Below are 117,721 nucleotides of genomic sequence, written 5' to 3'. Positions count from 1 at the left end.
GATTATGTTGAAGAACTGTTGGCCCTCATCTTTGATTAGGTGTTCCTGGATCCTGCTCCATACCTGGTTGAGGCTGTAAAGATCCAGATCCCAGAAGACCCGTTAGAGAAAGAATGGTAATAGCAGTGGTAGAAATGTGTAGTTTTTCCAATAGTTGCTAAGATACAGTGTAAATGAGAAATACCATACAACAACACAGAGGAATGTGGCTAGATATTAGCTGTGTCCATGGCCTTGGAGGAAAGTAGGACACAGATAATGTAGAGGAAAAAAATACCCAGGTTTGTCAAGTCAATGGATGAAAATGTATAGAAAGTTTTGGGTCAGGGTCAACAGTTACAGTCTCTGCCAACAGTAAACTCTGCATTTAATTTGCAGACAAGAAGCCATTAATCATTTCAATCTGTCACCCTCTTTGTTGTGTTTTTGTAATCAATCAGATTCCACTTCCTTGCTCCCTTTCAACAAATCCACTACAAGTATAAGAAAACAGTTCCCTCTCCAAATACATTACTCATGTCATATTTGAGTCAGATGTCCCTGGAATCCCTATGGCAACCAGTGTGTACAGGAGGTGATTTTGACAGCAGTGGTCGGCTATGGGGTGCATGAAGGCTGTTCTCAAATACTGACTGGTGAAGAGCCGGGCTGCAAATGAATGGCTCCTTTCCAGGCCGGTCACCTAGCAACCACCAGTTAATCACATGAGGTGAACTTCCCCACTGAAACCCCAGCCCTCCACAGAAGAGTAAACATGTCTGACGATGCTGCTATGTCATGTAATTGTATTTTGAGAATGGTAACAGGCTGTGTGTCAGGCAGCTCAAATTCTAAACATCTCATGGAAAATACATGAATAAGATGTTTTTTATGACTTGATATAGATAATATCCCTCAGAGTTTATCATTTCCCTTTTCCCCCTTTTTTTTTTTTTGCAAAGCTACCCTAATTGGCTTGCATACTTGCGTACAGATATGAGAATGGAAAATGGAGAATGGCAAACATTTGCCAAAATATTCAACTTTTTTTTTTTAAGCAAATAAATTAAAAATAAAATGAGCTTGAAGCAATTAAGGGAAAGAGCAAATATGGTCTCCCTTTATGAAGAGATTTTCATTTTCATAAATATAATTTGTCATCTGGATTTATTGTAGCTCTACTTTGATTTATCAGACCTCCATCTAAATCTCTTGCCAAGGACAAAAGATACTAACAGAAGCATTATACTTCTAAGAGAAATGTATCACATTGATGAATGAGACGCTATTTCAGGGTGAATGACCAGTGGAGAAATTACAATTGGCAGTCCATTTGTTCAAAACCAAAGCATCTCTCTGATGAGGGAGCAGATGCCCTTGCCTTGAGTCACAACAGCCACACAAAAAAAGAAAGGAAGGAAGGAAACAGCAGCTATTTGCGAAATCTCAGCTGACAACGGCATTTCAAAGTCCAATTTAAAACCTTTAACTACTGAGTTGAGATGTTGGCTGATATTTGTCTGTATAAGTCACAGTCTATCTAGACATATTTGAATAACAGCAGCCAATGTCTGTGCAGTATGACAAAACAAGCATTTTACTGCCTTATAGCAGAATCTATTCAACACACTGTATTAATAAGTTGTTTATTTGAACAGCTTCTGCAACACATTGATGTGATTTTACTATGTTCCGTTGTGTTCCAACAGTTTATATAATACATAACATCGACTCCTCCCATCACAGATGTTAAGTTAAGGGACAGCCAGGACACCTGCAGCAGCAGGCTCAGTAGGAAGCTCAGAAGCTTCAGAAGGAATTGCTCGCCTCTGTCGACACTCTCACCACAGATCAGACAGGTACACACACTACACTACTGTACATACACTAAAGTTACATAAAAGCTATTTAAGCTATTTAACACTTAAAGGGACAATGAGGAGTTTTGGAAAAGCGAAGCGTTTTCACACTACATTTATGAGCCTCCGCGCGCACCGTAAAATTCTTTGACTGGCACAAGACGGACTCATGTTTTTATTCATCAATAATTAAAGTCAGAGGTTCAAAGAGGTTCACATACCGTCGTAGTTCCGACCATAAACGGCGATTTGCCTGCGTTATTCTCATGACTCGCCACGAAGGAAACGCTGGTCGGCTCGACCAGCATTTCCGCCACCACTAATAATAACAAAATAACGATAGAGACAGAACGATATATTTATCGAAAATGGGCCCATTAACTAGTGTGGGTAGCGGAGATTCATCCACATTAAAGCAGATAACAGCGGCACGGCCGTTTCGGCTAATGCTGTGTTCAAGGCAGGCTTTTGAAACCGTAAGTTACAGCTTCAAGTCACAACTACGACTTGGTAGCGTTCCAGGTAACCCGTAGCTCGTGTTTTTACCGTCCTGTTGTCTGTGAAAGTTCCCTATAACGGCCACTCGTAACTTCCGACCCGTGAACTCGTACCAGATCGAACTGGTATGACTTCACAGGAAGGAAAAACACAAAGTACGAGTTTCCTTGAACGCACCATGAGTTAGCAGCCCCCGCCCTTGTCAGGCATCAATTGGTCCTCGTGCTACGTCACCACATTCACGCGCATCCCTTGGCTGCACACACAGCCCTTCATGCCGTTCTCTCTCCTCATTGGATAACACTTGTATCCCACAAGGAAAATTTTCTCCTCGGGTTACAGCAGAGCAGAGTGACGGAGAGACTCGTGTTTAGGCTGAAATACTTCATGTAAGTGATTGCTGACGGAAAATAGGACTATTTAGGACTTATATTAACAAAAACATTCCACTGATATCTGCTTTAACGTGAGACTTTTTTATAACCGAATAGAAACTCCTCGTTGTCCCTTTAATTCATCTTTGGAAATGTCTGGTGTGGTCTTCACAGAAGAAGCACAAAGTATCAAAGATGTGTTTCTATTTCATTTTATTTTATTTATTTATTTATTTTATTTCAGACAGACAGAGAGAGAAAGTTTGTGTTAGTTGGATAGGTAGGTAGGTAGGTAGGTAGGTAGAGAGATGGATAGATATTCTGATCCCATTAGTTTGTTTCAGTCATAAAGACCTTTGCCCCACTTGTATTTATCTTTTGAGATACCATGTAAGACTTGCTGGGGATTGGTGGAAGATGGAGATGAGTGGTTTTGTGCTTGGTGGTGGTTTTCGGGGTTAGGTTGGACTTACCTTTCTTGGCCTTGTCATCACAAGGCTCCCTTGTGATTGTGGTAGTCTGGTGTGCTTTCTCTTCAGTCTGAAGCACATCCTTTCTGGTTGAGGCGGAAGTCTTGGTCTTGTCATTACATGGAGTCCTTGAGATTGTGGAAGCTTGGTGTGCTTTCTCTTGAGGTTGTGGTACAATTGTTTTAGTGCAGGTGGAGGCCTTGGTCTTGATATTACAATGGCCTCTTGTGGTTGTGGTAACTTGCGGACGAAGCACAGCCTTTCTGGTGAGAGCCTTGGATTGGACAGATTTTGTGTCAGACTTGGAAGCTAAATCTGTTGAGTCTTGCTGGAGACGCTGATTTGGGAGCACTTTGGACTTGACATGGATGTTGACTCCACTCTTCTCCAAGTCTTCCAACAAATCTGTGTGCATCTTTTTCTCATTCAGGTAATGCTTTTTGATGGTTTCTTTCCTGTCAAACAACATCTCATTCTCTCTCTTGCACTCTTCAGCTTCTTGTTTGTACATGGCAACTTCACCTTTTAATATTTTGATTGTGTTATTTTGCTCTCTGATTTTCCATTTGCACAGTGGGAGTTCATCTGATACTTTTGGAATCACCAGCTGTGACATACTTTGCTTTAGCTCCTCACACTCCTTCTCTTTTTCAGCTATTATGTTATCTTTTTTCCTCAACAGTCTGTCCTTTTCGACCAGTTGTTTGATTTTGGTTTCCAGACTGGTTTGATAGCCAGGATCCTTCAGGTACTGATTGGCTTCATCGTTTTGAATATTTACAACAATAGATTGTTGGGCTTGTGAAAGACAGGTCTCTTTGGCTTTGATTGCATCTTCTAGTTTTGCCTTAAGTTCAGAGATTTTGCTCTTTTCTGCAAGCAATGCTTTATCTTTTGTGGCAAGTTCTTCCATGAGGCTTTTTGCAAGGAGTTTAGTGTCTTTGAGAATATTGTTCTGTTTCATAAGTCTTTCCACCTCCATTTCAAGGACATGGATCTTCTGGTGTAGGTATTCCCCCTGCTGACTCAGTGTTGTTTCCAGGTCCGTGTTTGTCTTTTTGAGCTGTGAGTTGTTTTCTTTGTAGTTCAGCAGCTCTTTGTTGAGGATGCCTCTCTGTTTGGTCACCAAATGCAATTCCTTCTGACATTCTAAGAACAAGTCCTGGTCTTCCCTCTGCTTTGCTTCTGTGTGAAACTGTTTTTTTTGGTCTTTTTTGCGGTCCTTCTTGTCTTTATTGTTCTGGCTGTCAGTGTATTCATCAATAAAGAATTCATTCGTTTGTTTGGCCTTACTTTTTTGTGATCTGATAAAACTACTCATACTCTGATGCTCCATTGCTCTTTTTTTTAGGGGCAAGAGGTCCATCATTTTTCTATCCTCCATCTTGATCTTTTCAAATAAATTATTCTTTGTTTATGTTTATGCTGTGTGTTGTGCAGGTTGTGTCTGGGAAGAGTTAAAAGCAGTGCAGTTTCCAGTGCAGTCCATGAAAATGGACTGGTTGCATGTTGGATCATTTAAAAAACATTCATAGATGGCACCGATGACATCACAATCTATGACACCATTATTCCTTATGCCTGTCCTTTGTAAATTATGTGATATCACTGATGGAATCACAATTTGTGACACCATGATTACATCATGATGTTACATCATAATGACCCATTTTTATGCAATTGTGTCTATTTTTGTGATGTCACTGTTTGTAACAAATTATTCCAACATGATGTTTGTGACATCATCAATGCACATTTTGATATGTATACATGTTATGTACTTGACACCAGGGTTGCAGTGGTGGAGGACGCTGTTGCCAATGCCAGACTGAGACTAATCATATGTCTCAGTCTGACATGTGAGCTATTACAGGATTTTTAAACCTGACAAATAGTCGATCCCAAGTGTTTGTGTCCAAGATAAGCTGTGACAATCCCATTACCATCTCTGTTTCACCTTTGCAACATCCAGCACACTCTGTGTACATTGTGGGAAGTGTGTTTGATTATTAAATGGATGAAAACAAAGAAACAGTCTATTTTATACAGTGGTTATGTCATTTACTGTATTTTATATCATGGGCATTGGGCATTCATTTTTGTTATTCATGACATTTTTTGTGGGTTTAATTTTCTCACTATTTTGCCTATTTGTTTGCACTGTTTTCTTTTGTTGTTGTTTTTTTTTTTTTTTCTTTCATGTGTACAAAAATGTATCTATGTAACCAGGTGGGTATAACATGTAGTGAAAGTGAGGCTGGGAATCTTCCCTTCCTACACACCCTAATGGATTACCTGCAGTTAAAGCAGCTTACAGAGCATGTCCTGCAGGTTAAATAGGTGACTAAAGACCGTTGCCGTCTTGGATTTTGGTCTCCTGCAGAGCAACTGTTTGCAAAACTCTGCTGAACTTGTTGTATCTGTCTCTGCAAATCAAACACCTGGCAGATAATTTCCCCTGGCATCTGTATGGTCTGGCATTTTGATTATGCTGTAACCAAGGGGATGTGGTGAAGTGATCCTCTGCTCTGTGGACAGCATTTATGAAGAGGGGGCTAGATGAATGTAGCTGAGTATTTGATCATGTTTGTTGTCTCTACAAAGCATGTTCTAAGAGCTAGTCAGTAAAGTAATATCTTAAAAAAAAAAAAACGGAACCCAAATGCTATCTTTATTCTCAACCAACCGACTTACAATGCCGGACTGAAGATGCAGCAATAAGAAGCTTATTTCTCTTACACTGCTAACAAGTTATAGCACAAAATCACAAGGCCTAATTAGAATATCTCTGCAGCTGGTCTAATCAGACTATTTCCATTGGGGATATGCAGGTCATTATACTAGCATAATTGTCTTTTATTTTTAGTTAGGTAGATCTCCTTATACTACGGTGCCATACCAATATCTGTTGTCTTGCAATAAGACAAGATGGGGGGGTGTCTTTTTTAAGGTAGCACCAAAATGAATATAAAAAAGAAAATGAAACTCTTCACTTATTCATCACTAGCTGTGTGTTTTTCACCCCTTGAGAAACCTGGTTTCCTGTGAGGAGCAGATGTGGCAATCAACCTGTCCATGTCTGAGTCCTGTGTGTGTGTGTGTGTGTGTGTGTGTGTGTGTGTGTGTGTGTGTGTGTGTGTGTGTGTGTGTGTGTGTGTGTGTGTGATCTGAATAAATTGAAGAATGGTAAACCTCTTAAGCTTTGACTGTGCAACTGACAAGGCTCCACAGGGGCCTTGTCATCATTCACAGTCTGCATACGTCACAGAGTGAAAAAGGGTCGCATTAAGAGGATACTGTATGAGCTTCTTTTAATACTATGCCAGAATTTCATGTTAGTTCAGTTAGTGATAGCAAAGTGTGTTTTGATGCCACATTTGTCGACAAAACATAAAGGAGTTTAATCTCCACTCATGCAATAAGAAACCCTCATCAAATAGGCAAAGCGCTCACAGTGGTTCAAATTGTCAAATTATACAGGTTTAGAATAAAGGACTCTGAATGTGCAATTGCTCGAGTTAAAAGAAGTTCTATCAGTATTCCACATTTAGCTTCATATCACTAATAAGCCATTATCTATGGTTATTGCTCCCAGAGGTATCGTGTCTTCAGTGGTTCACTGTCCCAGATCCAGAACATCAGTTAGAGGCCACCTCGTTGTTTATAGAGTGATAGAGTCACAGAGCCTTCTATCTCTGTTTAAAACTGGACCAGCCCTGGACTTTGGAACTTAATTTCTGATATGAAATTTAGATTGACTTCATATTCCAGGAGAAACGTTTAGTGGGTTTAGTTCCTCTCTAGCATTTCTAATGAATAAGTGGGGATTGGTTTGCAGGCATGGCCCACTCAGAGGACTTTCGAGGCCTCAAAACTACCAGCCATTGTGCCCACTCATCACTGCTGAGGGAAGGCCTTAATCTGCACATGAGAATACTCTAACGCATGCACAGTGATGAATCTAACAGTCTGTGCACCCACACAGATGGTTGCTGCATTATGTCCACCCTCTCTTCTGGTGCATTCCAAGCATGCAGATGTTGCATTCACTAATGTGTTAGTCATTTGTTAGTTCTGTTTGAAAAAGCAGTTTCATGTCTCTAGGTCAACAACATAGGTCAGACTCTCAATTGTGATGAATCACCTCTCCCTCCCACTAAACAGGTGTTGTTGTTCATGACCGTTACAGTGCAAAAGAACATAGCCTACTCTGTCTCCATCCCATCTCATATCTTTGTGTGGAAGCCTTCTGGCAGATGACATGATCTCCAGGTTCAAGCAAGCTACTATAATATAACAGTGGCCAACAAAGTCTCTGATGTTGTGATGTCATGATGCACATACTTCAATCCCATAATGATGCTCAGAAGCTCAGCACATACCCTACATCCTTCCTTTCATGTTGATAATAATCCAACAAGGGAAATATCACAGTCTAATTTTGTACATAAGTGGCAAATTTACTTTTGATATCATTTGTGATTGTGAATTTAATAATAATGACTAATTCCTAATACCAGGAAGAGAGCAGAGTGTGAGGCAGTGCAGTAAGTGTCGTCACATGCAAATTAAGTGTTTTTCTCCCCCTGCTGCATCATACCAGAGCTGGATTTCATGTCAACGCCAGAAATATGGAGCCTTAGGCCATAAATCATAATGTATGCGATTTATGCTTCTGGCTTCAGGGTTCTGTCTCACATTACAATCTGCAGCTGCTTATGTATATAAAGAGCTCACTACGTTCTGTGACAAACAGATTGCGCATGAAGAAAATGAAGAGGAGCACACTTAACATTTGTGTATCCCTATTTACACCACTTCTATTATTCTTGTGCATCATGTAGCTAAGAAACCCAGTTAACAGCTCATCAGTGGGCCTGGTTGATGCCACTTTAGCGATGAAAGTGTTCTTTCTCTTCTTGTGCCTCTCTGTTTCTCATTCATATTGCAATTAAGTATGAATAATGAAGCTTTTATATACAGCAAATGTAGCCATTAGTTGCACACAGGCTTTAAGTGACAATTTGGAAATGGGTTCTTGATTGATCTGAGTTGTGTGAAGACAGTCTGCCTATCTGTGCCAAGTTATTGGTAAGTTTTGTATCATTACAATGCTTCTAAATACTTCGATGAGTCTGTTCCATTTTCCGTGACTGAAATTGTCACAGTGGGATTTTAATGGGTCAACTTGCAAATAAACCAGATCACCCAAAGTTGTGAGACACGATTTCCGAAGTTTACATTACAAATTTGAAAACCTGATGCTCCATTAGCCAAAAAACAAACAAAACAAAACAAAAATCCTACACTGTCATAACCACCGGTTTACATCCAAGTAAGAACATAAAAAGAAACAAAGAAAAAACCAAAACATACGTAAACAAATCACTCAAACAGGCTCCATGGCTCCATGGGTGTGACCTCGTTGTAAACCCAGGAATCTGACTGCCAGTAGCCAAGACAGTGTTTCTGACAGGAGACTGCACACACAACCGATGTCTTTATCTGATGTCCTTTCACACTTTGACACACAAAGCATGACCCCCTCTGTTAGAGGCAGAGTGCATGCTTCTGTTTTTGACATTATATACATCAAATAATGTAGGCTTGACATTGACAAAAGCTTGAGTCACATGGACTAAATTATTCAGAGACATGATTTCAGTCCACAACATGTGACATGTCTGAAGGAACTATTTGTGCACAAAAGCAGACAGACGTGCTGCACATGATCTCCATGTGCTGCTGGGGGTTTGTAATCTATTCTACTTTGATGGAAACAGTGGATCCTATTTGATCAGTGAGTTGTACGGTGTGGATTGATGGGGCAAATGAAAATGAATAATGTATTTCATTATTTCATATAATTAATTAAGATATCATTACATTATTTCTGTTGTTTAAATTAGCCACCTGCAAATAAACATCAATTATCATAACACTTACTTTTGATTGAGATTTGTGTTGTGTTATAATAATAATAATAATAATAATAACAATAATAATAATAATAACAATAATAATAATAATAATAATAATAATAATAATCATTATTATTATTATTATTATTATAACACTTTTTTTTTATGTCATAACTGTCTCTTTGAACTGGAGTTTCAGTTTCACATTATGAGGACTAAGAGCAGTTTAATGCCTAAAGAAATACATTACCCAGATTGCTTTGCTGCAGTATAAATAGCAACGAAAGGGGCGTTCCCTCAGTGACATGTGGAGGAGGTAAGAAGCGGATTGTTGCCGAGGACGCATTCAGCTGTCAGAGATAACGCCGCTCAGCCTGCTCTTACCTGGAGTTTCACTACCATGGACTTAACCGAGGATAGCGCTGTGGAAATTATCCTGTGCTGACCCACTTCTTCGCACGTTTCTTTCTCTCGCTCTCCCTATATCAGTGACGCCTTGTTTCATTTCTGCCAGGTAAAGTCTGTATCTGTCTGTATTGTTCATTTTGTCATTGAGCTGAAAGCATCCCTGTCATGAGGAAGTAGCCCACGCGCTCATTTGTTGCTGTTGTTTTGCTGTAGCTCGAGCGGTTGGAAAAAAAATGAAGGAAAGAAAAAAAAACGAGGCGACTTGACATTTGAATTGGCAAAACGAAATGTTTGTGTCCCGTTTAGCATCTCAGAAAACAGTTAAAATGCGACACAGAACGTGAAATATCTTTGTATATTCTGCATGGCATTAGGCTCTGCAGAACAACACCGATTATAAACTTGCAAATACAAACTACTCTAGGCCTGTGTGTCTCAGTTGTATGTGGGACATATCACACTACCTATCACAGACGCCAGTCAGTATAGTTTAGAGAAATGTATAGTATAGTAACATGTCTACTGCTTTGTGGTTTTCTCCTGTTAAGACTAGTGATCAATTACTTTGAATTGTATCCATTATCTCAGCTCAAAGTTATGGTGAAATTGAGTTTTGTGAGAACATCCATATTAATAGAAATTGGGTAGAGCACACAGAGACCACATTAACCACTTGACCTCTTTTATTGGTGTTTGGTGCTGCACATAGGCTTACATATGCTCTCTACAGACTAAAGAACCCTGGTCTGAATTAAGCATTGGCTTGACACAGCTAACAATAGCGCACTGCTCATGTAAACTTTATTTTGGCCTTTTCTTTGTTTCATTTTTAATGACCCTCCATGTGGTGAACCAGTACAATCGCACAAGCTGTAAAGTTAAACAGTTGACCAACTTCCACTCAGTTGTGCATGAACATGTCTGAGATTATGAATTCATAACACTTTGATTGGACTCTGCTATATGTCATGATGCCTAATGATCTGTGCTGTTAATCTTTTGCAGGTGTAGTCAACCCTGAGCAATCATGTCGGACAAGATGTCTAGTTTCCTCCATATTGGGGACATATGTTCCCTGTATGCAGAGGGCTCCACCAGTGGATTTATCAGCACTTTAGGGTGAGTCTGCTTTTTCCGGTGAGGGTTTCATGACCTTTTCACTACCTCTACTTTTCCTTCTGCCTCATGTTGAACAACTCCAGGTGAGGCTGGTGGAAAGATAAAGCCTCAGACAACACTGTCCTGTACTGCATTAGACTACTGTACAACTGTAACTTAGAGCATGCTACAAAACAAACACAGAAACACATGTAATGATTATCGTGGTTGCTGTTTTAAGCCAGAGTTGGTTCAACAGATGGGGTCGTATTACGGTTGGATTCTAGTGGATGGCTTTAATGCATATGTTTGTTTGGTGGCAGTTACAACAGTTGAAAACAGAGGGACCTAAAATAAATAGTTTCATTTGAACAATGTAGGAAAGTGTAGTTGAGAAATACAGAGATAGATGGGCACCTGAAGTAAAGGTTCAACGAGGATTTGTTTAAAAAAACAAAAAAACAATGAGGATTTATTCATTCATTAAATGGATAGTGACTTTATTCTGACCGAACAAAATTAAAAAAAAAAAATAGACTTAGACTTAGATCTGCAATCACAGACCCCACTCTTAAACATATCTGCACTGAATCTTTTTTCCCTTTTTGTCTATATGAACACCTCTTTGTGTGCTAGTAATAAATCAAAGATTTAATATTCCCACAATAAGCACAGCTAATTGGCTTTGTTGTAATTTTGTTGCCTAATTTTACAGACTAAAAATTCTGACTATTTGTGATTTTGAGCTACATCAGTAAAACGTACTTGGCTTGACCTCTCAAAGCTTCATTGCATTTTTAAAAGAGCTACTTGTGCATATATTACACATTGCTGATAGCCAGAGTTAGCATTAGCAGTTTGTCTAGTCTAGAACAAATGCTGAGTTCAACATCAAACTTAATTTTGGAAAGCAATATCGACATTAACTCTTATTTCTATCATGTCTTTTCTTATACTGAAACCAGCTAGCCCTGGCCCATGTTGTCAATTTCCGATATGGACTCAATGTAGCCACTGGTCTACGCTGAAGTAGTATAACCTTGAAAATGCAACAATGGATGACACTGTCAACAAGACTGGAAAGATTCTATTGTTTCACTTCAAGGTCTATCCTTCTTTTAAGTTGCATGCTAAGCAGCTAGCCCTTGCCCTGTTGTCCTGTCTGGATTTCCGATACCAGTAACATCCAGTCTGCCCTGAAGAAGTACTGCTGCTCACAGGGTGTTTTATAACCTTTTGTCTTATAATCGTGGTAATACTGAAGCTCTTGGCAACTCTAGTGAGTTAGTGTTGGCTTTGTAGCAATAGCAAAACTTACAAATAGCCCCTTTAAATCCCTCCACTGTGTTTCATAGAATAGATAGAAAAGTATGTTCTGAATAGTTTGCATCACCAGATAGGAGTATACATTTCCATGCATTTCAAGCCCTTTTAAATGGAGACCTGTACAAGAGTACTAGGTGAGGCTTGTTTGCCTAACCTCAAAGATAATGACTCAGGCATATTCAGATAGGTGCCTTTTGAATGGTTTATGGTCAGTCAGTCAAAGTGATGATTGACTTTCATCTAATATTAATTCCCCCTCTATCTGATCATTTCCCCTGATGAATGTGGAACAATATTGTGAGTCACTTTTAACAACATAGTCTGCCACATGGAAGACCAAGATAGTCTTATTTTAGAAGTGGTAGGTCTGGTAGAAGTCATTCCTCTCCTTTTATTTCCTTGATATTTTGTGGTCCTGGCCTCAAATTACCCTCTCTCTTCCCGTTACATGCTGAACACCACGTATTTAAGCACTTGACGTCTTCCCTCCCCCCTAATTGTAGGCAACGAGTTAAAAATGCATCTCATTATGTGTGCAAATCTTGATGTGCAATTGACAGTCACAGAAATAACAAAAGGCCAAAAGAACAACAAGAAGAGAGAGTTATTATTTGGTGTGGATGTCCCTATGCAGCATATCTGATGCACAGACAGGCTTAACTCTTTTGCATCGAGCGTTGAGCACAGCATCTGTGTCCTCTCCTTTGTAATTGCTGCAATCTTCCTCCACTTGCCGTGTCACTATTCTCTTTGCCAGTCACCAGAGGCTTTGCCGAAAGCTCCTCCTTGCCACCCCTTCAGAAACCATGCTTTCACAGTTTAGTGTTCAACGTCACCCACCATGGCAACAAATGTGTGCACAGCTTTGAAGATTGGCGGGCGTGGCAAAGCTCATTTGTCAAATTTACCATCTCTCTCACACACACACACAAGAAGAGCTTAGAGGATGTAACTATAAATAGCGTTATTGTGTTACGCGTTGAATTTGCTGTCAGCATAGTGAATGTGACCCCCTGACAGATGCCTGCAACCACCTGGACCACTGCTAGCTCAGGGAGGGTGGCAGCTTGACAACAACATCCTGATGCTAGGAGGCTGGGATGCAGGCAGGAGTCCATCTGCCACAATACAAGAGGAGGTCCTTTCTTGACTTTGAATAACAATGACCCTTGAAACTCCCGCTCTTATTGAAACTTGGCCCATCAGTGCATCGGTGTGTTCAAGGTTATGGCTCTCAATTCCTCTGGAAGAGAATCTCACACCATGTGCTTTCTTCACTCATCATGACTCTGCTCCTGCGGTGCAGTGTATACTGCATGAGCTATAAAAAGATGCAACTGACTGGACCGGCCAGTGCATCCTACTGATGCTTTGTATTTGTGCTGATCTACTATCTCATAGTACTCCCAGGGGTTTTGCTAGGATTTCTCTGTATTATATTGCTGTCAAGCTCGAAAAAGTGTTTCACCAACACATGCCTTCAACGCTGTTTTGATGGCAAGTTGGTATAATAGTGCTACAGCAGAGAAAAATGAGGCAGCACTGGTGGTGCTTTCCTCAGGATAGGACGTGGTTCCCATCAGTTTACAGATACAATAATAATACAATCTGCCTCTCTTCAGACATTTTATGTCTCTCTCTCTCCCCTTTGTTGATATCTGCTGTACACAGAATATTTCCCTTCATTCCACTCATTTTAATCTTCATGGAGTTACATTGGCATTGTGTTACTGTAAAGAGATAGTTCAACATTTAGGCAAATTCGCCTATTGCCATAATCCAAGTAGGTTCATTACCTTTGATTATCGGTGCTTGTTGTTTAGAGATCTGCGGGGCAGAGACACGAGCTGCTCAGTGAACACAATGGAGGTGAACGGTAGAAGGCTCCCTGTCCCTTGTCAAACTCATCAAATACACAGTCCAACAACTACTTGCGCTTTTGAAATCAATCCGCTCAGCAGCCGTGTCTGGAATGTAGTTCTGGCTGCATTTGCTCCGAAAACAACTCTGTCTCGTAATGTTACATTATTATTTCATAACGTAATGAATGTGCAGGTCGCTCCACGAGAGCGTTTTGGCGTTGTTGGATTGTGTATTTGATGAATTTTGAGGGACAAAGGACTTGTACCGTTCACCTCCATTGTGTTCACTGAGCAGCTTGCGTCTCTGCCCTGCAGATCACAAAACAACATGCACTGATAATTAAAGGTAATGAACCTACCCCTATGAGTACAGGGATTATGGCAATAGGCCACTTTGCCAAAATGTTGGACTATCACTGTGTGGATTGCACTATAGAGATTTATACAGTTTAGGCTGCTGGACCAGTGCTTTAAACTCTTGCATGAGCACAAGATCCTCCCTGTGACTCCAACATAATATGCTATCAGTTCAGTGACAAACGCCTGTTATATGCCTGTTCATGGGTTATGAATGAAGCTGACATCTCTGATCAAATAAAACCATTTTTGTGTGTCAGCCGGCCTTTTTCACACAGCAGGAGAAGCACAGATGTTACTAATACTGTTACGCTGGCTCTGTTCCATTTAATTGTAGCAGCAAGCGAGGCCAGTGAGTGAGCATTCACAAATACAGGACCATGGGACTGACACTACTGTAAATGAGATGGAGACATTTAATAATGACATTTATTGCATCTACGATTTTTCCTGTCATGGCGTAGTGTCTACTGTGAAAACGTCTAGTGCATTATGATGGACGGTTATGGGACATCGACAGTTACTCAATAAAAAGTCGATGATTGTATTTTCATTTATGTTTTGGATTTGCACACAGAAAATGTATGAACTGGTAAAATATTGCAGATTTGATATAGGTTTCTATGAATTATTACTTTGTTAGGATTATGTTTTAATGATAATATAGTTTTCAGCGTTTGTTTATGCATTGATATTGATTATTAAAGTATATTTAGGTTGTATTTCATGGATATTTGACTCATTATAACTTTGGCTGTGTCCCCAGACTTGTTGATGACCGTTGTGTGGTACAACCAGACACGGGTGACCTCAACAACCCACCCAAGAAATTCAGAGGTAAGGCCATACTGTACATAACTTGCCTTGTGCTTAATGATATTGTGTTGTCTTGTAAGGTATACAACAGCATTTCTGGCTTTCAGCGAAAAAGTTGAAAAGATGCTTTTGAAATGGATATCTTTGATCTTGGTGATGTTTTTTGCTCTGTTTTGTTTACAGTTTATATCTAAACGTGTTGCTTTGTTATTTTGCATTTTAAGCGTATAAATGATTCACTATTCAGTTGTTTGGGACATAGTTTGTGTTTCTCTCCATTTACAGTATTTAGGAGATATGAAGTAAGTGGATCTGTTGAATAAGAGTCTCATTTGCTTTCATAACAGCCTGATTTCTTTGAGGCACTTTTTTTGAACAAGGTGCTTGAAATGCTCTGTAGGGATTTTCCTTCATGCTGGTTCAAAGTCGTTGCTTCAGTAGTGCTTCCATATTTTAAATCAGGCGTGCTGTGATCCTCCTCCTCCATTTAAAAAGTGCTTTTCTCAGTTTAAATCTGGAGGCTGTGGTGGTCGCAGGGTCAAAATGAAGTCACTTTTGTCTTCCTGAACGGTGATGGCTGTATTTTCTGAAATGTACCATCTGTTTGATATACATTTGAAACTTGAAGGGTTGGAACTTTTTAGTTTTTATAAAGCATTTTGGCCCTGTCATGAGCATGTCACTACAGAAATGAGCTATCATCTAACCAGAGGCCAGCAAGTGTAGTTAAGTGTATTGTCATGTTGGCTGCCAGGTTTGCTGGCAGGTTTTTTCAGCAAGGTCGTTAGTAAATGAATCAAGAGTGGAGTGACGCAGTCGCCAGTGTCGCTTCTATCTACTTGGAACGATGTCCCTTTCTAATTGATTAAATTCAATTGACTGTTTGTACATTTGGGAAGCTTTGCAGGGTCTTACCTAACATTTCCCTATCACTGACATAATTGATGCTATCTTGTGATCTTGTGTCATCGTTGAGTGATGACAAGCAGGAAGAGAATAAAACACACACACACACACACACACTGACTGGAGATGACTGTATTCTCTGAACCATGATGGCTTTGGATCTCTGAATCGGAATTTTGCTGTATGAAACCTCCCATGACTGAAATTTGAGATAAAACTACTAAAACCTAGTTGTTATTTGGTTTTAGAGGGCCATAAAGAAAAGAAAAGCAATTTTTATACTGTAGTTTCTATATAATTGGGAGGTATGTCAAAGCTCCTCTTGCTCTCCTTTTCAGAAATTGAAGTAATATTTATCCGTGTAAGGAAATGCATGTGTAAAACCATTTCTGTACCATGCAGTAAGAAACAGCAGAGCACCTCTGTGTATTCACAGTTCACAGCAATTCACAGCGCTTTCAATAAAGAAGGACATTTTGTTTTATGGCCCCCAGAAGACAAAGCTTTTTAGATTAATATATCGCTTTTACTCTTCAAGCAAGACTTTAACAGTCATGATGTCCAGACACCAATAACAGACTTCTACCTTCAAGCCTTCTGTTCCTGGATCTCAGGAAGAAAGATTCCTGTCAGACAGAGTTAAGCATCAGTCCCCTGACTACAACCTGCCACTATATCTTAATATCTACTAACAAGCTGTAACCTGCAGCATGACCATGATGTTAAAATGATGACAGCACAGAACTGCCAGCAGCCATGTGGTTTAAAATGTGTTTTTCTGAAGAAGTTCTTTTTTCATATGGTTTGCCATTTACTGTAAACTTGCAAAGAAATTAGAAATTGAAGTAAAATCGTGCTACGATATCCACAAAAGTCATGCGTTTTGTTGAGTCCAGTAACAAACAAGCACGTTCTGTTATCTGGAGAATATAAACTGTAAACTGTAGCATTTTGGTAGCACTGCAATGCGTCATTTGTGGTGAATTTTACCTTTTATGAAAAAGAATCACAACTCTTGCAATTTGAAAATCGCACCACATTGCAATTAAGATTCAATTAGGGCTGAACTAATAATCGAACTATAAACAAATCACAGGTGGAGGGTGTCACAGATAGCACCAGTTGTCCAAAGAATGATGTTTCTTTTTTATTTTAGGCAGTTTGTATTTTAATCCTATTTTGTCTTCAATAATGTGAGTCCTCAGATTTATATGCAACTCTTGATAAAGTTCGGGGGTGCAGGTCAGCCACTAACATCACAACATCGCCACACAATATAAGCCTTAAAAATACCATGGACTTGACTAAACGCAGAAATAACAAGTACAGGTCTGGGTAAGGGCTATTTATGCAAGCTTCTGTTATTGTTAAGCTATTGTTCTGCATCATATTACATCTCACAGGTGCTTGAAAATGGGGATTATTTTGTAGTGAGGCAGTTGTTATATCGATTGTTCTCTATCCAACAGCAGTGTGTCAGGATGTGCCCTGTTGAGATGATTTTGTATTCCCAGTGATTATACACTTGTTGTTTCACAGCAGGGATAGAGTGTGGCTGTTTATCATAAACACGATGATAAAACACAGACTTTTCTGAGAACTGAGACAACTCTTAACGTGTCTGCCAGACTAAAAGACAACCTTGATGTTTGAACAGCACTTGTTCTCTGCTGGAGCTTGATGAATGCATGGCTAATAATATTGGCTTATTCAACACTGTTAGACGAGCTCATCATGTAAGGTAAGAAGAATCCCTTTGTTCAGTCAAACCGATGGTCTACTTCAAAGTAGCTACAGTTTAAAGTAAATGAGAACAGGAGCAACATGCAGGTATAACACTGTAGTAGTGTTATACAGTTAGTGTAGCAGTGTCTTTACCTTTGATATAACTGAGTCACCATTGGACACTACACTGCAAAGGTGTAGGCCTACATTTTCAACCCAAAACTGATCAAGCCACTACAAATCTGAGATATGTATTCAATAATAAAACGCATAGATTTTGTCAGTCATGTTTGCTCACATCTGTGACTCTCCTTCTGTGTTTGCTGATAACTGAATAATTCAGATATTTTTTGAATGATACACACAGTGCTTGTTGTCAAGCACAGAGAATTTGGCCTTGTGACCCATTATATAGCTTGGCTCATGTTTCTTTGAAAACCACAGACACTTGATGGATATTTTATTTATTTTATTTTAATGTTTATTTTGCAGGGACGATACATACAACATTGCCACAAAGAATGAAAAATGCGATGCATACAAGACGTCTAGCTTCAGCTAATTTGCAGTCTTTGTCCCTGGTCAGGCTAAAGAAGGATAAAAGATACTAAATACCGTTACAATAAATGCAATAATACAAATACAGTGAATAATACAGTGAATAGTTATCATGAATAAATAAACACAGCTTTGCATTTGGTTTTAACAATGTAAGTTTGTCCACCAGTTTGTCTATAGTATAGTCTATAGTATGTGCATGTAATTATTGTGTATGACAGTATATGACAGTGTATGAATGTAAGACAGAAACTTTAAATGCCCAGGATGACAGTGTTGTAGCCCATATGATTTGGTCAAGTATATTGTGTTATACTGTATTCCTCTGTGTTATATGGTGCTCTACCTTTGCATTGAGCAGCCTTCTCTTCTGTGACAGCAAGTGCAAGATAGAGTGAACATCAGATAGGAAAATATTAATTTAAACAGACCATTGTCTTTTTCTTTCTTTCGAAGTAGGGTATATAATATTCAAAGTTGTGGTTTAACATCCTAGAGTGACACTGACTAGATCAACTGTGACTTTGAAATGAAGATATGGCACCTTTTTAGTTAAACTGACAGTCAGTATGATAGATAGTGAGGTGCTATAAAACTAGGTAAACATAGCCACAGGTTGCCGTGAGAGTCAAAGACAAAGTGTAACAAGACTAACTCTTAATGTCACTGTTGAGTATTAATAGCACACTTAAGCCTTTTAAAAAGTCTGTATTGTACTGTACTGTAATGATGTAATGTGGATCGAATCTTGGCAATGATACAGCCCTTGGTCCAAAGATACCTTGTTAGCTGACCTTACAAAGCACAACACAAGTGACAATGTGTATGTTGTTGTGGTATGAGAGACTCTGCATGGACTCTATTATGTGAGTGTTTTCTGCAAAAGGGTGGAAAGATAGACATTTTTGTACATAGCAATAATCAATAAGTCATTAAATCCCAATAAAAAACGGTGACAATTTATTTTACACAAGTTGTTCCTTTGAAAACTGTTGACAGCATACAACATAACACAAACCATTCTTTGATCAACAAAAACAAATGTCTGTTAGACATCCAAAATGAGCGGCTTTATTGTCTATTGACTGCAGACCTTTATGTAAGAATATGTTTGTTGTTGAAAGGTGTCAGAGATGCTTAGGCATGAAGTTCATGTCACAGCTTTATGTCATCTCTATCTGCAAAGCTGGCTACTAACATCAGCATGTAAATAAAACCATGTGAAGTTTCCAGCTTTATTGATGTTATCAACTGGAACAGTTCATTCAAACTACAAAATGGTAAACATGGATAAATAAAGTAAGAAATTGACATTTGCTCTTGGTGGTAAAGTCATGCAGATAGCTCCAGTGTTTGCACAGATTTTATAGTTAATTGAAAATAAATCAAAGAAGAGAGATTTCAGTTGGTGGCAAATCATCAGAAGAAAGCCCTTCCACATTTCATGTCTAAAGAAAAGTAGCTTCGTATAAAACAGAGGATGGCTGAGTAGAAGTTAATCAGCAATACACTTAGTGAATATAAAATGGAGGAAGTTGAAAGTAAATGAAGTGTTAAGAAAAAAAGAAGCTAGCATGAGGTTGGTGTTTTGTTTCACAGGGGAAGTTGTTGTGAGAAGCCTGGGGGCACTTTACACTTACATTTAGGCATTTGGCACTTTATTTTATCCAAAGTAACCTTCAAGTGAGAGGTAATGTAGCTGTAGACTACTACAGGGAGCAACTGTCTGACATAAATATAAACAAAATAACTGACCTCTCACACTCAAACATATCACAAAGTGATAACGGTTGGGTCAGTAAACAATAGTACAGAATATCATGATCTTTATATCACGTGTGTCACTCATATGTAGCAATGTTTTGCCTGGACTCTATTGAGATATTACATTTTGGAAAGTGATATCTGGCCTTGTCCAAAGTCACTCCCATGTTCACTCATTTAGGCCTAATACTGGTAACACTGAGGGCTCTAGTTTCGTCGACCAGGTGAAGTCTGTGATCAGCGCAGGTTCGCCACGCCAACGGGGTGGGGCCCAGGTCCATTTCGCAAGATTGGTGGGCCGCGCAGTCAGACTTAGACCGGCGCAATCCCTCCCCTCGTCCCTCCCACCGGCGCAAACGGCAAAGAGGGAGGAGAGAGGGCGGGAGGGAGACAGGAGGAGGAGAGAAAGGCGTGGAGTGGGTTTGACACAGCCGAGTCAGATCTTCACCAATCAAAGGAGCTCCTCTCCTCACCTTTAACTGCGCGGCGGGTGATGCGCGCTGCAAGTTTGTCATTTTATACTTGGACATGGACGGAGGAAACAGCGACGCCAGAGGCCGAACCTCTCCCAGGAGGAAACAGCTGTTTTGGTCCGGAGGTCCGAGCTCAGAGTGACCAATAATGAGTTTACTAATATACTTAACCAGGATTGATCTGATACACTGAGAACCCCTATACGCAATCTAAGAAACAACAACTAATAAACTAATAAAGAAACTCACATTTATTCAAACTCTGTGTATAAGATGAGAGGTGTAGGCTACACTAATCACAACATAAACACACGCCATGTAAAGGACACGCTCTCTCTCTCTCCCTCTCTCTCTCTCTCTCTCTCTCTCTGTCCTCCTCTCTCTCTCTCTCTGTCCGTCTCTTTTTTTCTCTTTTTTTTCTGTGATAGAGATGCTGAGTATACTGTAGTAGGCTATATACTGACTATCTGATACCGAGGCTGTTGTGGTGGGCTAAGAGAGATGATGATTTGTGTTTTGTTTTTCATTACGGCTGCGTGATGCGGTCGCTCTCCGCTCATGAATTAATAAGTAAATAAATAAATACAGCGATCATCACAAGGGCAGAGTGGTATCTCGACACGGCAGCGACATGCAGTCATCCACCCTCAGTCCTGCTTTTGGGACATCCACAGCTGCTTTTCAGTGCCAGTTCGTCCCTGCTGTGTTAATTCAGGTGGAGTTTCCATTACGCGTGCCACAGCCTTTGATCTCTGCTTTGATCTGACGTCAGATGTGACGGGACAATCTATATAGATATAAATTCACGTGTTGATTCCGTTAGTTGCATTAAATAGTGGTTATTGTGGATATTTATTGCATTGAAATGTGTCTGGAACTGTGGAGATCTGCCTGTGAGGTCTTGGTGACGTGTGTGCACTGCAGGTCAGTCAGCCAAACTTCCACTGCACCTGCTGCGCTTCGCGCTGCGCTGAGATTAGACCTGGTTGGAGGTGGCGAGCTTTCAGCGCAACCTCGGCGGGACATTTTCGGACGAAACTTCCACTGCACCAAGCTGAATCTGTGACGCCTCCCCCTGCTGCGCGGCCACGCCTATCTCAGCGCAGCGCGATCTGCCAATCTTCCAATCTGACTTTGCGCTAGGCTGCGCTGGTCGAAACTTGCATTAGACCGGCTGCGCTACCTTGCGCCACCTGCGCTGCGCCAGCAAAGTAGGGCCCTGACAGATTGGACTCATTCAATTGTGATTGTAACATCCACATCTTCAAAATGTGGGATTGTCAGGGATTGAATGCTACTTTCTCCCCTCCATGGTTGAAATTGCTAAAAGCAGTGTATGATAAACATAAAGGCATAACTTGTAGACAAAAATGAAATGAAGCACTGCACTTAGTCCTGGCCCTTTATTACCTTCTCACTGATCTGGTTTTTTGAGCAACAATACAGAGTCAAAATGTTGTAGACTGTTGTACAAATAGCACAAAAACAAAATAGTTTGTCACAGTTGCACAGAAACAGTAGCCTATCAAACTGCACAGCAGCACCCAGATGGTGTCACCCAGAATCCCAGATTAGTGTCATTTACATGTTTCCACTGCTGGATCATGTGGTTTTGTTTTGTGCTCATGTTAATTTTTTGCCATTGAATATAAAGAAAATACATACTGTACAGTAAGGCCATATTTATTGTAAATATACCATGATCATTTATAATGTGTGCTATTTATAAGATACGGTAATTAGCCTACTTTTTCACTACATTCTTTACCTGTTCAGTGGAGCTAGTACCCCAAATACCTCCTTCCCTTCATTTTCGAATTACTCCTTAACCCCATTTGCTCATTGCTGCCAGGCAGATGTTCTCCCAGTGCCCCATTTTCTCTGTCTGACCATGGGCTGCTTACTTCCTGTCCTCCTTCTTTCTCCTTGTGCCTAACCTTGTGAGGTCTAATCCCTGGACACTCATGTGTTGGCTGCATTTTTGACAGAGGATGCCAAAATGGCTATTTTTAAGCCTGGTTAAGATCCATCAGATTCCCTGTTTCAGTTTACGTAGCTATACCATATGTGTGGAGCTGCTTAATATGAATCAGTGACCAGTCCCCTCACCAAAGGAGAGGAGGAGAAATGTTGTTGTTGTTGTTGTGAAAATGGGCGAGCTCGTGAAGATGCAAATTTACACAAAAACGAGCGTCAAACCGCGTATCTCGCGTTTGGTCGCGCGCCAGAACTCGAGCGAAAAAAAAGCGTTCCTCGTGTTTGGTGGGAACCCCCTTGTGGGTGATGAAATAGACGAAGGTGCGATGGTCCCGTCGCCAAAAAAAAATCCCGTGTATTGCGTCGCAAAAAAAAAAGTCGCGTCTACCGCGTCTCGCGCCTAATCGCGTCTTTGCGTTACGGCCTTTTACACCGCGGAATAAACGGTTACGGTGTGAATGAACAACATAGAACAGGACCAGACGTGGCGTTGTTTCCTCTTTTCACCGACAGCTCCACTCTCCCTTACTCACACTAACTACTGTTATTGTTGAGGCCAGAGAAATGTGGGATTTGTAGTTTTTGACCAATCGCAGGTTGTGCTCTTTTTGTGATTTTCCCGGTTCACACATGTTTTTTTTTTTTAGGGGCAAATGCGAGTGAAATGCTCGCCCATGGTGGGCATAAGAAAATGTAAGACCTGTCTAAAATTATTTAAGACTTGAACACAATAATTCAACAAATTTAAGACATTTTAAGACCTAAAATTTAGATTTTCACATTTTAGACTTTTTAAGACCCCGCGGATACCCTGTTATTTCATATAAAAGTTTAAGTGCATACATATTTTATGATGCTGTGTATTATATATTATATATTTAAGACCATCTTAGAATTTTCTAATAAATTTAATACTTTTTAAGGCCTTAATTTTAGATACATGAATTTAAGACTTTTTAAGGATCCGCGGATACCCTGAGAAGTTGTGCGCTCGCAGCAGGACAGATAATCAGATGGATAATCGGTAAAGTTAATAATTTCACTTAATGTGGCCATGAATAAATTAATTTCGATGTTTCGCCTGTTATTAAACGCAAATCTTGAATAGGTCTCCGCTGTTTTCACATTTAAAAAGGTCTTTGTTGTTTTTGTACAGAGACAATATGAGATTTGCTTGTAGCCACAGCACTTAAAAAACCCACTGTAACCTATTTTCATAGGCACACCAGCCTCGCTTTCAATAAAACACACACTCGCGTTCCATAATTGCGATCAGTGAAATATATGAAAACAATAAAATACAATTTAAAAATGAGAGAAAAAAAATCCAAATTCTTCGACATATTTAAACTTAAAAAAAAGAAAGACAAAGTAACGCAATAGTTACTTTTCCTGGTAACTAGTTACTATTATAGTGAAGTAGTGGAGTTACTAACTCAGTTACTTTTTGGGAGAAGTAATTAGTAACTATAACTAATTACTTTTTAAAAGTAACGTTCCCAACACTTACTACATGATAAAAAGTAATTAATTACCAGGAAAAGTAACTATTGCGTTACTTTTTATATAAAATGCTCAAATATGTCAAATTACTTAGACTTCTCTCCCTAACCCACGTTTATCTGGAATTAACCAACTTGCCCAGTATTTCTCCACATAGGCAGGCTCCGCGTCACGCTGTAGCACTCCGCCTATCAGCTGTTTGGATCAGCGGCATGTGGAAGAGGTGGAGTGATAAAAGGCTTTTTCCCAACCAGTTGATGAACTGAAAATAATGTGTATAACGAGAACTAAGCAGAAATATTCCCGTAGTCACCTTGATTGCTCCTACGGAACAGAACGTTGAGCTTCACAAAGCGGTCGTATGTGCATAATTGAGTCTTTCTGCCAAAACCACAGACCTCATTTCATACACAAATGTGTCAGAAAGTTTGGACTGACTGTAGGTAGTGTAGTGTATGTCTGAAAGTATCAACAGTGCATAATGAACTGGCCTATAGCTGCCTTTGTTAATCCACAAAGTTTTTGTTTCAGTTATTTAGATGCCAAGCTTCATCAAAGATGTTGCCGCTGTTAGTCCTCCGTCATCTCCACAATTATCTTGTACTTTTATATTTTTTCATGTATAATAACATGAAGCTGTGATTATGAAACAGCATTTATACATACAAATAGCAAAATGACTAGTCAGCACGAACTGAAATAAGTTCAACAGAAATGTCCCTCGTTGCCCCAAAGGCTGGAAATAACATGCGGGGTTGCCCTGAGGCTATAATTTGCTCTTTTCCAATTCAGCTCCTTGGCCCTAAGATGCTTTCAGGGCCCCTGGGGGAAAAGTGCCTGCTCTGCTTGTTTGCTGTTCTGTGCCTAATGATCTCTGACACTGCTGCCATGATCTGAACCGTGTCATACCATATATTTTCATTATAGGACAGAAGGAGAGAGATATTCATCACAATATCAATACCATCTCTGATGTATGATAATGATGATATATTAGACAAAGCCGATCATGTAGAACGTGAGGAGCGGCAGCAAAACAACTGAAACTTTTTAGCTTTGGAGACAACTCTTGGGAAGTACAGGAATACATTTTGATGCTGGACTCACAACGTCAACATCCTCCAGACTGAAGTAAATAGTAAACTGTGAACGCTGTCAAAGTGTAAACCGTTGGCTATGCAGAAAATGAGAAAACTCACAAATACATAAAGCAGTGTCTGGCAGGCAGATGTCAGCAGGAATAAGTATTAAAGAGATTTTACACTTTTCTCTTCTTCTTTCCCCAGACTGCCTTTTCAAACTGTGTCCCATGAACAGATACTCAGCACAGAAACAGTTCTGGAAGGCAGCAAAACCTGGAGGCAACAGCACCACTGACACAGTCCTCCTTACCAAACTCCATGTAAGACTAACAGTATTTTTTCCTGAAGTAAAATAAATAATGCAATGGGTTCTGTGTACAGAAAATCTGTTTGCAGCACCAATACTGTATGTCACTTTCCTTGAGCATCTCTGTGCCTTTTTTTTGTGTTAGCATGCCGCTGACCTGGAGAAGAAGCAAAATGAGTCTGAAAACCGTAAGCTGCTGGGAACAGTCATCCAGTATGGAAATGTCATTCAGGTGAGTTACAGTAAGGAGCCTGTGGGATAAGGTGCTTTGGTTAACAGAGCTGTTGCAGCAGTGAACACCATGTACATGACGCTGTGTTCTTGATAATTTTGACTGCAATTCCATTTTAATCAGTCAGTTTTAAATAATTGCTACAGCACAAAAGGTGTGCTGTTAAGTTATCTGGTTGTGGCCGTTGCGCAGAAAGAGTTTGCACACAGGTATGTGAGATAATCTGAAATCCAATATGGTCATGCATTCCTGCTGCGTGATGTGCACAAGACTGATAGCAGCACATACAGTGTAAAAAGGTCCTAGTTGCAATAAACTGTCATCCCATTTCAGAAGCAAACAGTAGTTGGTACGTGGCTTACTGTAGGAAATAATTTTAAACATGCGTATATATATTGAATATCTTAACTGGTAAGATACAGTACAAGTCTCATGTCGTCTATTCAAGACATGTGATGTTCTTGGATAAAGTTGAGCATTAAGTTAAATAAGCTGTGGACATCAAAAATATGTAGAGCTTATATGATTATAGAAAAAATTTGTGATGGATTATTTTGGACATATTTGGAAACTGCTGATTAAAAGGGTGAACAGCAAAGGTCATGAGAAGCATTTTAGAAAAAAGACTTCATGCACTGAAATAATTCAGAGAAGACATACAGATGCTAAACTGTTCCAGAGAGGCATATTTTCACTGAAGTGCTCCCTTGAGTCCTGCTGTGCCAGCCTGTGACATATTTCCATCTTGTTATTTCCGAATTCTTTCCACTGTCAGCATTATGTCATTAAAAGTAGCTGTATGTCTTGTAACCATCTAAGTCGATTTCTTGTTTTGCCAACAGTTGCTGCACTTGAAGAGCAACAAATACCTGACAGTGAACAAGCGCCTACCTGCGCTGTTGGAGAAGAACGCCATGAGAGTGACTCTGGACTCGGCGGGAAACGAGGGATCCTGGTTCTACATCCAGCCCTTTTACAAGCTGCGATCCCTGGGAGACAGTGTAGGTAGAGCAGGGTGTTGTGGGATTCGAGTTAATTGTGCTCTGCAGGATAAATTGAAGATGTATTTTTAGACTTTAAACAGGATTTAGAAAACACAAGTCACCTAGACTGGCATATAGCATGGTTTTATAAGATTTCAGCAATTCAGGCCACTGTTTGCACTGAGTTATCTCAGTTATAAGTTCATGTTTGTTTGTTGTAGTTGTAAGTTTAAAATGGTGCAGTGCATTTGCATTGTCAACAAAACTAAGGTGTGGATTTTCAGATGCTTGTGCTCATCTTTATAGTTATGGAAACCCTTATAATGTGTTAGTATAATGACAGGTCCCTTAAAGGTTTCTGAATCAGTTGCATAGATAATGTTTGGTATCTAAGGCATAAGACATGAACATCATCTGTTCCAACGAAGTATGACACATTCGTGATGGTACAGTAATTAACAGCAATAGATAAACAGATATTAAATAGAGATTATGTGCTATTGACCTAGCATACACACCATTCACAAACCCCTGCTTATCGTGATGCAATTTCTACTTGGGGCTAATGGATGTTGACATATTTTAACCCAGCTAAGTGGCTAATGAGGTTATACTTCATTAATCACCATGGGAAATTTTGTCGTTTGCATTTGATCCATCTTAACGATTTAGGAACAAGTGGCAGCCCCACTGCAGAGCTTGGTGACGGTCTGATTCTGTATCCAGCGTCTGGGTCAAAGGCAGTAGCAGGAGAGGCAATAGGCTGTGTAATGACTCAGTGAAAGCATGAGCCAATAAGAGATTAAGATTAGGCTTGAATCCAAAGTGCCTCTCACAATTCCGCCTGCTCTCTTCTCCAGAGTTCATCTCAAAGCTTTGTGCACCCAGTGATGTAAACAAGCATGAATAAATCACTGACAATTGCCCAAAGGTTTTTTTTTTTGAACTCATTCTTTTGCTGCTTACACCTCCACATATTTGTTTGTGGTTGGTGAGTGATACTCAGGGTAACACCACAGTAATTCTGTCTGAGCTGGTTTTTTCATGCAAAATATGGTCCACTACTCCCCCCTAGTGTTGAACGGAAGACTAACATGACCTAGTGTACCCAGATCTCCCATGCCTTCATGTTCACCTTGAGAGGAAAGGGAATAGGAAAGGGAATTATAGCACTGTTGAAAAATGATGGCTGATATCTTGGGAAGTGACATACTTAACAGTTTGAAATTTAAATAGAGTGCTCAATCATCTGCAGTATTTCATCTTGTTTCAAGGATTTCTGTTGCCCTTCTTTGAATGAGCCTGTGTTAATTTAGAAGACACTCTTATTCTAGTTGACACTGAAGGAATGAATCACATTTTTGTTCTACTGGCAGATTCAGTTTCTTTTTTCGCTTTGTTAAATTTATCTTAACAATACTCATCTGAATCCACCATGTTCACCCTGACTTTCTCAACTTTGATCTACCACTTCTTTGCCTGATATCAGTAACAGTATCAGATTAACAGTTAACAGTTAAGTTAAAAATGGCAAGTAAAAGCGATACAACATAAAATAAATTTTAATAAATGTAAATGCGTTATATAAACAGTTTCATTGAACACTTGTGTTGGAGTTAAACAGAAGAGCCAATGTGTGTTGTTAGTACAGTACTTACATTAAGGTGTCTTGCTGCACCGAAGCTTTAGGGATGAGCCTCATTTGTAAATCACTTTGGGTAGAGGTGAAATGAGTAAATGTCAGTGTTACTGTTTTAATTAGTTTGTATTAATTCCTCCTACAGGTGGTGATTGGAGATAAAGTTGTTCTTAACCCCGTGAATGCGGGACAGCCTCTACATGCCAGCAGCCACCAGCTAGTTGACAACCCAGGATGCAATGAGGTACATAAACGCTGACAGGGCTGTACAGTAAACGAACAGACAAATGTAAAGACACCTGATGGGTCCTACATTTGATTTATATAGGTAGAAGAGGAAATGTTGTCCATGTCCTAACATTTCAGTTTCTCTGCCTCTCAGGTTAATTCTGTAAATTGCAACACAAGTTGGAAAGTTGTTCTGTTCATGAAATGGAGCGACAACAAGGAAACAATACTCAAAGGGGTAGGAACATCAATCAACTTCAATTTATAATAAGCAGATTTCGCAAACATTGGTATATTATATCCTAATTAATTGGCCACTGAGACACAATTAAAACACATTAGTATTGCTATGAAAAATGTTGTGATGTATTTGTGTGTGTGTAATTGCAGGGCGACGTAGTGCGGTTATTCCACGCAGAGCAGGAGAAGTTCCTCACATGTGATGATCACAGGAAGAAGCAGTATGTTTTTCTTAGAACCACGGGCAGGCAGTCGGCCACTTCTGCAACCAGCAGCAAAGCACTGTGGGAAGTAGAGGTAAGTTCCTCAGAAAAACCCTAATTACATTTTTGAAGTTTTTGTCTTCATGCTTTTGTTTTTACCATACATAAACTGCACTTTATTGGAAAAAAAATGAATGTTGTTTTTAATGCAATAGAAATTTTCACACTATAGTATCACAATTAATACCAGTTTGACAGAACATTTATTCATGCCTTTTATTTCATGTCTTCTGCTGCTACCAGGTGGTCCACCATGATCCATGTAGGGGAGGTGCAGGCTACTGGAACAGTTTGTTCAGGTTTAAACACTTGGCCACGGGGTGTTACCTGGCCGCTGAGATGGGAGAGGTGTGTGACAACTTTTTTTCCGCCTTCTTACAATATTTGACATTGATATACTCTAATTTCCTTACCTGTGCATAAGCTACTCTTAGACATAGCAGGTTAGTTTAAATCAGGAAAATGCTTAGCATTGGTCCTGAGCCATGAATCATGAGGTGTAGACAAGACATACTGAGATGTTAGATGTACACTATGGGGTACAGTTTCCAAAATTAATAATGGTAAAGTGTATTATTGACATTGGTTATGTTTCCCAGGTGAACCAAGACTTTGAGGAAGAGAACGCTGAGCAACGGTCCTCGGTAAGTCAGCGTGATCCCCCTTCGTCTTAGTGCTTAGCAACATCACACTACCAATCTAATCAGTTCCTTTCTGTGGTGGATCTTTGCTTTCTGCTCTAGGTGGTGGACTTTACACCCTTTAATTTCCAGGTACCGTCATATAATCTTTATTTCGCTGCAGTAAACTATAGCGCAAGCGTTTGTCATTGTCTCGTCTGCACATACTGGACATCATAGTGTCTTTTCTGCCTTGTTGTCCACTTTCTCTTTTGGCACCCTTAAACTCAATCAACTTTCAGTTTGGTTGTGTGTTTCCATGTTTTAGTAACAGTAGATTCAAACAGGGTACCTCCATGCCATCACCTCAACTGATGCATGTCTCACTGTAAATCACCATTAGGTGACACTGTTGCACAACCCAATACCAACCTAATCACAGCCTTTGTGTGCACTTGCAGTTTTCAACAATGTGCTAACAAGGTCCAACAGTGATCTTTTGATTTGTACAAAATGCATCAGGAGGAAGAACTAATGTCACCAGTGGTCTCGGTTCATTCACCGTTTGTAGCCAGGACTCAATGCCCTCTCTCTGCATGTTTTCCTCCTGCAGCTGGATGCAGATAATGAAGCCCTGCGAGGTCGTCTGCGAGCACCTCAGGAGAAAATCATGTATACTCTGGTACCAGTTCCTGATGGCATGGATATTTCCTCCATTTTTGAGCTGGATCCTACCACACTGAGAGGCGGGGACTCCATGGTGCCCAGGTATAAAGTAATAAAGTTAACACAACCATGCATATGGAATTCCAAAGTCCACATAATATTCAGATATCGCAGAGGAGTAATGTGATATAGGAGTAACATACATTAAGCGTTACAAATGCAATAACCTGCATTTCCCTGCCTGCAAGTGCACGTAGTTGTTTGTGTGTGTAAAAATGATTACGGCCGCTAAATGTGCTCAAAGAGACAGAAAGAAATTGATGATAAGATTTCAGATACCCCTCAAGTTTCAGCTCTGTAATGGAAAAATAACATCAGGAGAATGAGAAAAAATTGAGGGTGGGTATTGGTGGAATGACAAATAATCAGACAGACCACAGTGATGTCAAGACTATCACAAATCAAACAGTGGCAGCAGTAAACTTTTGAGTCATGTGTAGAGATGTAGGGGAATTTGGAACATCAGTAGGTCGGGATTTTCTGAGGTGATGAGAGTCTGTTTAGTTTTGCAACTATGGACAGAAGTTTTTGTGTCTGATGTCTGGAACCACAAATAACACTGTTAGATAGTGTGCTGGTATGACTTGTATCGTGCTGGTCTCTGTGAGATGGTATAATCACAAGCAAAGGAAAGTCCCTGAGTGGCACTAGACAGGAAATCATTGTTATAAAGAGACATGGATAAAAAATCCTTTAACCAGATGGTGTGAAATAGTGCACATACCTTCGCACATCATCTGGCAGATAAGTGCTTTATCAGGAAATCTGCTCGGTGCTCTTACTTCTTACTAAGCGATGTAATATTTAATGTACTTGCAGGCTGACCCTGTCCTCGCTGTAGATGTGCCTCTTTGCCGCCTTGATTCTTGTTGACGATATTGTGTGAGAGGGAAAGTCTCCTTCTAAAATTACAATAGTGTATTTGTCCTGTCGTGACATAGGCTATCAGATAAGAACAGAACCTCCACACCTCGTGTCAAAGCCCCTATTGTGTCGCATCATCAGGTGCGTGCCTGTATGCTGCAGGCTACTGCTGCTAGCCCCTCCCACTCCTACCTGAAATAACCCCATCCCTCAGACTTTAGCCAGGAGACTAATTAATGCCCGAGAGAACCAGTACACAAAGGTAAGCCTGTCAGCTTTAGTGGCCGGTTACGTAATGCCTGCCATGAATATGGCCACTGTGTGATGTCTGTGCTCCAAGGCCTTACAATCGACACACACACCTGCTGCTCACACAAAGACACACACACACACACACACACGTGGATCAGGCTGGATGCTTTAAGAATGACGGATGGACATAGTTGGCTCAGACTTACAGTATAGTGTATAGTGTACACGTCACTGCTGGGTAATCTGTTGTCATGCCACACACTTGGCTGAAGGCAGCCATTGTAAGCAGCGTCTTCCCTCCCCAGGCAGTTTGTTTACATGCCTACATGCCGTCCCTCGCTTATTACTTCTGAGTAGCAAGGAGACAAACGGATAAACTAACATACCCTGATGTACCACACTTCCTTCCCCTTTATCATAATACAATGTGCAATAAATCCAAACAATATAACTCGCATAATCTCCAGTTTCGCTGGCACCGTTTCAGAGAGGTGTTGGTTTATGATCATTTTATCATCATTTATGAAGCCTTCGGAAATGGTATCATGATGGGCTGTGCTTATATTGACAATATGGCGTATCAAAGTCAACAATATGAAGATGGTTATGATAAGTTTGATGAAACCACAAGGAAGAGATAAATAGTCATTAAATAGTTGTCACGCTTTAAAAGAGTCAGTCCGAAAATCGTCTGACTTTTGAGAAACACACACACACACACACACACACACACACACACACACACACACACACACACACACACACACACACACACACACTCACTCATACAAGGAGGCCCAGATACACACTGGTAACAAGGATAATACTGCACGATATTATGATATGCATTCACTGATTGACTGGAGCTGAACATTAAACAATTGTCTCATGCTAGTTGAGATTGTATCAAAGCAGAAAGCGCTATGACACTTTTCCTGTGTGCTGTAGCTTTGTTTATTCGTCTGTTTTCTCAGACACTTTCGGTTGTTACTTCTAGGAGCTCCTACGTGAGGCTAAGACACTTGTGCACCAACACATGGGTCCACAGCACCAACAACCCCATTGACAAGGAGGAGGAGAAACCTGTTATGTTACGGGTGAGTAGCTGATGAGCAGGTTAAGATGTGTAGCTCAACCAGTGTTCTCTGGTCACTAAAAATTATTGATGCTTTCAGATTGGAACGTCGGCAGTAAAAGAAGATAAAGAAGCCTTTGCCATTGTACCAGTGCCACCAGCAGAAGTGCGTGACTTAGACTTTGCCAATGATGCAAGTAAAGTGTTGGCGTCCATTGCTGGCAAGCTGGAGAAGGGTACCATTACACAAAATGAAAGGAGGTATGTAAGAGAGAATATCCACAACAGTTTGTTTAAACTCTTCATTAAGTTTTATGTCTATTTATATTTATATTTATATTATGTTACTATGTATTTATTATTTTATTATTATTACATTGGTTTTCCTTCCTTTAGATGTTTAAAACAATAGAAAAAATGTAACAAACATCCCTGAAAGAGCTGCTGAGTTAAAACACTTTGTAATGTTTTGCCAATATGATTTGACTTCTCCAGGTTTGTGACAAAGCTTCTTGAGGATTTAGTTTTCTTCGTGGTGGACATCCCCAACAGTGGGCAGGATGTTTTGGAGATCATGGTTAACAAGCCCAACAGAGAAAGACAGAAACTCATGAGAGAGCAGAACATCCTGAAACAGGTTGGTCTTGGAACATGAGACTGCCGCTGTTTTAGGTCAGTTTTGGATCTTATAATCCTCCCTTTCCGTTGCAGATTTTCAAACTTCTTCAAGCCCCTTTCACAGATAGCGGTGATGGTCCAATGCTTCGATTGGAAGAGCTTGGCGACCAGCGCCATGCTCCTTTCAGACATATTTGCAGGCTTTGCTACCGAGTGCTGCGCCATTCCCAGCAGGATTACAGAAAGAACCAGGTGGGATGACAACAACAGCAGCACACCATGATCGATAATGAGTTTTCTTTTGTACCAACTATTTCCCCTCCTTTCTGGCTCTTCACAGGAATACATAGCGAAACAATTCCGCTTCATGCAGAAGCAGATAGGATATGACGTGTTAGCGGAGGACACAATAACAGCCCTGCTCCACAACAACCGGAAGCTGCTGGAGAAACACATCACTGCTGCTGAGATAGACACGTTTGTCACGCTAGTGAGGAAGAACCGTGAGCCGAGGTGAGGCTTACAGGACAGAACAGGCCGCTGCTGGTATCTCATAATAATCTGTGGTCAGATTTGTTTGTATAACATCTTCTAAGGAATTTAAATCTATGTAAATGTCTTCAAATGTATGCACAGGGGTGCAAGTTTAACTGCTTGTGAATGACCTTGGCACAGCTGGTAGTCTGCAGTGGGTGTGTGCTTCTGCTGTGTCTAAGTCCTGTCAACAGTTTTTAATGATATGTGAATCAAGAACTCTCCAGAAGGTTGAATGAAGGTTAGAGAAGTAGACTGCACATTAGTATTTCAATGTACTTTTTTATGACTTACTTTGCTTTCTGACTTTAAGACTATAGCATCATCTGAAACTGCCCACGCATATCCTTTAACTATCATCCCTATCACAGCATCTGTATGAATATGTGACGCTTTGTTTTCTGCAGGTTTCTCGACTACCTGTCGGATCTCTGCGTGTCCATGAGCAAGTCCATCCCTGTGACACAGGAGCTAATCTGCAATGCAGTACTGGACCCCACCAATGCTGACATCCTCATAGAAACCAAGTGAGTCACTTGTTTTTTCTTAGTTGTCACGATTTTTGCTGCTAAACTGAAACAAGCTGCTCTAGTGTAACTTCTGAGCCATTCCCAAGGTTGGTCCTGTCGAGGTTTGAGATCGAGACACCAACAAATGGAGAGACCCCGGTGGAGGCCGAGGATGAGGAGGAGGTGTGGCTGTTTTGGAAAGACAACTGTAAAGAAGTCCGCAGTAAGAGCATCAGGGAGTTGGCGCAGGATGCAAAAGAGGGCCAGAAGGAGGATCAGGAGGTGGTCAGCTATTACAGGTGAGATGTCCTTGGTTATAGACACATGAATACATAATACAGACTGTTGAGAAATCATATTAAACATTTTCACATCTAAAATTTGACTCAGTATCTTACAAAACTGCCACTATCTTTGGATATTCAGCTCTAAATCTGAAAAACAATACCTTTCAAGAATAATGAACATGTCAGTGTAACTGAAAAAACTCAGCTGAAATTATTGCAAACCTCCGTGATACTTCTTCTCAGGTGCCAACTGAATCTCTTTGCCCGGATGTGTCTGGACCGTCAGTACCTGGCCATCAACAAGATCTCTGGTCAGCTGGATGTGGATTTGATCTTGCGCTCCATGTCTGATGAGGACCTGCCCTTTGACCTGCGAGCCTCTTTCTGCCGCCTGATGCTGCACATGCATGTGGACCGTGACCCTCAGGAGCAAGTCACACCCGTCAAATATGCACGTCTTTGGTCTGAGATCCCCTCCAAAATTGCAATTGATGAGTGAGTTTGTGTCAAGAGTTAGATTAACTTGTGTCTCCAGAGGTGTCACTGCAGCTCTCATACATTTTTCTCCTCTAATTATCTAATTAAGCAGCTATGACAATGATGGAACCACCAGAGATGAGATCAAAGAGCGATTCTGCCTCACAATGGATTTTGTAGAGAACTACCTGCGGGAGGTTGTGTCGCAGAACATTCCCTTCTCTGATAGGGAGAAAAACAAGCTCACCTTTGAGGTACTACCTTTCTGTGGATGGTTGGAAACAGACAAGGACTTAAACTGATTGATTGATCTAAGTACATCATAAAACATGGTTTTAAATTCTCTTGCATGCAGGTGGTGAACCTGGCAAGGAACCTGATATACTTTGGTTTTTACAACTTCAGCGACCTGCTTCGACTGACAAAGATCTTACTGAACATCTTAGACTGTGTACACGTCAGCACTATATACCCCATCAACAAGATTGAGAAGGGGGAGGAAACCAAAGGTAACCATCCATCTCCATATGAAGTCACTTTGTTTTCCTCAGTCTTTGCAGAGGTGCATCACTTAAGGTCCAAATTATTAATTAATTATTAATTAAAGACTGATTTTCTCCTCATTTTCATAAGGTGCTATAGGTACAAAAAAGCAAATTGACAAGAAACTGTATCTGACATTTACTAGTGTAGTAAAGTTATGTAGAAATGGTATTGTTATTCACCACAAATATCCACAAATGTTATAATAACACGTGTGTGTTCACATCAGCTGTATGTCTGCTGCCAGCTTTTTCTCTACACAGATTTTGCAGGTTACTAGGGTTTCGGCATTTAGTTTTTTCGACTTACAGCTACTCATAGTACTTTTATTTTTTCAGTTTGTGACATATTCAATATCTACAGGTTTCCCCCTTTCTAGTTTCACTGTCGTTTGTGAGTGTCATGGTTGAAAAGTAGGCGTGATACTGAATCCCTCATGCAGGCAATGTGTCGGCTCTACTCCATTCCATTAGCATGGGTGCTGAAATATAAACCAAGACTTTCTGTAGCCACAACATACTCACCACACACACAGCCACTATGTTCCTGGCTTTTACTTCCTTGTTTATGTGCTGTAGGAGGCAGCAACGTGATGAAGTCCATCCATGGAGTGGGGGAGCTGATGACCCAAGTTGTGCTGCGAGGGGGCGGCCTGTTGCCCGCCACACCAGCTCTTCAGCCAGAGGGAGATGTGGTGAAAACTCAAACTGAACCAGAAAGAGAAGACATCATGGTCATGGACACAAAGCTGAAAGTCATTGAGATTCTACAGGTAGGTAGTGACACAGGGAAACTGGTTCTTCCTGAAACTGAAGCTCTGAGCCCCCTTGTCTGAATTGTGCAATCATTTTATTTTTTTCTTCCAGTTCATTTTGAATGTGCGGCTCGACTACAGGATATCCTGCCTGCTTTGTATTTTCAAACGCGAGTTTGATGAGAACAACCCACAAGGAGAAACCACTGCCAGTCAGAATGGAAGCAATAATGTCACAGGTCAGATGCCAGGTATGAAACCACATGATGTTATTACTTACACATTTTGACCCACATCAATATTAATATTGATTCATTTGTTAATTTAAAAAGTTCAATCATTCTAAAAACTGCTTTGACTGACCACAGGAAATCTTGACTTTGAGAATATTGAGGAGCAGGCAGAGGGGATCTTTGGAGGAAGGTAATCCGGCACTTCCTCATCTGTCTAAAACCTTCTATAAGGTGAAATTCAAAGTTTGTATAGTTTTTGTTCGTCTTCCTTTAAAGTGAGGAGAACACGCCACTGGACCTGGATGACCATGGTGGTCGCACCTTCCTAAGGGTCCTGCTGCACCTGACCATGCACGACTATCCTCCCCTGGTGTCTGGAGCTCTTCACCTGCTCTTTAGACACTTCAGCCAGAGGCAGGAAGTCCTCATGGCCTTCAAACAAGTACGCTGCACCACTCTTTAAGACTCCCTTTGTTGTAATGTACAGTACATCTGTTTTTTACCACAGTACTAGAAACCTAGAAAAAATTCTGACATGAAGTTGATATGTAAATCTCCTCTCACTACTCAATAGGTCCAACTGCTGGTGACAAGTCAGGATGTGGACAACTACAAACAGATCAAATCAGACCTGGACCAGCTGAGGTCCATCGTGGAGAAGTCTGAGCTGTGGGTGTACAAGAGACAAGGAGAGGATGGGATGGATGGAGATGGGCCATCAGAATCTGACAACAAAAAGAAGGTAGAGTGTACGATAACCTGAAAATATACCTAATCAGTGGAGGAATGGTATAACCCTTCTTCTTTTCTGTGTCTTTGCAGGGAGATTCACTGAGTTCTGACAAAAAGAAGACGGAAAGCACCAGCAGTTACAACTACAGAGTTGTGAAAGAGGTGTGATTGTTTTTATGTTAATGCTGTATTCTCATGTTTGTGACCTGTGGCTTGTAATTAAACTATTCCTGCTGTTTGTCTTCAGATCCTGCTGCGCCTCAGTAAACTGTGTGTCCAGGAGGGGAGCTCAGGGAAGAAGAGTAAGAAACAGCAGCAGAGGCTGTTGAGGAACATGGGAGCTCACAGTGTGGTGCTTGAACTCCTGCAGATCCCCTATGAGAAGGTGCAACATCACATACAAAATAATTAGGATTTACACTTCAACACATCTGCAGCCTTCATCCAAATAAAAAAGAAGTCTGTCTCTGTGTTTTCTGCATTAGGGAGAGGATGTGAGAATGCAAGAGATTATGAAACAGGCTCATGAGTTTCTGCAGAATTTCTGCGCAGGGAATCAGCAGAACCAGGCTCTTCTCCACAAGCACATCAACTTGTTTCTTAATCCAGGGGTAAGTAGCACGGGGCCACTCTGTGTGAGTTAATACACTTCTGTTTCTAAAATACTCAACTGTCCTTTTTGCTCTCTCTCTCTCAGATCTTAGAGGCAGTCACCATGCAGCACATCTTCATGAATAACTTCCAGCTGTGCAGTGAGATCAACGAGCGCGTGGTCCAACACTTTGTCCACTGCACTGAGACGCATGGTCGACACGTCCAGTATCTGAAGTTCCTGCAGACCATAGTGAAGGCTGAGAACAAGTTCATTAAGAAATGTCAGGACATTGTCATGGCTGAGGTCTGTTCTTTGATCTTCATAGCATCAGAATTTGTATTTCAGAATGTGAATAGTAATTACATCAGCCATTTAGTTAAAGCACAAATGTCTTGTTACACACTGATGTCCCCACTCAGCTGGTGAACTCAGGCGAGGATGTCCTGGTCTTCTACAACGATCGTGCCTCCTTTCAAACGCTCGTCCAAATGATGCGCTCGGAGCGGGACCGCATGGATGAAAACAGTCCTCTGATGTACCACATCCACTTGGTGGAGCTTCTGGCTGTCTGCACTGAGGGCAAGAACGTATACACCGAGATCAAGTGTAACTCCCTGCTGCCCCTGGATGATATTGTGCGGGTTGTAACCCATGAAGACTGCATCCCTGAGGTAAGAACAAAGGGTATAAATGTATTCTGCAACTCATGCTCAGTTAGGCTTGCAAATACGGTATATAATCAGAAAATGTTCAATACTTTTATATCCAGTTGTTGTTATTTTTAACAAAAGAGGCCATTCTCTGTGTAGTATTTGCATCTCGATGATGTGGATTCATTTCAAGAGAGAAGTGTGTCCCACTCACTGGGCCTACATGAAGCTTCATCCTTCAATAGGATAAATCCATTATATCATATTCATACATGATATTGAATGAGTCAACCCCTAACAGATTGGTTACACTACAGGATTGGGCATAATTGCATTAAAGCCATGGAAAGTAGACAACACCATCCATGCAGTGTTTGTTGCATTCATGTTAAATATAATATACCTCAGTGTCTCTTCATACCACATGTTAGACCTGAATTCAGCATGTGTTTGAAATCTCTAATCTATCTCTAATTGTCTAAGACTCTAAGTATCTCTAGATAAGAATATCTATCAAATACATATCTACAGAAGTCACACTTGACTAACTTCTCCAGGCAGTGGACATTTGTCTAAATTCTACAAGGCTGAACAATTGATCATGATATTATCCATATCACATTATTGTTGAGTGCAATATTTAAATCATAGGAGCTGCGTCTCCACTCTTTCAAATGAGTGACTTTGAACCATAATGAAGCATTAGGAACATGTGTGTTTGGTCATCATCATTTATAGATTTGCTTTTTCACTCAAAGTGAAAGTGAAAAGTTAACACTTATATCAAAATATCTGCATAATAATCAAAATCAGATTTGTTTTTTCTCTTTTAGCATAATGGTTCATCCCTAATCCTAATACTCATCATATTCTAACCGTTTAAGGACTTCATAACAGGGCAATAATGTGTTACAGTACTGAACCAAGTTTAAGTACACTCCTGCAGCCTGCACATACACACCAGGTGCAGCAGAAGTCGGCAGCATGAATTGCGCAATGCACACGACTACCATTTTCCAGCACCTTAAAAACACAAAGTGGGTCTCAACTTGAATTAGGCAGATGTGCCTGTAAATCACTTTGTTGTTGACAGATTTTGCTGTGCACTTGATCCAGAAAATGTGACTCAATAACTGTGTTTGTTTGTGTCCTGACAGGTTAAAATCGCCTATATCAACTTCCTCAACCACTGCTATGTCGACACGGAAGTGGAGATGAAGGAGATTTATACATCCAACCATATGTGGAAGCTGTTTGAGAACTTCCTGGTGGACATTTGTAGGGTAAGCCGTGGTGTATCCAACAAGTGTGATGAGTAGAGCAAAAATACTTATGTTATGTCATGGTGATTATGTCAGCGCAGCATGGGGCAAACATATGTTACTGTACCTGTCGCCCACATGCAGGAAGTCTGATTGACTGGATGTGCATCACACTGATATCTTCCTTGTCCCTGCCTAGGTGTGCAACAACACCAGCGACAGGAAGCACGCAGATACCATGCTTGAGCGTTATGTAACGGAGACAGTCATGAGCATTGTCACATGTTTCTTCAGCTCTCCTTTCTCTGACCAGAGCACAAGCCTGCAGGTAATCTGGACTCTGGAGTGTTAACACTTGCAATGCATAATTTAAACAGTCATGCAATTGTGAATCTGTACAGTATGTGCTTTATGAAAAATAATGCATACATGCATATACTGCAAAATATGACATTCTTCCCTTTGCATAGATGGCTCGCCGTCTGTATGTAAGTAAAGGTGACCCCCTCCCCATTTGTTTTCCAACCCGTGGGTGCGTTAGTTCTCAGCAGGAGCTGAATGTTAAGAAGTATCTTCACTGTGTGGGTTTCCACATTTTCATAGCTTAGTCAGCACACAGACTCTGTTGTTCCCAGATCTGTGGGTGTGTTGCACAAGGTTTTGTTGGGACATGGGGCAGATGATGCACTGTTGCAACTTGGTCACTATTTTTCTTCGACCTTGGTGTAGTGGTGCCCTGTTGGCCACAACTTTCCTAATAAATTCTGACCACTACCCGTCGCTAAATCCCTTATGCAGCAACTTTGTGGTGTAGTTCTTCAGACGTGTCTGGAGTTGTTTTGTTTCCAGTTGGCTCCAGTAGAAATTGTTGATTTTCCCTATTATGTAACCGTTTTGCACATTCAGAGAATTCTGTTTGCTGACGTTTTACCAAAACCATGATGACATCACGACCCTCTTTCTCTTGTAACAGGCCGCCATTCTTGGAAAGATAACTGAGGTATTTATTGTACTTAAGGGCTGTGGCCAGCTGATAGACGTTCTTTCGTCACGGTGGTAGAAATCAGTTGTACTCGCTGTTAAACCCTGGTATGGATCTTTATGTTGGGAGTACACATGACTATGAATAACTGGACCTGAAGTTGTAGACCCTTCCACAATAGGTGCCATAGTATCCTCACACTGAAATGTTAAGCACAAATGGGGTTTCGAGTCCAACCCAGTGAGGGAACACATTAGTCCCTCATTGGTACTTAAATTCATATTCACCATGTTCCTCCTCCATCTGTGAGTTGTCTTTTTTTTTGTCCTTATTTGTTTCTCCCTGCCTTCCAGACTCGTCAGCCAGTATTCGTACAGCTGCTTCAGGGGGTGTTCAGGGTGTACCACTGTAACTGGTTGAACCCTGTTCAGAAGGCCTCAGTGGAGGCTTGCATTAAAGTGCTCTCAGATGTTGGTAAGATACTGTGCCAACACCCACCACCAACCTCTGGTATGACACTAGAAAGAACTTTGAGGCACAAGTTCAATACTTTAAACATCTATGCTCTCCCCTCTACCCAGCTAAAAGCAGAGCCATCGCTATCCCAGTTGACCTGGACAGTCAGGTGAACAACCTCTTTGTCAAGTCCAATAATGTTGTGCAGAAAAGCATCCTCAACTGGAGACTGTCGGCTAAGAACACCTTCAGGCGAGACTCCGGCCTGACCACCTCCAAAGACTACAGAAACATCATTGAGAGGCTACAGGTTGGTAGAAAGATGTACTGTGTTTTATTCATTTTTTCTGCTTTTAAAATGAATAATTCAATAGTTAAGCCACATGTTTCATCCAGCAGAGATCCCTCAACCAGGAATTTGGTGCAATGACAAAAAATCAAAAAGAAACACAAACATTATAAAGCAGTTTAGTGATAAAAGCACAAAAACTAGCAAAACCGTGAAACACGCATCTTCCTGTCAGTTGTGAACTTGTGAGTATAATGATGGCTGTGTTTGGCGAAGCACAGGAAGAAGTGAGCCTTTATGAAGTGAACCGATAACACACCTTATAGCAGAATGGCGCAACACAACAATGTCTCTTACTGTCGGAGTGACAAGATGTTCATTTCTGTCTGGCAAAGAGGACCTTAAGTTCGTACAAAGAAAGTGCAAAGTGCAAATTTTTCTGTACTGATTGCTGGATAGATGATGAGCCATTGTAGTAGCCCATACTAAGTGAATATTTTTTTTAGATACAAAAAGTACAATAACAACAGTAATCTTTTGTAAAATGTCTGTGTTTGACAGCTTTACATTGTGTCTCTTCTGAAAGGCTCATAAAAAACACATTTTCCTTTTGCAAAAAATCAAATGTTTGAGATAAAGAAAACATTTAATGTATAATTTGTTTTGTTGTGAAGATATGGCATGTTTTTGCAGCCTGTTTTCAGGTGACTCTGATGTAGCTGGCTGCCGGTCTGACCCATAACACCTCTTAGACAGCAGGAGAAGAGCGACACATTTCCGTTGGCTTCTTGTAACAGGAAAATGAGAACAATAGCTCTGACTTTCACAAAAGCTATGTCCACACTTATTAACAAGTCAGCCTACATCATGAGGTGTGCGTGTGTGCATGTGTGTGTGTTTGTCAAGAGGAGCCAGTCATGACTCCCCACTGTTATCATTAACTGTTACTGTCAGTGAGTGCCAAGAGTGATGTAATGCTTTTGGTAACTGTGTTGCAAGCAAAATACTGTAGAAGTGGCCCCTGATAGTATCCTGGAAAATACGTTTTTTATAGTGAGAGGCCAGGCTGTTACACCCTGTTTTCTTGTAACGTGACTCAGTACGAAGTGGAAGTTCACCATTTCTGACCCGTATCACAAGGCCAACCTCGTCACCAACCCATTCCCAAACAGAGATTGTGATCCCCAGACACGATTTCCTTTCTTTCTTTCTTTCCTTTCCTTTGTTTTCCTGATTTTTCATGGCCTTTATTTAGGGAGAAGAGTTTCACAACATCTCTGCTTCATTGCCATTCATGGTCCACTGTTGAGGTTTATTTCTTCCACATGCTCATTTTTTTCACAGACTAGTCATCAGTCTTTATGATGCAATTCCACTTATTCACGTCTTTTCACAGTAAACATCACCAGACGTGACAGGAAGCGCATATATAGGTGGGATGTGGTGGTGCACACACACATTATATATGTGGTTTTTGAACTTTTGTTTTTTCCTCCATTAATTCATGAAGCAAGTCACAGCTGGATTTCTTAGATGAATAACTCATTTGAGTTTAAGTATTAATAGATAAAAATCAGAGGCTGAAGGAAGGAAGTCTTCACATTTGAGTGAAAATTTCAGGAGACAATGACGTTATTAGGCATGTAAATGTTGAGATTAATCACCTGAGATGATCTTGTTTTCTCAGATAACTGTTGACAGGAAGTCGGTGAACTCTTCAAAGAGCATGTTTCAGTCTTTTGTAGTAAAACCACAGTTTCAGATCGTGTCTAACCTGGCTGTGTGTCACTATGCTCTGTAGGACATAGTGTCAGCTTTGGAGGACCGCCTGAGGCCGCTGGTCCAAGCTGAGCTCTCAGTGCTAGTGGACGTCCTGCATCGTCCAGAGCTGCTCTTCCCTGAGAACACGGAGGCTCGAAAGAAATGTGAAAGTGGAGGTTTCATATCAAAGTGAGTGTGGATCTCCAGCCACTAAGATCAGAGCTATGTTAACAGACAGTTTAGAAAGCACATAGTTAAGGTGGTAGACAGCCTCAGTGTGAACTGATCTTTTCTTTATTTTGTAGTGCCACAACCACAATTTCACCTCTCACTGCTATAGTTGTAAATGAGGGAATTCTCTTCTCTAGATTATACATTAGGTATACATACACACGCACATAAATTTGATGTTTTGTTATCTTTGGAGAGCTCGCTGGACTCTGAACTGTCCTCTGAGCCAAGATACGTAGAGGTAGTTTTCAAATCACAGCTGAATCACAAAGAAGGGTTAATTCTATAAAGGAAATAATTTAGCTGCCATTATACTTATCAGGTCACCATCACGTTAGGTGTGTTCTGTTGTAGTGTGCGGTGGTTATAGAGCTGCCACTTTCATCAGTGCATGTGAATGTGCTCACTTTTCTTTCTCTTCCAATGACCAGACTGATCAAACACACCAAGCAGCTGCTGGAGGAGAATGAGGAGCGTCTGTGCATCAAAGTGCTGCAAACACTGAGGGAAATGATGACAAAAGACCGTGGCTATGGGGAGAAGGTGTGTACCTCCTGTGTTTCCTGTTTCTCATCATCTGCGTGTAGTTGTGTGCCCAAATTCACCCACACATGATGAGATAAAACACTTTGCGCACATCCCAGGATGCAGTGTTCCTGTCCCACTTCACCAAACATACTGGACGACTTTAGATCAGGAAGCAATAGAATAAAATAAGAGGCCGAGGTCTCTTTGACGTTGTCTGGAGCATGACCAGCAACAACGAACAGAAATTACCCCTATGTACTGTGTGGTCTCATGTCTTTTATTTGAGAGCCAGGGAAGTTTGTGATTCCTTGCTATTATGTCTAATTTTCTGTTTGAAACAAACTCACTAAGAACAGATTCCCTCATTGCTTCCTTTCCAAAAACACTTACTATCAAACAGTAAGTCCAAATGATCAAAGTAATGAATGTTAACATTAACACAATTAACATGCATGCTCCGACTCACTCAGCTACTTAACACGACATTCATTGGCTCTTGTACTAATTCCCAATTAATCATTTCAACTCTTCTCAGCTTCTTTTCCACTGTCAGGCTAAATCAACACTAGAACTAACTCAAGTGGTAGTAATGTAGCAAGAAAGGATGCAGTGCAACAGCAAAAAGCAGAGAAGAGGGCTGTTAGAGTAAAAGTGGAGGTTCATAGTATGCATAAGGAGATTGAGAGATGCATGTGCTTGTTTATAATAATACAAAAAAAATAACAATAGGACAGTGTAAGTCATGTAATTCAGCTCATTCATCACTCAGTTTATTATGTTTTAAAGTGATGACGCTGAGGCTTAGGCAGCTCTATTGTTTTCTGAATGCACGTTGTCTGTCTGTTGGCAGCACACTCATGTCTTTGTTAAAACACTAAACTGAATACCAACAAAGGTTTGTTGTATAGAGTTGTGAAGGTTGAAAAAACTTGTGTTAAGCGCTTTTGAAAAGTATTCTCCCCCATGGACTCTTCAATGTTTTATTGTGCAATGACATTGAACCGCAATCGATGAACTTTTTGATTCTACGCTCATCAGCAGGAAGAAGAGTCTTAAATGTCAAAGTGAGAAAAAAAATATCGGTGTGCAATCAAGAAGTGATTTTAGGTTATATACTGTATCTACAACTGCGAGCGCCAATCAGGTAAAGGGCACAAGAAAAGGGCTTTGAATATGTCTGCAAGCAAAGAAAATGTAAATTACAGGTTGTTTTTATAGTTGCAGCTTTAGGTGAAGGGAAACATTAAACTTGTTCTGTCAGATGAGAGGAATATCATCTGTGATTTCAATGTCATAAAACGCTGAAACATGAAGGTGGGAGGGTGTTTTTACTATTACTAATTTGGTCTGGTTTTGAGCTTTATCTCGCAGCTCTTTCACTGTTTCAGTGTTTCTGTGTGTGTGTGTGCGTGTGTGTTTATAACAAGCTTTACATTTGCACACTTGTGACCGAGCTTTAACCCACTAATCGAGCTCTACTAACTCTCTGCCCCCTATACTTCTTCTCTTGCAGCTGATTGCCTTTGATGATGAAATGGATGTGGCTGAGGTTGATCATTTTACTTACTACTGTTGTGTACATTTGATTTGTCTCCAACTAACAGCATAGATGTGCTTGTGCTGCCAGTAGACTCTTTAGCATCCACATCCTCACCTGCGACACATGTCGGCAGCTCAGTCCATCCCTCTCTGTCCCGTGTGTGTTGAGAGTCGTTCCTGAGCTCCATGTTAAGATGTAGCATACTGTAGAGCTAGCATGCCATGCGATAAGCTTGTCTGTGGTGCCTGTGTATGGTTGTGTACGGTAGCTTAAGGAAGAAAGGAGATTTGAGAAGAGGGCGAGGCCTTATTTACTGAATACATGCTGTGTGAGCAGGCAAACAACACTACCGCATTTTGTTGTTGCTCCTTGTTTGCAACAGACGTCATCTGTAACAGCAGCAATTACGTGGGACTTTTGGGCACTGGAATTTCCATTGAGGGAGTTTCTCTCTTTCTCTCTCTCTCACTCTTCCCTCTCCCTCGCTCTCTCTCTCTTGCCCTCTGTTTTCATTTAAGCCATATTAAATGTTTTGATTTAGTACCACCTTTTAATCATCCATAATTAAGTCACTCTTTATCCTGAATGATGTGATCTAAAAATGGACCAATAAATAATGAATGCAGAAACAGCAGTGGGATGTGTGGTGTAGACTGAGGGAGCAAACAAAAAGTCTGTAGACGCCACACAGTACAAAATCCTAATTTTAGGTAATTAGTTTTAGATTGTTTCAGATAGAGATAGATTATTACAGTAGGATTCAGTGGATTTTCAATATTTTATCAGGTCAGTTGTATTTTCTGTAAATGTTATCTCCCAACATGATGTTTTTTTTTTATGTTTTCAACACAACTATCCTCCAATTTCCCTTTTTCTTTATCACTCATTCATATCTGGGTTTTTAGTAATTAGTTTAGTTTAGTTTATTTAGTTTATTGAAACAGGGCAGTGTACATTACCATTAGTCAATTGAAAAAAAAAACAATGAAAAGATGGTTGTACCAGATTTATCCCTCGGGCTAATTTCCATCTGTAGTCCTGACGTCCGACACAATAAAATACAGATGCCAAAGAATACACAACATAGTGCAATACAGAAAGGCCCAAGACATAGAAAGGCACAGATAAACACAAAGGCCCACACACGGGCCACACCTGTTACCCCTTGGGCAACCGGGGGACTACATTGAAAACACATACATCTCCTCATTCTAAAAGTAGGATCACAGAACACCACCGGGTGGGCCAGCAGCAGCTCCTGGGGCCGATAAAGTGCATGGAGTTAGCATTAATTAAAGTGCTGATAAGTTAAAGTGCTAGTTTTCTAGAGTAAAGTGCTGTTTTTCCCATTTAGGATAGTTAAAGTGCAAGATGCTAATAGCACCAGGGAGAGTAAAATAATGGAAATAAAAATGTTAACAATTTATAAAAAACGTAAAAAGTAAACTGGGCATAAATTTTAAAAAATGAATGTCCCCATAATAAAAACATGTAACATACACAACATGAGCTGAGGCAAATGAACAATCCGATATGACCATCACACTAATAAATCGGCTCATTAATAACTTGGTAGTCTTAATATAAATATAACTTGGTATTGTTGTTTTTATTTAGGTATTGTGTTACACTACATTACATCATAGAGTTGTTTCTGTTTTTTTCTGGTCATTCGGCCCTGAAATGATGGATGGCTGTGAAAGACCATAGTCTTCCTCCTGGCTTTCTGCCACCATTACAAGAGCAGGTGTGAGTGTGTATATATAGCCGGGGATATTCCATCTAACAGATAGTTCATAACACAGGGGGCCAGGCAGACTGCATTGCAAAAATGCGTGTGTGGTCATGACCTGTGGCCTTAAGCAAACGAATAAAAGCAGTTTCTGATTTCTGTTTGTGATCGTGAGTGGACCTTAGAGGGATTACAGTATGGGTGTGACTACAGAGGGACCATATCACTATCACAGCTGACTGATTTCTTCAGACGGGATGTAACCTACACAGATCTGTTTATACAGTATCCACCAACTCCCAGTAGACACAGTTTTAAAGTACTGTAATAATAACCACAGGGCCGTGCTCCTATATCCTCATCTGGACTTCTGCTTTTCTCTGTGTTCAGACCTGAAGTCAGTCCACCCACGTTGAGCTTACTCAAAGTAGCTGCTGGTCTTTGGCCTTTTCTAGGAGACGAGACACTAGGCTCATACTCGTGTCTCTCCACTGGCTGCCAGTGAGCATTCAGAGTCTAATTTAAGACTTTAGTGAACCCTGATATATTTTAGGTGTATTAGCTCGTTATGCGCTAAAGCACAGGCTGAAGTACTGTCAGAGTCTCTTGGTTGGTCTAACAACCTTTTAGATAACCAGAGGTGAATGAACCTTTTTTTAATTTCATTTTCTTATGTTTTTTTTAATTTTTACTGCTTTGCTCTCTTTACTGCTGATTTTACTGTAAGGCATTTTCTTAGTTGTATCATTTAAAAACATAATATATAGTCTCAGCTGAAGGTTCACTTCCGATTTTTTTGTGGAACTTTAAACTAAAAGTTGACCATTAAGGAAGCACCCTCGACTGATTAGTGTGACAAAACAGTCAAGGTCAACTCTCTAGGTTTTTTCGACAGGAAATCCTAAAATTGCTAGGTCAAACCCTGTCAATAGATTCATTTCCACTGCAAATGAGCAAACTCCATCCATTAATTAGAACTACATGTGATGTGGGTGAAAGCTTTTGGGGAAGAAAAGTTAGTCAGTGGGCCTTGAACTGGAATTGTTTTAGGAGCGTCACTTGGCTCAGCACATGTTGATATTTTCAGCCTGTGAGTTGGCTTCTCTAGAAATCAGTAGATTTGTCAGAACTGAAAGTTCACACTACCTTGTCAGACAAGGAGAATCTGTAGCAGCAGGAAAATAACTGAAGAGTGAAAAATAGGCACGAGTCACTGATTCAAGGAGGTGGTGAGTGTGAGGGAAGTGAACAATGGCTGGGGAAATGGATAAATTGTTGGAAAGGGTCTTTCCAGAGTTGCCAGGAAGCAACATGCTCTCAGTTTCTCTGTTGTGTCTCTCTTTCTTATGTTTCCTCCTTCCCTCCCTCCCTCCCTCCCTCTCTCCTTCCCTCCCTCCCTCCCTCCCTCCTCACACATGCCGCCTGGTACTGTAGCAATGGAAATCCCCGGCTTCCACAAAAGCCGAGCTGTTCTTCTCGGAGACAAGTGCTTTGTTTCTTCGACTCCTCCCATATGCAGCATCTCAAGAATGTACACATATTCTCAGCACTTGCTGTATGTCACTCATTCATACACACTCTCATGTTAACAGCATGTGTGGATATCATTCAGATGAAGGACAGGCAGGCCGAAAACCTCAACTTCCCCTTAGCAGCAGAAAAGATAAACTGCCATGATAGCTGTTATGTAACCCCAGTTACTGCTTTCTGACCTACCACAACACCCACCCAAAGGTCTCAGGGAATGAGTGCAGCTGTCAGTTTCACTACTGTTTGACAGACCCCATCGTACTTCTAGTTGCCGCATGCCAAGTCTGTGGGCTGGTTTTTTTTTTTTGCATATCCAGACAGAGTGATGAGAGAGCAGGATAAAGAGGAGTGACGGTTCACCCATTAGCAGAGGTTATCTCAGACTTCCAGAAATAGGAACATGATAAAATGCGAGGCGGGGGGAAAAAAAACAAGACATGACCAGTCTGCCACACTCATTGTCTGGCCTGATCATATCAATCCACTGCATGTGTTTCTGTTTCCATCATATGCATGTTAACTTCTTTTGTTTGTGAGACTGCGAGAGGTTAAAAGGGTCAGATGGAGATGAGGTCTCTTGTTTTTTCTGATGATGTAATATGGTTTTCTGAGGACGGGGCTGAGCGCATAACCCATACATGAAGAGTTATATAAGGCGCTGTTTCTATGCAGGGAACACAAGGTCTGTCAATCTGTCTATATGAGAATGTGTGAACGTGTCTTTGGGTTTTTGATATTCTGCCAGCTCATAACGATCTCCTCATTATCCAAAACTAATTGCTCTTCATTAAGCTAGGTTTTCTTTTCACACATTTCTTCAACCACAACCTTTACAGACATTATAGTCTTGCGTTCATTTCACTTTCACTTTCTGGTCTGTGCAGTTTACTCCAGCTGCCACTCCTATCGCTGCCTCTGCCAAGTTACCTCAGATAGACTTCTCTTGTCCTCATTAGTCCTCCAGTCTCTGCTACTCTGGGTGAAGTCAGGAGACTCCGAGCTGCTCTTTTTTTCCTCCATCAACAGGGGGAGCTGTAGACGTTCCTCAGTGGCGCACACACACCACTGTCCCAGTTTCCTTAACTTAATGCTGCACGATTCTTGGGCTCCTGCCAGCTCTCAGGCAGCAGTTACATAAGGGCCAACAATTTTCTTTCTTTTTTTTTTTCCTCCCCTGTTTTCCTGGAATTTTAAACTCTACACTGATGTGTGACCTTCAGTGGTAATTGGCAATAAAAGTGCAGCAGAGATTTCTTTCAGGAGACAGTAGCAGTGGTGTGCTTCCATCTAGGCAACCCAGGGTGGATGGAAGAAGAGAGGGGTGGGGTGGTTCATGGGAAAAGTTGGGAGCAGTGACTGTGATCTTCAGCCGAAGTTAACACCTGCTAATTGTTTGTCGTCAGACTCAGTAACAGGGCAGACGGCCAGGCCAGTTTTGTATTGTCAGAAGAGCACTACATAAAAAAACGCCCTTCTGGCGTTTTCCCTGAAGACTCTTTTTCTTTCGTTATGAACAGTCAATTCCCTTTATGACTTCTCAGTAAGATGAGGTAGGCCATTGCTCACTGTGTGTCTGGCTGTTTTGGGATGTGGGTTAAGGCTCTTAGTTATGTTATTCTAAATGGTCCGACTGCTGGCAGCGCCTCAAGAGTGGAGCAGCATCTACGGAGGAGTGTAGAGATTTTGCAGTGAGATCACATAACCTCAACTCTCTCCATGTCCAACAAACACCCCGAATGTCTTTGTGTTTTGTTTTTTTTTTGGCATTGCCTCTGTGGAGATTTTATCACACATGTTGGGAAGCACAACAAGAAGAGGCGTTGATAACAATTACGGGGTCAAACCATCCATCTTTTTTATATACTCAAGAAAATTACAGGCCAACTGTGGCCCGTAGTTGAGAAATTAGGTCAGATTACGTATTTGGCGGTTGTTATGTTGCAACAGCCAAAACCGTGTTTGTGTTTTTTGTTGATTACAGGTAGATGTTGAATCTAGCTTTACTGGTCTATGATGCGTCACCCTTATTCGATGGAAATTGGAAATTGTTGCGTTGACGTAAAAGGAGGCTTCATACAGGGAAATTCCAATTAATCAGAATAAACCAACATGTCTGGGTCTCAGAGGGAGATGGTTGCCCAGCTGGTAGCAAAATACTCACACCTGTCCACCACACACTGAGATAATGTATGTGGGTGACTGAGTAGATGTGTTTTCTTGGGGGGTGGGGGGTTTGTTTCGTTGATTGTTTGTTTGTTTTTTCTTCATCTGTTAATAACGTTCTTAAACAGCTGGAATTTGAAGGCCTCTTGAGCTCGGTTTGTGTTAGATTGAATTTTGTGAATAATCAAGGGATGTAATCTTATTTAGGAAAGCAACTTTGTCGTTTTTATTTATGCTTCATACTCAGCTGTCAATTAGCATTTCATTGATCTATTTAACAATTTAAATGTGTTTTATTTCATCATTTTACTTTTTCCAGATTTCATAACCATACATTTTATTTTAATTGTTGTAATTATTTTTTATTCTATTCTTTTTAACTTACTTGTAAAACTTGTTGTGTGAGTTCCAGTAGTTTGGAACTGGCAACGAGTTGTTTTGAGGAGCCATTGCTGCTTTGTCTATACAAACAAATATTCATGGTTCAGAATTTGGTTGTGGTCCTTTATCAGATTATTCTAGTGTTGCATCATTTTAGGTTTTTGTCAAAGAAAGAAATAGCACTTTCCAGCAGTAAAAGTATTTGTCTGTGATCCACCAGTTCAAATAAATAGTTCTCATTTGGCCTCATTATTGCATATTAGTACTCAGATGAGTATGCATATCTTATCATTTCAGGTGGAAATGCAGCGTTGTGTAGGGCATAGGCAGCAACACTTTGCAGCAGGAGGTTAAAAGGGAACCACAAAATACTAAACACAGTAGAGAATCGTAGACAGAGGTCTATACTGTGGTGAGGGCACAGCTTCTTCTCTTTCCTTTTTTTTGTACTCTCAGCTTCTGCTTTCTTGCTTCAATAGGTTTTTACTGCACATCATCCATGCTGCTCTGTGAATAAACATGAGACACGCGTTGTAATGAACTACTCTCCTACATACTGCTACTAATTCTGCATCTTCTAACTTTGACTAACATCAGCCTTTTATTTCCAATCAGCTGGCACCTCCACCCGAGCCTGAAGTCCCTGCTGAGGTGTGTTTCAGACCCATATTAGCCTGCTGCCCGCTAATATGGGTCACTGCTTATCAGAGATCACCCGTCCTGTCTATACACTATGCTTAGTGACCAACATCTATGCATCTAAATAGATAAGAATCACATCCCATTCCCATTTGTTTCCTTTTTCAAGGACAACCCCCCTCCCTTGTGTGTGTTGCTACCTCTGTGGAAATGATGCTACGTATCAGCCCCTGTATGTGCAATGCCTCCCACCTGTTCACTCATCCGTTCTTCCCTCCCTCTGCCCTCTGTTCATCTTTCCTTCCACCTCTTCATTTTATTCTTTTTTGCAAAGTGTCCAATTTCCTGAGAGTGTGTTGGGGCACGGAGGGGGGGTTGGGGTGGGGGTTGATGTCATGGTCGAGGTGTTTTTCCATGCCAGATTGCTGCTTACAGTCTGTGTCAGTAGCTCACGGCTCCATTATGTAACCTGGACAGAGTGTTTTTTTTTTCTCTCTCTCTCTCCCTTCATTCTCATAGCTTGTGTTTCTCCCCCACTGGCAGCTTGTCATTCTCTTATGTAAATAATTCAGGCACTATTGCTACTGTGACTGTAAAGTAATGAGGGAGTCACCACATGCCAAAGAGTACAGTATTTGAGATGTTTTTATAGGCTGAAGGAAAAAATTGAGTTGACATAAAACTTTAGATTTGAACTATTAACTACTGTGTATCTGTGATGTTTGGAGGGAATGTCAGTCCTCCCCTGCACAAAGCCTTGCATGAGTTTGACCTCTCCTCACACAGCCCAACCACTTCCTTCTTAACTGCATGAGCTAATTTATACCAGATTTTCTTGCATGCTAATGAAATAACTAATTTGCACTGTTTTAACACCCTGTTTTGTTTTCTAATTTCTTTTCCAAATTTTCTTTTTGGACTTTTTTTTTTTTTTTTTTTTTTAATTATTATTTTATTGCTTTCTGCTAACTCACACCACCTTTAAGGAGCTTGATCCCAACCAGCCTCAGAAGCAACTGGAGGATCACAGGAGGGTAGGTACTGAGTTTGGTATTAGTGGTCAACAACTGACTGAGCGACGGTCACAAGGTCGTCGCAGTCACACTACTGCTTCCCCCGCATGGCGCTCCCTCCCTTCCCTGTCAGTTATGTGACATATAACATGTGAGGCAGATCAACAGATGGACATTAACTTTGGGTGCTCATCTCATCTTTGATGGCCTGTGACTTATTTGGGGCAGAGGGGGCATGTAGGTCACTGTGCTGCACTGACTTACACCAAACCAGAAATGTGGCAACGCTGCATGTTGGCATGGGTTGCCTTGGAACATCACTGACTGGCATCGGAGGACAAACAAGATGTCCTTCCACAAGGGACATCTTATTATGTTTAATTTCAGGGCTATGACACGTATTGTTTATTTTTATCTATACAAAGTTTATGTTCAACTACACAAATTTATAACTTTTATTAAATTCATCAAGCAGCTTTAACTGGATTAGATAATATAAAAAACACAGTGAGGAGTTCTAAAATGGAGCAAATAAAATATTAGTGGTGTTTAAGGCTTTAAACAAGTACAGCAATGTGATTAACTACCACTGCTGCAGCAATACTGTAATCTTGTACTGTACTACGCACACTGACTTTGGTTTTTGGCTCCTCTTCTGTGACATGGTGAAGCTCTGACTCACTTCAGTCTCCTAACATTCATTTTCACTGATAGGGAGAAGCTCTGCGGCAGATCTTGGTTAATCGATACTACGGGAATGTCAAACCTGGCCAGAGGAGAGACAGCCTCACGACCTTCAGCAACGGCCCACTCACCGCTGGAGCGCCGGGAAAAGCACCGACAGGTGTGTGCGTGTGTGTGTGTGTGTGTGTGTGTGCGTGTGCGTGCGTGCGTGCGTAATAGTACAGTATCTGTGTTTTATGAGGTTTACTCATAAAGATAAAAGGTTAGGTTTCGAAATATTTTCTTCAGGGAAACTGGGTCAGAGCTGAGCCAAGTTACGCATACAGCTCAAAAAGTATGCGTAACTTGGCTCACTTCACAAAACTTCACAAAACAGTCTGAACAAAAAAAAAAAAAAATAATATTTCAGATTGTTTTGATCATTGCTCAAAGAAATTGCTTTAAGGTCCCATTTTTACAAATGTTTCTGGTATTAATCCATAAGAGGACATATTTGTATTTTTAAAGTATGAAAAAACTTCCCAATGTAATTTTGCCACAAATCGCTCAGACTGGAGCTATACTAACAGGTTGGTTTCAGCCAATCAGAAGAGAGGAGGCTCGGGGTTTGGCTTACTGAGTGATCAAATAAAACTAATGCAGAGAAACCAAATCCTGCAAAGTTGGTCCATAGTGGGCTGAGGTGGGTGGGGCGTATGGTTGACAGCGGTGACTATTTTGTTGTGACATCACAAAGTTACAGAAGTCCAGACAGCTTTTCAGATTACAGGCTGTGTACATTTTTAGGCCCCAGTGCACAGTATGAGTATTAATGAATGTTACCTTTATCAAATACAGAACCTTTAAATAAAGTTTGATAAGTGAGTTGATGATCTTTGTGATAGTTTAGTCAGGATTAAGACTGCATCAGCGTGGATTTGTTTGTTTTTTTGTTATTATTAAGTGTTGTGGTAGACTTTAATGCACAGTGGATGAATAAAAAGCTGTTGAGAATGATGCAACTGTGTCAGGGTAAACATTGGGTTATTTTTTTTAAATCATCATAGGAATATTCACAGAAAATTGTTGACAGGTTGTAAGGAAGTTCCACTGAGGCCGGAAACATTTGTTTCCATTTGCGTTTTGTCAGATTACTTAGAAATACTGTAGTCACAGTGACACTAGCCAGTTTCCATTATTTATCAGTAAAGAAGCTTAGTAAGTGAGGTTGCTTTCATGTGGGTTCTGATCACCCACCCGGACCACACTCTTAGCCCACAGTTTTGTTTGCAATAGGTTCATTCACTGAGGACATGCATTTGCACAGAAAACAGTTGTTATTCCAAACAGAAACGACGTGTCCATCCATCCAACTGCGAGACCGACATTCACAAATTGGACAGATTGTTCGTAACTGGCATTTATTCATTCCAGCGAGTTGATCTGTCTCTCATCACAGAGATGACTCATCGTTCATCTCTCATGCTTCAGAGCAGAGAGAAAAAAAATTAGATCTTATTCACAGCCATGGCCTTGTACTCCCTTTAAGCCCTTGGACCTCAGATCAGCTACTGAGCATGCCGTCTCTTTCCTCGGCATAACGTAGGCCGTGTTGTTGCCAAGCGACCAGAGAGCCAAGCTCTGTCTAGAATGGGATGTGTTGTTGATTCAGTGGCTCGCCCAGCCAGAGATGGCTCTGATGGGTGCTGTTATCTCACCACCACTGCTTCACTGGCTGGCTGTGGTAGCCAGCAGCAGCAACAGTGGCAGTTAAAGAGTCTCCATGGACTAAAGACACGTCTGATGTTGTATTGTTTGTTCTGCGCAGTGGCTGAATGGATAGAAAATATACCTGTTATACCTTATTCTATGCATCACAGTTATCTTCTGGACTCCTTATTAAATCCTCATGTAGTAATAGCAGCTCTCTGATTATACTTGCATCAATATTGTTGCAGTGTATGACTTGTTTGCATCTTGGTGTCATTAGGTTTCACACATGGAGGGGAGGTGGCAGCTTGCATATAGCCAACAGCTGTAGCCTATGTTTATGTGATGAAAATAAGCAGCTTCTGCACATAGTGGATATAAATTCACTTCATGTTTTTTAAACTTCTCATTCGACTGATATTCCTCAGTTGTCAAACTTTATTCACTCAGTCCTATATTTCCTACAGGGAGCTATTGTAGCTAGTTACGTCGGCTCATTTTTAAATTACGGCTACTATGATTGGTTGGTTGTTTCTGGATCCAAAGTCAATGAGCACACAGATCAGGCTTATTTGAATCACTGAACAAATCAGATTTTATAGGGCGGTTCATGTGTCTGGAACACGGCTAACTCTGTATCACTGCGTATTAGCTAGCTTAGCATGTCCCTGCAAAGATCTGTTACATAATAGGCTATAACTAAGAACAATGCAACCTTACTAGGTGTGGCAGCATGTACCAGATGGACCCAGTAAACCAACTTCAAATAGCCACAATTGTTGTTGTAACTATGTGTTTAATAATGGAAAATGAAAATACATTGCGATCCATGTTCCATTATGTAACCTGCCTGAAGTCTGATAATCATTTCACATCTTTGATCTCAGTTGTCAGCTCTGGGGTCGGTGGACGAGGGGAGCTGAGTTTGGCTGAGGTCCAGTGCCACCTGGACAAAGAGGGGGCCTCTGATTTGGTCATTGACCTCATCATGAATGCTACCAGTGACAGGATCTTCCAGGAGAGCATACTGTTGGCCATTGCGCTGCTGGAGGGTGGAAACACGGTCATTCAGGTAAGTGGAGGTTACTGGGTTCAAGAGTACACAGGGCGTACGGGGCCGCGGAGGGTCGGTGTGAAGTGTTAATGAGGTCCGACCGGCACTCGCACGTCTTTCCTGCAAATAAATGGAGCTACTAAAAGGCATTCCCTTCAGAGAGGCATGAGCAGAATCTCAACAAGGAGATGTTATCTCAGGAGTTCAACGCTGTGGTGTCAAGAATTTTAGTTATTGCCCTGGAGCTGTGCTGCCGTCAACAGAACAAAATGAAGTGACCGAGAATGACTTGAAATGGGAAAAGAAAAGATACTTGCATACAAGTGTCGCATCCAGGAAACATGGTGAAAAGCGAGAGTTCACTGTCATGTGCAGAAAGCATCCCAAAATGTTTGTTGTACGTGACAAAAAAATAATAATGAAAGTGAGTTTGGACGTTGGATAGAGTGAGGACAGAAGTCAGAAAGGAAGAGGAACAGTAGTCTGCTGGGAGAGGTCCAGGCTGTGCAGCCAAACACGTCATCTTCTCCCAACAGTCAGCCAAGAGTTGCTATGGCAACGCTAACTCTTTGTGAACCTCACAGCAAGCAGGTTGAGAGCGGAGAGCGAGAGAGCTGCTGTGTTTGCAACTGCATTATTTTGGCTTTGCAGGGTGCCGTTTGTGTTTGTGTTTGTGTGTCTGCATGCATGTACTAGAATATGTGCATGTGTGTCTGTGTGACCAAGTGTGTGAATGTGTGCTGCTTGTAGGCCGTCTGCGAGTGCAGTCTGGTTTTGAGGTTTGTGTGTGTGCGTGCTCTTGTGTGTTGTCTTGCATAAACAGGCCCGTTGCATAATCGGCTCCTATTTGCATAGTGTTGTTACCTGACAAGGCCTGACTTCCCAGAGTGTACACAAAGGCACTCACATGACTCCTGTTACATAAGCTGCTGCCTGCCTGCCTCCCTGCTCCCTGCCTGGGTGAATGACGCCCTGAGCCTCAGGCCTCCTGACATTCCTACTGGACCCCTGAACTGGGTCATGCTCTGCTGGTGAAAAGAGGGTAATAAAAGGGACAGCCCCTCTGAAATCTCAGGAGAGATCAATAGATTTTAGCATCTCTCTTGTGCTCCCTGAGGAACATGTTTGTTGTACTTCATGACATTTTGTAGTCTGCGCACGCCATCTTCTCATATCAGTCAGCCCCCCCACCCCTTAAAGCTGTGTGTGACTTAATGTGCTGATTGACCTTTCTTGGGTCAAGGCGTGATGACAAAGCTGAGTGTAGCCGGTGGAGTGCATTTTACACTGGGAGTGGTGGTGGATCTTCTTTGTTTGTCTTTGTGCACCCCAGGCCATTGTAAATATTTAGAACGTTTATTGTATTATTGAGTTTAGTAAATATTGTAATATGATAAAGTGCTAAAAGATACACATTGGAGCAATCAGTTGTGATATGGTAAAATCTAAGAAGCTTGCACCATTTACAGCAGATATCTGGACGTCTGCCTCTGACTCAGCGGATTTCCTCTGCTGGTCGAAGAGAACCTCAAAGTGAACTTGATAAGATGAGCAGTTAATGGCGTAAAGAAGAGCGAGGCGCAATTATACAGAAGCTTCTTGTTTTAGAATTTAAAGTAAAGTGTTTTTCTCCTCCTCTGGCGTGACACAGGGACAAGTGAGCTTTGTTGAAGGCTCATGTATGGTCCAGAGAGAATTTTCAACATATCAGCAGATGCATCACATTTCCCTGTCTTACATAACGATGGGTTGCCTGCCCTCTTTTCAGGACAGAAGGCTTCTTGTTGTCTAAATGAAAAGCAGGACAAAAACATGCCCACAGATTTCTCCAAGCAGTGTGTTTGTTTGTTTTTGAGGTAATCCAGGGTCGTAGCCTAGCCAACAAAATTTCGAGGGGAAAAAAGCAAGTATAAGAGGGAGATGGAGAGCTTGTTGGCTTGCTTCAGAATGAACTCATCCAGGGCCCACAGCTAGCCTTGATATGGCTCTGCTCAAGGACAGGGTAAGCGTGTTGGTGAATAAAAAAAAAGATGTGAATAAACTATTCAAAAGCCTCTTGGATTAGCTGTGAAATGCATGGTCACAAAGCGGAAAACTGTTGTTTCATGAAAAGCCGACTATCAAGACATAGTGGTTCTCAGGGCATCTGATAATCTTATAGATTAGATGCATTGCTGCAGATTAAGCTATCCAGCACTACATAGAGTAGTACAAGTGAGCGCAGCCTTATACAGCAGCTACAACAGGAAAAAGCAATATGAACATCAACACAACAGTAATCCAAAAACATCTTGTGTAATAGTAAAACACTGACGCGGAACATTTTACTGCACAGTGAGTGGAGGACTCCTACTTTTTGTACATTCAGTGCATTTTACTGCTAATACTTTTGAATGTAGGGCTTTTATTTTCACAGTGTAGTATTAGTACTTTTAGTTAGTGATTTTTCATCTTCCAGCACTGCTCAGGTCACAGCCTCTTCCTGGCTTTATGACCATGCATTATGTTTAAGAGTAAGACAACGAACGGCTGCCCTCTGCTCCCCTCACTCAGAGATGATAACTTTTGGCCAAAAATGAGACTTCGTCATGACGTCACATGCTGGAACATCAGGTGAAGAATATTAAAGGCCCATGGACTGAGTTGAAAGATTCAGGCCTTTCTTGTTTATCCCTTTTATTAAATTTTAATAATTGCATTTGTTACGTTGACTGGTCACATCCTCTACACCCACAAACATGCTGCTCAAAGACGTGCAGACTTGGGCTTATCTCCCACGTCTACTAGACATGAAATTGCACTTGTTTGTCCGTTCACCAGTAAAGATCCTCTGCATTAAAGAAAGCAGCTACAGTACAGTCCAGTAATCTTGATCTGTTAGTTAGTATAGGCAAAAAAACTGCCACATCCATTTATTGACTCACTAAAGGCCTGTCTCACGTTGCAGAGATCAGTAGATCAGGCTGTGCCTCATTAATACATACACACTGGTAGGTGAACAAGAAATGTTTGAGATCTCCGTGCTCGCTATAAAAGCAAAGTCTTATTTGTAGCCGCTTATTTAGGAGTCTTCCTATACCCTGACAATAAGTCACTAGTGGTTAACTTAACATGTCAAACTCAAATGGAAGCTTCTTTGGAAAGGTGTCACCATCTTGTGTGTGTATAGCAGTTATGAAGTGGAAATTCAGTGAGAATTACGGTATGTGTTAATGGGAATTCGGAAATAAAAGGTGTAGTATGTAGTATTTAATTCAGCCTGTATCTATGTTTTTATTCTCGGATTAAAAAAGAGAGATCTGGTATCAATGACACTCTACTTATAGAACAGCACATACATGTCAAACATGAATTATTGACCCACATAACTTTCCATAAATAATTTCAGCTTGTGTAGAACATCATGGACTACATAACATGTTGTTGGACACGTATGCTCACAACCTCCAGGTTGTTGTTTGGCGATGCTGTGACACTGCAAGTGTAACTCAAGCCAGACACGTAGCTCTATCATGGCATAAAACGACACTCTTGCACACTACATCAGTATTCCCCATTAGTGCACACACACAAACACGCACATGCACACACGCTCCAGGATATACTTAGAGGCTAGAAAGCTTATTCCAAAAACAGCCCTCAGAGAGAAAGTGTGTGTTATGTAAGAGAAGAAGTGTAGAAGCGCCGCTCCTCCCAGCTCCACCATCCATCCATCTACTCAACACCGCCTTCGTGACCTCAGATCCTTAACTGTCACAGGAGCAAACAGGTGCCACCGCTCTTACTCAATAGGCTTGTTGTGACACGCCGCCACTCTCGGGCCCTTCTGAGCATGATTTACCCCCCTTACCCCACCCTCCCGCCCCTCACCCCCACCTCTGCTAGGTTCAAGTTCACTTTACAGCTACCTCTTGGAAAGCTTTAAAAAGATTCTGTAAAGTGAGTTTCCAGGCATCAGCATCATCAACATACCAGTTCTCCTCTAACTACAGAGTGGGCAGGGGATTCTCCTTTTAAATCTCAGTTTATGGTTTATGAACGTTTAATTAGCTCAGTCCTGCTCTCTGCAGCTTTTGTTGTTGTTGTTGAAGTCGCTGGATTCTCTTTAGACTTTGCTTGGCTTGTGGCCTGTGCAGATTCTTGAGGACACGGATGTCATTTCATTTAATTTATCTTGTTGTTAACTTCAAAGAGCAGAGCTCTTTATTTACCAGCTGGGCGGCGGTTGAGCACGCCACCAAAACTCTCCAATAAGCACAGAGATGACTTTGTCACTCACCAAGGTGTCAGGCTGGAAAGGCGGGAGATGAATAAAAAGAAAGCGAGAGCTGGTGGTATAAACAGCCTTACATAACGGGCCCGTGTTGATGCCAGGAGCCGGGGTGGCAGCTGACGGGAAAGGGAAAGAGGAGTAGAAGCGCAGAATAATCATAAAAGAGGTCTCGCTGTGCCGCCATGTTGATGCCGTAGAATAAGAGGGTGAATTATGAGTCGATCTAAAACCTGCTGTGCTCAACCTGACTGACAGCGGCAGGATCAACACAGCTCCCAGGGGGCTTAATGGCTCTGTCATGAGACACGTAGCAGACTAAGCCGCGTCGGGGGAAAAGCTGACCATTTTCTTCACAGAATGACTCAGCATCGAAATGGTCTTTAAAACTGTGTTTCCTTATGTATCATCAGGTGTCTTTGAATGCAGACCTTTCCCATGACATTATCTCTCACCATCTCTGACAGGATGTTAGGTCATGATATAAACAAATGCAAAGGCAACCAAAAAAGTACTGCATAGAAAATGTGGTTGGACCTGTTACTTTGCTCGTTGACATGATCAAACATTCAGTAGTCAACTCAGTTTTACATGTGGTGTTTTATTTGAAATGTTGATCCATTAGAAAAATATAGTTTTGGTTTTATGAACCACAAACCATCTCCTCTCGCAGACTTCTCTCATAATTTGATGAACTAGTGGCTGATGCTGTAACTGATATTATAGGTAAACACTCAGAGGAACTAAATCCTGCAAGGTTGAATGTTGGGTCCAGGTGGGCGGAGCACTCACTATTGTTTTGTGACATCACAAAGTTACAGAAGTCCTGACGGCACATTTGAAGACAGCGACTACAGGCTGTAGGCATTTCCCTGTGGACTGAGCATCTTGATTGACAATTTAGTTATGGAACCTAGGCCTGCTGTAGCACCATGGAAATCCCCCTTTATACAATATGGAACTTTTAAAAGTTTATTTTCATATTTTCATTTCCTTACTTTTAGAATATACACATTTTCTATCAAAATTTATTTTTATACAGGCAAAACATCTAAGAGAATAGATATTTTCAAAACGAAGCAGCCATGCAGTAACTCTTCCTGAGTAAGATACAATCAAGTTGCAATAAGTGTGATCAATCGGCATACAGCTCTGTGTATGACAAATAACGTCTCCCCATTGCATCAGTTTTTGTGTCCGCAGTCATGAGGTCTATTTGATATGGTAATCTTGTAAAGCTGCTGTCCTGGAGCTGTTGTCTGCGTCTGGAGAAGTCGGTCTGCTTGCATAAGTCTGACTCGTAATCAGATCACTATCAATGAATGACCCTCTCTTGTCAACAACATGATCAACAACAGCTTGAAAAACAAGCAAGAACAAACTGTTGCATAAAAGAGAAGAGGAAAACAACTTAGGTTTGTTAGTGCATTAAATGTTCTACATCCCTCAGGACCAAAGTCAGGTGACTCTGATTTTTACTGAGTATTTTTTATTTTTTTTTTCCGTTTTATATTTTTCTGTGCAGGTAAAGTCACGTCTGTGCCGTGCGATGCACTTGCATGTTGCTTCACTATTGACGTGTCTTTCTCCCTTTCTCACAAAGTTTGCTAAGTTGAGCTAAACCTGGAAAGAGTCTTATGTAACAGGCTTTCAAAACTGCCCCAGAATCTATGTATGTGATAACTCCTGCTTGCATTGAACACCCCCCCCCCCCCCCCCCCCACCACCACCACCACCACCACCCATTCTCTTACCCCACCCCTCCTCTCTCCCTCCTGCCGCTCACACCGCACACTCACTCCGTGCCGTTCTGGCACTGAAAAGTAGGGCAGGGTTTTCCTCTCTCCCTCTCCCTTTCCCTCTTTCCACTGTTCACCCTCCGTGGGCTGATGTAACAGTGTTAGAGCCAAGGCGCTGTGTGCCCTCACTGTAACCACTCAGCTGATTACAGGTCTTATGTAAGGAGGGATTATCGAGAGGAAAATGGGACAGAACATATGAGCCTGTTGAAGAAAAACAACAGCTACATGCACACAGGGGCCTTTGTGTAATTCATATAGGCAGAACATTTCCTTCCTTAGCTTGACTTCACAAACCTCTTACTCATGCTGGAGCAAACTTTCACTGTTGCTCAGCTGAAAAGCTCAGAAAACGGAGAAATCTGTAGTCTGTTGCAATCACACAAATGTGGTTTTTACTGCAGCACAAACCGATTCTGTGAACGTGATTCTGCAGCTGTGTGTGTTTGTGTTTATATGTGTGTGTGTGTGTGCGGACCTGCAGGTGTGAATTTGTTCTCCTTGCCTTTGTGTTTATGCACATGCACAGCCATACTGTGCATGTACAGCAGGCTGTGGGACTGGTTGTGTAGCTGCATCTTTGTGTCTGCATGCATTTCACTTTGCATTGCATTGCATGTGAATCCCAAAGCTTTTCTCTTTGTTTTTACTGTTGCTTGTCCCTTTGGAAGTGAGGCCTTACAGCATGTTTTCCTGCCTCCGTGAGAGAAGGGTTATGTAACTGCCTTTAACCAAACCTCTGGCTCTCAGAGTTGTGTACAGGCTTTTAGAGAGGCAATAAGACAATGATTAGAAGTTGCTAATTAGAGGTTATTAAAATTCATGGTGATGATTGAAAAGAAACATCACTGGTACATTTACTAGTATGAGGTTGAAAGTCAACCATCCTGCTTTACCAGTATGGCAGATTACTAGTTAATGAAAATGAAAAAAAATTAGAGTGTACGGAAAGGAAACTCAAGTAGCCGTTCTCGAAAACAGACTTTTTCACCTCAAGGACCCTGAAAGTGATACAAATCAGACCACAGTGTTAGAGCCACACCCCCATCTGATAAGATTGTTGTTTTTAGAAGTTTTATTACAGAGGGTGTTTGCAACCCATGACTAAAATGGTCATATATCCTGTCACTGTGTTACACAACTTCGACTCAACTTCAGGAATCACAAAACACAGCATAAGTTGAATATGACTTCAATATAACCATAAAATAAACACATGCATTGTCTTTTTTTTCTTTCTTTCTTTCTTTCTTTTCCCCCTTTAGCGGTCATTCTTCCAACGTTTAACAAGCGACAATAAGTCTGAGAAATTCTTCAAGGTGTTTTATGAGCGAATGAAGCTGGCCCAACAGGAGATCAAAGCCACTGTTACTGTCAATACGAGTGACCTGGGCAGCAAGAAGAAGGATGAGGAGCCACCAGACAAAGACACACCAGCGCGCAAGAAAGGTCAGGGGTCAGCAGTTTAGGTCACCAACATCATATACTTAAGGGAAATCACACATGATGACACCATTAAACTAGAAAATGAAACTTTTGACCTCTGACTACAAAACACCCATTCAAATTGAAATGGAAAATTCCACATTCATTTTTTTAAATCCCTCCCTCTTTTGCATTTTCTGTTATTAAAAAAAAAAAGAATAGTTCTGGTTAGTGGATGTTGGGTGGTCAGATATTGGATTGTTTCAATAGGCGTCGTTTAAAAGTTATTAAAAAGTGTCTCCTCATGCAACCCCACATCAAGTATCATCCCCTTCTGCGGTGTTAAGGCTAAAATTGTCTTTTTGAACAAACAAATATCATAAAAATTACCACAAGTGTTTTACATTTCCTTTGAATGTTGTTTATATCACTGTGTCTTATCTCTGGTCTGTGTTTGACTCACTCTTCTGCACCTGTGGTTAGTCAAAGATGTGCCGGTGGTGGCCGTGGTGACTGAGGAGGTGAAGGAGCAGCTGGTGGAGGCCTCTGCTGTCACTAAGAAGGCCTTCACCACCTACCGCCGTGAGGCTGAAGCCGAAGAGCACCAAGCGGCCGCTGATGGCGCTCCCGTCCCGACCGCTGATAAGAGCCAGGAGGAGGGCGAGATGAGCGTCATCATCACCATCATGCAGCCCATCCTGCGCCTCATGCAGCTGCTCTGCGAGAACCACAACAGAGACCTGCAGGTCAACCAGTTTGTTGCCTCCCCTTGTTGACACGCTAACATTTCCTGACCTGTGATCTGAATTTCAATCATCACACTTACTTATACAGAAATGAAACTATGTTGAAAATAGACACCATTTGCAGAACTTCCTGATGCAGCTGTTTCCATATCTGGGGTGTCTTGGTCTGGTTTCACTATGAGGAGTGTGTTGGTGTCTAGTAATGGCTAGCCCCCATCAGCCCAGACAGAAGACTTCCTTCTTGCACTGATTCTGTTTACACCGCGAACTGAGGCAGGCCTTCATTTAATGATAGCCGCCTCGGAGCTGAATCATTCTGTCTCACCCATCCTGACCCAGCGTAGGCGCAGGTATTGATTTCCTGCTAGCTAAGCAGTACAGCTGATCAATTCACTGAGATGTTTCTGTTCCTTCCAAACACATAACTGCAGCGATTGTCTGACTCTGTATGAACTTATGTGCTTAAAAAAAGAAGACAAAAATAGAACGAGCCACCAGATTTTAATAGAAGCTGAAAGGAGTATCAGTTCTTCTAAACACTCATTTGTAATTTCAACAGAAACAAAAGATAATCACACTGTCCAAAGGCCATGGGGGTAACAAGAGTGTTCAGAAAGACAGATGTGAGACTTAATGTCATTTCTGTCCATCTCCAGAACTTTCTGCGCAACCAGAACAACAAGAACAACTATAACTTGGTGTGTGAGACTCTCCAGTTCCTGGACTGTATTTGTGGCAGTACAACAGGAGGACTGGGCCTGCTGGGGCTTTACATCAACGAGAAGAATGTAGGACTCATCAACCAGACAGTGGAGAGCCTGACTGAGTACTGCCAAGGTCCCTGTCATGAGAACCAGGTGATACATGTGCACACACAACATGATTGTGGATGAAGATTGTGTGTGTGTGTGTGTGTGTTTGTGTGTGTGTGCTGGCTGTATAAACCCTTTTCTCAGAGGAATGGTCGAATGTGGATTTCTTCCAACGCTTTATCAGCTTCTGTTTACGTCATAGCGACCTTTTCATTTTAGTAATGAGACTGGTGGTTTTGTTTGGGTGGTGCTGTAATTAGTCTTGAGCGTTTCACTTTTTTCACTATGCAGTCAGTCGTCTGTCTTCAACACAGACCTGATGTGGGCAGTGTGCCTGTGTTTGTCAATGGCCCAGATTAGCATGGCTTGGCCATCTCACATGATGGTGACGAGACCTGCTGCCCTGGGTTCATTCGATGGCAAGTGTGAAACTGGCATGACTAAATAAGCAACTGGCTAAATGCAGTAGCTGTTTGAAATGATTTCAGTTCCTTTCACAGTGCTAGAAGGGCAACTGCCAGACTAAACAAAGGTCTTTGTTCATATCTGCAGAGAGGGAATTATATCTGTTAATGTTTTGTCTGTGAGCCATTAACTGTCCTTAAAAGCTACTTGGCTGCCACTGGTCTTTGTGTAGTTTTAGGGCGCAGCACATGTTTGCAAAATAAACAGTAATTCATGAGCTCAAAGCCAACTCGTCGGCACATGACTGTGCCCACTTGGTACACTTTGACCAGTATGGGGCATCACGAATTTGGCATCAACTTCTAAGTCAGGTGGATGGAATTTGAAACTCAGCTTATTTTTGCATTTGACCTGTGCTCAGAGATAAGTTTGACAGTTGTTTGACCTGAATCGCTGCCATGTGTCTCCAGTCAACAACATGCAATAAATAAACACAGCATATTGTTTTTCTTTCCTCTTGTCATTTGAAGTGTATTAATGTATTTTTTAGAACTATTTTTAAAATGCCGATGTAGTTGTCTTCAGACTTGACATGCAGAGGTTTGATCTTTGACGACAAATACGTGGCAGAGCAGCTGAAAGCATCTGTAGTGTGACTTTAGTTTATCAAAGATTTTGCATCAATGTAAAATATGATTAAAATGATAAGGATTGAAGAGTTTGGCCTCCAGATTATTGATCATCATTCACCTGCTTTAACTGCTGTGTTCACAGACAAAACACATCAGAAAGCAAGCGTTGCTGGGAAAAACTGGTAATGCTCCTGTTCCACTCTGTACTTGATTCATTTTTAATTTTCTTTGCTCCTCACAGAACTGCATTGCAACTCATGAATGCAATGGTATTGACATCATCATTGCTCTCATCCTGAATGACATCAACCCCCTTGGCAAGAAAAGGATGGATCTGGTGCTGGAACTCAAAGTGAGTAGTCATTGGTTTTATCCCTGAAGAGGGATAAAAAAAATAAAAAAAAAGGGATTAAACAAATAAATGTAGTGTTATATAACAGATTTGGTGATTCTTTTTTCTGGAAAACTTCTCTAATGACACTGATCTATTTTTGGAAAAATAAAAAATATGAAAATTTGTGAGTTATAAATCATAAACATTCAAATCCAAACAAATGGAAATAGGCCATTGAATTGCCAAGTGATTGTAACAGTTACATCACTGACGGACACCACTGAAAAACATAATGCAATGCAGCCAGACGAGTTTGATCAGTCACACCTCAGCGCCCTGTGCATGGAGCTATTTGTCCAGCTGGTCTTGAGACACATTTTGTCTAGAGATAATCACTGCAGGAAATAACCGACTGAAGGACATCTATGGTGTCTAAAAATAGAGAAGCACAGAGTAAGGTTATTCACAGTTGGCTGTTGATATTCCCCATGCATTCAGTCTGAACTGCTGAACATCAGGTGAAGAAATTGGACCCGTGCTGGTTGTTGTTTGCACTTTTATCCATGTTCTCCATCCTCTCTGCAGAATAATGCGTCCAAGCTTCTTCTTGCAATCATGGAGAGTCGCCATGACAGCGAGAACGCAGAGAGGATACTGTACAACATGAGGCCTAAAGAGCTGGTGCGTGCAACATCATTTAAAACATCACATTAGTGTTAAGTGGATGTTAACTGGGAGCCCATATTCCTGCAGGTGGAGGTGATAAAAAAGGCCTACATGCAGGGGGAGATCGAGGTGGAGGAGCCAGCAGAGGGGGAGGATGCAGAGGAAGAGCACTCTGCATCTCCACGCAATGTCGGTCACAATATCTACATCTTGGCACATCAAGTAAGTCATCAGCAGAGACAGTCACAGCCAGGAGTAAGTTCTGCAGCACATGCATACATTAAATGGTATGCGATACTATGTGGTTATTCAATGGCGTGACTGTTACTGTGCCTCTGTGTCATTTCCCATGGTTGCCTAGGACACGTGAAGACCTGCCATTACATGCCATCATCTCCTCTTTCTCAGCCCTCGGGCGGTGTGCAGCTCAATAGCAGAGTGTCAGCTCAAACTTTGATTAAGGTTTAAAACAACAATTCTAGTTACACATCAGTCACTGTCAGTCAACACCTAGCATTTGGACAGACAGAACGCCTTGGAGAGAGAGAATAAGAGAAAGAATAATAATAATAGTATGTGCCCGGCTGGTAAATACCAGTAACGTTTCCCTCACTGCTGCTGAATGTTAAAAGGATAGTTCAACATTTTTGGCAAATTGGCCCATTGCCATAATCCCTATAGTCATAGCGTGGTGAATGTGCAGGTCCCAATTTGTACACAAGAGGGTTTTGGAGTTGTTGGATTGTGTATTTGATGAGTTTGATGACAGAAACCAAAGAAATTCCATTAGCCTCCGTAGCGTAGCTCTGAGCAGCTCACGGCTCTGCTCCACTGTTCTAAAAATAGCTTGCACCAACAATTATAGGTAACAAACCTACTCCTAGGACTATTGGGATTATGGCAATAATGGAACCTAGGCCTGCTGAACCTAGGCCCTAACCCTAACCCCCTAACCCAAAATGTTGAACTATCCCTTTAAGTTCACACATACATGTATGTAGCCTCGTAAACCAGCCTCTGGCGGAAATGCATTTCATTTCATTTCTCGGGAGAGTCTGGCCTCATTCCCCCTGCAAGCGTTTGGGGTGGGCGGGAGCTGGGCGGGAGTAGTAGCAAAGACGGTTTAATATCTTTGGTAGTAGCGTTGACAGACAACCCCATTCAGCCAATCAGCAAGTTGGTGTAGTGACGGGCTTTGCACCAGTCGGTCCCTGATTGGCCAACGTGCTGTGTCAATCACAGCGGGCGACGCTGATTGCCTCGGCCTTCTGAGGGTTTCAGTCCAAACGCTTAGAATGGGGATGAGGCCAGACTCTCCCTCAGAATGAAATGAAATGCACTTCCGCGAGAGGCTGGTTTACGAGGCTAACATGTGTGTACAAACATGTACAAATATGACAGTTATGGAAACAATCTTCGTGATGCGTGTGTGTTTGTTGTCATTTCAGTTAGCACGTCACAACAAGGAGCTGCAGGCCATGTTGAAGCCAGGGGGGACGTATGGAGAGGGGGACGAGGCCCTCGAGTTCTATGCCAAACACACAGCTCAGATTGAGGTCAGTTGTTTGGTCCATGGCTGATGTACGCTGTGGATCTGCTGATATCATGTTCCTAATTTAGTTCCTTGTTTATTTTGCTTACTGTTAATTAATACCTGACATCTATTTTATGACATCTGCATTAGCTTTAGTTTAGTTACTAAATGTATTGGCATTGAAATTCTCCGGAGGCATGAGGTAGTGTTTTTATTGGCCTGCCTTGGTGTGTCATTATGTACTTAAACAGAATGATGAGCACTTTTGGCACGTCTGCACATTTTTCTGTGCTCTCGAAGTCGTTGGTTCGGTTTTTCACAAACCAAACAACAATTTTACTCATGTCAAAAGGTACAGTTCGTAACAATATTCAGTCATATCATTTCCACTAAAGGAAACAAGCCAAGGTTGATCAGCATTGGCGGGGAGTGTGTGTGATTTAGTGCTGTGGTTGTTGTCCAGATTGTCCGATTAGACCGCACCATGGAGCAGATAGTCTTCCCTGTGCCTAACATCTGCGAGTTCCTCACCCAAGAGTCCAAGCTGCGCGTTTACTACACCACAGAGCGAGACGAACAGGGCAGCAAGATCAATGACTTCTTCCTGCGCTCTGAGGATCTCTTCAATGAGATGAATTGGCAGAAGAAGCTGCGAGGTACTCAAGAGGCAACTGGTAACACAAACACCGTTCCCTGTGCGTCTTTTTCCTCAACTCTTTATCTTCTAGTGCCTGGTTTACACGCTTTCTCATGCATCTCTCCAGGTCCGTATGAGCTACCCTTGAGTAGAATAGAGATACCAAAGCCCTTTCCCCATGTGCACATTGTTATGTATTGGTATCATTAGTGAGCGAGATCCAGAGACGAAATTTCCCTTTAAGACTGGTAATTCCCCAAACTCTTCCTCTCACATCTGTATTGTGTTAAAAAGCCATAACATTTAGCACAATAAAGGACACACAGGAGATTTCAGCATCAAAAGCAACACGGCAGGAAATATAAGCACAGTATTTCTGTGGTGTTGAACGTGTTTCCACCACTGAAAGCAGCATGGACGACCAGCTGTGATTCAAAACACAGACACACAGACCCTGTCACTCATGAAGTTACAAAGATTACACAAACAAAAAACGCACACACAGACATTACTGGTCTAGACTTCAACTCTCTGTTGTGCCAACCACAAAACTCTCAGGTACTAGAAAGAAACTCAATAGCAGGATGGTAGAATGTGATTTAAAGAGTATTACCATCATTGTGTCACCACATTGAGTGAAACAGACTTACTTCATAAACACATACTTCATATTTTATTCATTTCAGGAAGCATTTTGCTGCCTGTATCTGTTTATTCATGCACAGAGAGACAGTGTCTGGTATCCTTATCTCTCTGTCATGGTCATGGCTGCAGCTAAGAGTTAGATTTTGTTGTATATCATAATAAATTGTAAACTTAGCACACTAGACACTGTGATAATTGAACTGGTTCCATGTGTGAAAAGGGGGTTGCACTCTGCTCCCTTGTCTCTGAACCCTGGAGAGATGAAACTGGGGAGAGCATGTAAACTTTGATAAGCAATTTATTTGAATTACAGTTTGATTAAGTGAGTTAATAATGGACTAACAATTATGTGGACTAACAACTACAAGTTTGTAAATTCATGTTTGCAAGCTAGCGGGGACTGGTGCTAGCTCTTTGTGATCAGAACACAAATTCCTGCACATAACAAAAGTGTCTTTACTATGGAAATTAAACATGAAAGTGTCTTTACTATGGGAATTAAACATGTAGTCAGAGTCTGACTTTCCCATGGGTTTGTGAAGATATTACTGTATCAGGTTACTTATTTTACATCTCTGGAAACAGCAATAAATAGACAAGTGAAGGCAAAATTAAAATTCCCAGACAAGAATCTGTAAAGCAACAGATGGAGCATCTGTCTGAATTTTTATTTTTATATATTTCTGCTCTATTAAAAACAAAAATTTGGGCAGGCTAATTCAAATGGGCAGGACAGATGTGACATGAGATAAAGACCCTTCGCTGGACTCTCATCCTGGATGCTTTGCTTGCTTATTGCAACTGAGCCAACTGAGTTAGCAGGATGCTCCAAGTCTGCCCCATCTTAATGGGATTAATGGGTCGAGCTGATTTATCTGGCTGCCAGTTTGAGGTCACGCTCAGTCACACATTCTTTACTTCTGACTCGCCACAACCTCACTGGAGACTAAACAAGGTGGGAAAGTGAACGCAGGTTAGCTCCCCAGTCGACAGGTATGAGATCAGGGAGAGAAAGGCAAGTCAGTAGAAAGTGTTCATACGTAGATAAACCCACAAACACTAATGTGTTGCATCAGACGAGAAGTCCTCTTCATTTTTTAAATATTTGTTTGCCACTCATCTTACGTTTTACAGGCCAGAACACTATTTTGCGTTTTAGTTCCTGTTGAGCCAACTTATTAACCCTGTGCTACTGCAGTGAAGTGACCACTCTCTTCATTTATTAGTATACTCTGGCCTGTCCATGGTCAGGCCGGGGTGGCAATGGTTTGCCTATAGTGTGACAACACGTGACAAAAACCACCTCTTTCCTATCTGAATGAATCAGCACAACTGGCAACCATATTGTTCCGCTGGTGTTAACCACTTGTCATGAATATCATGACTTCTGATTCTAAAAGCCCCCACCCACAGTTCTTTCTCTGATAAACTGCCGAGCTCAAAATAGTGTTGGTCATGCATGTATGCATGCAAATTAATGTGTTTTTTAACTCTCCTAAAAGTAGAAATTCATGTAGTATGTGTGAAATGTGCCTGACAGATGGTCCTGTGTACTTCAAAGATCCATTGATTACAGTTTGGTGCTTAAAATGGCACTTAAAATGTCACAGACCCTTTGATGTTTCACACCAAATTTAGTACTTTTTTGAATTCACCGAAATAACCCAACTATGGCATATTCAAGTGTGATGAAAAAAAGAAGAAGACAGAAGCGTTTTGTCGCTGTGAAGACACACGACAGATGTTTGCCAATGAACTCTTTACTTCAAAGCGTAAACCAAAATTTGTCCCCACAGGGCAAAGTATTACAGCCCAACTGGATGATTCCTTACCTCACATTTTACATCCAGTGCCTCTGCAAAGAGTAACGTACTCTTCTTAATCAGAGGGAAATTACTTTACCCAAAACTTAATTTAGTTTCCCTAATATTGACCAATGAATTGTGGCAATGCTCAGATATAGTTTGTGAAAATGACAAATTGTAACAAACATTGGCACTGGACATCAATATTTGCTATCAGTGGGGATATCAATGATTTGGTCTACAGTAGAGTTGGGTACAATAAAAGGAAATCATTCTTTATTTTTTAGGCTTTGGCTGCAGTTAATTGGAAATTACATTTATAGCACAAAAACTACCCAGAGAGCAAAATAAAGTTGGCCCATACTCGGCCCACAACCTTGTTTTCTTTCTGGGCCACTATATGGTATCTGGTTCTACAGCCAAATCTGACACATATACAGCAAAGACTGTGACATGCCACTTCCACATCTGGACTAGTTCTGACTCACACACAGAAAATCTTCCAACTCTCAGTCAATATTGGCAGATAATAGTCAGACTCTGCCCAGATGTGGAATCATATGGGCCAGACTTGGACCAGACTTGGGCCGACGACCCAGGAATATGTACAGTATCTGTATTACTTCTATAGTAATCTGATGTGTTGTGTGAAATTGTTTGACATATTGATGAAATAATGTGGAGTTGTGTGCATGCATGTTAGGCTGCTGCAGTGCTCTCTCTGTGGCACGGGGACCTGTAATAATCTGCTTCTGCACCTTGTCGTCCAGCCCAGCCCATTCTGTACTGGTGCTCCAGGAACATGTCCTTCTGGAGCAGCATCTCTTTCAACCTGGCTGTGCTCATGAACCTGCTGGTGGCCTTCTTCTACCCTCTGGAGGGAGTTCGAGGAGGTCAGTCATCCTCAGTCTTCTCTTACCTTTGGCGCTTTGACACCTGCAGAACAGGCTGCTGAATGGTGCCCTGATTTTGATTCTGTGTGTGTTACTGTATGTGTATGTGTGTGCACGTGTCTGTGTGTGTGTTGACACAATGAGTCTGACTATTACAACACAGGAAATATGAGTGGCTGGGCACAGAGATGAACTATTCAGGGACAGCCCGGGGCAGAAGGCATATCGTACATACTGTTCATCACCAGATGCCTTTTGCCAAAGATTACTAATGAAAGAAACTGGTTTATAACTATGTTGTTGTTTTATGCTATAGAAGATTAATGTTACACCCCTGCACATTTACGCCCTGCAGGTGCAGCTCTTTGCTTCGAGGTAAAACTAAACATTCAGCGTTTTCCTGTGGATTACCCCAGGCAAACAGTGGAGTTCAGGCCAATATGAACTGTCTCAGAAGTTTTACTCATATCAGTCTGACAACAGTCAAAAGTTTCTTTCTCATCTCTGTAGAGGAAGGTGTGTTTTTGTCCTGTTTTGTAAGGAATCAATTAAAGCAGAAGTAAGCAGAATTATTGTATATGTTAATATAAGTCTTAAATAGTTATATCTTCCGATGGCAATCACTTACATAGAGTGTTTGGTCTGAAACACAGAAAACTTTCCTTGTATCCTACAACCTTTATCCAATGAGGAGAGAGAACGGCATAAAGGGGCAGTCCTCTCTGTGTGTGCAGCCAAGGGATGCGTGTGAATGTGGTGACGTAGGGACGAGGACCAATAGATCCATGACGAGGGCGGGGACTGCTAACTCCATCGGCTGACAAGAAGTTAGCCAAAACGACCGGATCGCTTACTTCTGCTTTAATTGACAGCCAAGCCCACTGTGCATTGTAATTGCCAAGAGTGAAAATAGACAGACCTCAATCACAAAATGGTAGCAGTATTTTTAAAAAGTTGATAACCGATGTCATGTGGAAGAAAATAATATCATTCATTCATTACATTTGCAGCCAGTTAGAAGTGAGTCCCTGCGGGCGTGTTTGACAGGTGCCACAACCTGTAAGAGAAAATTTCAGTTGTTTAAATTTTGCGAAATATGACTTCATCATTAGTCTGAACAGCCAACTTTTGTCACCACATTTGCTCGCATGACTTGGTGAGCGGATCATTTGTCTCAAGTGATGTCACCTGAGGCAGCATCTGTCGGGTATGAGGATCAAGAGTTTGGAGCTTATCAGACGTCCGTAACCTGTTTGAGCCAACACCCTTTCTGCTATTATTATAACTCAAACAAATCTCTCACCAGACTATGAGCAGTCAACTTCCACTATGGATTGTAGGTGCCAGGTTTTGACAAGGGAGAATGATTTAGGTGTAAACTGATGGACTTATCCTGAGAACAACCTCAAATCCACTTGAAGTAATTGCAAAAAAGCGGAAAATCCAAAGCATTCATTCGACATTATTTGCAACATACATTTCTTTAGTTGTAAGAACTGACCACAGATCATCATCTGCATTCAGGAAAATATTTCCCTCCCCAATGGACACATGATTCACCTCCTGATCCTTTAAATCCCAGCATTTGCATTTATACATTTATTTATAGCACTTGGCATCGGATCAGATCGCACTTTAAGGTGCAGCATTAGCGTTAGGTATGCACAGGATTTTTAAGAACACTGTGTGCTTCTTTGCCTGTGGTTTGGGTGTAGCCTCACACCTCCCAAACCAAAGTAAATTTTACCACAAGCGGAGGTGTGATGAGAATGTAATCCTAGTTGAAGATCTGGATATTCGTTTCAGCGCCGTCACAATAGACCTGGAAGGAATTTGTCCCTAATTGGGTCCTGACCTGATTGTTGATACTGTACCCTTCTCTGGGTTTGACACTAACGCATTACTTAACATGTCATCAGATTTCAAGTATCATTCTCACACTGGTTTTGTTTTGATTAGTCTTCCTGCCCCTGTGTATCACTTCTGGTAATCAAGTCTGTGTCCGTGTGTCTTACGTAAATACTACTTACTGCTCCGCTTAAGGCCACCATCTCACACAGGAAACATAATACCATATCACTGACAGTGGAGCATGACATACCATTTAAAGTGGTATGTATGTACTTGATAAGAGACGGATATACATACAGCAAAAGGTCAGATGTCAAACCTATTTCTTTACTCTAATTTAATCCACAACAGCTTCCGTTTATTCATCTTGTTGGTGTTTTTTTGTCTGTCTGTGGTGCAGGAGTGAGTCTGTATCAGCAAGTGAAACACACATTTGAAAGTGGCCTCTGATACATGAGAGAAGCTTTACTAATAATAAATACCTCTGTTTATTCTCAAACGACAAAATAGACACTTTTACTGATCATAGTGGGACAATGTTGGCAATGGCAACAAAGACAAACACAAATTTAAGTCAGTTTTTAAATCCTCTGCTCAATTAATTTGACAGCAGATGTCATTATCTGTTGTTTTACTGAAAATCCCCAGGTGGTAACAGGAAGTAAACACTAACCCATGCTGTTAACTATCAATAGAGTTATTGTAAATACAGCAGTTGAATTGCTTGATTATCTAAATCAAGGAATGAAACATGGGGACCTTCCCATTTGTTTAACAGGATTTAATTGGATATAATTGCCACACCTGAATAGGGGTGGTTGCTAAGGTGTGTGGAGCACTTGTACACTGCTGTTAGATAACAGTGTCACCATATGTCAACACAAATCAATAGAGGATTATTATTTATTATCATAACTATTATTTAATGTCTTAATTTGAATCTGTAAGTGCATTTCTGCTCATGGACTAATAGACCAAAGGCAAAACTAAGTCTTTTTTACTTTTATGTTAAGTCTAATGAAATTTCTCTGAACTATCTTTACAATGACATTTAAACCAATAGTATAACTCTGTGTTTCATCTTACACTTGTAGCAAGAGTTCACCAAGTTCAAAAAATTTTAAAACTGAAAGATGAAGACCTTGTAATATTTTAGGCATATAACAACCAGGCCTTTCACACTACACATGAAATATGGCAGCTGAGGAGGAAAATGCTGTCTGCTGCCCTGTTCCTATTGTCTGGATGTGAGAGGAAGCAGCCTCTAACCTGACTCCCCCGCTCCAGGCTGCTGCTTCAGCCCAGAGCCAGAGTCTAGTTTTCTACTGCACATCTCTTACATTACATTGTGTGTGGGAAGTGACGACCCGGTTGCACTTAAACATCACAACTTCTGGACTTTCGACGCTGGCGCAATAACTAAACTGAAGGTCAAACTCAAAGCTGTCGCACAGTTATCATTTGCGTGAGCTGTTCCATTGTTGAAAATAGTGATATTTCATTTGTACAGAGATGAGTTCTCTGTGCTGTGTCTGAGCCACTCACCCACTCACTCACTCCTTGTTTTAGTCAGTAGCTAATGTGAGCAGTAGTAAACAGGGATTTTTGAGACGTTATCTTCATTGCCAATCTTCAAATCTGAGCTTCTTCAAAATGTCATGTATTAGATTGTGTAATTGTTTTTGGCTTTTCATCCCACTGGCTTTTTTTTCACGGGAACTTGTCATAGTCGGAATGACACAGATGTTATACAAAAACATTAAGAATTGTTCTTTATGTTGTAGTTAGGTTCTGCCTTGCTAATTTTAGTTAAAAAGTCAGGGGTTTTGTAATCTAGGGCAGTGGTTCTCAAATTTTTTTACATCAAGGACCTCTAAACTGACACAAATTAGACCACGGACCCCCAGTGGATAACATTTTGAAACAAACACCAGAAATACACAAATATTTGTGTAGTGACTGACTGGATATTGTTACTTTTTTTAGTCTATGTAGGTTCAAATTACTGCCTGTAGCATGAATTTTTTGGAATACTTTCATGAAATTTATGGGTGGTTAAATTTTAAGAAAAAGTTGGGGACCCCCTCTCAAGGACCCCTGGGGGTCCCCGGACCCCACTTTGAGAACCACTGATCTAGGGGGCACAATCAGTAGTGGGTCTTTAGTTTCTGTTTTAGCTTCAGTTGCTGTTGTTGCCAAAAGAGTAAATGTGGTCCATGCCAACATGAAGGCTGTAGAGCACCGACTGAGCTCGTATACAAGAGGATGTTACCCATACTACCTGCCAAGTCCTTGGTCTCTCTACATCCATCCAGCAGCAGTGAGAGATGGGGGTGGTCAGGAATGAGATCATTTGTCATAATGATTAGCTATGGATTTCAATTTATCCGTCAGAAAGAAACTGTAGGCTAGTAATAAAAAAACATGCTAAATTGGTGCTAAAACTCAATGCTGATGACGCAGATATCCCTGACGCATTTTAGATAGTGGAAGTTCAATATATTTTCATGCATAAATAACAAAACATGGTGTTAAAGAAATTAACTTTTTTTTAAACTGCAATTACAAAAAAAGGGGTAGGAGGTGATTCAACTTCTCAGTAGGATCTACTTATTTGACCTTATTCTCCACACCATGTTAACCCCTGATCGGTCAGGGTCTGTCATGTGCCCTGTATTTACAGACTTTGGTTGGGAAAAGTTATGTGGTGCTGGGTCACATGCTGTGACAGATCACTTCAGATATCTGATAATCATTCAAAAGGGAGATGCCTCGGTGATAAGCTTTTTGTGATCTGCAGGAGCTTTTCCGCAAACAAAGGGAAAAATACCAGACCTAAGCATGATTTTTTTTCTGAGCAGTTGTAGTTTTCTTTTTGTTTTGTTGTCTCCTATTTCTTCCCTTTTTTCTCAGTTCTCCTTGAGGGCAGTATTTGTGGGGATGTGAAAAGCCGCAGCCATTAAGGCCGCCATTGTTCCCGTGCAGAGTAGCAGACAGAAGACGCACATTGTGATTTCGCATAAACTTTCAATTGTTCTGTGTGGGGTCAAACGGCGAGGTCCCTTTTGTTTGAACTTCCTCACAGCAGTGTCGAAGAGACAAAAAAAGAGGTTGTTAGCTTAGCTCAAGAAACTCCATGCGGTTTTCTATGTCAAAGGTCTTGTGAGACCTTAGCAGGTCATTCCAGGACACATCAATCAGTGTGCAGGCTGAGAGGCTAAATGATGTTCGCTTCAAACTGATGAGAAAGTATCAAGTGAAAACATCTTAGTTGCGCAACAGTGAATGTTTGATGTTGCAGTGTTTCCTGAATCATTACAAGATAGTCAGACATGTGGTCATATTCATGCCAACTGCTTGGAGACCTTGAATAAACCAAACTTTAATTGGGCATGATAAACCTGGTTTATTACAGGTCTTACACTGCAAGGCAGTTTTATAGCTTTAGACTTGTGCTTAATGTGCAGAATGTATCAACAATTTGAACACTGTAAAAACTTAACATATTGCATTGACTGCACACATCACTCATGTTTCCTGTGGGTGGTTTTATTTGAAGACAAACTGTGGTTAGAGACACCTTGAATAACTCCAGGCTGCACACTTACCTCTTGTTTGATGTCAGGTGAGTGTGCATGAGACCAGGTATTGTGAGCTGTGGTCAGTAGTCAAAGGCCCAGAGGCTACTTGAATGCAACAATGCAGCTGTCAGCCAACTGCCTGCTAACAAGATAATGTGCATGTGTGAAGTTGAACAAGCAGCAAAACATCAGGCGCTATGTGGATTTAATTTGGCTGAGTCTCAGTTGTTTGGTGTAAAGGTCAGTGCCTCTATCTCCTACCTGCAGAGTAAGCAGAGATGTGAGAGCGATGAATGGTCTCGGACTGTAGGTGTGTGACGTCCGAGCTGCTGTGTCTAGGTTCGCTGCCAAGTCTGAGCACCCGGGCAGCCTGTTACAACTCAGTACCCAGGACCATCCCTGATGAATTCAGATGGAGCCAAGTGTATTTTTAGCCAACCGGGAGTTATGTAATGAGTACCTGTCATGTGATCTGCACACGGAGAGGGCGATAAGAAGGAGGCCTCACAACGGAGGGCACAGAGACACTGAACGTGGTCTGCTTCGTGCCTCAGAGGAAGGAAATAGATAAATGCATGTGTGTGTGTGTGTTAACACAGTGGAATTAGATTATCTTTAACAAAGTGAATCAGCCTTTCTGCTGCAAGCTGGTGTGGACTTGGCACTGAGCTGTTGCCTGCTGAGCTCACGTTAATTCTTTGCTGACCCACAGTGATTGATGTAAAACACAGCTGACCTACACGGAGGCAACAAGCTCTGCTGATTATGAACATCTGTAAATCTATTGGGTTCATAAGTGAAACGATATTTTTGACTGGGTGACACATGGTGTCAATCGATAAATCAATCACAAGTGGTAGATAAGTCAACTCCAGTGTCTTGACTTGGCCATTTTGCTTGTACTTCACAATAACAATAACAATAACAATAACAAATGTCTTTGTACAATCTGTGTGGGGAAGTCAAAGTTAGAGAAATAAATGAAATTCTGTCTCTCGTATTAAAAAAGTTCTTCTCATACAAATAAAAAAAAAAGCACATTTATCAACATTTAGATATGAGAGGAAGCGTCGCTGATAAGAGCATGCAGGCTAAGCATACTTAAGCTGCAAAGATAGAGCTATGCATTCATGTTGATGTGACTACTCTTTATAAATATGCAAACAAGATAAACAGGAGTAAAGGCATTCAATTTCTTATTGACATTTTCAGTGTATTTTAAATGCTTTAAGTTGTTAAAGTGCACAGTGAAGTCCAAAACACTTCCATTAGGAGAAACGATCTGGAAATTCAGAAACAATGTAGATTCAAAATGACACGCAAAACAAAAACTCACAAACCCTCAAAATAAATGCAACAGGAAAAAAAAAAAAAAAAACCCACACAACACAAAAGCCAATTTTTTGTGCTTATAAACCCAAATAACCAAGGTTCCCATGTCTAATTTTTTTCTGAACTTGCAGCTTGTTTTTCCTCATGGAAGTGTCTAGGGTTATTGCAGTGCATAACTGAACTGTTGACATGCTGGAAAACAGCTGGCTTCATAATTGATGATTATATTGAGCCCTAATGTGACCTCTGTCCTCCTCAGGTACCCTGGAGCCACATCTGTCTGCCCTGCTGTGGATGGCCATGCTGGTGTCTCTGGCTATAGTCATCGTCCTGCCTCAGCCTCATGGCATCCGGGCGCTCATCGCCTCCACCATCCTGCGCCTGATCTTCTCCGTAGGCCTGGAGCCCACGTTGCTTCTACTGGGTGGTTTCAATGTAAGTGCGTCAGTTTGTCGAGAACCCATGTGAAGTGCTACATCCAGATGTGCTCTATTGCTGGTTAACTTGATTTTTTCCTGGCACGGGGTACAGTCATATGCAAAAACATTAACTAAACATTGAATTTACTTATACAGCACTAAGGTGTGAACACTTCAGTGCCCCCCTCCTTTTTCTCTCTTGAAGTGAAACTGACTGGTTTTTAAATGACAGATGTATCCAGCTGTGTGCCGGCTACCCAGCCTGTCTTGTTATGTTTTTTTCCTCTCCCACACGTAACCCTGGACACAGTGAGGTAGCATCATAGCTGCTAATACAAATGTCACTCACAGCTGTGAGGTGTTGATGCATAAGCCAGGGAGATTCCACTCTGTGCTGGTGGTGAACCACATCCACTTTATTTTTAGTATCCTGCACAATGACTATCTTTGAATCTTACCCAAAGACAAAAATACTACGGTTACTACTGATCCTACCAAGTAAGACTTATTCTCTCACTGTGTGTTATCTCTTTGTCCGATGTCCCGCAGTTATGTAACAAGGTCATCTTCCTGATGAGCTTTGTTGGGAACCGAGGAACCTTCACACGAGGCTACACAGCCATGATCATGGACGTGGAGTTCCTGTACCACCTGCTCTACCTGATCATTTGCTCCCTGGGGGTCTTCGTCCACGTCTTCTTTTACAGCTTGCTAGTACGTGAGCATGCGCACACATACAATATCATCTTGAGATTATATACACTTGTACACACATGAGCATTGACACCAAAGGTTTCAGTTCCCTACCAACAATGTCCAGCTTGTTCTGAATAGAAATTAATTTGGTATGGAGGACATTTTTACAGTATCAATTGCACTGACACATGAGATAAAACTGGTATTTAAAGGCCATTTGATTGTTTATAAAGATGCACGTGTCCCATACCAAATCAAGGACATTTAAATAAAGGAACAGATCTAAAAAAAAAGTCTAGCCTTTGTTTTACCAGGTGTTCACATTTACACACACACACACACACACACACTTCTCTCTCTAATGCTCATGTTCTCCAAACACATCTCTGAATCCTTCCCCTTTCCAGCTCTTTGATCTGGTCTACCGAGAAGAGACCTTGCTCAACGTAATAAAGAGTGTGACCCGCAATGGCCGCTCCATTGTCCTGACGGCTGTGCTGGCTCTTATCCTCGTCTACCTCTTCTCTATTGTTGGTTACATCTTCTTCAAAGACGATTTCATTTTGGCCGTCGACAGAATACCCAACAAAACACTCGGTATGTTGACATTCATTACTGAGGTGAACGTAAATTACTTGCCCTGTCTTGACCCAAACAGTCATGCGACTGAAACATGTGCAGTGTTTTTTTTTTTCTGCAGTACAAAAACACACACACGCACAAGCTGGATGTGGATGTCTGAAATTAAGTCAATAGGAGGCTGAAGAATACAAGATGTGTGTGTCCTGTTATGATTATGTTCACCTTGCTTGTAGCATCACCCACAAGCTGTCCGTGTAAAGGACGTCATTGCTAATATGCACCGTGAAAAAATAAATGCTTCTCTCCCAAAGGTGAAACATGTGCAGATTGTTCAGTTGCGTAATGTTTTGTGTTCCCATTTGATCAGAGCATGGAGCCAGTATGGTGGGAGAGCTCTTCTCTGGTGGAGTGTGCCAGAAAGAAAATAGAGAGAACTGCACAGCGGAGACCGTGATGGATGGTAGGTTAACAAAAGTGAAAGTGAGTGTGTGTGTGTGTGTGTGTGTGTGTGTTTGTGTCTGACTAGGGTGGAGTTAAGGCGACGGGTCGATGGGTTCTTTTAAGTTTGAGTCCACATGTTGAAGCATGTCCCACATGTTTGTGTGCTTGTTAGTGTCTGTGTATGGGCCTATGAGTGACTGAGTATGTAAAGGTCTTTATGTCTTCACAGACATATGACTCAGCCAGAGGAGATTCATCCCACTGAGCTGTAAATCTGGCCGGCCGGCCGGCTGGTCATGGGATTAGGTCAGGCTGGGCCAGTTTGGGGTTTGGTGGGAAGCTGACCGAAACACTGCAGGTTTAGATCTCTTGTGTGTGTCTCAGGAGGCCAAGCCTAAGACCTGATGTAGAGGCCCAGTGTTAAAAGGTCAAGGTTTAATTACCATCAGGTACAAGCAGGTCGTTGGGTCCACTCTGTGATGGCGCTGGGGCGGGCGCTGGAGGGTGGGAGAGCCTCCAACAACAACCAACGAGTTCTTGCAAACTGACTGACCTTGTTGGGAAAAGCCCCCAATCAAGGATGAACATAAGCGCCACCCTAAAATTGATCAACCAACCATGTCGAATCCTGCCTGACCTCGTCTCGGCTTCCTTATCCATCACCGCCAGGCCGGCTAATTATGGTCATCTGGTGACTTGTTACTGTGAGGATGGTTTTGAGAAATTTGTCAGCCTTGTTATGTTCTAAAATGGGGCTGATTTAGTCAACCAATCACATGTAATAGAGTATGAAATGAGGATTCAAGGGTGTTTGGTAGTATATTAGATCTTCAATTTGGGGTGTAGCTGTTTTCTCAGTAGCCTGGTTTCTATAAAGTTAAATTTAAAAGCATGATGATCGGCTGATAGTGTAGCAGTGCAACTGACTGATCAGACAAAGCTTTGCATTCAGCCTACACAGGAAATGACTGAATGACTGAATCTGACACTATTTCAACGTCTCTGTAGCTTCCATTGCCGTCCAGCCATCAGCGGTGGTGATCGAGGACAAGGAGCGGGCATGTGACTCCTTGCTCATGTGCATTGTCACAGTATTGAGTCACGGCCTCAGGAGTGGAGGAGGTGTCGGGGACGTTCTGCGGAAACCGTCCAAAGAGGTATGAAGGATAGGGGTGCAAAGGTTTAGAGGTTTAGATCAGATAAAAACCCAGTATCACAAAATGTAGAAAAACAAAAAAAACAAATCGTAACAAACTTTTGGAGGTCTCGCCAAACTCTCTTGCACTGAAAACAGCAAAATGCGATAGACACCAAGATGTTTACTCAGTCCCCCTCCCACCCAGATAAAAATTAAATTAGATTAAATTAAATTAAAGTGAATGGAGAAAAGTGATGTGAGATCTAATAAAGCCCTTTTTTCATTAATGGGCCCATGAGGGGATCACCATAATGTGTATTTGATTTTCTCTAACTTCAAAAGGTAATAACATATTTGCCCCAATCAGGAAAAAATAGAATCGTTGGCAAGTCCCTTATCAGATGAATGTGGTGCCAAGTAAGGAGAGGGAGCAGCGAGGGCCTTGGTGTAACTGAGGTGGCTGTATGTCACAGAGAAATACAATGGGCTGGCAGGTCAGAGGGGACACACAGGACTTGCAGTGGACTTCCATAACCCCAAACATGCCAGAAAAAGTATTACTGGTGCTTATCCTGGATGAAGACAAGCTACTGCAACATGGGTTAGATTTGCAGCTTGACCCATAGAATCGGGGCATGACTCATAAACCTTATATAAACCTCAGTTAGCTTAGCATTCATGTGGATTCTCTGTGTTGTTTTCAGCCGTGTCGGGTTGTGTTTAACACACGGTGACTTGGCCTTTGCCTTGCATGCAAAGATGGCTTTATGAGTCACTAAAATGTGTTATCCAGTGACGGTAGTGAAATGAGATATGAATGGGCTCCATATTTACATAGACTGTTGATGAATTAGATACTTTACTATTTTAAAAATCTGATATCGTTTTTTGCTTGGAAAAAAAATGAAATCGTAGTTAAAAAAAACATTAATAGATGAATGCTATTACTGTACTATTATCACTGACTTAATATTTAGTGACACTGATAACTAGCTAATTAAGTCAATCTGATTTGAATTCGAGGGGAAAAGCAAACTTCTAAACAGTCAGTGGGTGTTATTGCGTCAGTTAATTTTGGTGAAGGTTCATTCTGGCTTCAGCTTACGAGCTCATGTTCCTCATGTTCTTGCTCATTTTTCCGTTCATTTGTCATCAACAGGAGCCGCTTTTTGCAGCCAGAGTGATCTACGATCTACTCTTCTTCTTCATGGTCATCATCATCGTCCTCAACCTCATCTTTGGTGTCATCATTGACACGTTTGCTGACCTGAGGAGTGAGAAGCAGAAGAAAGAGGAAATCCTCAAAACTACGTGTTTTATTTGCGGTGAGAGATTAAATAGAGATGCATCAGATCCAGTGCTGAGTCAAAATCCAACTTTTTGTCTGGCCATTTGAATGTTGTCTTGTCTTTTCTATTTTTTTGTTTTTTTACAATGTTGTGTAGTCAGCAGTTTAGGACCAGTTCTATTGTTTGTGAACAATATAGGTACAGTATGTGAGTCATGACCTTTGACACATCTTTTCCTGTCCTTTTCCTATCATCTCTGTTAAGTAGTCGTACTCCCTTCTTAGAATTAAACACAGCGGAAATGTCTCGCAGTTCTATCTTAGTCAAGCTGCACTCGATACTTGACGCACCACTGTACATTAGAGCTGCAGTACAGTCAGCAGGTGTGAATGTCGAGGCTTGCAGAAGATGGCGAAACCGAGACAAATAAAGAGAGTGGTCTTGTCACTGTGCCGGCTCTTGTATGAGCGTGTGACTGCTGTGATGCAGCTTCGCATCAGAGCTCTGCAAAAATGGGGGCTGTTTTTCTGGGTAGTATAAACAATGAAACGCCTCCTCTTCCCAGAATGAATGTTTAGTCACGGCAGGTGCTGCTGTGGAGGAGGAGTGTTTCTTCCTGTTGCCATGTGGGTCTTGACCATGTTAGACAGCATGCTCAACTCAAAACACCGGCTTCACCCATCGCTGAGCGCTCACTTATTAATGTTACATGTGAAACGTGAACAATCGCTGGTTAGTTGTTGATATTTTTACTGCTCCGCGTTGAGCAACCACATCAAGGGTTATTTTTCTCTTTGGCAGATAGTGTGTGAGAATGAGTACTGATTGCAGTGATTTGAGGTGATAAACAAAAGGTGGACATTTTTAGTAAATCCATTTCTGACATTTGTGTCTGTCCGTTCTCTTGTGACCCCATTTCCTCTTGCTTTTTCAGTTAGTCATCCTCATTTAGGTCACAAGAGGTATTATATCAGGTTGCAACACAACGTGTATTTCTTCATTCTTCCAAAGAAATGAGAACACCCTGCTAATTCTGTGTGTGTGTACGTGTATGTGCGTGTATGTATGGGATTGTACTGTTTTTTCCCCAGGTTTGGAGAGAGACAAGTTTGACAATAAGACAGTCACATTTGAAGAGCACATTAAAGTCGAACACAACATGTGGCACTACCTGTGCTTCATAGTCCTGGTGAAGGTCAAGGATTCGACAGAGTACACTGGCCCGGAGAGCTACGTGGCAGAAATGATCAGGGTAAGGATGTTGTCTTGAACGTGCAATTTGCTTTTTAAACTCTTCAAACGTGCAGCACACAAGCAAATCTTTTACAACAAACTTATGATTTTTGTCTAAATCTTATTATAGGTAAACTGAGAGAAAGACAACACACAAATACACTTGATTTATACAAATCCACAATCCAGTAGTGTGTTTTTTTTTTTTTTTTTTTTTTTACACCTTCTTCTACTTCTCCTTTTTTCACCTTATCTGCCCCAGCGTACCAGGACTGCATTATGTAATCCCTGCCTCTGTGACCTTGATTCCCTCCAAAGTATTATCACATCAGTCAGCTTTGAGAATGGGGAATTAACATTCAAAAAGAGTCTGCCACCGGCATAAAATGTGTTAATCCTCTAAAGCAGCCATGCCTTTTTTTTTTTAATCATTAAACACACACAAACACACGCACACATAAATCTTACCCTGTGAATCACCTCATGGTAGGTGGACATGCGCCAAAAAATAGGTAACTTGTTGAAAGAAAAAATGTGTTTCAAAAAGTTCAGTGCACGCTGGTTTCAATAAGATTTGGTATTACAAATACTAAACGAGAGCAACATACCAGTTACACACATACGCGTTCAATCCTGGTTTGACTTTTTCACTGTACGTCACAACTAAGTGAACTGGACCATCTCTGGGGGAAATTAGCCATTAAAAAGATATGAACCATGCAGAAACTTTCATTGTTTTGATTGTTGAATCACATTGCAGGCTGTGAGCAATTAGGAAGCTTTTTTAACTGCCAAAGGAAAGCCCCTTCTTCTGAAGTGGTTGCTTCCCTGACGCACTTGCGCTGCTGCTGTCAGTTTCTGACACAGTTTCTCATTAGGTGCCATTCAAGCCCACTTCACTGCCTTGATCTGCTGCTGCAGTCAGTCTTGTGAGGAACCACCTGATTCGAGATTAACCCCCATTGTCTCCCCCATTAACCTTGCACCCTGCTGAGCCAAAATGAGTTTGTCAAGGAGGCGTTCTGAGCTGCAGACTTTGCAAGCAGACTGAGCAGGGAAGGCACTCATGGTGCGAAAGACCCCAGTGACCCATCAGCTGACCCAGTCATCCTTAACATTAACTCTCAGCTTCACATGCAAGTGTTTGATGCGGTGGGCCTCCGTGTCGTGTTGTCTGGAGTTGTGCACAAAGATTTCAGTGTTCACAGAGTTTTGCCCCACTCCCTTATTAATTATATCACTCATGAAGTAATAGGAATATATTTTTTCATCACTTTTTTCCCCCAAAATTTTTTAATTATATTTATTAATTAGGATTTTTTTTTTTTTTATCAATTTCGCTTTATTAGACACTAAGAGTGAAGAAACAGGCACCAAAAACAGAGAAGCCGCAGTTATAGATTTTACAGATTTTTAAAAGCTCTCGATGTAACCAAATGAAAGTATAGCTAATTGTAAATTAAAAACTTAATGACAAAAACTTAATATACTTTGTACTTTCTGCCCATCAAGACAAATATTTAGCATTTCTGATTTAATGTAGTGGTGTTTGATCCACTTGATCCATCCTGCTTTTTTTTCCTGTATTATATCCTGTAACATTGTTCATTTTGTGGTATTTGACTCACTGAACTTAAATTTATCTACAAGTCTTTTTTTTAAAGGCAGACTATTTGTAGGGTAGCAGTGCGTGAGTGCTTTTAGTTATAACACCATGACTTAAAAAGCATGATTTGCACATCCAATTTCCTCAGTCTGTGCTGCCTCGTTCCCACCGTGTTTCGATTTTTTTGATGCTGCAATAACATGAAATAAGCAACAGGACAGAAGGGGGTGTAGAAGTCAGACTACTCTGACAATGACTGGGACTGACGTCAATGGTGGAGGGCTCTGGGTGAAATGTCATGTCTAAGAAGAAAATAGATGTTTGTTGGCTCATCATCGTAGTTGCCCAGATTCTTACTGAGTCCGACAGTGAAAGATGCAGCAGCTGTCGCTGAGCCATTTCAAAACACCTGTAGACACATTTAAAACAGCCAGTATCTGATTCTGCCGAAAAATGCTTAAACAATATCTGCCTGTGTCGGTTCAGATGCGTGATATTTTTTTGGCAAGTATTTTGCATATTTGTCGAATGAGGGGGCTGTCAGCTTGTCAGGTGGCTTGTGGCATGACTGTGACGTTTTCTGTTGCTGTTTTAACCACAGAGCATCCTGTTTCTCTGTCATGGCCCGTGCGGTTTTAATAATGAAAAATGTACTTCCGTCATTTCCATTGAACCAGCGTGATGTAGAGACTCTTAAGTCATGGCTGCACTTCTCAGTTTACTGGAAGTGCTATCATTTGTAAACACTGGGGATGGAAATAGGGCAGGGCTGCTGGTGATAAAATCGTCAAACAAACACACGTGTGCTTTTGGCCGGCAGACAGGATCCAAAATGGGGAAATGACCCATGTGACATTTAGTTGATATTGTATTTGACAACATATGAGCAGAACTGGTCAAATAAAATATTTTGTTTTGTAATTTACAGCATTGTCACATGTTGACATGTAAAGAATATAAAGATTATTATATGAGTGAAGCTGGAGCTGTGTTCAGAGACTGTGTGTGTGTGTGTTGGGGGAGGAGGCAGGTGAAGTAGGTAAACACAGCCTCTGTCTCTTTGCATTCAGGAAGCGGAACTTGCTCACAACAGTGCTCTAGTCCTTTCAGAATGAGTAAATACTGCTCATTAGCTTAGTGTGTGTGATTCCCCTCGGGCTACCGTCTGACCCAGGACTGGTTTGTGGTTTGGACAGCCACCTCGCTCGCCCATATGTCTCCAAATCAACCACTGAAACCTCGGGACTTTTCCAGCCCAGTTCTTCAGCACTGCACTGTTTTGAGACGGTGATCTCAGCAGCTGCACAGCGTTTCTCCCTTTTCATTCATGCTGCATCAGTACTGATGGTTTTGCCCATTTAGGTCACATGGCAGTGGCACTAGTGTGTGCAATGTGTGTAGGTTGTTGAGAGTTAAATATGTAATACCAGTCAGAGGTTCCATGTTTGTATTGAAATTTCAGCCCTTAAATGGTTCAAAGGGAAGTGACAAACAGCAATTGGTAAAGAGAAAAAAATAAAAAGAACAAAAAAAAAGTTCAGGTCCACAAAAACTGAAAACAATGTAAATTCTAGAGAAATTGGGACTTCTTTTTTTTTCGTGCTGCTGCGGAAGTAAATGAAGGCTTGGAAAATTAACACAAATAAATTCCTTCACGTGCACAAATGTTCGTTATTAATGTTCAAGTTTCTCTCTGCGTAAAGGCAACGCATTATTGGGACGGTACTGTACCGCAGGAAGTAGGACTGTGTGTTACTGGTAGTGTAGGTGTGTGCTCACATGACTTTGGCTGATTTGGGAGTTGGTTTGTTCAGGCAGCAACACAATAACAACGGTATGTGTTGGTTAAGTGCTGGACGGGATGAAAGTGTGAAGGAATGTGGCAGCGTGACCCTCAGCAATATTTTAACACAAGCTCTGGGGCAGGTTTCGTGTCTCTGTCAATGTCGTATGTTCACACCCACACTGACTGTAACACAGTGTCTTAACAAATAGATTTTTTAAATGCCACTAATTTTTCCTTAAGGTTGTAATCCATTCAGTCATGGTTAATCGGATCTCCTTAATACTACAAGTCCCAGAATTCAGAGGACAGCAAATGTGATAAGGAGCTACTTTGCCAGACACACATCAGGAATGCAACTGATGTGTTTTTAGTTACTGCACAGCAAAAAAAAAAAAAACTCGTATTGTGTAAATGAGGAAATCAAATGACTTTTTTTTTTTATACACAATTACACTAATGTCTGTGCTAAATACATTCATTTACTGTGACTGTACACAATTGAAGCTGCTTGGCTTAGCTAATTGAATGCATTTTATTTTGCACTGGCATTGACAATAACTTGTTACAGCTTTGCCACAGTGATGCGGGGGTGGACAGTAAACATTCGATACATGTTGCATCTTTCTTATGAATAATATATAATCATAAATAGGCATAATTACATCATGTAATTTACTGAAGTTCCTCTACAGACATGTTTTCATCCATGTAAAAAGAATAAGCTCTGATTATATGTTGTTTTATCATGATTTTCCTACATAAAACCTGATAAAAACTGGAACTTGAAGCACATTTCTGCTTGTATCCATCCTCCTGGGAAATTCTGGATCAGGCTTTTTGTCCAGGTAACAGGTGAAGGGCCAGAGAGTATCAAGATGGTTACTTAAGGAAACACCAATAAGACTGTTTTAGCCTTTGTTCTGCTCCAAAATCAGCAACTAGCAGATATAATCAGACTGTTTAGGTTGTTTCTCAGCTTATAACTAGCAGTTGCCAACTCAGCAGCTGTGCCAATGTAAACTCTGGCTCACAGTACTGAAAAGGTTTCGGTAACTGGTATAAAAGCAGCGTGTATCTCGATGATGTGCAATAAAGGTCTGACACAGACTCAGATGAGGAGTCTGAGACCAGAAGAGTTAGCTTAGTTAGCACATTTTTCTGTTCGCGTGCACCCGCCAGCGGCTGACACATTGTTAGGGGCTGTGCTAACACCATTTCTCACTGTCTGCACTGTGAAGGTTTCTGGTTTATTTTTTCTCCCCCATCCCCACAGGTTGACGTAGGTACATAACGTATGAAACCCTGGCTGTCTCAATCTGTTTTTATGAGACTGTCATGTGGAAATACACCGTCATGACGTGGACAGTTTATTTCACTCATGTTATGTCTGGTAGTATGAGAAACGTCATATATACGTGTTAACAATTCAAATTACTGTAAAAATGTCAAAAATATGCATATGATTTTATGGAAATCCTGAGAGTTGTATTTGCTTCTTTTGTTTTTCTTAATTGTTTTATAAAACATACATAGAAACTCCAACGTATATGAGTAATCACTTTACACACCTCACTGTTAATAGATAATTTCATCAGTTTACTCCATGAACTGCATCATTTAACATATTTGTGCCCACACATCAGCCCACAATGTGTCAAATAATGGGTTCAGATTGGCAAACAGTGTATCAAAGAATCTATTCTTGAAATACCTTTTGGGAGACAACTCCTTTCATTCTGACGCTACAACAGTTCGTTACTTCAGAAACATGAAAGAACCCATAAGATATATTATGCTTTCAGTCTTAGTGTTTCTTGACACCGGTGTGCCACCAGTTTGTGTCAGGAAGATGTTTTTGATAGTAACTTCTTCTTAGGTGAAATCACTGCCACAGTCAGTTCAACGGTGTGTGAACTACAGTGTAACCCGCCGCCCTGCTGCTCCTCTGAGTCATTGTCAGTGGCTCTCAGCAGCACTCGTGTTTTTTTTTTTTTTTGTAGTTTATCAAATGAGAAAGTTTCCCTGCTTTGGTTTACACATTTTTTAAAAAGTTTGTCACTTCTGACATGTGCACGGTGAGACTATACGTGACCGAAACGTATCACCGATAAGTAAACAGCCTGTTGCAAGCCATTTCAAGAATGCCCTCATAGCCCATGTGATTCTAATATGGAAAGTCCCTCATGATTAGTTTGATTCCGCTTTTATAGTAGGCTTCAAATCATTGCACGTAGCCAAAGAAACAAAATAGGGCTTGTGATGAAAAACACAAATCAAATCAAGCTTGGCAGTCATACACACTTGGTGCTGTTTGTGTTTTTTAATGTGTGAAGCAAGATAAAGACTGGTTTATTTTAGAAATTATATTTAGAACAAAAAAAAATGAAAGCAGATTCAAGAAAGTGCCAAAATGGATGTAATAAATCAGTTTAATTGTGTTTTGATGTGCTGGTCATAATCATCCAGATTCTCTTTACCAGGAACACAACTTGGACTGGTTCCCAAGGATGCGGGCCATGTCTCTGGTAAGCAGCGATGCAGACGGGGAGCAGAACGAGATCAGAAACCTGCAGGAGAAACTGGAGTCCACCATGAAATTGGTGTCCAACCTCTCGGGCCAGCTGACCGAGCTCAAAGAACAGGTTGGTTGAACTGTAGTGAAAACGCTGACAGAGGCACAGACTTTGAAGGCTCTGACTTCATCACGGAGAAACCATGAAAAGCATGTGAGGTTTCTCTGTAGATGTGGACAGCGAGCGTTGCTCGAGGTTTGTTTGTTTGCCGCTCATTGCCCTTTAGATGCAGAGCTTCCTAAATGCAAAAGGTGGTGAGTCATAGTTTGCAACACAGCTCATGAGGCAGTCAGACAGATTTTATTTTCATCATTGAGCAACAAGCTATCTTTGGTTTCTATCGACTTATTTATTGACTTTTTGACTAAGATTGAAGTTTTTCTTTATGTTATCTAGTTATTGAGTTAGTTTACTAGATAAAGTCTTTTGCAATATTTATGGGAGAACCTCATAGAATTTCCCTTAAAATAATTATTTGTGATCAGACTTAAGTGAAGACCATTTCTGTAGTGATTAAACTCCAATTTAAGTGCTTCTACATTATGTAAGAATACGTTCTACTGATGTTGCATCTAACAGCAGTCTTGTGCAGAAAACTTGCACAATTGCTGAAATCCAGTGTTTCTAGTAAACACAATTGTAAAAATGTCTTTTACCCTTGAAATGAGAACTATTTGTGAGGAAGTGAATGTTGCCAAGACATTTTGACCCAGACAATGGGGGTGGAGGATTATTGTGTTCCTGAAAGCTGCAGCTAAGGGCATCGTAACATTTCACATTTCACCCCAAAGTCAACGTTTGTATCATTTATTTTATTTAGAACTGATACCAAAACGGATGCTGTTAATTCATTTGAACTGCCTACTTTTCCAGGAGGAAATATCATTCAGAGTAAAGCTCAAGTAGGGACACTGTGCTGCAAGTCATTTCTGTTTTGCGTCATTCCCAAGTAAATTGGCTAAATTAGAAAATTGCAGTGTATAAAATACCAGCATTCTGTTCCTGAGTTTAAATTCTCAACCCAATATGTTTTAATGATATTTGTCTCTAATACATGCCTCTACGCAGAATTATATCTCCTACAACACTCATTACAAGACCACTTGGTCTTCTCACTTTTAATGTTGTTGTGTTTCAGTGTCGAGGTGCAAATTGCAACATTATGTTAATTAAAGTTGATTCTTCGCAGAAAACCCGTTCTTGTTCCTGTCGGTATAAAGGTTAACACCTGTGTTATGACTCATGTGCTTTGCTTGATCTCTGAAATTTCTTTAGACTGAGTTTCAGTATTAGTAGCATGTATTCTGTTGCTTTCGTCAGAAGACGCACTAACGTGAGCGCCTGGGCCGGCAGGATTTCAGAAGAAGCTGTTTCAGTTCAGCAGCGTGCAGCGCTTGTGCAGCATTTGTTAGTTTCTGTAAAGTAATACGAAAGAATGAATCGATGAAGATTATACAGAGCAGCATCGTTTGTCAACAGAGGTGCGATGTGGAGTGATTTTTTTCCATTTTTAAAAGAAATCTCTTGTGTGGTCTTCAGATGACAGAACAGAGGAAGCAGAAGCAGCGGATTGGCCTGTTGGGACACCCTCAGCACATGAACGTCAACCCCCAGCAGCCTGCGTAGGGTCAACTAACGTGGCTCTGAAGCAGTTCAGCATCGACTGTGTCCGGACAGTGTGTGCAGTCGCTCAGAGGCTGCACAACACGTATACTTTACTGAGTGTGCGTTTAACTTGTAACGGTAGGGAAACACTGTAACATAGGTAGTCATAAGACGATGTGTAGCTCTATCCCACGCACATGTTACTCCAAACGGTAACATTCACCCACCTCATTCTGTTCAGCTCAGTTGGAAATTGTGCCAAACGTTTTCTATGTAGAAATAAATTGGATTTCTCAACATATGGCCTTTACTGGTTGAACTTGAAACATGATGGGGCTGACTGGACAGGAGGAAATACACCCATTTGTTTGTCCATTGTTTATATTAATTTAATGTTTTCTATTTATATTTCTGGCATAATGGGCAGTATTAAATGTCTTATTTTTGTATGTTGTGCAACATATTAACTTAAATATGCAACCTCATTGGTGTGTGGATTTAAGTTCCATCAGTAATGTCTTACTTAAAAGCGTGGGCCAACATTTTTGTTTGTACTTTACCGTCACTGGATAAAAAAAATAGGGAGTTTCTGGTTGTCTTTACTTACGCAAATATAGAGAAAATATTTAATAAGCTGGCCTTCACAGTTTTACTTTTTCTTTTGTTTGTGCATATTTATTGAGTGTCAACTGCACTTGATAGAGATAGTATATTGTGTGAAGGCAATATATGCAGATAGTTTCCTTTCACCTGTGTAAATCCAGTGCTGTCATATCTCAGTGCTAACTTATTTTATGATAATTTTGCTGTCTTATTTAATTTGGTTCTAAAGGACATTAAGAATGTTTGTACTGTGCGTCAAATAACACTGTATAATTTCACTCATGCTTTTACGATTTGCTCAGGAGTTGCATAACTTTTACTTTAACAAACATCATTAGCATAATTTGTCATAATTTGCAGCAAACATGTTCCATTTGTGCCTGTTGTCCCCATTTTAAAATCTAATACACCTTTGCTTTGCTGCTTGTGCAGAGTCACTAACTTTTCTGCTCATGTTCACTGAAATGGTTTAGTAGGTTTTCATGCTACTACTAGATTTTCTCTTTTTCTTTTTTGACAATTGTGTACATAAAGTTTGTTGCTTTCCTTTGCTTTTGTATAGAAATTGAGTTGGAGAAAAAAATGTTACTCAAAATGAATGTTAAGATTAATTAAAAATCTAAGCACTGTCAATTTGTATATTAAAGTAGAATTATTTATTAAAATTGATGTAATTATACTTTACTTGTGCTGTGTTTGTTTATTGTTGATGTATTTCTGTTAATACTGGTGTAGTACCGTTTTCAGTTCATATTGCTATATAAGCAAGTAAAATTCATCTGATAATTGACATTAAATATAAGAATAGATCTCTTTTATGTATGAACACATAAGGAAAGTCAGGTTCAGTGTGCATACTGTACGTTACTTTCAGTTCCAAGTTAGAGGTTTCAAGTATTGACAATGTAGGCTATGGTAGGCAAGCCTAATAGACTCCTCTTACTTTTCCCAGTGTTTTCTTGTTGAAAAATTAAACTAGGTTGTACCCTGTGTCTGACGGCTTTCAGAGAAATGATCTGGGAAACATGTCAACAAATGTCTGCAATTCATCTTACATTAGCCCTATTTATATATAAATTATAATAACAATAATTGTACTTTTTGTCGTTTTGTTTTATTCATTCATTCATTTTCTATAACAATTATCCTGCACTAGGGTCAAGGGTGAGCTGGAGCCCATCTCAGCTGACTTTTATTTTGGTATTAATAAATACAAAACTTAAATTTTGAATAAAAGACTTTCATGGAATAGCATATAGATTTTTTTTTTTGGTAGTTCAGGTTGGAGAAAGAAATTTCAGATGCAGATATCATGGCCTGCACCGCAGGCCTGCAACACCTGTTATCCAAGTTTAGGTTTTCATAGGCTACATTCATATCATATTCATCAATCAGATATCTATTTTCAAAGGAAGACCATACGGAGTCAGTTTCTTGGATCTGCAATAACGCCCTCACTGTGAGTTTTTCCTCTGAATTCTTTCACACAAAGAGAGAGATGTGGCAGAGGCAGCGGTTTTATTTCATCCACCGCCTTATCGCTATCTGGAACAAGTGTTGACAGGGAGCTCTTTCCCGCTCCCTCGCTTCCGGCCTGGCTCTCTCGGTTGTTTTCAAGCTGTTTCTATCTATAGGCTCTCTCTGGCTGCTTCGGGATGTCGGCGGGTGGAACCGAAGGACCAGTCGGCCACTCTCGTTTGTCTGCGCGCGTGACGTCACCGACAGGGATCTGCAGCAGCCGCGGCTCCGTCTCTCCGACCATGAGGAGCTCAACGTGACATCCCGTTCGGTACAGGCGAGCTTAACGGCATCAGAGCGGCAGCCGGTAGAAAAAAGAAAAAAGAAAAAAAACAACACAACAAAAACGCCCCGCTTCAGTGACAGTGTCATCCCACCGCCGGCGCACGTGCCGCACAGCGAGTTGGTACAGTGTGAAATTACACCGTGTACATACTGAGTGCGCGACACATGCCAGTCCACAGAATGGGGGGATAAAAAATAACTCCTCCTTAGACGGTAATGAAAGAGTGGAGTTAATTAGGAGATATATGAATTGCATCATGTGTTATATCAAGTATTATTTTCCTCTATCTGCTGCACTTAACTTATATAGGCTATATTATTATATTATATATAGCCTACATACTAATATATATTATTAGTAGGCTATACAAGTAAATTGCTATATTGTTATATTAGCCTATATTGCTGCAAATAAGTTGTAAATATACATAATATTATATATTATAATGATTAATGTTCATATTTAATATACCATATATACTATTATTATAGCTTATTATTATATAGCTATACATTACTATAAATCTATAGCAGGCACAGCACGAGGCTCATTTTTCCTTTCTGTGACACAGCACAGACTTTGTGACTTTCCACCTCTGGACTTAAAATCACAGCCTCGCTTCTTCTTCATAAACATACAGACTATACGTCTCCTGTTATGGAGAAAGAAACATACGCTATCTTTGTGTTGTGTCGCTCAGTCCAGAGGCTAGATTGTTTTCAGTTATTATTGCTACAATCTAACATGGAGTCTGTTATACTTTGCAGTTTTACAGTCGGACTGATAAGGAGGGAACTGTTGCTCTACTTTCTCTCTCGTCAACACTGGCTGCTCTGCAAACAGGAGCATGGTGGTACACGGGACTCGGCCCCAGTGGAGGAGTACTACAGAAATGGATTGTACTCGAGCAGCAGGGAGGGGGGGAGGAGGTGTGTGTGTGCGTGCGTGCGATTGTGTGTGTGTGTGTGTGTGTGCGTGTGTGAGGGGCGGGGAGGGTGAGGAGTTGAAAGCGCCGTCCAACACGTGAGGCTCATGTGACGGAGTGGATGTGTCTCTTGCCGAGAGACGTGCCTGTAGTCACAGGGTTTAGTTAACACGTAGTCAAAAACCCACCCAGCGCTCACACACTGGAGCCTCCCTAGACATACATAGACTACTACCGAGTCCGGACCTCAGGGTGACAACGCTGCACCGTGCTCCACTCCAGCTCTCAGCGGGAACACACACACACACACACCACGCACACGCACTGGATAACAGGAGATACTTTTTTCCTACATCTGTGAGATTTTGAGGGTTTTTTTCCCTCGTTTTGAAGCGCGACTGCAGAGACACGTTTGGGACGATTTGAGGGCTTTTTTTTGAAGTTCTTTATTCGGGTTTTGCAGTTTAACGACATGGAGAGGATTACAAGTGCGCAACCACCTCCCTGTGTACCAAAACACCCATCACTGGAAATAGCAGACATGTCGGGGTAAAGAGAAAAATTTTGTTTTATTCTATAGGCTATGTGCTTCTATTCTATTTTTTTTTCTAGCACTGTATTCTGAATATTTAAAAATAATAATAATAATAATAAATCTAACTTGTTTTTATCTTTTCTCCAAAGAAATTTTCCCATTTATGTGTACAAACCCAGGAGGGGCATGAAGCGAGATGAGAGCAAGGTAAATGAAAGTTAAAATGCACGATATTCCTGCATGTGTCAGTTGACTCTGAGCAGCCAGGATTTTTTACTGACTGCGTTTCAACCCTCTCCAGGAGACATACAAGTTGCCACACAGACTGATCGAAAAGAAAAGACGTGACAGAATCAACGAATGCATTGCCCAGCTGAAGGATTTGTTGCCAGAACATCTGAAGCTTACAGTGAGTATTATCTTCTACATATGGCATGTGTGTGTGAGTGTGTGTGTGTGAGCAGCCAGGGAATCTGAGACGCCACATGCTTTTGCTGTTTGCTCCAGACTTTGGATTCAGTTTAGGAGCCTTTTTTTTTCTTCAAGTTTTGCATTTTAAAGGAGAAAATAATGTATTAAATATTGATTCATATATATTTCAATGTAGTGTTTTTTATAGTATAAATTCTTATAATCTTTTAGTTAAATGTTTTAAATTCTCAATGAGAAATGTGCGTGTACGTGGATTGCATGACTTCCCGGGTGTGTGAGGCTTGTCCTCTGTTCAGCTGCAGAATGTGTTACATAAGAAAGATCAACATGCTTATCGAAGGTCTTCCTGTTTTAGACACTGGGTCATTTGGAGAAAGCCGTGGTGCTGGAGCTCACTCTCAAGCATGTGAAAGCCTTGAGCACTCTCCTGGAGCAACAACAGCAGAAAATTATCGCTCTACAGAAGGACCTGCAAATTAGTGAGTTTGATATTGTGAAATACAAACAGATGTTTTTACATGAGACGTCACCAGGCTGGGCCGTCTGTGATCTCAACACGAAGCAGTAGAAATGATTTTTAACTCTGTGTTTTTTGATTTAGCAGGTGATCATGGAGGCGACAGTGCAGAGACCAGCGAGGAGATGTTCCGCTCTGGCTTTCATTTGTGCGCAAAAGAGGTCCTCCACTATCTGGCCAGCCAAGAGAGCGGCAGGGACCACCTGACCCCTTCCAATGTCATCAGCCACATCCACAAGGTAGCAGCCGAAGTCCTGCAGCATCAGAGCAGTGAAAGCCCAGAAGAATCCCACCCTCAGGCTTCAGAGAAACTTGAGAAACCTGTTGGACAGCCCCAGCGGGCGTCCGAGGGTCCCGCTAAGAACTGTGTCCCCGTTATTCAAAGGACTTATCCCCATGGGACGGGGGAGCAGAGCGGCAGCGACACAGACACTGACAGCGGGTACGGTGGGGAACACGACAAGCGCGATCCCAAAACCCAGTGGTCAGAAAGGCACGCGAAGGAGGGGGAGCTCAAGCATTCTCTGTCTGAGCGCACGGCCATCAAGCAGGAGGGCGACGAGCCAAGAGCCAAGAAGTCAAGGTCTGACTCCTCGGAGGATGAGATGCTCTCCGCTCACGGGGCAGGAGGCTCTGGCAGCTACATGAGCTTCTCACCCAACCAGCCCCCGTTCTGCCTCCCCTTCTACCTCATACCACCCGCCGCTGCAGCAGCAGCAGCGTATCTGCCCATGCTGGAGAAATGCTGGTACCCCGGGGGCATGCCAGTAATGTACCCAGGCATGAACGGCTCTACGGTGAGCTTGCACCCAGAGACACTTCCCTCATCCCTGGTGATGTCCCCAAGAGCAGGCTCTCCGGTTCCCCACCACACCGCCATGGACTCCCCTGCCCTGCACAAAGCTTTAAAGCAGGTCCCCCCTTTGAACTTGGAAACCAAAGACTAGACAGACGTGTTTCTGTTGGAAGCTTGCCCTCCGAATGTTGAACAGGGTTCGATGGTTGGCCCACTGAAAAGACTTGCAACAAACAGACAAACGCACTGGTGTCCCCACAAACCACAGCTGTCGTTTGTACCGTCAGAACACTGACCCCAGCAAAGAATCCCAAATAATCACCACCTTGTATCGTCGGCCTCTGTCACGTTGAAACAGGCCTTTTAGGGGAAAACCTGCCGTGTCCATGTAGAGGTTCATATATCACCAGTTGCATGGTTGGGAAGATGGTCAGTTTAAAAGCGATGAGTCTTTGTTTTGTTTTCGTTTTTGTTTTTTAAGGACGTTCCGCGTCCTCCATGCTCATTGTTGAATGTCAGATGTAAACCCAGAATGTAAGGCTCCCAATGCCCCTAAAAAAAAATTATTTGGACCTACTTTTTGCACACACACCAGTCTGTAATGAATGTAAAGATTGAACAAAAGCCCCTTGTAGATGCTGCTCTAATTGTATTTACCTGCCGTAGATCTGTGAATGGAGGATCTACCCTCAGTGTTTGTCGCTCCTGTAACTGCAACAAAACATTGTTTAGACATAGAATGTTACCAAAAAAAAAAGTTTGATGTTTGGCTCATGTCGAGCGGACGCGTCATTAAAGACATTTGCTTTCTTCACCCTTCAGTTACTCTGGAGCTAAATGAACACAAGTGTTTTTGATGTTCAAAGAATTCAGGGCGTTGTCATTGTGCGAGGTGTGTCACTCATGTCATGTTGATGTGGCCATACATGCTTTTTACGATTTAATTTGTGAGTCATGACTAGATGAGATCCTGTGAAGTAATGTCTTGTAATAATTTTTGTTTATACTACTCATACATCTCTATTTTTGATACGTGACCCGCTGAGTCGATTTGCATCGCGACCAGAGGAAGGTTGACATAGTCTTTTTGCTGTATGCTGATAGAACGTGTACAGTATATCGCATCATGCTCAGCCAGGATTTGCATCTTGCCCACAAATTCCCGGTCAAGTTAAGGCCTGATCTTAGCTCATGCTGTTGCCTTTTACTCGTTTTTTTTTTTAGCACGGACACAACAACGGCAGGTGTTTAAATTTATTTGCTTGAAATGTTGTGTCTGTAGCAAAGAGAGTGAATGTAAAGTTCAAACAAAAATAATAATTTTGTATAGAAAGAGGTACTTGGGATTTTTATTTTGAAATGTAACAAAAGGTTGTTTGTTGTACATATTTTGTATATAAAGTATTATTGATATATATTAAAATATTAATAAAGCTTTCGCCCCATGGAACTTGTTTTTCACTTCCTGATGGCTTAAACGTGTTCTAGCCAGCCAGCCAACCTGACAGCTCCTCATAACAACACATACTTACATAACACTTACATAACCCATAAAGCAGCAGAGCCTCTGTAAATCAATAGCATGTCTTGGATTACAGGCTGTAAACATTTCAGACTCGAAAGCATTTCTAAGGATTTACGTAGAGCGAACTTTGGCAAAAACTTAGATTATGAGTTTATTTCACTTTTTTATTAGTGTTACTTATAGCCTGTTATAACTGGGTGACATAGAAGTGTTTTTTTAAGGCTTTTAAATATGATTTTGTACATTCACAATATTAGTTTAGAATCCTGAAACACATTATTGTTTAATAATGAAGACATAAACTACAGATTTACTGATTTTCACTTCATCGTGGTTTGGAAATTTCTCTCCCATACAGTTGGTGTGCTGACATGTCATGTATACTGTATGACAGCCAAGAGTGTTGGGTGGGAGTAGAAAATATGTCTGGCAACTTGAGAACACCACGGTGGATGGAAATGGTATTTGAGGTTGTGGGGACAAGGACTGTACGTCTTTGATTTACTTTCATATTTAATGATATGGATGATCAGTCTGCACTAACCTTTTGCTGCTTGTTTGTGCAACGTTTCCTGGGTGGTAAGCTGCAGTGGGAGTAATAGTGAGAATAAAAACATATGTCATGCACCACTTAACACCCACCAGGCCTCCCTGAGAAATGTGACAGTCTTTCTTTTCTTGTAATCACAACAGTGTTTTGTAATTTGCTCTGCAGATCAGTGAAACTATTCCAGCACAGTATTGCTTGAGGTATTATTTGCACCAGGCCTCGCTGATGGTCCCGATAAAACTCAAAAGTGTAGCACTGGCACCATCTTGTGGACATTGCTTTTTCTACCTGGCATTTTCATATCAGCGGGCCTTATATTTTGAACCTCAGTGTGTAAGATGTTTCCTTCAGGGACCTCAACTTGGAAGATGTCAACAACAAACAATTTAATGCTGCTCTTATCAATATTGTTTTTTATTCTCAAATATGTTTATGGAGTTATGTAAACACAGCAATAATGAAGGACCCAGCACAACATTGGTAGATGTTCTCAAACTGAGGGGTTGGGGGCCCCTGTGTGAGCGGGTATGGAGCCACTGCAGAAGGAGCTGGATGGCCAGGAGAAAATGGATTATGTAAGGAAAATAAGAATTTGCTGATACTCTTGTGCTGACCTTTATGTTACTAACACTCACTATTGATCCTTTCATGTTCTATCCCTGTCATTGATAATGGACAGAAATTGTTGAGCGATGCAGTCATGTTAACTTCTCTCCACTTTTAGAAGAGGGGATGCGTCTGGACAAGTTTGAGAGCCAGTCGAAAGCATATCATTTTGGTGGTTGATTATTTTGGGATATGCCTACACGCACATGTTGCTTTTATTGGAGAGATATGTATTTTTATATAAATATGCCACTCCTCAATTATTTTAAGTTTACTGACTCATAAACTTAATATGGTCAAACTATGGCAATGATATGTTTATGATTTGTTTCTGCTGCCCCCAAGTGACTTAAATCCCACATGAGCACAAAGATTACTCACAGCTACATCCAGTGAAGAGTCTGGACAGTTCACAGGAGGTAAAGGACACAAATCCAGCTCCCACTCAGTTCCTGGTCTTGTAAAATTGCAACAGTGTAGAAGAAAAGAACCCCACGTGTGAGTAACCTGCACTAATCTCTTCACTTTGGTTTCTGTCATCTTCACTTGGTTAAAATGTGTTATCTGATTTTTTTTTTCTACTAACTGGCAGGATGTGGTCTTGCTGGAGCCTCAGTGGCTACCATAATGTCTCTTGCAGGAAACAGTGACCCCAGTGTTAAAGAGGCTGCAAAAACAATGAGATACAGACTGACTTCCAAGAAGGAACACACCATAGAAAAGTGATAGCATCAAAGTAATGACCTTGTTGATGAGAGTCTGGTAAACACATTTTTGACTAAGACTGGGTAATCACCAAGGTCATAATGGTTGGTATAGCTGTGGAACCAATGTGCAAGGAATGGCCTCCATGGTGGTTGTTGCTAAGAACAGAGTAGGCTCTGTGGATAAGGCTGCAGGGAGAATTGTCATCCCTGAGGAGATGATTTTAGTGTGCATTTATCAAAGAAATAAAGGACCTTCAGAGGAACATCCAAACAAATCAATTGATCCAGACACAGGACTAGCTAAGGACAATCTTTCAGAGGAACCTGATGCTGAAACTCCGGTTGATATACCCTAATACAGTGAGCTACATCATGGTGCACAGAACAGTGTTGGGACTTTTTCCCCCCCACAGTCATTTCTAATAATCTCCTCTGTTTCCCCCTCCTTTGAGTATTTACTCCATTCCTGGTTTTGTGGTTCTCCCCAGCTGGGTGTGTGTATGTGTGAGTCTCTGCTGGGCGTACCTGGTCCTGGTTCCCCTGCAGGACCTGCACCTCATCAGTCAGTCAACCTGCTTCAGCTTTAAACACTTGACAGGTAAATTGGAGACTGTGGTACAGTAACTTATGGGGAAATATCACTGGATGTATCCTTCGGGGAAGGGCGAATGATGTCCTCCCCTGTGACATCCCTACAGTAGGGGAGAGTGGGGCAATGTGAGACACCGGGTAATGTGAGACACCCCCTATATCTAGAAAACGGAACACATTTTTGGTCATGTGACCATTATGTTTTCAAGCCCCTTCCATTTGGTCATGAAGAAGAGGACCTCATGATGCTGTGGAAAGCATGTTTTTTTCACAAAAATGTTATTTTTGCATGTAAAAGTAAATTTTCTTGGTGTCAACTTAATCAACTGTTGTGCTAAAGCAAATTGATTCAGGTAGAAAAACTTATATGATACATGATGATGAACTACCAACACATAAAACCATGTGATGATGCTGGCTGAAAATTAGCCTGAATTTCTAAGAGAGGTTGTTTTTTCTAAAATGGGGGTGTTGGGGTAAAGTGAGACAAATGCTGCGGGGTAAAGTGAGACCATGGATGCATTATAATAAATCCATGAGTGAGACACTGTGAGCACACCACACACAAAGATTTACACTAGAATCTCGTCCCCCAAGCCAGAAATCTTGCGTGATCAATGATCTGTAGCCACACTGCTTTGTTATGATGTGCTCTCAGTCAGCTCGCTTATTTATTGGTTAATTAACTCAATTTTAGTCACATTCCACTTTGTTGGCTCCCCCCACACACAAGAGGAGTTTTGATCGAAATGGTCACCATTGTCGGGCCCTACAACCTGACCCCCAGACTATCTAATAGGTTCTATCTGTCATTTGAATGTTAATTAAAACATTTTGTGTTGTATTTGATTTTGGTCTTGAGTCACTTTGTGTTGAGAAAACAAAAGTGCTTAATTGACCAATCCCCATGATTCTGTTACTAGTCCGACATTAGTTCTGGGAAGTGTGGTTGTCAAGCTAGCTGTCAGGATTCTAACTGTTACAACATGTGTTGTTATGGTAGTTTCAGAGTGGAAAAAGTAAGTGGATCAGTTTACCCCATTGATTTTTCTAGTTTGTCTCAGTTTACCCCTGACCTGGGGTAAAGTGAGACACAAGACCACTTTTTTTAAAAACAATCATATTTTCACTGCCCTTCGTCCTAAATACATTCTGATAATTTCCATTGCTAGGCAACATCCTGAATTAATGGGAAATGTGTAAATTTTACTGATAAATCATTTTAGCTCGCTTAGAGGGGAGCAAATGTAAAAAGTGTCTCACTTTACCCCACTCTCCCCTACCTACTGGAGACAGAACTTCCTCCGTCTAGGTGGGGTATAGAATAAACTTCCCTCAAGTCAGGTGTGTGTAAAGGCAAAGTGTAGGAAGAATATGGGCTGACACCATCATCTATCTATCTATCAATTTTTTACTTATTTCTCATTCATTGACAATGACAATTAATTAAATTCACTGATTTGGATCTACAGACACACTGCCACCGAGGCTGTGGAGACTCCACCATGTAGTCTCAACATAGTCTACATTCAATGCCTTGAGTTTCCAGGCCATGAGTTTTCAGAAACAATGCCTCTTAGGAGTGTTCAAACAGACATTATTCATCATCACAGCTCACCTGACTGGTTTGTCCAGTCATGTCAGTGAAATTCATCTTCTTCAACAACTGGTTTTATTAGATGTGTTCAAAGGTAGTTTGTGCTTGCATTATCATTATTAGGCTTATATAATATTTCTACCTGCAGAACAACATGTCCACAGTTGTTCTGCCACAGAACCACTCATTGAATCCATTAATGTTACTGAATATGTTAATATTTGATCTGAAAAAACTGAAAGAAATCCAAAGGATTCTTTAAAAACACACAAACATTCAAATGTTAATAAATGCCATTTAACATTTAGTATACTGTAGTAGTAGTAATAATAATAATAATAATAATTTTATTTATATAGCACTTTTCAAGCAAGTGTACAAAGTGCTTTACAGATAAAACACCACAGAAAGAAGAACAAAAGAGGAAGAAAAACCCATGCAAACCCCCCTCCCTCTGAGGTCACACGACCCACAATCAAAAGTCCACAGCCAGCGGCACTGTGCCCAGATAAAATGTAAAAATAATTAAATAAGATCAGGAAATAGCTAAGAATACGCCATCCTATAAAAGTGAGTTTTAAAAACTCAGTGGAGTCAGCTGATCTAACACTAAGCGGAAGGCTGTTCCAAATCCGGGGGACCAGAGCTGTACACATAGGATGTGAGAAGGAAGAGTATACCCTCACAGGCCACCATAGGACTTTAAATTCACACGGAAATTACTATTCTTTCTTATCATTATTGTTATACTTGTACATATAACTTTTCTTTTTCGTTGTGAGCTCAGCCTCTCAAAAACAATTATGTAACTAGCTGAACTGCATTTTTTTTTTCTGTGACTGTGAGGTGGCACAGGTTCACCGCAGGCAATCTTCCAGGAAACACTCAGGGAATGAAGGTCATTTGTCCAACTCATACAGTACCTTTGTGTGCTATGGCTATTGGAAGCTGAGCATGCAATTTCTTTTACTCAGCATTCCAGTGGTCATTGACCTGGAACTGCTCAATATCTGATCTAATTCTTCTCATGCAGAAAAATTACCAATCTGTATGTTTTCTTGCTTTACAAAAAGTATATATTTAGAACATTTCTTCCTGGACTGCATACTTTTGAATAGAAATCAGAAATAAAATGAAATGCAGTCTGCATTCTTGTTTACATGCATTAATGTGTTATAATTCAAACTGACAAATTAATGTTTAATGATCATTGTTTTGCCTTTGCCTTTTAATAAGTAAATTAACTACTTTCCAGTGTGATATTAACCTACGTTTCACTGTAATAAAAAACAAAAACACAAAGCGAAGAGTGTTGTCTATCAGAGGACATCATAGAAAAATGCACACATACAAAGTAGTTGTTATTAGTTTTCTTTCTATTACTCATGTCAAAATCCCTCTTACAAGGCGACCTTGAGTTCTCTACAAATAAAATAGTATTATTATTATTATTACAAGGAGTTCCTCTTTCAACTTTACTTCTTAAGATAGACTTCTTGTGTCATGGGATATGAAATGCTGACATGATCAGATGACACGAGTGAGGACATACCGTACTATACTGTACCTGATTGTTAGTGTTTAGGGTATGCGACCTATGACTAAGTGAAACTTGGAACAGACCTGCACCACCACCACAGGTCACATGTAAGGAGACATCATCAAATATATAGGCTACACCCCCTGCATATATGATAGTAGGCTAAGGCCAAATACCCACAGTAAGATTTATTAATTTATTACTTCATTCATTTACATGTGGATGTGGAAATAAACATGCTTCCTGCATCATTGGATTCATTAAAATCTGAGAGGATGCGGTAAATTCTCCACCTCATCTCCAGCAAAAACCATGCGACATACATGTGACTTAATGACCTTCAGATCAGATTCAGATTCATAATTCCTCTGGGGAATTCATTTCCACAGTTTGTGACAGACACGAAACACACATAGATTAACATAGATAGGCTACAAATGAACAAAACCAGGCAACGTACAGAATAAGCAAGATGTAGAAGAAAAGAACAGGCCAGTTATTATAACACAGTTAGCTAATGATGGCAGTCGGACTGTTTCGCAGGACAGTTGTCTTTTCCCTTCGACCTGAGGGGAGGGGATCATCAGCATCAGCATCAGCAGCAGCAGTAGGCATAATAACTGCTAACAGATAGCCTATTAATTTTTTATTTTTTTATTTTTTACCAATATAATTAATTTGTTTTTTTACACAGAAAGACCCAAGACAAAACAAACAATGTGAAAAGTTATTCTCTGCAAAGCCACAAGTTTATGCTATCAGCGTATTGACTTTTACTCTGAAAATCCTGGAGCGGAAGCGTGAGTCTTCTACTTTCCCTGCAGCTCTCACACAAGCAGAGGAGTTCCGCGGTGACCTGCGCCAGGCTCTGGATCTGATCTCTCGGGCAGCTCCGGTCATGATGTTGCGGAGATCGGTGCCGCTGCTCGGCCTCGTGCTCGTAGCGCTGTGCCGGGCAGAGTTTCCTCCGCCTACCGTCAACATCAGCCTGGATGAACATCCAGAAGTGCGGTGGGCGCCTCTGTTCAAAGTCTTTGACGCAGACTACCTGAGGAAAGCTGGCGCAGAAGTCATTGAGTAAGTTTTCCAAAGTCACAGTTTGGCTGCCATAAAGTAATAAGTTTGTGTTTCCATGAAGTGCTCTGTAATGCTCTGTCTGCCAGATGTGCAGAGATAGCAATTAGGTGCGGTAGTGCACAGCTGGAATCGCACATAAATAAGCAACAATAGGATTCGAAAAGGTTTTTGCTTTATTGGGGACCACTGTGATGATAGTATAACAATTGAATATGATAAAGCTTAATTCTAATAGGAATTCAACACACTAAGTTAATATTAACATGTTATACCGGCCTTTAATAAGTGAGTAAATTAACCTATGGACTTCTAGACTTTATGACTGTGTTAATCTTCCACTCCTTGACTATACCTTTACTGTGATTGTACACTGATTATTTTTTCGTTTGTTTTTTTACTTGGTTTTTTGTTTGTTTGTTTGTTTTTTGTCAGTACCACAGTCCCAAAATGGGTGCATCATGCAGTCGCACCTATTGTTGCAGCCTTAGAAAAGTACATTCCACAGCCCTATGCAGGGGAGATCCGTGGCATGGCTTCAAACTTTGGAGGAAATCTCTCAGATATCATCATGCTCAACTTTGCATATGAAGTTTCTGCGTACGTATGATTTTAAAATTCATAGTTGAAATACAAGTTCTATGCAAAGGCATACGATGTCTATAAGCAGAATTGTGTCAAAATCCACTCATGCCTACAAACAAACTCTTTGCATCTATAGATTTTGCACCAGTGTCATCGCTCAGGACAGTAATGGGAGTGTGTACCATGGAAGGAACCTTGATTATCCACACCCTATTCTCAGGAATCTGACTATCGACATCATTTTCCTAAAAAATGGAGAGGTACAGTATATAAGAACATTGTAAAACAACCAATAATTATACAAAAACACACACTTCAACAGGTGCATGATGATTTGATGTCCAGGATACAATATAAATGTTATTGTTTTTTATTACCGCCCATCAGGTGGCCTATCGTGGAACCTCTTTTGCTGGCTATGTTGGGCTGTGGACTGGACAAAGTCCTAACAAGTTTACTGTCTCTGGTGACCAGCGAGGTAAAACCAAGCTTCCTCTTTGCAGTAATTAGCCGTTATAGTCGAATAGTAGAATTTTTATTGGTTCCCTTTTGTGCGGTCATCAGGAAGTGAGCACTGGTGGAACTGGTGGAAGAATGTGGTGTCCGCTTTCCTCTTTAAGAGATCTCCTGTCAGCTGGTTGGTCAGGGAGGTAGGTATAGAAAAATGTTATGAGGGGATTTACCCAATGAGGAAATGAAACTAACTGTGTTTAATCTATGCAGACACTGGAGCAAGCAGAGGACTTTCAAGATGCAGTGATGCGTTTGTCCAAAATACCCATCATCACTGGGGTGTATTACATCGTGGGTGGGGTGCGAGCAGGGGAAGGGGCCGTCATCACCAGAGATCGAACGGGCCCTGCTGATATCTGGCCACTGGATCCCGTGAATGGGGGGTAGGTAAAAAAATAAAGGAACTGAGTCTCTGAGTCTAAATGTGCTTAACTGAATCCAATCAATAAAATGATGTAAAAAAAAAAAAAAAAAAAAAGGGAAAATCCAAGGCACTCTTCAATAATATAAAAAGCCTTTATTTATACAATGGCTATATGGAATAAAACATTTGAGTGGGTTACAGCCCACACGTTTTAGCAGAAGCCTTCTTCAGGGTGTAACCCCAGCATGCTGATGCTCCTGATAAAATGGTGTGTTTCGTTTTTTAGATGGTACAGAGTGGAGACAAACTTCGACCACTGGCTTCCCCCTCCAGCCAGGGATCATCGAAGGTGAGTCATCTCATGTGATAAACGTGTCCGCAGTGTTATTCACTGCTGAGATTACACTGTTGTTGCCATGTGTTCCTTTCTTAGGGAAGCAGCCAACAAAGCACTAAATGCCACTGGCCAAGATCACATAAACAGGGATACACTTTATCAGGCAAGTATGGACCAGAGTACACGTGTTATTGGAAAATCTATTAGTGCACATTTTTAAAGTCAGAGACAATGTATGGATTTGTAACAGAGTGTTATCCTGCAGGTTTTGTCGCTGTTTCCAGTGTGTAATGGGTAAGAAGAAACTTTTCTATGCACTATTTTTTCTGTTTAAGGAATCACATGACTGCACTTTTTGCTGAGATGGGGAAGTTGTAGCATACCAGCTTCAGTTCCCTTTGCTTACTCCTCAGCAATGTCAATAGGCCTTTGTTTGACACCTTACTTACGCACATAGAAAGTGGCATATAGAACAATCTGAGTTTCAGTCAGCATGTTAAAATGTATTGACTGTACCATACAGAAACTGGCTTATTCTGATAGCATTAACATATTGCATTGTATGTGAATGTATCCAGTGACCACTATCTCTATACTCTCCCAGAATCACTGTTTACACAACAGTAATGAGTGCAGCAACTCCTGAGAAGTACAACACACTTGTCAGGCCACAGGTAATTTTTTACATTGTGTCTTTAATGCATATATTTGTTGGTATTCCTTAAAATCACTTTTAAAAAAAAGTGGTGTTAACTGCTGAAAATATAACTCACCTTTTCTGTTTTCTTTCAAGGGCTGCCATATTGCTGACTAAGCTGCCTAAACTGCCTGAGATGACTGCGGTCAACAACGCACTAATTTTTGCTGCATTGTAGCCTACTCTCGCTTCTGAACTTCATAACATATATGCAGATTCATGGCCATGTGTTGATTATAGAATTGGTATTAGAAAATAATTCCACAAAAGCATTTTTGGGTGATTATGCTTTTCTGTCTCTAATCTATAATAATTTTTTAAAAAGCCTTTTAATCACCTTATATATGCAACCTAAGCATTAAGCTTTTCGATATTGAAATGATTGCAATAGTCTGAAGGGACCTATTTCCAGAGTATGGAGAGGACACTTGAATTCAGCACGTGAAAATATATCCTCAGGGAAGAGTGGGGTAAATTTATCCCTGTGATTTATACACACTCCTGTTTTTAAATACGAGTAACCAAATCTACCCTGCAGGAATGTGACACATGCAGGTTGGGCACAAAATAGAAAAGGTGACAGTGACCAGAGGAGGGAAGAAGCTCTGTCTGTGCTAGGTATTTTCTTGTTGAATGCAATGAATGAGTGGTTGATTCTGTTTTTATTTGTTTTTTTTCTCATTTTCATGTGTGTATTTTAATGCTAATAGCCTACTGTTTTTTTACACAAAGATGGAGTTGTGAAATAAGCCTGTGAATTGAGATAGTTGTGAAATGTCTGATATCTTAATGCAGTTTTACAGCAAATTAAAAGCAAAAATATAATGTTCAAATTAAATGTTTTTTTCTCAAAATACAACGGAGAATGGGCCTTCTGTGTATGCAAGTTTGCCGTACACTTGTGACAACACCTCTGCGAGTCACAGGACGCTACCTAGTCTTTCATTTATCCATTTATTGACTTTAAAAACTGCTACCTGTAACGTTTAAAACAACTCGCCTACTCATGATAGTTGGACTTCTACTGAGAGACAACATTGACCTCTGCAGCATATATAATGTGTGACTGACAATGATAACGGACAAACAAAAAAAGCAACAGACCACAAGCTACTTTTGTTCTGCACCCAACCATAACCAACAGATTAGGACTGGTAGCGAGGCTGTGGTGTTGTGTAAATTGTCATATAAACTCTAATCCTAAAATCATCTCAACTGGAGTTTAGCCACGGATGAAGAAGCAGGAATTAGATGCTGCTGGTTTAAATCTTATGGGGCTGCCATAGCACTACTGCTTGACATTTGACACACACCAACCAGGTTTGTTGTCAAGGCATGGATGGGGATTGAACCCATGATCTTTGGTTTACGAGACCAACGCCTTACCACTTGGCCACCACGCCTGACCATGCAAATGATCTGACTGATTAAATCATTTCACTATCACCCCGCAGCACTTATGACCTTAACAATGTGACAGGGTATCGTTTACTCTGAGAACATTTTGACTTTTTAATGACTTTTGTACTATGACATGTAGTTTGTCTTTCATTACACCTCATATCATTATTCGATAACTATGTGGTACTACTTTATTTTTATTTGACTTTATTAATGACATGTCCTTTCCAGTCTAAATGTTTCTATTATTTCACTTTTGGCTGGGTTCACACACTAACACAGAAACACACACAGGTTTCTACTTCTGCCTTTTTGAGGACAGCACCAAGGTGGATTCCTATGGTGTGAAGATCGCCACAGTTTTTTTTTGTTTGTTTTTTTACTTTTGGAGAAGTTCAGTTCATGTCAAATAGTAGTAGTTAGTATTACTATTGCTAGCTACAAACAACAACAACTATTTCATAAGTCCAAGATTAAAGATTGGAGTATTGGGAGTATTGGAGTTAGCAGAAATTAATATAGTACAGTGTATAATGCAGTATTGTGTACAGTCCAGGCTAATGAATCTCAGCTGAACAAACATGTTAATGTGTTGGTCTCATAATGCTGCTCACAATCAATGATAATAACTAGAAGTACACAATTAAATTGAAAGCATTATTAAAGACTTGCAAGTCAAACAACTCAGGATTTCTTTGTTACTCTGTAATGTAGGCAGGAGCACCTCTTTAGTGAACACTTAAAGAAACATGCATAGGTACAATGAAAAGTTGCTCTTGAAAACATATGGCACGTGGCTGTGTAAAGATGATAAGCAGTGAAAGACTTAACCTATCTATGGAAAATTTGTGTGATGCCTATTCAAAGATGTGTCATAGGTCTAATTTTCCTATCTAGACATGATGTGCCTCTGGGAACTCACAGGTTTAATGCAGAAAAATAACAAACATTTGATATTCTGGTGCTGCAATATATTAGCCTATTGATTTGAACATGGTTGGAAACGGTGAAATTCTGTCTGTGAGAATACATTAAATACTATAAAATATAATGGTGCTTTGTTTTGCTCTTAAACACCTCGTGATCCTCGTCAGTCAGGTTCCGCAGTCGCTCGCTCGCTGTGCGCGTTCACGTCAGCTCCTCCGTGCACGCCTCTCTTAGCAACACTTGTCAAGTAGATCACATGATATGACAAAGCAGCTAGCCACTTCCTGTGTAGACTGCTAGCAAGTTCACAATCCCAGACGGCCGCAGCGACTGCGACTGCTGTGTCATCCAAGATGCTGGCCCTCATAAACAGGCTTTTGGACTGGTTCAGGTCTCTCTTCTGGAAAGAGGAGATGGAGCTGACATTAGTGGGACTTCAGTACTCTGGAAAAACCACATTCGTCAACGTGATTGCGGTAAGTAGCTAGCAGCTCAGCTCAGCGAAGGGCCCCGGCTACTACCTGGAAGAGGTGGTGGTGGTGGTGGTGGACGAAGCTTTATTTCTTTGGACTGGTGTTACACGTATTGCATAGATTCAGCAACAACACTCTCGTGTGTGTGTACGGTTTTGTAGCATCACAAATGTCAGATAGCAGCCGTGATAACTGTTTTACTCGCTAGCAGAAATGACGGAGTTGTTGGTTGTGGTATGACTGTGCGCTTACTAATGACAGCGGTCATGTGAGCAGCGGGACTGGTCGGTGTAAATCGCTGCCCGGTGTGTCAACATCTTCGATATGTTGACAACACGGAGCACTACACTACACCACGTCTTGTAAACAGTCTTGTCTTGTCTACGTCATGTAACTGGGTGTAAAGAAACCGAGGAGGCCTGGAGCCATCATGGCTACAGGCTGCCACCTGTGTGTATGACCAGTCTAGACTTTAAATATTAAGAAGAAAAGAAAAGAAAAAAATAAAACAAGCTTTACTTATTATCTCCTATTATATGCCATACTTTTATAACGGAGTTGTAGCTGCTGGTTATGTGTGAAAACATTATATATTTACTGATATTTCTTTGCTGGAGCCGTTTGTTTTGATGTCTAGTTTGTTTACCCTGTCACCGCCTTTCCCGGATAAGGGTTGTGCTATGTCAGCTGTGCAGTTTTGTTTATGTCTGTGAGGTGAAGTCAGGTAGTAAACCACAGTAGGCTACTGTAGACTGACTCACCCCTTCCTGGATTAATCATGATGGTACAGACTCTTTTTCCGGCCTCTGTTTTGATAATGTCAGGTGATCTGAAATTAGGTTTGAACAAAGCCTTCTGCTCCTCCACACTGTGAGTGCTGTGTGACCAGCACAGTGTAGAAACTAGAAACTATGCAACTAATCCTGTTGAAGTTATGTAGCATATGGATATTTTAAAGTATTTCATTGTTATGTTACTAGGAGTAGGTGGTGCCTACAGGGGCTCTCCGCTTTAACGATAAATGCCTGTTTTTACTGGCGTATTTTCTCTGTATTATTTGGTTACAGCTCTGTCTGGCTGCTGAAAGCTTGATTGGAAGCTAATGTGTGCTGATGCATAGATGGTATCATCTCAGCATGATTCATGAGGTGAAAGGGCAAGTGCTAAGACACAGCTACAGTCCTCAAGCAGCTAATAATATCTCTGTAATCCAATCATTTCCCTAAATTTATAAAGACCACATGCACAGAAATGATTCACATCCTCCAGGATTTTCATGTGACTTCTGAATCAGATGAAACAATACTGACTTAAATACAGATTTTCGTTTGAAACTCTAACAACGGAGCTGAAACGTTACGTCAAACAGGGTGAAATGTCATAGGCTCATATTTACAATGTAACATTGCAGTTTTCACCAACACGCCACTGTTTGTCCTTGCGTTTGTCTCATGCAGTCGGGCCAGTTCAGTGAAGACATGATTCCCACAGTCGGTTTCAACATGCGGAAGGTCACTAAAGGAAATGTGACAATAAAGGTAGGCCAACAAGCAAAAGTGTGATGGATGCTTTCACTCAAAATCAATGTTAGACTGGACCAGTGCCCGTGTAGACTTGTGAACTCTGCGCTGGAGGGCAGTAATGGTGCAATGATTGCTTTGTAAAGGGCACAAAATGTTACATTGGCACTTTTTTTTTGCTTATGACTGTATTGTTGATTTGTGCTTTTGTGCCTCAGATATGGGACATAGGTGGACAGCCCCGCTTCAGAAGCATGTGGGAGCGCTACTGTAGAGGAGTCAATGCAATTGTGTAAGTTTGAGTACAGCACATGGCCTTTGTGGCTGGAAACCTGAATAGAATGAATATATATATATATATAATGCATATTCATGGTGTTGCAGTTTGTTGTGGTTAAGCTATTATCGTTTATTTATCTGTCATACTGTATAATGGTGTCGTTACATGTTCTCTTGTGTTTTCTTTTGCAGTTACATGGTGGATGCAGCAGATCGAGACAAGATAGAAGCTTCCAGAAATGAACTGCACAACCTTTTAGACAAACCACAACTACAGGGGATACCTGTAAGAAGCTGCTTGTAACAATTTTTAACCAAAAGCTCATGATTTTTCAGATTTACCTTGATTTATTGCACTGATTTTCTGTTGGTCTGGTGACTGGTCACAGACGGTGATTAAGCTCATAATGAGTAATCAGTGCAGCTAATGGCTCACAGTGACTCAGCCTTGATGACATTACACTGGGCGATCGTTTGAACTCAAGCCAAGATGGTTTTTTAATGAGTTCTCAATAACTAAGCTGACAGCATCATTGACCTGACAGGGTCTGACGTGCTTAATCGATAGGCCTCCAGCTGCTCTGATCTGACACCTCACACAGGCAGTTTATTTTGTCCTATCAGTCAGAATTGCTTAGCTTTTCACTCTGTTTCTTATTTTTCAGGTTCTAGTACTGGGCAACAAACGAGACCTACCCAACGCACTTGATGAGAAGCAGCTCATTGAAAAAATGTGAGGCACTCTGAATATTGTATTCCTGTTGATTATCCAGCAAAAACATAAGGAAGATTAGTGATGTAAACAAAATCCCAGTTCTGTCACTGGTTTGATAAGTGTGACTCAGTGCTTCTCAGTACTGATCCAGACATTAATTTCTTATAAAATTAGCTTATACATTATGGCTAAAATTAGGTCAATGGGGTTATCCACAGATTGTTGTTATATTGCACATGAGTCATGGATTTTATAAACATATGAAGACGTAATTTTATGTTTGTTTGCAGGAACCTATCTGCCATTCAGGACCGGGAGATCTGCTGCTACTCTGTCTCCTGCAAAGAGAAAGACAACATAGGTAAAGAGGCCATTCATAAAGCAAGGTTACCAGTCAAGATAGGAAACTTAAAGAAACTGTACTGTTCTGCCTCATAAGTTTAACGCTTAGTAGGTCAAAATTAATATGGCATAAAAACTCATCTCCTCTGGGCAGCATGATCCCAGACTTAACTCTGCCTAAGGCTGATAGATCAGACTAGTCAGATTTATCACTCTGACGTGCGCTGCACTTGTTGCATATTTATGATTTGTATTGCAATTAACATGTGTGCTTTTCAGAAATTAAAGGTAATAAAGGATAAAGGATAATAACTGAGTGGATAAGAGGGAGGAAACCCTTATAAAAACATAACGACAATGAAATCAGCATTGGCCATAAATCTTTTATGATACAAAACACTCACAGTGGACTTGAACCTGTAATGATGAGACACCAACAGAGTGAAACACCCTCTGTTTAGCGTTTAATTGAAACTCATGGTCATAGGCTCATAGCTTGCTGAAATGTTAGAAATGTCTTGCATGTCTTTCCTCTCTGCAGACATCACACTGCAGTGGCTCATCCAGCATTCAAAGTCCCGGAGAAGCTGAAAGTGAAGCCCTTCCCAGTCGCAGCTCTGGCCTCAGCCCTCTAACGGTCATGGGTCCTTGACAGTCATCCCTTCCACTGCCTCCGTGAAGTAATCCAGCTCTCTCTCTCTGCTCACTACCGTCACCACCTGCATCACCCAGTACACTACCATAGATGTGTAGCCCCTGTACAGCACTACCGCCACCCCCCAACTTTCTGGAGTCTTGAAAAGTTGTCTCAGTTCTGTGCTAGAAGGTGGATTGTCCATACCCATCATGCCTTATCGCCTGTCATTAAGGACATACTCTCTGTCTGTGTACATCATGGGAGTTTTTTTTTTTTTTTTTGCTTTTGTTTTCTTCGGCACAGGAATCTAATGATGCAGCAGTGTACTGTTCCCCAACTAGGATGGAGCTCCTCTAATCCCACAATCAAACATCCGTTTTGTTGCCTGTCAACATTAGGTGTTTACGTGACATAGTGTGATTGTAGTTTTTAACAGTTATTTGCCAAATGACGATGGTTGCTTGCGCTAATGCCTTCAATTCCTGATAGACCCTCAGCAATATAGCCTGCATTTTTATTTGCCGGCGTATGGGAGTATCTATTTTATCAAGTGACTTAAATTAAAGTTTACACATAACAAGATCAACAGAAGGTAAGACTGTGAAAGGTTGTTGTGTCTGAGGCAAAAATCCTGAGATACGTCAGCAGATTTTTAAGTGCCTTTGGCTCAGTGAGTGTCCCAATCAGACAGTTATTGCCCAATGCAATCCCTAACGTATTATTAAGTAAAAAACAAATGTTGGTACAGACACAGCTCAAATCTCTTGATTACATTTAACACCACCTCTAGACAATCTCACTTTATGTTTTTGAATCATTATAAACACATCATGACGTCTGAGAAAAGACAGCACTGTACTGACAATAAAAAAAATGAGGAATGATGTAATGGATGACCATGAATAAGAAAATGTTACATTTTGTTTGGTGTATATTGAATGCTGTTTCACTGACAGCCTGCAGATCTTTAATGTAGCTTGAAATGTGGGCTGACTTTTGCTTGCAGTTCTCAGGTTGTTATGGGATTTATTTTTTTAATTGTCCGAAATGTAGAAAGGGTGTGCTAAAGTATCCTGTTTCATAATCCCTATTTTGTTCGGGTTGGATAACAGAAAGCCAGTTTTAGTCACGGGGACTGAGATGACAGAGAGAAGAAGACAGTCCATTAGTCGAAAGCATTGGATGCCCGACGTCGTCCATGCCTTGCCACGCCCATGTCTTCTCCCGAAAGCCTTAGCAGTCCAAGGACAACGACGCATTGATTGACTCATCATTTCCGCTCAGTGACAAGACAATTATTTCTCCCAGGTTCAACCACTGTATATTAATCTGTCCCTTGCTTGGCCAGTGCATCTAGATCTGTCTTTTCTTTTTTTCTTTTTGTGCATGTGTGTGTGTGTGTGTGTGTGTGTGTGTGACACAAGACAGGGGTGAATGAGTCTCTTCTGCTTCGGTACTATATGTAGGCCTACCTGGCTCCTGCATTTCACTGTAATGTTTGTTCCACATATCCGTCAGCCACTCTCTGTTATTGTACGGTGTCTGTTGGTGATCGTTTGTAATCCTAAATGTCGATTGTTGGGACCACAGCAGCAGTGAGGGGCTGTTTAATTGGGTGACTGAGTGGGTAATTTGGGGAAAGCTTTGTTACCTGTGTAATAATATAGCCTATTTGCAATTTGTATGTGCATGTGCTGAATTTAATCACATCCAATTGCAGACTTTGTAAATAAGAAGTTAGCATTTTTATTCCAACAAATGCTCCTGTAGATGTAATGCATTCTTTCCCTGTGATTGCTAATAAATTTGTTTTTATTTTTAAGGATCTCAAGCGCTGCGTCCAAATTACTGGGTAAGTTGTCGGTTTAAGTTATCACCACTAGGTGGAGGCAGAGGACTGAAAATGAAAATGGAGCCTTTAAAATCTGAGACTGTAAGATCAAGTTTTACCTGAAGTTCTCTTAGGATGAACTATGGACCTACTTTTCTCTTTGTGTACCTGGTGGTTATTGTGTAGCAGGAGTGAAGTCTTGAACAGGATTAGTGTTGCACTTTGTAAAATGAGCTCGCTGTCCGGTATTTCCTCTACAGCAGCTCTCATTAGAAACTTTAATCTGCAATAGAGCCCATGGCGAGAAACGTC

The 117,721-nt window shown here is 41.0% G+C and overlaps 4 protein-coding genes and 1 non-coding gene across 19 annotated transcripts; 4 read left to right on the top strand and 1 right to left on the bottom strand.

Moving 5' to 3' along the window:
• The first annotated feature begins 9,400 nt into the window (after nt 1–9,400).
• itpr1b (inositol 1,4,5-trisphosphate receptor, type 1b) lies at nt 9,401–94,273 on the top strand. 14 transcript variants are annotated; one of them, XM_085776366.1, is made up of 64 exons: nt 9,404–9,615; nt 10,515–10,628; nt 14,919–14,989; nt 25,161–25,276; nt 25,409–25,495; nt 26,338–26,496; nt 28,263–28,361; nt 28,500–28,583; nt 28,736–28,882; nt 29,092–29,196; nt 29,448–29,492; nt 29,592–29,621; nt 30,082–30,236; nt 32,308–32,407; nt 32,486–32,646; nt 32,881–33,022; nt 33,097–33,255; nt 33,344–33,516; nt 33,945–34,064; nt 34,154–34,345; nt 34,577–34,828; nt 34,923–35,064; nt 35,166–35,319; nt 35,932–36,125; nt 36,220–36,358; nt 36,476–36,530; nt 36,617–36,782; nt 36,915–37,082; nt 37,163–37,234; nt 37,320–37,457; nt 37,558–37,683; nt 37,770–37,970; nt 38,087–38,338; nt 39,475–39,600; nt 39,779–39,907; nt 40,050–40,067; nt 40,553–40,579; nt 40,915–41,035; nt 41,143–41,327; nt 43,108–43,256; nt 43,730–43,841; nt 45,340–45,375; nt 51,788–51,823; nt 52,798–52,845; nt 53,539–53,668; nt 56,085–56,269; nt 63,586–63,769; nt 64,229–64,491; nt 65,148–65,348; nt 66,582–66,692; nt 67,260–67,355; nt 67,428–67,562; nt 68,789–68,896; nt 69,338–69,569; nt 72,732–72,854; nt 79,878–80,053; nt 80,587–80,751; nt 81,141–81,330; nt 81,683–81,775; nt 82,765–82,913; nt 84,054–84,219; nt 85,275–85,435; nt 91,289–91,450; nt 92,921–94,273. In XM_085776366.1, exons 2-64 carry the CDS (start codon nt 10,537–10,539, stop codon nt 93,005–93,007), a joined length of 8,400 nt encoding a protein of 2,799 aa, XP_085632492.1. In that variant the 5' UTR covers nt 9,404–9,615; nt 10,515–10,536; the 3' UTR covers nt 93,008–94,273. The 14 variants fall into 14 exon arrangements, with proteins under 14 accessions (XP_085632500.1, XP_085632495.1, XP_085632499.1 ...); XM_085776368.1 differs by lacking the exons at nt 40,050–40,067; nt 40,553–40,579 and having other exon boundaries at nt 36,220–36,346; XM_085776371.1 differs by lacking the exons at nt 40,050–40,067; nt 40,553–40,579 and having other exon boundaries at nt 69,338–69,530.
• A 2,152-nt stretch (nt 94,274–96,425) lies between these two features.
• Nucleotides 96,426–100,048, top strand: bhlhe40 (basic helix-loop-helix family, member e40). Of its 2 annotated transcripts, none has more exons than XM_085776364.1 (5): nt 96,426–96,867; nt 97,003–97,060; nt 97,155–97,262; nt 97,641–97,764; nt 97,890–100,048. In XM_085776364.1, exons 1-5 carry the CDS (start codon nt 96,791–96,793, stop codon nt 98,747–98,749), a joined length of 1,227 nt encoding a protein of 408 aa, XP_085632490.1. In that variant the 5' UTR covers nt 96,426–96,790; the 3' UTR covers nt 98,750–100,048. The 2 variants fall into 2 exon arrangements, with proteins under 2 accessions (XP_085632490.1, XP_085632489.1); XM_085776363.1 differs by having other exon boundaries at nt 96,469–96,867; nt 97,887–100,048.
• A 6,526-nt stretch (nt 100,049–106,574) lies between these two features.
• On the top strand, nt 106,575–109,599 carry LOC146987230 (N-acylethanolamine-hydrolyzing acid amidase-like). Its single transcript, XM_085776362.1, has 11 exons — nt 106,575–106,791; nt 107,224–107,388; nt 107,510–107,633; nt 107,761–107,851; nt 107,938–108,023; nt 108,097–108,269; nt 108,537–108,599; nt 108,684–108,750; nt 108,853–108,881; nt 109,192–109,261; nt 109,381–109,599. Exons 1-11 carry the CDS (start codon nt 106,613–106,615, stop codon nt 109,399–109,401), a joined length of 1,068 nt encoding a protein of 355 aa, XP_085632488.1. The 5' UTR covers nt 106,575–106,612; the 3' UTR covers nt 109,402–109,599.
• Nucleotides 109,600–110,615: 1,016 nt separating this feature from the next.
• trnat-cgu (transfer RNA threonine (anticodon CGU)) lies at nt 110,616–110,687 on the bottom strand. Its single transcript has one exon. It is a non-coding gene; the product is annotated as a tRNA-Thr (tRNA).
• A 1,215-nt stretch (nt 110,688–111,902) lies between these two features.
• arl8bb (ADP-ribosylation factor-like 8Bb) lies at nt 111,903–117,409 on the top strand. Its single transcript, XM_085776361.1, has 7 exons — nt 111,903–112,088; nt 113,543–113,623; nt 113,824–113,897; nt 114,077–114,170; nt 114,550–114,617; nt 114,890–114,960; nt 115,483–117,409. The coding sequence occupies exons 1-7, from the start codon at nt 111,966–111,968 to the stop codon at nt 115,530–115,532; spliced, it is 561 nt and encodes a 186-aa protein (XP_085632487.1). The 5' UTR covers nt 111,903–111,965; the 3' UTR covers nt 115,533–117,409.
• The last annotated feature ends 312 nt before the right edge of the window (nt 117,410–117,721 follow it).

The sequence above is a fragment of the Trachurus japonicus genome, chromosome 5 (genome assembly GCF_045865225.1).
Source record: "Trachurus japonicus isolate A0001 chromosome 5, Traja_1.0".
NCBI lineage: Eukaryota > Metazoa > Chordata > Actinopteri > Carangiformes > Carangidae > Trachurus > Trachurus japonicus.
This window is presented reverse-complemented; position numbering and strand designations above follow the sequence as displayed.

Bases quoted from the DNA above. Each gene is read 5' to 3' on its own strand.
- itpr1b (XM_085776366.1), top strand. From the start codon at position 10,537: ATGTCGGACAAGATGTCTAGTTTCCTCCATATTGGGGACATATGTTCC. The intron at 34,829-34,922 runs GTGAGTTTGTGT...CTAATTAAGCAG, and splicing joins TCCAAAATTGCAATTGATGA to CTATGACAATGATGGAACCA. The intron at 84,220-85,274 runs GTGAGAGATTAA...TTTTTTCCCCAG, and splicing joins AACTACGTGTTTTATTTGCG to GTTTGGAGAGAGACAAGTTT.
- bhlhe40 (XM_085776363.1), top strand. From the start codon at position 96,791: ATGGAGAGGATTACAAGTGCGCAACCACCTCCCTGTGTACCAAAACAC. The intron at 96,868-97,002 runs GTAAAGAGAAAA...TTTTCTCCAAAG, and splicing joins GAAATAGCAGACATGTCGGG to AAATTTTCCCATTTATGTGT. The intron at 97,263-97,640 runs GTGAGTATTATC...TTCCTGTTTTAG, and splicing joins CAGAACATCTGAAGCTTACA to ACACTGGGTCATTTGGAGAA.
- LOC146987230 (XM_085776362.1), top strand. From the start codon at position 106,613: ATGATGTTGCGGAGATCGGTGCCGCTGCTCGGCCTCGTGCTCGTAGCG. The intron at 108,024-108,096 runs GTAGGTATAGAA...TAATCTATGCAG, and splicing joins TCAGCTGGTTGGTCAGGGAG to ACACTGGAGCAAGCAGAGGA. The intron at 108,882-109,191 runs GTAAGAAGAAAC...ATACTCTCCCAG, and splicing joins CTGTTTCCAGTGTGTAATGG to AATCACTGTTTACACAACAG.
- arl8bb (XM_085776361.1), top strand. From the start codon at position 111,966: ATGCTGGCCCTCATAAACAGGCTTTTGGACTGGTTCAGGTCTCTCTTC. The intron at 114,171-114,549 runs GTAAGAAGCTGC...CTTATTTTTCAG, and splicing joins CACAACTACAGGGGATACCT to GTTCTAGTACTGGGCAACAA. The intron at 114,618-114,889 runs GTGAGGCACTCT...GTTTGTTTGCAG, and splicing joins AAGCAGCTCATTGAAAAAAT to GAACCTATCTGCCATTCAGG.